Below are 144,179 nucleotides of genomic sequence, written 5' to 3'. Positions count from 1 at the left end.
ACAAAGTGGAGAAAAAAATAAAATATTTGGGATCTGGGTCTCAGGCACTCCCTTCAGAAATTTCAGAGAAACCTAGCAAATGACCTAACATGAAATGTCCAAGGAAGTTAAGAGGGGAACCAAGAAGTTCCTTTTAGATGTCCCTAATGTCAAGTAAAACATATATTTCAAGAAAAGAGAGCAGGAATGTGTGTGGCAAATGCTGCTAATGTATCACATAAGAGGTGGGGGCTGAGAATTGACCATGAGAATTAGTAACTGTCATTCTTTATTAAGAGCCACCTCAATGGAGTGTTGGGGATAAACTCCTAGGGGTGGATTTAAGAGAGAATCAGAGGAGATGTATTGGAGACACAAATATAGTAAATAATTCTTTTGAGGCATTTTGCTATAAAAAGGAGAAGAGAAATGTTGTGTTGGGTAGCACATTTGTTGTTAATGGTTTCTTATAAAAATGGAAATGCATTTAAGTCTTCACTCAAAAGTTTGAGATGTAGAAGGGTGCTCTGAGATGCTATTAGCTCTAAAACTAGAATGAACTTGGAAGACATCCCAAGTTGAGCAGTGCTTCCTAATCTCCCTCACAGGCACTCAGTCTCAGCAAGAAGTACATAATAGCAAACATAGATAAAGGTATCTATCTATCTATCTATCTATCTATCTATCTATCTATCTATCTATCTATCTATCTATCTATGTTACATAGAAAATAATAGAGATGAAATCTATAGGACTTAGTTTTTAAAAGATGATTATTAAAGGGTAACAGTGTAACACAATAAATCATACAAAAATTATAATGTAGAATTCAGTGCTTTATCACAAAATGAACACAATCATGTAAACATTTCCCATGTCAAGACATAGAGCATAATGGTGTTCTTGATGCGCTCCTTCTCAATCACTAACTCCTTTCTCCTTATCATTTAAATATTATGCTGAATTCTAACACTGCATATATATTTTTAAAATTTCCAACAGACATAGAAAGTTTCCAACATAAACAAAAGTAGATATCATGGCATAATGAACCCCCATACACCTCCCTCCCATTTTCAATAACTATTAACAGTTCATGTGATTCTCAAAATGTGGTCACTGTCCCAGTAGCATTAGCATCACCTAAGAATTTGTCTGAAATGCAAATCTTCAAGCTCCGTCCCAGACCTCCTCAATGATAAACTCTAGGGGTGAAGCCTATCAATTTGCATTTTAGCAAGCTCTACAGGTGATTCTTATGCACAATAACACTTTGAAACCATTGATCTAGACTTGCACAGATGCCTTTCCCCTGCTAGATTAATTTTTAATTTGATGCATGTCTTATACATCTTTATACAACTTTTGATTTCTGCCATATTTCAGCATGAAACCTAATACAATTAACAATACATTGTGAATATCAGTAAATATTCAGTCAGTGTTCAGATTATTTCACATATTTTAAGTTTATTTGCTTGAATCCAGATAAGATTTCTGCACTGAAATTATTTGAAGATGTTTATTTAAGATAATTTAGGATTCCATCCTTCCCTCATGGTCTCCTCTACTTTCTCTGCCCTCTATCTCTGCATTGCTATCACTATCTCTGTTTCTATCTCCACTATCATCTCTATCTCCATCTTGAACTCTTTCTCACATACTTTTTGCAATGGATTTGTTGAATAAAACCAGTCATTTGTCCTGCATTATTTTTCAGAGTTGGGGCTTTACTTACTACATCTCTAGGAGTGTGTGTGTGTGTGTGTGTGTGTGTGTGTGTGTGTAAGGGAGAGAGAGAGAGAGCACACCATGTTCATCTATTCCATGTGTTTCCTGAAAAGTGATAATTGATCTAATGATGTTATCATTCTGAGAACAGTAAGAATTTGGAGATTTTTTTTCTGCATTTCATGATGACATTGAAATTTTGAGAAAAGGGAGTAACTGAGGAAATAGGGTTTTAGGAGGTTAGAACAGGAAGATTATGGAGCAGAGTCTGAAATGGACAAGGACACGGACTAGCTGGGAAGTCATGAAATTGGCAAGAATCTAGAGGTTAGCCCAGGTTTTAAGCAGCTGATAGAAGAAATGGAAAACGGAAAATAATTGAGGGGTATGATAAGAAAAATAGCCTTGGTGACTAGAGATCAAAGAAAAGGGAAGTGACTCAGTCAGAGATAAATCCAGGGTTTAATCCTGGTTGCCTGAGATTGAGGTGTCATTCACAAAATATTTTTTAGATGAATGTTAGAAGAGGAAGATATTTCTGAAGTAAAGTGCTGCATTTAATATATAGAAAATACATTTATGATAGCAGTTTAGATGATCCATAGAAAGCTACAAAGGCCTCAGATACATCCTGCTGTATTTTCCCTCTTCTTTTATGTTTCTGTAATGGGACTCTGGCCCCTGCAACATTGCTCCACCCTTATGACCTGCTTAGACATGAAAAATTAAACTTTTTGTGTTTCCTGTTAGTCTAGGAAGAAGAACAATCATTCTTTCAATGTGTTGTTACTTTTTGTTTGCTCTTTTAATCATATCGACATCTTATTAAAATTATTTTAAATATGTTCATATTGCACATGGGTTAAAATCAATTCTTGCCATAATTAATTTGTTTATCAGATTCACTCAAGATTGCTTTTGTGCCATAGCTTATCTTGGGACTCTGCTTAGGAGAGAATCCCCTATTTTATTCATAGGCAGTTCTCTTTCTACCTCTGTCTTCCCTCTATTCACATGAACCCATGAGTTTTTAATGATTTTTTTTCTCCCTTTTGTATTGCTGTTGTAAGAGAAAATGTGGCTGGAGGTAATCTCAGACAAATTTCATTGCTCATCAGAGACTCAGTTTATTTTTCTGTCTGTTGTGAAAATAAATGTTTACTTTGTGGGATTTATTTGAGGAATAAACAAGATAACACATGCTAAGAACCAAACATATGCCTTGGCACAAAATGGATAAAAAAAAGAGGATTAAGTAAGATTTGTGGTCTGTCTCTAGGTGAACAGTATAACCTACAGAATTTTCTTGGTGCTATCAGTATAGGATAAAGAATTCAGGGACAGTTTTCTTTCTCTCCCCCATTCTAAACATTTTAGAAAATACTTATTCAAAAAGAGTACTACATAGGAGGTTTTGGGTCATATCCCTGGCAGTGTGTCTTGCTCAAATATTGATTCCTCTCTCTCTACATTAAAACTGTATTCTTTTTTCTTTAGTCAAGCTCTCAGAATACTAAAACAATGAAAAATACATTAAGAAAAAAAAAAAAAAAAGGAAAGTATACCTTAATATGTGACTCATCTGAAGGGTAGCTAATTAAAATATGAAATCTAAAATATGGTAATTAAAGGATACATCTTCAAAAACAACTTTTTAAAATAAATATCTCTATAGATGCTAAATTCAGATTTATAACTAACATACTGAAAATTCTAATAATCTTTTATTGAATTCCAGAAGCAAGCACATAAAAAGGCAGCCCAAATTAGTTTTTTACATATATCTCAAGGACCACATTCTCAGGAAAAAATTAGCACATGAACATTTTAAGCTACATAAAAACATATTCCTATTTTGGTTTTAGCTGTTGGAAAGAATAAAATACTCTCTTCCTTCCTTGCCTCCATCCCTCTCTTCTTTCAAACTTCCATTTCTCCCTACCTATATGTTCTCTAGGTAACTGAAGGAAAAAAGATAGAGGTAAAAAAATCAAGTGTCAAGATCTTAGTGATTTATCACTCATCTTTATAAAACTACTGCTTGTCACAGCTCATAGTAAGTAGATGATGTTTAATATTTAAGCAAAATTAAACAAAAAATTGTATGTATGAGTTGAAATTGTTTCTATATCACAACTAGTTCTCCTTGGTTTGTATTTCAAAGTCTGAAAATTTTTGAATGTAAAGAAAGCAGAATTCAAAAACTAAACACACATTAAATATTATAAAGCCAAAAGACTAATCTCCTGATAATATACTTTTTATTTATTTAGATAAATATACCTCAAAGAAAGATAAAAAAGAAAGTAAATTTCATATGTATCTTACAAATAAGATTGATATAGTTGAAGTACAGATCAAATTTGGGTGCATAAGAAATGCTCATGTAGTTTACTAAATGCTAAAAATGAATTCTTCCTTTGGTAGAAATTTTGATACATTAACATTCTTATTTTGAATACTTTCTTAGAGAAGAAAGGTAGCTGAAAAAATAATTTTGAGCAACAATTTTTATTTTTTCAAAATAGCAATTAGAGATCAACTTAAAGTGACAATGATTTTTTTATTCTATCACAACTTTGACATGTAGCACACTTATACATCTTTAATTCATAAGGAGGTTGCTTATTTTGTTTTCATAAATGAAAATTCTTAAAAATTTTAGATGAGGCAATTATTTCATAGAATTAATTGGATCTATAATGATGAATTATATAAACTTTAATATGATAATGGAGAAGCTTTAACAGTGGAGGAGGATGTTTGGGTGGTGGCCTTGAAGTTCTCTTTCAAATCACATTATTGTCTTTCTACTGTATCTATAGAAAACCTTAAGGATACATCAGGCAAAAATCTAAAGTAGTAAAGAATCAAATGCTAATTTATTTTTATGATGTTTACACATTGTTTTTTAACTGGAGCAAGTTTGCAACAAATTTGCCTTAAATGTTAGACTTTCTATTAAATGGTAATGCCATGAATTTCACAAGAATATCAGCATTTCTTTGGTAGTTACTATTTATTACAGGGAAAAATTTCAATCAGTTTTCTTTCCAGAAATGGCAGGGACTTAGGATACACAGTTCTTTATTTAAACTAGTGTCTTAGTTTGTATTACTAGAAGCAGAATATGAGACAGAACTTGCGTGCATGGGATTTTTTGAGCAAATAATTTTTAGGAGTACCACACAAAGGCAGGAGGAAAGCAGAGAGCAAACCAGAAAAAGCTACAAAAGTTGTGATCTGAGAGGAAGTTTAATTCCAACTTGATCCCACCATGAGCTCTAGAGCATAAATTATGCTACAGAATCCTTCTTATCCAGAGTCAAGAGTGCTGGTATACACATACTACTGCAAGCTTGCTCAGTCATTGACATCCAGGGCGTGGGCTGTGTAACTTCTAGACCTTACCACCTAGAAGGGGATGGCTTCAGTCAGCATCCAGCCAAAGTGCAACACTTTAAAGAAAATTGTATATGTGAACCATTAGCCAAAATGTACATAATAGGTAAGGAACAGGCATAACAAATAAAGTGGTAAAAGAATCCCAGAAGATCTGGCCTGTACATGACAGAAAATTATTATACTTTACAAAAAAAAAAAAGTGAAGATAGCCCTCATTCATTTTCTTTTTTGTTCCCTTTACAAAGTCATTCTGGTTTTATTCCTGTTGAAAATCATCCCCATTTTGTCTTAACACGTATACTATATATGTGTTTGGTGAATAAATTTTTATGTATGCTGGCAAGCAAGTTCAGTATTGTCACCTACATGAGAATTGAGGTAAACACAGCAGTGCTATAGTGATACTGTTTGTTGCAAAATTATAGAGCATTCAGTAAGCATATGTTTTGTTTACATTTATCACAGAGAGAGACAAACAAATTCCAATGAAGGTCACTCACTCTTTTTTGTCAACAGAAAAACCCATTTACTTAATTCCAACTTTCACAGAAATACCAACTCATAAATATTCAATCAAATTTAGTAAACTATTCAATCTGGTCTAAACTAAAGTTGCGTAGGCACCAGAAAAATTTTCTCAGTGTCTTTTTTATGGCTACTTCGTAATGCAGCATGTTCTATTGTCCTCATTTCTAAATTTAGAAGAGATCCTTGTTTCCTTTGCTAGTTGTAAACGGAAAATAGGTAAAAGGGAAATTGTCTCTTGTTCTTGTCTTGAAATCAGGAGTGGGAACTTGCTTATTTACTCCAGAGGCTACTGTTTTTTGCCAGTGTTATAACTCGGCATTTTCTATAACATAGTGGAGTTTGGCTGCTAATTTCTGTGGCTCAACAAGGTCCACAGAAAGCTCAGGAATCCCCAGAAGTCAGGTTCTATGTGACAGCAGGAGAAATTGATGGGGACATTTTAGCCTTCTCACACCTAACTATGAAATTCTGTTATAGGTATATTGTTCTTTCTTAAAGACCAGCAGCTCCGGCAGTAAGTATCTGTAGCTTCTAATGCTCCATGACATCTAAATGGGAACTGTTTGCTATTTAAAGGTGCACTTCCTAAACATCACAGATGATCCTATCGGGGGCCACAAACCAGATGTGTGGGTTCTCAGTTATTGAATTGGTCTAGACCAGAATTCTCAACAGGGAGCCACTCTTGCTTCCAAGGGGACATTTGAAAATGTTTGGAGACATGTTTGATTATCACCATTGAGGAGGGGGTGCTACTGTCATCTAGTTGGTAGTCAGTAGGGAAGCAGGCAAACTTCCTAGAATTCACATGGCAGCCCCCTAGGCCCAAATGTCAATAGTTCAGAAACTCTGATCGGACTAAAGCTACATGGCCATCCGTTAACATGGAAATAAAATTGATTTCTGCCTAGTTAGAATTTTATATTTTGACGTTTCTTTCCAGCTTTAAAATATATAATAACTTTCTTGCTTTCCCACTCCCTGTCCTAAGTGGGTCAACCCACCCAAAGACCATATGCCTAATATAAAATATACCCACTAGTGTTCAGAATTCCCACATTCTTGGTAGCCTCCATTTGTTTTAAAAATATTTGTTCTGTAATATCAGCTGCACAGGCTATGCCCTCTTGTACTAGTGTAGTTGAACTTATTAGTATAGTTTATGTCTTCCCCCATCTTTGCTGTTTGTATCTATCTATAAACATATGTATGTAAATATTATCACTTTAAAGATTTCTTGTTGGTTTTCTGTGTTCTAATGTTGTCTTTATGTTTCTAGAACCCAATCTCACCTCTGAAATTGAGTCAGTATCTGGTTAAATCTCCCTAAACTATCCTGCAACAGGTAGGGTTTATAGTACCATGCTCAATACAAATGATTAAATTGATTACAATATTGTTAGTTCAGTAGTTTCAATAATTTTGCTGATCCATGGAACAATAACTGTGTAAGATGAATGCATGGAATTCAGTGTGCATTTTTTAAAAGGCTAAGATAATCATATGAACTCCTTGGAAGTTAGATTATATTATTCCTAAATATATGCTCTAGTTAATTTTCTTTGCAATTTTAAACCTGGACCTACCACTAGAAATTTAATATACTCACAAACATTTGTAGGCTGTACAACTAAAGGACGTGGAGAAATGAAGCAATTTTGTGTTCAGCAACTGCAAAATGAACTGGAAATTGGCTCTCAAGGTGAAACTGTAGAGCTGCAGTCATGTCTAAATGGGTGTCATTCCTAAATAGAGTTATTTCTGGAGACTTATTTGCGTAAATATATGTCCACTTTGCACTTAGAGGAAAGAAGACCAGAAATTAGTGTTTTTGCCATGTGCTTTATTGACTCTCTTCCCCATGCCTTTTTTCCTTTTGGTTTCAAACCTCCCGAAAACAGTAAGAGCAGGGAGCTCAAACTTAGCTAGCAGAAGTTCTGGCTAAATCAGTCAGAGCAACAACAAGGTAGTTAATTTTTGTCCTCACCCACTTCATGATTTCTTCCAGGCAACAATGCCATGGGGGGGGGGTAAATCGTCACAATCATATATATTCAATGTATTTCCTACATTTTCTTAGCCAGTAGCAATGGCAGGAGCAAGTGATCAGCAGTTTTAGAGACTCATGAGTTCACAGCACCAAGCTGACCCTGAATATTTGTTAGGTTCTATATCTCCATTCTATCATTCTTTGCTCATTCATTTCTCCCAGTTGATATAAAGTAGAAATAAAAATACAGACTTTGGGGTTTGTAGACGAAGAAGCAAAATTCCGGAGATGAGAGACTATTTCATGATATTTTAGGTGGATGGGAAAGCCAGGTAAAAGTATGAGAAAAGTTGAATTTCTTCAGGAAATGGGATTTGTTACGCATATGAGGTTTGAACTTACCGTGTTTCCCCGAAAATAAGACAGGATCTTATATTTATTTTTCCTCAAGAAGACGCTCCAGGGCTTAGTTCCAGGGGATGTGTTATTTTCCCCTCAAAGCCTCAGCTTGCAGCACGCACAGGATGGCCGGGACCTGACAGGGAGAGACAACCTTGTTGGTGGGGCTGCCCGCACCTTTCCGGTCACCTCTGTGATAGTAGCTGTCACGATGGGGCAGATGAGAAGGGCTGCTCATCTTCTTTACTGCTCTGTGCGGAAACGCATGGGTTGTGCAGATACGCATAGCCACGCCCATCACTAGGTCTTATTTTCAGGGTAGGGCTTATATTGCGCAAATGTTTAGAAATCCTGCTAGGGCTTATTTTATGGGTAGGTCCTATTTTCGGGGAAACATGGAAGTGAGAAATAAAAAGTGAAATTGGAAAATTAGAATAAGCCAACTCCAAAAAATCTAGACTGCCATGTTAATCATCTCTCTTTTATGTGAGAGGTAGCAGAAGAAAAGAGACAACTATGCTATGTGTTATACAAAGATTGGCCAATCAAGTTTTCTCTCATGCTCACCCTGTTCTTCTTAGGGAAACAGCCAGGCCCACAGCCTCTCTTGTAGGAGCATCCAGCCCTGCCCTCCTTATAGGCTGACCTCTCTGCTTCCCCATGACCCCAGTCATCTGACTACAGAGAATTTAAAGAGATCAGAACTCTGTGGGTATGAGGTGGTTGGATGTAAAAACTCCCATCAAACCTAGACAATGGCAATTTCTTACATTAACCAGATATTTCTGTATCCAGGAAATTAAACAGATGGTACAAGGAGAGAGAGAGCTAGTAGTTGACATGGAAGAAGAGAAAACATATAAGGTATTCTGAAGAAGCAAGGGCAGGAAGTAGCTGACTCACATCAAAAAAAAGCAATAGCAATAGAAATTAACAACACTATGCTTTGCACAGTGCTCTTGAGGCAAGTGACAGAAACAAGGTGAAGAAGAATGCATATATTGCATATGCTATCTTTGTGTAAGAAATGGGTTATATATACATATATATTTTTTTGTATTTTTGCAGACACTAAAAGGATACATAAATAAAAAAATAAAAGTATATACCTCTAGGGATAAGGAGATGGGATGAAGTGAAGCAATCAATATAAAAGAGACAGATGGAAGCTACATTTACTCACTCTCTCTTCAACTCTAAGATTTTTTTTTAAATCTAAGACTCTATTTCTGGTTATACATACCTTTGCAAGATAGATTATAAACCCTGGCACTTCATCTTCTGCCTGTGCTGTCTGGAGTTCATACTTGCCTGCAGGGAAATCATTGACTAAGTCCTTATGAAATAATTAAGGTAAGTCAATGCCCTCATGTACTATATCCCAAACGGGGACTCAACTTTCTCCCATTCCGATTATTTCAGTTCTGTGATAAATTAACCTGAGACAGTCAGAGGTGGAATCAATGGATGGTTTCTGCTCTCCTTTCAAGTTTTAACGCCCCAGCTAAATCCCTTTGTCAGAAATAGAGTCTTCTGGAAGAAATATCAGATAGTTAGCCTTAGGGCCTCAGTGGAGATGATTGTATCAGATATTCTTGGAAAATGATGATTCAAGAAATAGACTCCTGGCTGCATGCTTCCCAGGTGACCAGCTAGCATGAACAGTCACCAGATAGACTGAGCCATGAGCCTTATGCTCAGGGTTTCTAGGAAGAAGATGACGAAAATAATCACTGTCCCAAGAACAAGACATAAGTATGCAATTTAATAAGAGAAATTTGTGGAATATTTTGGAATTTTTTTAGAATATTGTTTGTTGTTTTTATTTTTTTAAATAGACTTTTTAAAGAATATGTTTAGATTTGCAGAGAATTTGCAACAAGTGTGTAGAAGGTTTCAGTGTATTTCATACCCTGTTCTGTTATTAACATGCCATTGATATGAAACAATTATCAATTACAACTAGTAAAACAGTATTAATATGCTATTAGCTAAAATCTTTGCTTAATTTGAATCAGTTTAGTTTTTCCATATTGTACTTTTACTGTTTCAGAATCCCATCCGTGATACCACATTACATTTAGTTATCACATCTCTTTAGGCTCCTTTATGCTGAAACAATTTCCAGAATATCATTTTCTGTGATGAGCTTGGCAGTTTTGCAGAGTACCCGTCCAGTTTGGCAATATCTCAAATTTGCGTTTGCTATTTTTTTCTGATAATTAGATTTAAGTTTTGGTTTCTTAGGAGGAAAACCACAAATGTGAAGGACTGTTCTCATCACATCGTGTCAAGGGTACTTGACACCATTAATGGGCCTTGTTGCTATGATATGGACCTTGATCACCTGTTCTGAGGAAGTGTTTTAAGGTTACTCCAGACTAAAATTGCTGTGTTTTCCCACTGTGCACACTGTACTCTTTGGGGAAAAAGAGTCACAATGTTCAGACCACACTCAAGGGGTGGAAGTTACGTTCCACTGTCTTTAAGGGAGATATCTGCATAAATTATTCTGCATGGGAGATTTGCTTATTCTTCCTCATTTATTTAAATCACTATGAAAGCATGGATATTTATAACTTGGGTTATAATCTAGTACTATATTAATTTTGGGTTTTTGTTCCTTGGTTTGTTGCTCTCATGGTTTCAGCTCTATTGGGAGTTCTTTCATTTGGTTCATTGTCACTCTGACTTGCCCCATCATTTTTTTTTTTTTTTTTTGAACATTGATATACCTTTTAGCACTGCAAATGACTCAGACGCATCTTGTATATTTCCAGCATTGGATCAGTCATTTCTCCAAAGAGACTTTAGTTCTTTTATTAGAGAATTAAATTAGAAACCAAGTTCTGAGTACTGGTTGTATTCATTGTTGTTGCTAAGTGTTTGCTTCTAGGCTTCTCACTGGAGTGAGGCAAGGAAAATATATGTATATATTAATCTGTGTGTGTAAACCCATGTATAATTGTTTCTGTATTTACCCGTCTGCATCTATATCTCTAGCTTTAATCCTATTTCATATGGTTAATTCCAGCCTTCTCCCTTGTTTATCTGTAATCACTCCAGTGAGAAAGCTAACTCCCACCATCTGCCATCCATTGACTTATTTGCCCAACCTCGCTGTATGTTTCAGAATAATTAACTCGTACCCAGAGGAAAGATGTTTACCAACTGGAGTTTGGTGTTAACATAAAGATTGTTTTACCTTTGGTCTTATATTTCCTCTCATTTTTGAAGTTATTTAGGCCTGCCTTTCTTTGTCCACATAATATCCATGAGGTTGTCATGTGCTTGTCATAGTTAGATTATTTTGTTATAATCTGCATTCTATCCCGGGATCCAAGACCTACTATTTATTTTTTAAATGTATGCATTAAGGTTCAGTTTTTGTGCTGTAATGTTCTATGGCTTTTAACAAATGCATTTTGTAATGTATTCATCACTACAACAACATATGGAATAGTTTCTCTATTATAAAACAATCCCTGTGCTGTGCATCAGCTATTTAACCCTTCAACTCCAACACTGACCTGTTTTTTTTTCCTCCTTCTCCTTTCTCTTCTTCTTCCTCTTCTTCTCCATAATGTCATATAAATGGAATCATACAATTTATAGCATTTTTTGTCTGGCTTGTTTCCCTTAGCAATATGCATTTCAAATTCATTCATACTGTTGTATGAATTAATAGTTTATTCATTTTTATCACTGAATAGTATTCCATTGTGTGTTTGCATTACAGTTTATCCACAGTTCCAGGTGACTGTGGATAAAGCTGTTAGAAACATTATTTATGTGCAGACTTTTGTGTGGATATAAGTTTCAAACCACTTAGATAAATGCCTTTAGAGTGTGATTGATAGATTATGTAATTGAGATTAGATTTAGTTTTAAAAGTAATTTCCAAACTGCCTTCCACAGTGGCTATTTAGCATGTGCTGTTCTGTACCTTTGCCAGCAATTGGTAATGTCAGTTTTTTGGATTTTAGCTATTCTACTAGGTTTGTAGTGATAGCTCATTTTTATTTTCATTAGCATTTCTCTTATGGCAAACAATGTTGAACTTCTTTTCATATTCTTATTTGCAATCTGTATATCTTTGTTAGCTAAGTGTTTGGTCCAATATCTTATTCTTTTTTTATATTGAGTTGTTTATTTTTTTTATTTTTGAGTAGTAAGGGTGCTTTTCTAGTATTGATGTTTTTATTTTTTCTCATAGTTTCCATATCTTCACTGATATTACACATCTAGTTTTCCACGTTGCCTACTTTTGCCAATAGAGCCCTTAATATATTAGTCATAAGTGTTTTAAATTCTATGGCTAAAATTTCCAACATCTGAATTTATTTAAACTTGGTTCTGATGAGCTCTTTGTCTCTTCTGACTTTGTTTTATACAGGCTTTCTTCATGCCTTATGATTTTTTAAATTTTTACTTTAGTGTATTATGGGAGCACAAGTGTTAAGGTTACATATATTGCCCATGCCCCCTCCACCCTCGAGTAAGAGCTTCAAGCGTGTCCATCCCCCAAACGTTGCACCTCTTACTCATGTTCACATACACCCATCCCCTCCTCCGCCCTCCCACCTGCCCGACACCCAGTAAATGTTATTCCTATATGTCCACTTAGGTGCTGATCCGTTAATACCAATTTGCTGGTGAGTACATGTGGTGCTTGTTTTTCCATTCTTGTGATACTTCACTTAGTAGTATGGGTTCCAGCTCTATCCAGGAAAATACAAGATGTGTTATATCACCGTTGTTTCTTAGAGCTGAATAGTACTCCATGGTATATATATACCACATTTTACTAATCCACTCATGAATTGATGGGCACTTGGGTTGTTTCCACATCTTTGCAATTGTGAATTGTGCTGCTATAAACATTCGAGTGCATGTGTGTTTTTCATAAAGTGACTTTTGATCTTTTAGGTAGATGCCCAGTAGTGGAATTGCTGGATCAAATGGTAGATCTACTTGTATCACTTTGAGGTATCTCCATATTGCTTTCCACAGAGGTTGAACTAGTTTTGTTGAAAGCTGGACGTGTTGGATCAATGATAGAACTGAGCTACATAGGCCTTGATACTGAGAATTTATGTTAATCTGGCTAGGAGTTGGGCTGTGTTTAATGATTGTTGTATCTATAGAAATTCCTCTAGTGCCTTTATTTTTTTAATATATTTTTTTTAATTTCTCCTTTTAACTTAAGACTTAGGGCTTCCCTAAGTGCTTCTCTGAATGAGTATGTATCATATGGCATTTTCAGCTATGATCCACTTTTATTTTATTTTCTGGGGCTTTTTGGTGCAGTAGTAGTGTGTGAGAGAAGGGATGCATTCCATAATCTTCTGATTAAGCCTCAGTATTTTAATAGGGTTGCATCTACCTCAGGAGTGAGGTCTTCACAAGTGTTTCTGTCCCTCTTCCAGCCATGTGGCTCCTTCTCCACAAACTCCCCTCTCCTTTCCACAGTTGTAGCCGTCTCAATATATTTGTTTGATACCCTGTTCATTGTTGTTTCTTTTCCTTAAGTAAGAGTAGAAGGCTGGGGACGTCTGGAATGTGACAGAAATCTCTACCCCAAAGTCATATCAGCCTTTGTCTATTAGCCTTTGTCAGTATTACCATGTGTCTCCTTCCAATGAGAACCACATAAGGTTCCTAAAGGAAAAGCCCAGGAATGTGTGCCCCTACCCCCCACCCCATCCCAGCCATGTGATTGCATGTCCCTGGAGTTTCTTACTCTCACTCTTTTTGTACTCAACATTGAATAATTCATCAAAATTATTAGTGAAGTAAGTAAGCATTCCTACCACTCACAATGGCTTCTACTGTTTTATAGCCCACGTAAGTTAACTTGGCTCTATTTCTCTGGATGCTCTTGGTTCTCCATTTATCACATCAAGGTGGTGTTTTTCCCGTGACTGTAATCCTCTGATGGGTCCAAGAAAAAATTGTTGATTTTCAGTTTATCCTCCCTTTTCTCTTGTAAGGATGGGACCTACAAACTTTAAGCATTTTAAATGTTAATGATAAACCAGAAATCTAGTTTTTCATTTTAAATTTTTAATGAAATATAAAATAAATACATAAAGGCATAAAGATTCCCTTCTCAAAAACAAAACAAAACAAAACAAAACTTCACAAACTCATTTAATTTACACGTGGTAAATAGATAACCCTGCACAGTTCAAGAACTGAACCAATGTCAAAATCACAGAAGCTCTCCTCTTGCAAACTTGTCTAGCAACAGTTTAAGTATAATGGTCATAAGCATGATTTTCTTTGCATTTCTCCTGATTGGATTTTGCTGGCATCTTTGAATTTGTTAATTTATGTCACTCAACAAATTTGGAGAATTTCAACAATTTTTAAAATATAATTTCTTTTCTTATTTAGTCTTTATTGTCATTTTGAAACTCCTGTTACACATACATTATACCATTTACTATTGCCTTGCAAATCACTGAGGTTCTGTTTATTTTTTAACCTTTATTCCCTACAAATTTCAGGTTTAGTATTTGTATTTGATTCATTTATATGATTTTTACTTCACTGCTGAAATTTCTTGACTGGGAAGTCTAGTTTCCTTCATGTTTTTGAACAGTAATATAAATCTTGCTTTAGAATCTATATGTACTGATTCTGACATCCAGTACTTTGTATTGTTATACTTTCCTTTTAAAGAATGGTTAGATTTTCCTATGTCTTTGCAGGTCTAATAATTTTGAATTGTGTCTTGGATGTTGTGAGTTATGTGTTCATGTCATTGAATTCTGTTATGACTCTTTGAAAAGTATTACATTTTTTTGCTTTAGTGGGCATTTAACTTGGCTGTCCTGAAACTCCAGACTCTTTGTCTCCTACATTGGGCAGTATCTGAAATCTTTATCTAGGTCTTCTATGCTTGGATTCTGCTCCACTCATGTGAAGTCTGAAGACCAGCCATTGATTTGTATAGTTTATACACAGAATTTGAAGATTTTCCTCTTTGGGTCTCTCCTATCTAAAATCTCCTTTCAAGTTTTCAGCATCTGTGGTATCTGTCCTTTGATTCTTTAATCAGCAATATTATTTGTTTATATCTAAGTTTGAGCCATTTAGTACTGACTGCCCTCAAATGAAAAATCAAAAAAAAAAAGTAAATTCACCTGTGCTGTTCTCTTTCTTGTCAGATACCCTCCTGCTTATGCCTGCTCCTCCTCCTTTTCGGTGCCTTCATATTCCTTTCTGCATAATTATATCTTTGTCCAGAGTCTATCATATTTATATGCTGGAAGTTTTATTTGATATTAATACTTGGTCATTATAGAAAGTGGAAACCTCATCTTTGTCATTTTAATTGGCATTACAAACAGGACAAATGAGTTCATCAACTTTTATCTTTTGTTTTGGCCGTCCATATATGGTTTTATTTTGTGTGTGCATGAAACTCATATTGAAATTTCTTATCATCTTTCTATTATGTTGTCATCTATTGATTTAGGCCATTTAACTTTTCAACAGATGAGGATTTTGCATTTTTAGATGTGTAAATATCTTTCCTACTTTGCTTTGTCTTTTATTTATAACAGTCTGTATCTCTTGTCATGATATTATTAACTTTGCATTTAATAAGGTAGAAGTTGATGTGATTAATCTTTTTCATTAAACATGTTCTTATTTTGCAAGTAATATATATTTTATCACAATCAAAATAGATAATGGAGATAATAGAAATATTTAGTATATGCAATCTCAGAGTCCAAATTTAAATACTTTTTGTTGTAAATTTTACAGCTTTTTTCTATGCTTATATACAGATAACTTATTTTTATAATACGTAGTCATATGCATCATATTTTAGAAACTATTTCCGTAACCAAGCATATACTGAAAGAACTTTATCTGTCCTATAAATGTCTATTTATACCGGAATTATTAATGATAATATATTTATCAAATCACTATTTGGCAACCATTTTGGTTGGTTCTGATATTTTGCTCATATAAAGTATACTACAGTATAAAGTATAGTGCAGTATGCATAAATATATATAATATCTATTATTAACCATTTCAGATAAATTCTGTGGAGTGATATTTTCAATCCAAAATATATACTTATTTTAAGATTTTTTAAACAGTTTTAAAATGGAAGTTAAACATGCTATTTTATGGCTTTAATTGACAACGAAATGTACTGAAAGTAAAGTTAGTAACAATTTCTTTTTCTGATATATAACAGTCCATAGCCAACGCTATTACTTCTGAGGGAACCATATGTCTCTCTGGGGATGAGTTCTCTCAGGGAATTTTTATGAAAGTATAACTGTTTCTACTCAGTTCATGTGATACTGATTAAATCCTCCTGGGGAAGTGATCATTAGAAGAAAAGCATTGACTCTTACTGTTTATCCTGGTCCCCTTATTCTAAGAATATGAATGAGTGGATAAGCTTTTGTACCTTGTTCTCAGAAGATCACCTTCTTGCAAGTAAGTATCAGTATGCATGAGCTCTCACAGATATGACAAATTTCATTTGCTATTCTAGACTAGGGAACCTATTTGTCTTATACCTATAATAAGAGCTTGTGCTAAGAAAGAATGGAAAGCTCCAAAGTCAAACTTCCCAGATAATATGCTTTTTCATTAGGTCACTTTAATACTTTTTTAGCTTCCATTTTCTTCTTGGAAAAAAATTCAGCAGTTTTTCTGTTGCTTTTCTCTTCTAGTAATTGGAAACAATCTTCCAAAATTTTTACCATAGCTTCTGAAGATGATATTTGTTTAGGTGTCAGCCAATTTAATAGAACATTTAATATTGTAAGCAAAATAATGCCTCTTATTTCAAATGTACATAAAAGGCAACTGGAGACAACTTAGGTAATTTGTGCACTTGTAATGCATTATGGTTGGCTCTCTGTGTATTTTAGAAAGCAATTTTCCATGAAATTGCTATTACCTTTTAAATGTAAGATCATTTTATACAATGCTCATTTTAAGAGCATTACACCTTGTGTATAGATATCATTCAGGCTAACTACTCAAAAGGTGCCGACATATTACCCCCGTTAAATGTATGGCTTAGGCAACAAAGGGATACTTTTCTGTAATGTAAGTGGGATCTGATTATAATTTGACTTAGGATACATTTCTAGCTGACTTGTTTAGATAATGCTGTACTTTGAATCCAATAATCTAAGAAAATATAGATCCTGTTTTATACATATATATATATATACACACAGACACATGCACATATATATATTTATATATAATATACTGAGGATCCAAAATGATAGCTGATTATTAAACTATCAATAGTCATCAACAATATGTGAGTCTAAGATATTTCAAAAGGTATTTTCCAATGAAGGTATTCGTTATTTGAAACAAAGACTATCAGATCTTTGCTAACATTAGTATTTCCTAGTAATAGAAAAGTATATATTCTTTCTTTTTTTTGGCACTTGAAATATTAATACTTCTCTTAGATTCCTAGGCATTACATGATATATCCCCATTTGAGTTATCCATGCAGTGATTTTTGATAAGCTAGTCCTCTTGGTAATAAACAGATCTGACTTTCATTTTTTTCCTAACCAAGGAAGCTCCCTCACTACATTTTGCCTATTTCCACTCATCCATGAGAAAATGTGACAAAGCAATCACACCTTTTTGAAGAATAGACGCCCAGAGAAACTGCTGACCCCAAATCTGGAGATCATCTGAAATGTCTCCTATGCCATAACTCTTTGTTTTCTGTAAATATGTGTATGTTATCTCAGCAGCTTGCACAACATATTGGCACTTCTTTTGTTTTCCCAATGATAATGCCCTCTTTTACTACACAGAATAATTTCCCCAAATCTTTGCCAATCTTCTTAAGCTCCCTAACTAACTTTTCCAGTAACAGAGACACTTTTGTGTTGGTGAGATTTTCTAAAATTTCACGTATAATATGTAGTTTAAGTCATTATTTAATTTTCAGTCTTCTACATGAAGGAATGATGTTAAATCTTCATCTATTTCTCCCATTTAAAAAAATTTATTGGTTAAAATATTTCCCCTCTAGTAAATTTTAAGGGTAAGGTAAGTTTTATGTAAGTTGTAGATGTCGAGAAATGGGTGAGCATTCTGAGTAAGATTGAAAATATGGGCTGGATTTGTTTTCTATGATGTAATCATTCCAAAAATTGTATTTGAAATATTAGAGGGGAAGAAAATGAGGATGATAAAAGTAAGACTAAATAACAATAAAAATGAGAGTTCAATAAAAGGCAGATTACAGAAAGGACTTCATTGTATCAGACAAAAAGAATGGCAGGGGTGCATATTATCATGCCAGAGCTAAATGCATTCACAATTCAAACTGGAACTCCAATATCAATTCTGGTAGGTCCTATTGCTCTTCACTTTGAGTTTTGAGTTTTGAGGACAGAATAGTTTAGGAGTAGATTAATGGTTCAGTAGTTTCAAATTTATTTTTTCTCTCTTTTTTTTTCTTTCTTTCATTTTTTTTTTCTTTGTTTGAGACAGATTCTCACTCTGTCATTCAGGCTAGAATGCAGTGGCATGATCATAACTCACTGAAGCTTCAAACTCCTGGGTCCAGGAAATCCTCTTGCTTCAGTCTCCTGACTAGCTAAAACTATAGGCATGCCTCTCCATGTCTTGCTAATGGTTTCTTTTTTTAATTTATTTTTTGAAGGGACAAGAGTCTTGCAATGTTGTCATGTCTGGTCTCGAACTCCTGGCTTCTAGCCATCCTTCTGTCTCAGTCTCCTAATGTGCTGGGATTACAGGCATGAACCACTGCACCCAGCCCTCCAATTCCCTTTCTGGATGCAACACATTCTATGTTTTAGTGCACATATGGGGGACCTTACTAGATTCTAGAAAAAGATGAGACTAATTAAGTTGTAACTTTATTGTATTTCTTTTGAAGTGTGTTATTTTGTTTCAAAAATTTTAAATATAAAAAAAGTGTGAAGTATGGTATTACAATTATCATTTTAAAATACATATTATTATTAATGCTTTTAATAAGTATGCAAAGAAGCCTGTGAAGTTCTCTTTATAGATATAGACTTTTACATTTGGGCAGATTAAAGGTAACTTGTCTACTGGTAGGTAATTCATAAGACTGATAAATGGTCATTATTTTTCCACTATATTAATACATACAGAATTTTTATGGCATTTAAATGTCTTGAATTTTTATTGTTAGCATCAAAAAAGAAAAATGAGATAGCTCAGCTGGATTTCAAGTGCTGATATTTGACTGGTTCCTGCAGGGCACTCACCTGAGACTACCAAAAGTTAAAAAAAGACACAACAGCTCAAGAAAGAAGTAGGGGAAAATCCATTTTGTGACCTGTTTATAAAGGCTTTGTCAGTTTTTTAACTATTTAAATGTCATACAACGGTTTCGGAGTAGACAGTATACAATTATTTACATATTTTTATATGCATACGTTGCCCTCATATTAATTCTTTTTATCATAACTGATAATCATATTAGAATAAACATTAACAGTAAGATAATTTAAACTGTCCCCTCTTTCTTTTTTGAAAGTCGGTTTGTTACAGAAGCAGCAGCAAATATTGCCTCCTCTTTTAAATTATAAATTCTATTATCTTCTGAAAAAACAATATTTTTTCCCTAAACTTCAAGACAGTAAATAATTTTTATATTTTAAAGAAAGAACAGGGCAAGAAAGCCAAAAGCTGGCTAGGTGGCTAACAGAAGTATGATTTTCATTAGGAATAGCATTTGAAAGAAATTTTAAAAGCTCAAAAATACTCTCGATACAAGTGAATCTACCATTTGATCCAGCAATCCCATTGCTGGGCATCTACCCAAATGATCCAGTGACACTCTACAAAAAAGACACCTGCACTCGAATGTTTATAGCAGCACAATTCATAATCGCAAGGCTGTGGAAACAGCCCAAGTGCCCATCAATCCAAGAATGGATTAATCAAATGTGGTATATGTATACCATGGAGTACTATTCAGCTCTAAGAAACAATGGTGATATAGCACATCTTATATTTTCCTGGTTAGAGCTGGAACCCATACTACTAAGTGAAGTATCCCAAGAATGGAAAAACAAGCACCAGATATATTCTCCAGCAAACTGGTATTAACTGAGTAGCACCTAAGTGGACACATAGGTGCTACAGTAGTAGGGTATTGGGCAGGTGGGAGGGGGGAGGGGGGCGGGTATATACATACATAATGAGTGAGATGTGCACCATCTGGGGGATGGTCATGATGGAGACTCAGACTTTTGGGGAGAGGGGGGGAAATGGGCATTTATTGAAACCTTAAAATCTGTACCCTCATAATATGCCAAAATAAAAAAAGGAAAAAAAAAATACTCTCAATTTTTTTTTAAGAAAATCATAAAAGAGGCAACCACTTAACCATATAAAAACAGCAACCACTTGGGGGTTGGGACATTTGCTCCTGTCCAGCTGGCTCTCTTTCTTGAGAGGGAACTTTCACTTCTGCACAGGCTTTCCTAACCCTGTCTGTTTTCACTCAATAAACTTGATACTATTCCTTCAGTTGTGTGCATGTCCTGAAATTCCTTTTTGCAACATTAGCAAGAATCTTTATACGGATGACAATAACATTTATGAGACACTTGGAAATTTGAACCCTGGATATTTTAATGTATTTAGTTATTCCACTTAAATTATTTAATATAGAATTAGATATGATAGTATATGGTTATGCATCTATATAGGTACAAACTGAATTTACAGAAGAAAGGATTTTGATTGTGATTTGCTTCAAATCAATACAGGGTTTCATAATACCAATATACTTATTTAACAGAATATTGAGCTGTAGTTGCCACAGAATAAACTTTCATATATTTAAAGTAAAAAACCAAAATAAAAACAAAAATCATTGTGCCTGTTTGGGAAGGAATCTTAAAAGTTTTTGTCTGTATGTTTGCTTTGGCTCTGACATTGAGTTGTTAACCAATGTTGCTTATGTCATGTTACCTGACTACCTGGTTAGTTCCAGTTTAGCTCAAAATTCGAATTAGCTAAATACATATGTGTGTGGTAGGTGTGGGATACACATTGACACCACATAGCTACTTCCTTTCCATCATATTGGATCTAGCTCAGCAACCTCCCTTGGTCTCCCCACGGCTTTACTGAAGACATAACTTTTCAGCTATGTAACCCTTGAGTTCTGACTCTGCTTTTATTCCTTCCTTTATCACAATCATAATTAGCTTAAGTGGCCCTGTTTGCTTGTTTACAATGGTGTGTTTATATTATTAATACTTCTCTTCCCACATTGGTGTAGGAACTCCATGAGAACAAAACTTTTACCTTGTTAAATGTTTATTAGCCTGTTAACCTCTGTATCTTGAGTATCTAGAAAAGTGTTATACTATTAGTTTAATAGATGAATAAACACACATACACACACATACACACACACACACACACACAAATAAATGCCATAAAATGTCTGCCATACCTTAAAAAAAACCTAAAAGAATCTTTTTAATATGTAAAGATTATTACATACTGTTGCATGAAATAGCTCCATCTTTCTAAGGTTTGTTTCTATGCTCTAATGATTGAAAAATAACATGTGAAATTTTAGTAGAATTAATCAATATCCATGGCTTGGGCTTAAATATATGACAAACACAAATTAAAATATGAGATAGTTAAATATAAATGCAAATATTGCTTGGTAGGAGGAAATTATTTTTATTTCCAATAATCATTGTTCCAGAGTGATGTCATGATTAGCCACTATTATAGATGCACATGGGTTCTATGCTCTTATCCTCAGGTTATACAAAGACCTATCATTCCCAGTAAGATTTTATAATCAAAAAACTAAAAAATATGCTGGTACTTGCATTGAGCAAGAAGAGATTCATTATTATTATTATTTTCTTACCCTGAGTCTGCACCATTTCTCTTCAAACATCTTCAACTGTTAATAGAAATTTATTTTACTCACTGGAACATTATGAACATTAATGCATTTCTCAGAAGGAAACTGGAGAAAAGAATCAATGTTCTAGACACATACACGTTTTTTTATATGATATTGGATTTTGGGCCTGACAACTGACTTTTTATAGACTGACAATGTAGAATGGATAGATTTAACTGAATCTTCCCACTAACATCTCACATTAAACAGTTATTGGAGAAGCTTTATCCAAACATCATCCCATGTTTATCTGGCCAATTCCATGTCCAGGAGCCTTTCCCATGCCCAAGACAAGGATTAGTCTTTTCCATTAAGTCTGTTGAGAGATGCTACTTCTCAGTCAAGTTCACCTGCAATATCCTGCTTCAAGAATGAAGCCTAAATTAAAAGAAAAGAGTAATATTTATAGGAAAAAATAAAAGGAAGAGATAAAACCCAGGGCAGGAAAGGAAACAAAAGGAAAGCAACTGCCAGGAATCCCTAAAATCTCAGACAGAGAAAAGAGGAGAAAGTATAAAACTGCTACTGCATTAAAAAAAAAAAAAAAAAAAAAGGAACAAAGGGAAAAAAATTCTAAATGTCAACTACGTGTTCTAAAAAGTATGAAAATTACAAAGTCTTGTGGGAAATATTTAATACCACTAAGGGATTCAAGAGAAAAACTAAAAATGTAACTACTCTGATACTAAACTCTGGAACCAAACCTCAAGGGTGCCCTCTATGACATTTCTCTCTCCCTCTCTCTCTCTCTCTCTCTCTCTTTTTCTATACATATGTATAAACTTATACATATATATAGATATGTATATACTTATACATATATATATATATACACACACACATATCTATATCTTCTATCTCATATACTGTTTTTCAACCACTTGGAGGAAAACATGTACATGTAGTTAATATTTATAACCACTAATCATTTGTGTTCAACAATAATGTACAATGAACATTTTACATCTTTTTAAGCATATGTTATAATTACAGAATGTTCGCTGAGAGTAAACTTGCTGAATCACCTAGAAAATCCTATAAAATTTCTTCCAATGATGTGATTTTTATTCTCATAACAGGAGGCTTCTCTATCCATATGCCCACCAATACTGGTTCTATCAAATTTCAAAATTCCTTTATTCATAACCAATTTGTTGAAAATTTGAATACCATTTACTTAAATATTTTCCCAATAGTAAGTGAGATGAAGCAGTCTATTTTTTACCAGCAATTGGTCCCACAAAAGCTGTGTGCTTTATATTAAATTTGGATCATCCCTTTTATTTTTGTAACTGTTAATGAGCATATTTAATTAAAGAATGATCTGTTTTACATGACACAAGCTAGAAAAAAGTATGATAACAAAGAGGAAATAGGAGATATAAAAGACAAAAAATTAAATTGTAGATATGAAAAATATATAAAAAATAAAATTTCCAATATTCCTCTGGAAAAGACTAAATGTAGCAACTGCAGTAAAAAGCTTAGTAAACTTGAAGACATATAAATAGAAGCTATCCAAAGGAAATATAATGAGAAAAAAAGGATTGGGGAAAGAAAATAAACAGGGCACCAGTGAACTATGAGACAACATCACACAACCTGATATAGGCATAATTATAGTTTCAGAAGTGAAAGGAGAAATGGGCAGAAAGATTCTTGAAGAAACAATAGCTGGAATATTTCTCATTTGATAAAAGGATAAATCCACACAGCTAGAAAACCCAGTAAGTACAAAGCAGGAAAACAAAACAAAACAAAAAGGCACACAAACCAAGGCACATCATATTCAAATTGCTGGAATTCACCAATAAAGAAAAAATCCTAAAAGCAATCAGAAAATAAAAGTTAAAAAAAATTCTCAAAGTCTGACAAAGACAATATTATTAGACATATTAACAGAAACAAAGGAGAACAAAAGAAGAAAATAAACAAACAAATCCTGTAAATCAATAATGCTATAGCCAGCAATTTTTTTAAATAATTATTTTCATTTACCTATTTCCTGACTTTTTCAGACACAGAAAAGGTAATCATGGATTCCTATAAATGTTATTAAATCAACTCTGACAACATCTAAAAAAAGATCATGTTTTATGATCAAGTTGAATATAATCAAGAATTAAAATTAGTTTATCATTAGCAGCTCAATCAATGTAATTTATCAGATTATAAGATTAAAAACAAAGCTATAACCATCTTGATAGCTGCAGGAAAATCTCCTAATGGAATCTAACATGTATTTATGAGAAGCACTTTTAGTAAACCAGAAATAATTAAAACAAATATAAAACTCCCTCAAATGTATAAAGGGCATTTGTCAAAAACTGACAGTTTGTACTATACATGATCATGAAAGATTGAATGCTTTTCCAGTTTGGAAAATAATTTGATGCTTCCTTAAATCTGCTGTCTCCAGTCTCTGGCTGCAGACTGGTACCAGTCTGTGCGTGTCAGGAACTGGGCAGCACAGCAGGAGGTGAGTGGCAGGTTAGCAAGTTGAAGCTTCACCTGTATTTACAGCTGCTCCCCATCACTTGCATCACCATATAAGCTCCGCCTCATGTTAGATCAGTGGTGGCATTAGATTATCATAGAGTAGAGAGTGAACTCTACTTTAAATTGTGCATGCGAGGGATCTAGGTTGCAAACACCTTATGAGAATCTAACGCCTGATGATCTGAGGTGGAGCTGAGGCAGTCATGCTAGTGCTGGGGAGTGGCTGCAAATACAGATTATCATTAGCAGAGAGGTTTGACTGTAAAATAAATGTAATGTTCCTCAATCATCCAAAAACATCCCCCAACCCCCACCCCATCCATGGGAAAATTGTCTTCCATGAAACCAGTCCCACATGCCAAAAAAGTTGGAGACTGCTGCCTTAAAACATTAGATATATGTTAATCTTATGACTCAGTATTCCACTCCTAGATATTTATCCAAAAGAAATGAAGGCTAATGGCAACCAAAAAGCTCTCGTGTAAGTACAGGTTCATTTATAATAACTACAAATTGATAACTAAATGCTAATGAACTGATGAATGGATAAACAAGCTGTGGTAGACCAACATGGTATAGTGCTATTTAGCAATAGAATTAATGAATCATAGATGTATGCTACCACATGGAGAATGGCAGGTGCATTATGTCAAGTTAATTTTACATATGAAATACTACATACTGTTCAATGCCATTTATATGAAATTCCATGAAAAACAAAATCATAATAATAGAATGAAAATTAGTGGTTTCCAGGGGCCAGAGGAAGGTAATGATAAAGAAACACAGGATAACATTTTAGGGTGATACAAATGTTCTATACAATGGTGTGGTATTATATTTACTTGACTGTATACATTTCTCAAAATTCATCTGATTATACATGTAAAATTTGTGATTTTTTTGCTGCATTTAATTATAATATATCCTAATTAAGCTAAACAAAACAAAAATAGAAAAACAAGAAGAAAAGAGAAAAAGAGAAAGAAAAGAGCATGAAAGAAAACACAAAAACAAAATAAATATGCACTCTTTAAAATTCAGGCTTGTGAAATATTTAACATTATATTTTCCTCAAAAAACAATGGGTTCTTTTTCTATTTGCTTTTAGACACTTTTATGTTCTTATAAGCAGATTTTCAAAAACAATTTTGTAGCTTCCATTGTCAAGCCATTCCTCTCTTCCTGATTTTAATTGCACCTGCCATGGAACAACTTGGGTCACCAATAAGCTTATGTTTTATTCTGATCATTTAGAAAAACTTTCCTTTTTGTTTTTTGCCAACAATCATAAAGGACCTTCAGAGAGTCTCCAAGTAACAAATTTCTTTCCTGACATTAGGAATATTAAAAAAAAAGAATTAGCTTTTCCAAACCAGCAAGGCAACAAATATCTGAACAATATCCATTCATTTCAATCTCTGCAGAATTACCATATATTTTACCACAGTTTGAGTCACCTGTTTATTTGGCTGCAACACATGTGCCACCATAGTACTAAGTATATGTCACATATTTTATGTTTGTTACAGTAATGGACTACTTTTCGTAACAATTCTTATACACATAAAAGTCAAAGTTATTTCAAAAAGAGAACTTCAAATACAATGGCTTTCACAAAGTTTATTTCAATCCATGTAACAATTTCAGTTGAGCATTCCACATTGGCAGCTTTTCCAGGACAAAGTTTTCTTCCATTTTATTGTTGAATGCAAACCATTTACATGTCGATGATACTCCAGCACATGAAGAGGGAAAGGAAAGTTAGAATATCATTCACCTGTGAGGGTTAGGACCCAGATATGAACTTTGCCCAGTGTCCCTGAACTAATGCCCTTGTGCTGAAAAATTAGCAACATGAACACATCTAGCTAAAGGTGGGCTTTAATCTCATATTAATTAAATTGTAATGTGTCACTGAAGTTACTTTGTGTTTGAACTTTTTTATCACTGGTAATTTTAAAAAGTCAGCAATATACAACAGAGAAATGAAATTCTTAATTCTACCAGCCAGAGAAAATAAAAAAAATTGTTTTTATATGTGCATTATTTTTATAATTCATAACTACAGCTTATGATAAATTTTACAGATCATGATTTTTACTCAGGAGATCAGAAATGTCCCATGTGATTATGTATTTTCAGAATAATGATGTTTATGGCTATTAATATCATTTTATGTATGTATAATTATTTTAACCATTTCTTACTGTTAAGCATGTTAATATGTTCACTTTTTTCAACTATAAATTTTATTAGTAACCATGCATTTTTACCTTTTTTGTGCATCTTTTACTATTTTCTGGGGCAAAAGCCTATATGTGAAATTTTTGGCAGGAAAGTAGATGCAAATTTCAGAGGTTCTTAATATTTGCACATCAATCTCTAGAAAGTGTTTTATATTACTCAGGAAAAAAACTATTACATATATAAAACTGCTCATATTTGGGGTTTCAGGACCTATAGTAAGCATTGAAGATATAACACAAGTAAATGTTCTCACTATCGTCAAAGAACTCATGGTAGGATGTAGCAAACTTACTGGTAAAAAATTAATGACAATGTCCAGCAGTGATTCCTAAAACACACAACTAGTCAAAGAATGAGTGTGACATAAAGAAGACAAATAGCTCAGATTTTTGACATTATCTGGCTCATCCCCTATATCTGAATAATTGTGACATTGATTTCCATTTTTTATATTTTTGAAATGTCCTATGAACCTTCATTTCTGCACTGGCTACTACAAGAGAAGGGGTATTCTGTTTGTAGCTTATTATGCAACGCTCTCATGGTCTTGTCCCAATTATTTTCCCTGGACTGACGTCTCATCACATTTCCATATTTATATGCACCTCACTTCAGATATGTCAGGAACTTCTTTGTTTCAAGGACATGTCAAGTAACACTTCGTCATTTGGGTAAAGGATGTGAATGAAAGAGAGGGACCAAGACTATACTTTTGAAGGGATATGACTCTCTTCATATTTGATTATCATTATGACCCTTTTCACTGTATTTCCAGCTTAAATGCTACAATTTCAAAAGTAAGAATTAATTACTCCTTCCTTTGCTCTAAGACAGAATATATCTATTCAACATTTATTTAATTGTGCTATCACCAAACCTCAGGTGTACACTCAATGGAAATTTCATTCTAAATCTCTCTACATGCCTAAATGCTGTAGCTGTTCAGTAAATATTGGTTGAGTATAGAACAGGATGAGAGTTAGAGCCACATAATTAACACTTGTCAGCTTAAGTAGGTCTTGTGGCCTTTCTGAGAATTGTTATCCTTGGAAACAGTTGTTGAAGATTGTCTCCTGGTAAAAAAATTACCAAATTACTAGAATAAATTTAGCAGTGCTTTTGGAAACTTGGCACATTATGTTTTTTTGATAAATATCTGAGTACTCTGAAATAAGATTTTTTTTTTTTTTGGAATAAGGTTTTTTCTAACCACAAAATCATTATATTGAAAATGGTTCAATAAGGCTAGATTTAGTAGTCTGCTGTTTGTTATTTTCTCCATTTATTTAATTCAAGTCTAATACTAAACCATGGAATCTATTAATATCTCACCCCCAATAGATAGATACATCCATACATATACTATGCTACCAGGATTTTAATATTGTCTGTATAATAAGATTTGAAAAATGTGCTCACTGCTATAATTTATACCAACTATTCTTCACATGAAACAAAATAAAATTAACCCAAATGTTCTTCTATACTAATATGTCTAAAACAATCTAGCAAATTAGAATTAAAAATTTCTTTTTATTAAATTTGTCTTCTCTCCTCCACTGTATGTATGAAAGGAGGGTCAATGATGTCAAAATTCTACCAGACTCTTTGGAAAACATGTTATTAATTTTGCTCCACATAATTAGTAGAAAACCATTGATTAATTTAAAGGTTTTAATCTAAGGTATTTATCTTAACTCTTGTATGAGACAGAGAAAAGGTTATATATGAGTAAAATAGAAGGCCTACATCTATTTGTTTTGATTTGACATGCTTATGGTAACACAAGTTATAAACATGAAAATAACATAGGAAGAGCAATTTAAAGCAGGGGCAGATTGGCAAGTATCCACTGTTGCAGAGATCAAAGATGGAAAAGTTCACATTATAATGTGAGATGCAGAGATCATCTGTGAGTTTTCTGAGAATAGTGTCTATAAAATGTTAGGGGTTGAGCATAGATTTCAAGCTGTTGGGAAGTGAATGACTGATGAAGGAAGAGCAGAACATGTTGAATGTATTTTGCTGTTGCAGACAGGGAATTGTGATGGAATCTTGAAAAGACACTGGGAGACTTCCAGCCAAGATAAGAGTATAGTTCATGCATTTAAATATTCCCTTCCCTTCACAAGTGGCAATGTTACGTGTAAGTAAAAATGAAATAAAATGAAGTAATCTAACCACAAGTAAGAAAAACATGTCCATGGACCAGAATACGAATATAAACACATGGTAGCAGGCAGGAGCTGAAGCTATGTGCCTGATGGGATCAAAGGTTGGATACCTGAGGAGAGAGTTTTGAGTTAGAGAGTTCTTGGAAAACAGGACCCAAAAGCATCTTAGTCATTACTGAAGATAAAAGTCTGGTTCACCTTGCAAAACCAGAAGCTTGGCCTCCCTGCGTGTTACCAGGGGCTGAGAAAATCTTTGCATACAATTCCTTGCTGTGCTGGACTGGAGGAAATAAGCACACTTAGGAAAGAACACATGGGCCAAGCTGGCACCAGGCTAGCCCGAACAGCAGCAGGAGCCTCAGACAGGCAGAAGAAGACAACTGCAAATCCACAATATAGGATGTATGAGCATCCAAAAACATTGTTAATTCCTTTGAGAATGAATCTGAAAATGAAAATTTCAAAATAAATGACAGAAACTATCACTCAAATTGACACCCAACATTTGCAAAAATGAAGACATAGGTATACTCTCAGCAAAAGTGAAAATTTGAAATATGATGTTAAAATAAATATACTCTAATGCCTCAAACACATAAATGTAGTGCCAACATCTGTCACTACAATGTGACTAGAGGAGAGAAATTATAAATTAAAATAATAAGGTATGACTTATCAACAGATATTTTTGAAACAAAAAGATAAATATAAAAAAGAACAAATTAGGCACATTGGAATTCATGAGTATGGTCATGCCAATAACAGACCAGATAGTCTATAAATTGGTTATACATGAAGTTAGAATTTATAAATAGAAAGACAATACTGAAAAATTCACCCTGAATTAATGCAAAAAAATTAAAATATGAAGTGTACTAAAGTTAAGAAAAATGGAAAACGGACCCCACATCTACTCGCCATCAAATTGGTACTGACTGATTAAAACTATGGTTCTCAAATGGTGGTAATGTTCACACCAGGGATTGCAGGGGGGTTGGAGACCCACATCTTAGGGATGTGGCGAGCATTTTGGAGTGGAAGGGCATAACTCTAACCTTTCCTAGGGAGAGGCAAAGATATACAATCTAACCAAAATGTAAAAAAAAAAAAAAACCCATACCAAAAAAAAACTTTTTATCGGGTGGTGGGCAGGCGGGAGGGGAAGGGGGGGTTGTATACTTACATGATGTGTGTGGTGCACACCACCTGAGGATTGGACACGTTTGAATCTCTGGCACATCGGGGTGAGGGAGGGGTGCCGGGGCAATATATGTAACCGTAACAATATTTGTACCCTCATAATATGATGAAATAAAAGGGGAAATAGAAAAATGAAGACCAAATCAAGTAGTCCAATATTAAAAAATATTCTTAAGAGAAAAGAAGAGGAAAATATTAAAGAAGAAATGCTGAATATTTTCCAGAATTATAAAAAGGAGTTTTGTCATTAGCTGAATGTGTATGGTGGTTATGTAAAAGCAAGATCACAAACAAATAAAATCTCTATTTTCAGCACAGCCTTAATAATTAGAGGAACCGAAGGGAAAAAAAAAAAAAAAAGAAACAGATCTTATTGTGATAGAAAGGAGAGGCTATAATGTGTTTATGTTCAAAATATTGAGGTTAGGATGTTTTGGGAAGCCAGGTTTTTTCATCCAATTGTCAATTTCAAATTGAATGAATTTGAACAACAGATGCCCATTAGATGGTATTGTGGAATTATTTTTGTTAAGTGTGGACATGACATGCTTAGCTATGCCTGAAAAATGATTTAATATTTAGGGCACATAATGTAGCCTACAGTGGTAGGGTGGATGTTCTGATGTTTTATTATTGTTCAGCATTAAAAATTAAAGTTAGAGCAAAGAATACACTGGCACACTAGCAGGTAGTCAATAGGAGAGAATAGAAAGTAAAATTTTGGATTTATTTTTTGGGAATTCAGTGAGGATAATCTAAGTAAGAATGATCTCTTTTCTAAAAGTTCTTATATCCTTTTTTAAGTAAAGGTACACCATTTGTGGGTAACTGTATTGTACAGACCCCAAAGAAAGAATCTAAGATTATGAGAATGTTCCCACAAGCCACATAAATTGCCTGAACTTATTACTCTCAAGTAAAAGTGTCCAGTAGTTAGAGTAACCAATTATCCTGGCTTGCTGGGTCTGTCCAGTTCTCAGTACTGAAAATTCCAACTCCTAAAAAAACCCTGAGGTAGTCAGTAAATTCCAGGAGACAGAAATGATCTGGGAGACCTTAACTCCTTATACAATGAGTTTATGAATGATATTATATCTGTGACTTTGCGGTTATGCAGGAAAGGTTTGCCTGATGAAATAAAGCATATGTTCTAATCTACTTCATTAATTAATTTAAGCTAAATTAATTAATACTTAATGAAATTCATAGTGTGGAAACCTAAATACTGAACATAGTCCAATATGTTCCCTTGCTGGTAAATTAACTGTAGTAATGGTCACTACTTCCTAGGATTATTGGGGGGCAGGATTCAATGAGATCATGCATTTAATGTGCTTAGAAGAGTGCTTGGCACATAGTAAAAAAAAAAAGCAATGAAATGATAGCTCTTAAAAAGAAAAACAAAAGAGAGATGTATAGGCCATGGAAACGGTCATCAACACAGAGCTCATTGATGGAACACAAAATTCTCTGATCTTATAAATGTGTGGTTTGCCTGTTTACTTATATGAATTAAGGTAGAGGTCTTTCCACATACATCTATTTTGTAATATACAAAAAACACTTCAAAAAGCAAAAACAAAAATGCCACAAACCAAAAACATACATGAATAATTAAAACATAGTTTATATTTCTTGATATTGTCTCATACACATTAAAATAATAAAATTTTAACTTTAGTGAAAGCATATGCTAATTCGATATTTTATAACATGTATTAAATAATGATTCATATGCAAATTAAAGTTATAAAGCCAAGTTTTGTAGAGGGTTGATTCATTTTATTGGAAGAGAAACTGCTTAAGAAAGGTATTTTATACTAACTCTACCCATAAAAAAGCAGATTACAATATTCTTTATTTTTTTATTAAGCTAGCTCCAACAGTATTTCTACATGGCAAGACATTGTTAGCATTTAGTTAACTCACTATAAATACTTGCAAGTAATTCAATTAAAATAATGTATATGAAAGCATTTTATAAGTACAAGAATATTATGCATATGTTAGTTATGTTTTCCTGTCTCTAAAAGTATGCTGTAACTCTTTATTTTTTAGTGAATCAAGCCCCAATTTCTAAATAAATAAGAATTTACCACAGAAGTATATGTTAATTCTATTTATAACTTGTCTCAATTACAACTATTTCATCTTGACAATCTAGCCTTTCCTCTAGCACCGTATTTAAGTCTGTACTTAAATACTATGCCACAGAAGGCATTATCTTCAATAATATAAACTAATCCATTTGGCATGAAAGACGATATGTTTTTTATTGATTTTTCTTTAGCACTAAAAAGAAATTATGGCTAGGAACATCTTCTCTTTTAATAAGATTATAGCACTGAATATAATCAAAAATAACTCCTCTTCTCTCTTCTATTGCTCACAACAAGATGTTAAATCTTGTAATATTTATTACTGAGTTTCCAACATAGGGAAGTTGTAGACATTTAGAGGCTGGCTCTTCTTTCTGACCACCTCTGTTTTTTAGTTTTTCTTTATCCATTTCATTGCACATTGATGGTCAACAGATATTATTCACTACAAATGAATCTCTTAAAAACTGGATGTATTCATTGGGTAACTCATCCTATCATTGTTAGTCTCTTTCCTAGATCATTCTTGTACTTGTATCATATGCCCATGGACAGAAGAACCATCAGGAAAGAAATGGAAAGAATACAGAAGTCCCAAAACAGAGTCTGTTCTTCTCTAAAGATGTGCTAGTTACCACCACTGCTGAATAGCCAACCTGCAAGCAAGACAAACCATTGCTGAAATCTTAATATGTTATCATCAGCCAAAGTGGAAGGAGTTGGATCTGAGCTTTTGGGGTGGCCTGTATTCTTGAAGAGACAGAGACCTGTCTCTGGCCTGTATTCCTGAAGAGCTTTTGAGGTGGCCTGTATTCCTGAAGAGGCAGAGACAGAAACTTAACCATATTGGAATCAATACTTAGATTGCTTCTTCACGTTGATGGTACTCTTACTTGTACCACTATCTGAAGACTTAACAGAGTGCCTAATCTACTGTCATGGTACCCCACACAGTTTGGCTTCTGATCTTTATAGAAAAGGAGCTGTGACAATGAGCTCATAAATATGGTTTTCACTGGATATATCATGTACTCAACCATCAAGAATCAGCCAATTTGACTGAATGGGACAGCTGTTTGAATAGAGTGCTGAAGGCTTAATTGAGCACTAAATAGAAAAATCCTTGTAGGATTGGGTACTGTCTTCAAGGGTGCAGCTTATGTGCTGAATCATTTGGAAAGCATGCAGTGTGCCCAATACAATACACTGATCCTGCAGCCAGCAAATGAATGTAAGATCAATATTTCCCACAATCACTCCCAGTTATGTACTTTGTAATTTGCACTTCTCATTCTCAAAATCTTAAGATCAATCAGATAATTGTTATGCTTCCTGGGGGTAGGTGAAAATATGGTCTTTTCAGGGAATATAGCAAAGTATCCACTGTATTAAAATTTGGGGTTATCACATTGTCATTGTGGGCTTCCCAGATTGGGGGAATGGTAAGACAAGAAACAAGTTACTGTAATACACACGGATTTTCTTGAGGGTGGTGTTTGTTGAGGATATGTTTAACCCAGGGGATTCTTCAGGCTTTATCTTGTTGCTTCAAAGTGCAATGTTATATGAAAATAGTCCATTTCATCAGCAATATTCGCAAGGACACAAGGCCATGGCAGCTAAGTGTACAAACCACCATGGGCTCAATATGTGTTATCCTTCCAAGTAAGCATCACAGATGAGCCAAAGTGGTGGCCAACAGTGAGGGAAATCTTAAATAGATGGGAAAGAGAGAGATGCGTATAAAAAGTGACACTATATTTTGCTTAGCCTTTTTATATAACTCTTTTTAGGACATTTCATCTGATGATACCTTTGAAGTACTCGATATATATACTCTCCTATAAGTGAGGAAAACTTTCTTTCCTATATGATCCAACTATACAAGGATGGCACAAGGGAGGGCCATTACTAAACTAAGTTATGAATCTCCCAAGACAAGTTGGGATCCAACTACTTTCTCAATTTTAGACCTTGCCTGCTGCTTTGTTTGATAATGGCCGTAGAGATGGTTCAAGTCCATATTTTTGCACTGTTGCCATCATCTGAGAATAAGAATCTCACATGTGCAAGTGAATGATAAGTAGGGACAGCTGAAACAGTGCACTAGCCAGTCTAGAAACACAAAGCCTCTGGCATCCCTAAAGGCTTAGGTGAAGGGGCAGGTAACACATTCTGCACATACAGGCTGTTAATGACCTGTGGTCAGGCTTTTACTAATGGGGGATGGAGACTGTGAAGAAACTAGCAGAGAGGTTATTTCCTCTCTCTACCTTAATGAATTTTCCTGAGACACACTGGTTTTATTTAGGTTTCTGAGAACGTCCTGCTATTAACTGTAATTAGTGAGAATTAATGTTTCTTCTTGTATTTGCTCTTTCTATTTCCCTGTGTCACTTTTCTTTATCCCTCACTTTTGCTTCCCTTGGACTACAAATTTCTGCAATGTGATAGCATGGAATCTGTGGCCTCAGGCTCTTTTAACTAGGCAACCTGGACAAAGGCCATTGAAGTATTTAATGATTTTATATTTGCACACATCTCATATTTTCTCTGCATGTCTACACTTTCAAGTCATAAATTTGAATGAGATCTTATGGAATGCAAAACCAATATATGCTCTGGACATGTAATAGGGGAGAAAATTTTATTTGAAAGATTAGTTCTCATTATGGACAATATTATGGTTTGGTGAATATATTCTCTTGCTGTGTTTCTAGATTCCTACTCTTGGTGCCCAACTTATTCCCAAGCTACTGGTTACTTGATACGTAAATTTTTCTGTCAGAGAAGATAGCATCCTTCATTTTTAACACATTAACTGCCATGTGAGTTGTATTTAACTCACACTAGTTTTGAGCCCAGGGCCTCGTGAAGCATATGTAACTCACAGGACTTTTTATCTTGAGAGCCTCATGGTGTGCAGGCAACTCACACTGCCATGCTGCAGCACACATGTTACGTGGTGGGTGGCCCCCATGCAAACCCTGCAGTTGGCTCATGAAAATCTTACTTGTTGATGTTCTCATTGTTACAAATAATAGTGACAATTTAATTGTGTATAACTCGCACACAAAAAACAATAAAAAAATAACAATTTTTTTATCAAGTTAAAAAGGATTGTTTTGTTTTTGAAGTTTTTATTCTATTTTCATGATAAAACACCATGGCCCCATGGAAATTTTTTTTTCCCAGTGTGGCAGTCAATGTGTTAATTACTAGGAGCATCCTATGGAACATTAATTTAGTTTTATTCTTTAATGTGAGGATGATTTAACTGGACAAAGCTGTACCCAAATTGCTTGTTGGTAAATAAAAAAGAAAAATATTTGGTAATTATGTGTCTTTATATTGCTGCTTTTCAGACCATACATTGTATATGCTATTAACTGCATAGTCTTAGGACCAACATTTCAGAATTATTCTAAGTATACAGAACTTTGATTGGAATTTTATATGCTGGAGTAGAATAAAAGGTCTCTCCTTTGAAATGAGAAATATAGAGATACCAATTTCCTTTACTTGACAGCCTGTGGATTTCTCTACTGATGCAATGCCCTATTCGAAAGTCATCAGTTCTGAGGTTCAATCCATACAGAAATTAAGCCACTCACTTTAGAGTGATAAAGTATTTCTTGTCAGCCTCTAGGTCACTCAAAGTGTCTCCCACTTCTTCCAGCCAACCATCCCCTGGCAGCATCCATGAGTAGGGTTCAATTTTTTTCACAAGACCTTATTTAGCTAATAAAATTCATAGGGTAACTCTCTTGAATTTGTCTCTGGTTTAAGCCTATGTTCCCCTTTCCCTGGTATCAGCCTGTGCTGCAGGAGTGAAAAAAAAAATCCCCTTACAAAATAAAATACCATGAGTTGTGTTTTACAGGAACAAAAAGGCAGCTATGTTTCATTAGGAAGGAGCATAATTCCCAGTAAGCACATCAATATAAGACCTACTTTTGTTTATTGCTATTTAAGAAAGTGCTTATTATTAACATTAATATCTCTTTTTTAATGTCATGTTCATCCTTCTGAAACCTTGTCTATCTTTATAAGAAAAGATTATTGGTCTTCAATGTGCATAACACTAAGAGATGTTACAAGAGTAAATAGGAACACTTGTGTATCAGACTTTAAAGGCCAGTCTGGTGTTATGCAGAAGCATGGGCAGGGAGAATAGCTATATATGATTGCTACTGCCTGCCTTCCATTTTTTATTTATTTATTTGCACGTTTGATTCTAGTCCTGGCAAGCTGGGATAGCAACTTTATTTGCTGGGTGATTCTGGGGATTCTGAATCCAGGTCTTCTGAAAGGTACATGGCTACAACATAGGACTTTAATAGCATTATATATCTGCCACTGTAATATCTCAACCTTTTGGTTAATTCCAAAACCTGGTTCACAGACTACCTATGTTAGATACTGCCATCATTTTGAAAGACTTTATTATCCAAATGGACATTCTCTTAATCTCATAAACAATATTTATTTCAATATGATGTTATTTATACAAAACTATGGTTGCCTACTAACATGTATCCTCATAAATACTTGTTTTACATGTATCCACTGACATTACAACCTCCCATTTTCTCATCTCTTATAGTTTTTTTTTTAATTCTAATCTTTTGATTTGATACAATCCTTAATCCTTTGAGTCCATCATTTTTTCCATAGATGGTCAGTTGCTTTTTTCTTGTTCTAGACCTATTCACAAATTAGATGTTATATTTAGTGAGACAGGTGATGAAACATACTACTTGCATAATTAATAATAATTAAAATTTAATACTCTGTGTTTGAATAAATATGCAAACAAGAACTTTGTTCCATGATTATCAATAGAACTTGGTCAGGAGAATAAATTATTTCACTAAAATCATAACACAATCCTGAAAGGTAAACAAGTGAATAGAGCAAATTTTAAAGTTCCTTGTTCTTGTTCTTCTTCTTCTTTTTTTTTTTTTTTTTTTTTGAGACAGAGTCTCACTCTGTTGCCTGGGCTAGAGTGCCATGGAGTCAGGCTAGCCCATAGCAACCTCAAACTCCTGGGCTCAAGTGATCCTCCTGCTTCAGCTTCCCAGGTATCTGGGACTACAGGCACATGCCACCATGCTCAGCTAATTTGTTTCATATTTAGTTGTTTGGCTAATTTCTTTCTATTTTTAGTAGAGACGGGGTCTCACTCTTGCTCAGGCTGGTCTCGAACTCCTGAGCTCAAGCAATCCTCCCACCTCGGCTTCCTAGAGTGCTAGGATTACAGGTGTGAGCCACCTCATCCAGCCTGATATTTTTTAAATATTTTAATTTTTGTTTGACTTATGGGCAACTTTTCATTCTTTATAGAGTATATAAATACCTCAGAAAGGATAAGATCCACTGCCCAAATCCATCCTAGTATCTCCATTACCACCTCTTCTGCTCTTTACTGTGAATGTTGTACAATTTTTAATATATTTAAAGCAGCATAAATGGCCTGTCCTCAATACCTACTGAATCTTCAAAGCTGAACTCATTTGTCTATGTTCTGATAAGTGCCCTCTCCTGTTCATAGCAGTTACTATTTCAAACTTTACCACTTTCTTCAAATTCCAAATCTTAAATTTCTAAACTCCGTATCACCTACAAAATTCAAATGTGTCTTTATCATTTACATTTTCTCCCTTGAGCCAAGAAGTAATCTTTCAGTGTGAAGTTAGTTCTCTCACTTTCTTCCTTTTCAGAGGGGAGAGTGCTTGAATCATTTATGTGTATCTGGCTCCCTTCTTACTTAATGGTTTAATGACAGAAAACACAGATATTAAAACTGATGTAAATTCCAAAGGAGAAAGCTTAACTAGAACTGCTTTGGTCACGAATGCATGTTTTGGCCAGAGAAGGCAGTGCACTTTGATTGAGAATCCCATCCACATCACAGGTAGCCTCCAAAAGAAAAATTAAGATGTTTTTGTAAGAAAAAAGTAAAAGGAGATCGATTCATACTCAGAAAGCCTTTCCCTACACTAAGTCTAAAGGGGAATTCACCCATGCTTTCATTTAGAACTTGTATGGTTTCATTTTTTACTCATAGTATTTTGCCAAATTCATACAACAGGTGGGAGTGGATTTGAGATAGTACCTGGGATGTGTCTAAAACCAAAAATCTGCCTGCTAGTTCATTAACAGTTATCTCACTTTGTAATGGGTCACACTACTTCAGTTATTTCCTTTTTCTCCTCTATGTCCAATTCTTCTATAGGTTATTTTCCTTCACATTGATTTTTTAAAAAGTCAAGCATATATATATACATGCACAGTTAAAAAAAATAATAGCTCTCATTTGTCCCACATCTTACATGTATCTACAACTCAAGCCATCTTACTTCACAGAGAAGTTTTAAATTTGTTTTATTCTAAGGAAACTTCCATCCAACCCTGCTACAATCCTAGACAAAATTGATTGTACCCTCCACACCCCAATGTTACTGCTCTCACCAAAATCACTGGATAAGAAGTTCAGGCTTTTGACTACCCCCTCTTTTGAAGTCTTTAGAAACATGAGCTTTCAGATTTTAAAGTAGTAAAAATGAAACTTTGGGATAGAAACTTGACTTTTCTGAGCCTTCATTTTTGCTTTCATGAAACAGTGATGATGGTAACACCCATGATGATATTCATGGCCTTCAAACTCTTATTAACCTCATAGTCCATCAAAGAAGCCAGAGCTCCAACCACAATTATTTGCTATTTGATTTTACACTAATTACTTCAAGATTGTTTTTAACTTAATGAACTAGTAATATTTCAGAAAAGATTCTGGTTACCACTCTATTGTTGTCAACTTTTAATTTTGCAATGTAAGGACATTTTTAAAGATACATTTTCCATGTTGTAGTGCTGATGCTGCTATTTTAGAAAGGATACTTAAGCTGAAAAATAGAAAGTTATATAATAGAATAAAGTAGTATTCTTTATATGGAATCAATTCAGGTTTCATAATCTCTTATTACTGATAAATTTAGCCTTATGCATAAAATACCACTGACAGATAAAAATGTCTGAGATTGGCACTGACTTATAGGTGACAGAACTAATGTTGTTCCCTCTATCTGTTGTTGGTCTGGGCCAATTTCAATCCTGCATTTACTTTAAGGGTCATCTAAAAGTTTCTTTGTGGATTTTTTCATAATTCTCACCTTTAAGCTTTCTTTCTTGCTTTCAGCCAGAATAAAAAATAAAATCTCGTTCTAGAAAATCTTCTGATGAAATAATCTCCACATTAGCAATGGAGGCCACAGAGTCCCCTGAGAAGTAAGATGACAAAAAAGGTCATGTATTGTGAGAAAGTTAATGCTTGCTCTAATGTTCAATTTTTTCTGGTGAGTCTAATTTCCCACCTATGATTACAGACACTCCTGCCAGGGGCTGAGAGGACATTGGCCGGAGCTAAAGGTGGGCTCAGGGGGCAGACAGCTGAGGCTGGTTAGTCTGCGGTCGGGAGGCAGACAGCATAGGTCTGAAGCATGGAGGAGCCCAGAGCACCAGGATTAGCAGCATGAAATTGGTGAAATAGATGTTAGAGAGCTTGGAATCTTGTATTAGAGAAGGAACAGAGATAATTAAAGAAATTCAGACTTAGTAGTATGCTATGGTTTGAATGTGGACCCCCAATGAAGCATGTATTGAAAACTTAATCCTCAAGGCAACAGTGATGGAGAGTGGGGCCTAATGAAAGGAGTTTAGGTTAGGTCATTAGGGCTCCACCCTCATGAATGGATTAATGCCAATTATAAAAGAGCTTGAGGCTATGAATTTGATCTCCTGCTATCTCAAGAAGTCCTTCATCAGATGTAGCTCCTCAATCTTGGATTTCCCAGCCTCCAAAGCCATGATGCAAGTAAATTGTTTACTTTATAAATTATCCGGTCTCTGGTATTCTAACAGCCCAAAATACACTAAGAATACCTTAGAGCAAGTGTCCTCAAACTACGGCCTGCGGGCCACATGAGGCCCACTGGGTGTTTTTGCTGCTGCTGCCTGTCCTGCTATAGCAGCCAATTCATCCCAGGCCCACAGTGATCATGTGTGGAATGTGCACTGCACTCTCCAACAGCCCTCCAACGGTCTGAGGGACAGTGAAGTGACAGTGAAGTGTTTAAAAAGTTTGAGGACTCCTGCCTTAGAGGTTGTCTGCATTCTCAATCTGCCAGTAAAGATTTAAAAATAGCCCTCAACTGAGATTCTAAGATCTGGTCTCCCAATGTGGAATTATTTCTATAGCACATCAACACCTGCCATGCAAACTATTTGCCTCTGGCCAGGCCTGATGGCTCACACCTGTAAATCTAGCACTTTGAGAGGCTGAGGCAGGAAGTTCACTTAGCACCAGGAAATCAAGATCAGCCTGAGCAACAAAGCAAGACCCCAAGATCCTATCTGTAGAAACAAACAAACAAACAAAAAACAAGAAAAATTAAATTAGTTGGCTAGCTGGCCATGTGGCATGTGCCTGTACATGGTGGCATGTTCCAGCTACTCAGGATGCTGAGGTGCAAGGATTCGCTTGAGCCCAGGAATTCGAGGCTGCAGTGAGCCGTGATCACTCCACTATACTCCACCCTGCAGATAAAAGTGCAAGACCCTGCCTCAAAAGATAAAAATAAACAACAACAAAAATAACACAAGCTGTTTGTTTTGTAATGTCTGGAGTCTCATTTTTGATGTTACAGCAATAAATAAGAAAAATAAGGTTCGCACTTATCTTCATAAAGTTTAAAGTGTAGTGGATCAAATTTTTACTTGTGAGCTTAAGGTATTTTAAGAAGGAAATGTTGAGGATTGTGTTTATTATTTTAAAAACTTATTTGGAAAGAGAATGGGGAAGTATATTTTCAGGGGTAGATGCATGTATCACAGTGGGTCCTGAGACACCTAGGCACTCCCAAGGACTGGAAATGTACACATATGAATGCTTCCTCGCTGATGGGACCTCATGATAAGGTTTGAGATTCTTCCAGGAAGTTCTCAGCATCTTTTGCAGAGTAGGGTGGATCTCAGTTTGGTTACAAGCTAATGCTCGAAGTGGATGAATGTCTTTTCCTTAGCTGTCCATAGTTCAAATATTTTTGCTTTATCAGTTTAATGAACATACCTTTACTTGATAATGTATTGGCTTTATGATCTTTTCAAGTTAGATGTATTGAAGCAGTTGGTCATTAAAATATATTTTACCATAATTCCTAAAACAAGTAATGAGTTGGTGAAATGAATGGGGAATAATCCCTCTTTCTCAGTTCAATATGACATTTGTTGATTCCACTAATGTATAGAATTTGTGTTGTTTACCTTTACATCTTATCTTACAAGTAGAATAAGAACATGAGTGTAGGAAAATGTCTTCTCTGGTTTTGAATCTTCCATTAAAAGACTGAATGTTTTTAGAAAGACATACTTGTTCTCAAGTATTTAAGTTCTCTATCTGAAAACTGGTGTTAGATTAAATAATACAAAAACTCATTTACGTTTTATGGTTATAAGAGCAAATGTATGAAAAAAAATCATGACCTATAGCTAAAAGTCATGGACTACATACATATCTCAATTAAAACTTTCAAGAGCACTATGAAGTAGCTATCATTATCTCCATTTTTAGGATAAATAAATTGAGCCTAAGAGAGGGTAGGTGTCATTCCCAGGTTCAATAGCTGCTAAGTAGTGGGTCATGAATTGGAACCCTCACTGTCTAAGTCAGATCCTAATCGTTTAACTACTACCATACGATCTACAAATATAAGCATTTACTCCATATACTGATGTACTGCATTTAAGAAGAGATGAGAGGATCCTATTAGTCATGACATGGTACCAAAATTTTCTTTCATTTCTTCTGGGGCTTGAAAAGGTTGTAAATAAAATGAATATCTGGAAAAATTGAGTGGCACCATAAAGTGTTGCAATGATGTCACCTGTTGTGGTACTCCTTGTTCTATTCAGGATGCCTCTAAATGCTTCTCTTTGAAAGGATGAAGAACAATGCCCAGGGAGATTGATCAGCACATAACAGGGCAAGGAGGAGCATTCAGGAGAGAGTGAGTGTTAGTAGAGGACACTCTCAGCCATCAGTGAGATGACTACACACAGCACAGTTTTTCTGAGGCTTTTTAACTGTCATTAAAATCCAAATGTTTAAATCTCTCAAATTTACTCTGACAGTATTTCTATGGAGTGTTTCTAGAAAGAGAGAATTATGTTTATTTTTTAACCTAGAGATATGAAAATAGTATTTTTTTTTTTCTTTTATCAACTCTGAACACTATGATTCACTTGCCACTAAGCTCCATTTGGGACAAGTGAGAGTCTTTATTCTGGTGCCTTTATCTGGGTCTTAAAATAAATGAATTGAATATTTTTAGTCTCCAGGGGTACAGGATGGAGGAGGCCTGTTCCACTCTTGCATGTAGGATGACTGATTTTTAGAGAAGGACTGAAGTCCCTGGCTTAGAACGCAAAGTGAGAGTATCTGCAATCCAGAGAATTGCTCCCAAATCTGAGATTCTCTAAACTAATACCTTGCATTAAACTAAACAAGGTCAGAATTCTGATGAAGGAGAGAGCCTAACCTCACAGAGAAGAGGCCTTTTATAGCAGCAGAAGGAAGAGGGTTAGAATGGTTGTTGTCCAGTTTTTTTTTTGCAGTTAAATCTTTCTTGAGTTTTAATTTTAAGGGAAGTTTAATGTGTGGAATAGATAATGAATGATAGGGCTGTTCTGCTTTAGTGGGGTAGGATCCTTCACCTCTCTTCCTCACTTTCCTTGATATCTCCTGATGGTTCTGTTCAGACTCTGTGGACCACAGTGCGAATATATCTAGAAAAATAAGTTTAAATTTGAATGTTAGGTTGACAACCTTCTACGGACAACTAAGTGGTATGGGAAGAAAATCCTTGCGTATCCTTAAGTATTCATGATTAAATATCTTTGTAGCTATCATGGCTTGCATGGACAGAAAAGTATTTCCTGTTTACCTCAAAATGAAACAGTTGATCAAAATTCTCTGGACTCCTCAGCTCTCAGAAGCAGAGCTCTTTGATGCATAAAAAACCAGAGTCACATATTGGGTTTGAGTTGTGATAGGGCACCCTATGGACATGGTTTTACCTTCTGCATATGTGAAATCAAGCCCCAGTTCCTTGGAAATTAAGCAACATCTTTGTATGCAACCCTTTTCTTTTTAAATAAAAGAGATACAAATGTTATCAATGCACTCACCTTTATTTATTTCAGCAGATGAATCTCTGTGCCATAGAGATCTTCAATTTGAATCAAGCTGTTCCCTTTTTTATAGGTCATGTCTGTGCAGTCTTATGAATAGCTACTATAAAAAAAAAAGTCACTCTCTAGCATAGGGCATTGAATCAATGAAAGATACCCCTGCCCCTAAATATAATTGCCTGTGTTGTACCATATTGCATGATAGCATGATATCTGAAAATAATTCCTCCAGTTTATACTATTTTAAATACATTGTTCTAGTGTTTCCTTGGGGCACCAGGAAATTTATATCAGGGCATTTTCTCCCTGGCTTTCCTGAGATGGGGGAAAGTCATCTTATTATGATGAAAATATGACATGGTGGTTTGGTGACAAATTCTTTAAGAGACTTTGTACTGAGGACTTTATAGCCTTCTAATTTCAGCTATAACAAACTCAAGAGAATAAAACACAGCTGTAAATACAAATTGTATACCAAAAGAAAACACTTTCTTCAATAGTGCTAGGCATTTGGAAAAGAAAAATGAACCTCTGCAACGTTGGGACAGCAAATAAAAGCCAAATTCATTAAAAGTTAATGATGTAGGGTGCAGATAATGAGAAATAGAAATGGAATTCATAGAGACATATTATCTTTTGACACATGGCAAACTTTAATGCATAATCAACGTTACTCGACAGTTCCGAGAGATATTTTTATCCCAGCGCCTTTAAAACCCAAACCCATTAAAGATTCATAATCCCCAAGCCATGTGTTGTCTACAGTTAGAAACATTTATGTCATGTGGGTAAACTGCTTGCTAATAGAAACACTTGCTATTTTGCATTGTAATGAAGACAGCACCGTTTTGCATAATATCACTCACTCTTTCAGTCTGTAAGCACTAAGTGATGGCCAGTGAGCCGGTGTGCATTTCGTAACCAAGAAAAACACAGAGCCAACAACCTTAAGAGACCTGCATCTACCATGATAAAAAAAAAAGTAAGAAGAAAAGAAAAATACTCCATGCTATGTTAAATCAGCAACTATTCAAGACTGAGAAAAATGTGGCAATCACTAACTGAATTTTCCAGAAAAGAAAATAAAGCCTTTAAAGGTGAAATGGATTGTTCATTTGCTCACAGTTGGTAAGCAGCAGAGTCCAATCCATGTCTTAAGTGGGCTTCTGTTCTTTCTACCACATCATATTCTATTTGCCATTTGAGAGGAGAGAGTAGAATTTGGAGTTCAATGTTATACTCCTGGCAGAATTTCTGTGTATATTTAAAATTCCTCTCTTGTGGTCTAAGCCTCGTCAGAACATTAGTTAATATGGGAAATATTGGCAATGCTATTTTTCATATAAGAAAAAGAAGCAATCAATACAACTTTGACCTCTCAAAGGTGTGAGCAAAACACTTTTTAAAAAAGTGAATCTATGAATAAAAATAAAGCCTTAATTCATATTTAATTTACTTTGTTAATGTGTATATCAGAACTTAGTAGTCTTATTAAAAAAAAGTATGGTATAGATCAAAAAAGAGAGAAAAAATAATGAATAAGTAAATAAATTAATTGCATCTCAATGGGGTTTTGGTTTGTGTTTTTCATTTTTCAAATGAGGATTAAATAAAATATGTAGGCAAAAATAAGTTTTACATTATAAATGGAGGGTAATATTCTTATTGATTTCTAGGAGTATAATATAGAAACAAGATAGAGTACTATAATAATCTAAGTACCTCTCCCCCACCCAACATCTCTTCTTACCCCTTCAATCTCTATTATAATTATCAATGCCTAGTTATTCATGCCTGGTTATTCATGTAACCCCATGTAACACTCTTCAGTGTCTTTTCAGAATCTCCTGTGGAAAGTTAAAATTCTTCTTCTGGCCAGGCATGGTGGCTCACGCCTGTAATCCTAGCACTCTGGGAGGCCAAGGCGGGCGGATTGCTCGAGATCAGGAGTTCGAAACCAGCCTGAGCAAGAGTGAGACCCCATCTCTACTATAAATAGAAAGAAATTAATTGGCCAACTATATATATATAGAAAAAATTAGCTGGGCATGGTGGTGCATGCCTGTAGTCCCAGCTACTTGGGAGGCTTAGGCAGTAGGATTGCTTGAGCACAGGAGTTTGAGGTTGTCGTGAGCTAGGCTGACGCCACAGCACTTACTCTAGCCTGGGCAACAGAGCAAGACTCTGTCTCAAAAAAAAAAAAAAAAAAAAAAAAAAAAAAAAAAAAAAGCACAACTCTTCTTCTTTGCATATAAGCTTATTTTTTATCTGGAAGTTGTTTATCTCTCATACTCTTCCTCCTTCTCTCCTGGCTCTCAGCCCTCATGGGATATTAAACACACAGTTCTCCTAACATGCATAAACATGTTGTTTTGCTCCCTGTACATTTTCATACAAGATTTCGCTTGAAGGAATAGTATTTCACTCTGTGAGCCTGGGGAATATATGTTTGAACCCCAATTATATTTTTGACTAATTTTACAGCTAACATTTTAGTCTTTCCTGTATAATACAAGTAGAAATGCCATCCCTTTCTTAATGCTGCAATAATTAGTGATTACATCAATAATTTCTCTTATTGTTAAACAAAAATTACAGGAGGTCACTGTTTTAGACTGAGCGCCTCCTGCACCTGGCTCCAACAGACCAGAAGAAACCAAAATGGAGTCACTCATTCTAAATGTTATGTAATCAAACTCAAACTTTAAGGTAACAGGTAGAACACCAAACAGCCCAGTTAGTTGTTCCTGAAAATAGGAGATTCAAGTCTACTTGAGTCAGTGTAATAAGGAAGTCTTCTCTTCCCTAACCCTTAGAAAAAAAATAAATAACTTGAAGTAACCTGATGTTAACCAATCAGTTTTTTTCCTATTGTTCTGTTTCCTTGCTCCCACCTTACAAAGCACACTGTTCTGCCATTGCCCTGTGGCAGAATGAGAGTGGGAGCTCTCATTCTATTTTGTAGAATAGAGGTTGCCCTGATTCGTGAATCATAAACACAGCCCAATTAGGTCTATAACTAAATTTGTTGTATTTTTTTTTTGTCTTTTGACAGTATTTTCTACCATAATGTTGACAGATAATATTTTAATATATTCATATTTGTGATTCCAGCACCTGCACCTAAGAACAGTTCTTGGCATAGTTTTATCATTACTATAGATATTTGTTAGTTTAAATTCCCTGGAAATAGATTGTGAGATGAATAATTCCGTGCAGAGGGTTTATTGGGGCATATTTGCAAGAGAAACACCTGTTAGGAACTGAGGAAGACAGGAATGGAACACAGGAAAATGCTGACCTGGAATGTGCTTGAAACTAAAGCCTCAGCTGCTCCCATAAGAACATCCGGAGCTGAGGTAACTATTCAGAATTGTCCTGAATCTAGGCAAGGGGTCTGGTCCATTATATCCTATATCAGTCAGTTTCTGACTGTGGTTGATCCCCTTAAAGGAAATAATTTTAAGCAGCTGATGGTAATTCTTCAGTAAGGGTATTAATTGTAAGCTCTCAGCAGCCAATATTCCCAGGAGCTAGTAAAAGAAGTATCAACTTTGAAGATGGGATTTTGGTGGTTCACCATAGCATCTAATACAATGCTTAAAACAAGTTTCATAAAGAAATAAGGTTCATGATTTTACCTTCCCTATTCTACCCCAAGATCCCAGTTCATCTTCTTCTATTGACGTCATTTCCCTCATCTGCATTGCCAAAGTTATATTATTTAACATCTTTTGTTCTATTGTAATTCACTTTTTTTCTTGGTGGCAGCAAAAATATAAAAAGAATATTCTAGTCCTGTATAAAGCATTAGATTTTCAACCATAAAGTTTATAAGCCTGGTCTTTAAATCTTGAATGCAAATGAGGCTGCATGATACAATGCTATTTCATTCACATTTCTTAGCCAATATTTGCAGTGATTTAAGTTGGAATTATTAACACTACTATTACTAATCATAATAATAATAGTAGAAAGAAATGAATGAAAAAGGAAAATATAAGAGGGAGGAGAAGAGAAGGCATAAAAGACTCAAGTAATATTCTTTACATGGTTTATACCACTTAAAAATTGTCAGTGTTTTCAAATGATTTTCTCGTGTTCCCATTATATTCCTGTGAGGAAGGCCCTGGAATTTTCATTTTTCCCACTTTTATTTTATAAGAAAATGAGGATCAGGAGAATTTAATGCCTTAACAAGATTCTCAGAATACTATGAAATTATGGCAACACATCAAGTCTTCTAATTTCTGTTGTATGATAGTGCACATCATTTAAAGTCAATCTTATCTCCTATAATCATAGAAAAGATGTCTCAAATCCAAAACCCATCAATAATTCTTGCAACATTCAGGTTTCAAACTCTTGTACACCTATGTTTGTCCATATTAGTGATATTTTCTCTGTTTTCAAGCATTTTCTTAGTATGGGTATGGTTTCTAATATCTGAGATTTATCTTGCTGTTATTTCCAGGAGATGAAGGTGGATTGCTTGGTTGCTGACCATTGTGGTTCCCACCCAATCAAGTGCAACAGATGAGGATACCCCAGTATTCAAGATCAATGTACTTGACACACAAACAACAATATAAAAACTTAAATTGAATTCTAAATATAGTTTGGATTTCTGATGCATAGGGTGTGTATTTAAACTATTTAATTGGATGTAGCCATGGAATCTACCTGGAAGAGTGTTTTTATGAATATATGCTATTATCTCTAAACCATAGGTAATATTTTGAAGCATTCAGTTTGGAATTATACTTTCCCCTCTCATTTTTCAGATCTTTGGATGAGGTTTTGAAACTTGACCTCTGATATTATGCACCGCAGCAATGGGCAAGGAGCCTGCATGATTCATGTTAGATTTCATTTGGGCTTTGTGCATGAATGCTAAGCCTAACGCCGTTTATCACTAGAAATAGAATTGAAGAAAATCCATAGAAAAATTTGAGAAAGATTGTCATTTTAAAAATATTGGTATTTATAATCTCTCAGTATGCCACATTTCTCCATTTATTTAGACTTTCTCTAATTTCCCATTGCAATGTTTTGTGAGTTTACCTCTTATCTTTTGACTTGAGTATGAGGTATCAGCATGAACTCATGAGGATTTTTAAAAAATGTGTGTTAAATGGGCTTGGGTAAGAAAATTACAAAATGATCCTGGAGAATCATGGAGTACTAGAAAGTAAGGAAGTGCTCAATAAAAAAAAAAAGGAAATGGGAGGAGAGGGATATGTCTTAAAAGCTAATTTGAAAGAGCTCTCAATGGTCACAGCTAGGACAATTTAAGCAAAAAAATGAACACTGACGATATTACATTATAGTTAAAAATATAAATAAATACCCATGAGTCCCTAATGATATGAATAAATGATTCAAAAAATAAATAAATGAGAGAAAAGGAGTCCTCATTTTTAGAAAACTTTTTTGATTAATAAATATAGAAGGAGTGAAAAAAATAGAAAATCACCACAGTAATAACTGCTACAGGAAGGTCCACTGACGGATTTTGATTAGCTTTAGCTTCTTGATGTTGCTTTCATGTGTTTTGTGTTTGATATTCACTGACTGTTTTGAATCTGTGGGCTTATAGTTTGCATAGTACTTGAAAGTTCTGGCTATTACTTCTATGAACTTTTCTGTTGTTCCCTGTTTCTTTCTCATCTTCTTTGGGAACATCATATATATATATATATATATATATATGTGTGTGTATATATATAAATATATATTTATATATACACACACACACACATATATATATATATATATATATATATATATATATTAGGCAAAATAAACTTGTCCCAAAGCTCTGTGACAATCTTTTAATTATTTTAGAAACATTATTCTTTTTATTATTACTTTTCTCATTTACTTTTGCATAGTTTCTTTTTCTATGTTTTCAAATTCACTCAAATCTTTTTCTACAACACATAATCTGCTTTCATTCTTCTCTATTGTATATTCCATCTCACACATTGTAGTTTTTACTTCTAGAAGTATGTTTTTATGTCATCCATGTCTCTTCCTAACTTCTTGAACATATGGAACACAGTTATAATAACTGGCTAAATACCTTTTCCATATAAATGTAATACTATGTCAGTTAACAATTTTGATTGATTGATTTTTCTCTTCATTATAGTTTATACTTCCAGATTCTTTGCATACCTGATAATTTTTCACTGGATGCTAAACATTGTGAATTTTATCCAATTATGTGCTGGATATTTTTATAGTCTTCTAAATATTCTTGAGCTTTGTTCTAGGATATAGTTAAGGTTTTGGAACAAATTGTCCTCTAAAGACTTGTTTTTAGTGTTTATGTGATGAGGTTAGACACTTCTTTAGTCTTCGGCAAATTATTCTCTATTTCTGAAGTAAGATTCTTCCAAGTACTATATTTTACGAATAATGTCCCTTGAATTATGTGTTTTTCCAATTTGACTATGGGGAAGAAGACTTAATCCTGAGCAGTGGATACTTCTCCCATCTTAGTTTCCACAAATTCATGCATTGCTTAGTACTCTGCTAATATTTAAGAGGTGGCCTATGATGATTTTCTTAGTTTTTTCTCTTTATATCTTCCTTCTCCCAGGTAATTTGTCTTGCCAACTCTAGCCACCATGGTCTCCCCAGGGAGTCTGCTGGTCCTCACCTAGGTTCCCACGTTTGCACTGTGGGCTGAAAACTCCTTCAAGGAAGTAAGCTGTCATGATTATAGGGATCATTTCATTTGTTTTCCATCTCTCAGGAATCACTGTCCTTCATGGCCTAAAGTCCATTGTCTTGAAAACCATTGTTTCATCTTTTTTATTTTGTCTTTATTCTTGTTGTTCAGGCAGGAAGCTGAGTGTGATCATTTTTATTCCATCTTAGTTGGAAGCAGTTTTATCTTCTTTTTATTTTTGAAACTTAAACTGCACTGGACAAACCATTTTCATTATTATTAAATTTATCTATTCCAAAGAGTATACTGTGGAAAACATAATAAACTCTAGTGTCTAATGGGAATTAAAAAATAAGAATGCTACAGTGCTTCTCAAATAAACTCACACATTAGCAGGGAACTTTAGTTAATATGTATCTATAAATGGCAAGCGTAAAGCATATTGAATTCTCTTTCTCCTTAATTAGAGAGTTTACTGAATTCAATACCAACGTTTCTTTTTTATAAGACAATGTGCATTGTTTTTGTGAAAAAAAAAATGTGTTTTCTTCTGCTGTCTACTACACTTAATGGTTGTATAGTGTAAAGGAATAGTTAAAGCCAAACAACATTTATTTCAGAATTTTCCTAAGAGGTGAGTTTGACACAAAAAACATATACAGCCTTCTTGTCTTCCTTTATCTCCCAACAGAAAAGGTTTTTGTAGCCAACATCATGTAATACAGAAACCTGTGACTACCCAAAAGGTTTTCTAAAAGTCCTACTAATAGCCACGAAAGAGCTCTCTTTTCCTGTAAGTATCTTATTAACGTCTCATTATCTCTACTAGACAAAGGCCAGTTTGGAAGAAATTTCTAGATGAAACGAGATCACTGACAATAATTAAACGTACCTCTGTCTTCTGAAGTTTCTACACTGAATCTAAACCAATGAACACGGAATACTTTTCTTCAGATTTCTATAATCCTCAAATATTCTCTAGAAATACATGGTTCTCTCTATCAGTCCTTAGGTATATGAAAGTCCCATTTCCTTTAGTTTTGATAGAGCCATCATGGATTCTGTCACTATTTCAACAGAAAGCTATATACTTAGGGGAATGGTGGGGATGAGAGTTAATACAGTAATAAGCAAAGGAATTGATATATTTAGATGATATTGAACCTTGATCCTGAATTTAACTAAAATCTAGCGAACAATTAGCTTTCTTAGCAACACTTATTGCTTTTCAAATGGAAGACTATCAGAAAGGACCATGTTAAGGCTAAATTTGGGGCATCCCAGAGCTTGTTTGTCTCTTGGGGTTTGTGCCCCCAGGTCATCCTAAAAAGTCTGTGCCATGATAATTTTTCAGTATGAATACGTCCTAGCATTCTCAGTCACTGACTCAATAATTTCTGCCCTAAAGAAAGAATCTTCCTTATTTGACATAGGAATGCCATTCCTATATTTCTGGCTGTGCTAATCTTGTAGATAATTCTGATCCCTTTTCATGATCTCAACAAAGGTTGCCCTTATTTCATGTACAATTATACTGGTTGATTTGTTTTGGGCACTGTTTATCCAGGTTGTGTTTAACAAATCAGCTTAGAAAATTCCTCATATCAAACATGAAATGGCATCTTTTAATTCCTGCAAAAACAAAACAGTATTTTTGAAAACATTTTCATGTATTTCTGTTTCTTTTTTTTTTTTTTCCTTTTTTGGTAGCTAGTAGAACTCAACTTTTGTTGGGATGTCAATGTATTAATACCTTATTTAAAGTCTTTACCTCCCAAGATGCTATTATAGCTAGGTATGTCTATTAGACAAAATTCTGTCCAGTGGTATCTATACAAAATAATACTGGATGGGGCTCCTGGGAAATACATAGTTTTCCTCCTGAAAGAGATAGATTCAGCTGTCATGTAGCTTTTGCCTTTTTTTCTTACCTCTTCTTCCTGCTTAAAAGTTCAATAACTGGAAGTATGAGTAGCTACCTTGAAACTATGAGGACAAGTGACACAGGCAAAGAATAACTGTAAGAAAAGTAGAATCACTGTACCAACCCTCAATTGTCTACCTCCAGGCTTCCTTTTCCATAGAAAAAATGTCTCATACTGTCACTGAGTGTCTATATATGTAGCTAAATGCACTAATAACTGATATACTGCCCAACAATGTATTACATATCTGAGGACAATTGACTTTTTATTTCTCATTTAGTAGACAGAGACAATTAACCAAGTTGCCAAGCAAATATAAGAATTATTGTTTTCCTTTTCTGTCCTAGAAGCTTTTATTTACCAGAATGTGTTTGTGTATTTGTGTTTGTGTGTGTCTGTGGCAAAGAGCTAGGGGCATTTTCCAGATTCGTTTCACTGTTTTTATAACAAACATATTCTATTAATTATGTGTAGTTATTAGCAAGATATAGAAGATCAGTCTAATATATTCAGTGTTAATGGGCAAGAATGTAGTTTTAATTCTAATAAGAACCTGTTAACATATTTTAGTGTCCTTAAATGTAGCATTTTTTTCTTATTTACCTATTAGCTCAATCAAAAATTAAAAATAAAAATGGTTTGCAAAATCATTTTCTCTGTTTAAAAATTTTAAAGTTGTTTTACTGTTTAGAAGGTTTAAATGCACATCCTTAAGAAATAATTATCACACTCCTATTTTAGGCAATTTTTAGAATTCTTTAATGAAATGTTACCTCATTATATTAAATTGGTTATGATTAAGGAGTAAACCAAAATTCATGTTTTAAAGCTGATGAGAAATATGAGCCCCTCCATTTGATGTGCATTTTGGACCTTCACTGTCTTCATTGACCCTATAATTTGACTCTGTGATGTTTTATAAAACTTCTGACAATACTTTATCTTAAAAAGAAATAGAGAAATGAAGTCTTTTAAATGGCTTTTGGTATAATTCAATAATGTTAATGAATACTAGGTTTAGGGTATGAAAACTTACTCAACTTATTATTGAAGCCAATCTGAATGCACTAAAATAAAAGGAATGTGCCTGTGTACCTATAGGAGAGAGAAAGGGATAGAGAGGAAAGGAAGGGAGAAAGGGAGGAAGGGAGGACGGGAGGGAGGGAGGAAGGGAGGAAGGAAGGAAGGAAGGAAGGAAGGAAGGAAGGAAGGAAGGAAGGAAGGAAGGAAGGAAGGAAGGAAGGAAGGAAGGAAGGAAGGAAATTGAACTTTTGACCAAATCTAAGATGAAAAATTATGCTAGCTAAGGTGGTATAATGCACTCTATCTTGGTTTAGAGATAAGACTGGACTACTAATGATAATACAACAAAAATATTTGCAGCTATTAAGCCACTAACATATGCATTACAGTATGGAAGATACTATATTCAGCCTAAGCTGGATGTTTTAATATTGCATTTGCATTGCTTTTCTGTTATTCTTCTAAATAGCTTGAAAGCAATTCATTTTTTCATTTTTGTTGATCCTCTAATCATCATGCCAAAAGCTTTGTTTGCTCTACCCATGTATTTGCCAATCTACTTTATTTACAAACCAAACAAATGCAAACTACTACTTTCCCTTATAGCAGATTTCATCAATTATTAATATATGCTGATTTTTATGGACTACATAATGAAATGCCTTCCATAAAGGCATAATACATGTCACACTCAATTTATATCAGAAACTTTGGCACATTCTCTTTACAGGGAAAAACTTTCTAACAATTAGATCAGTTCAACCTAAAAGATGTTGTTTTTTTTGTCAAATTATGCCCTCTCTTCTTTGATCTGGGAGAAGAAGCTATCATATGAAAGGCAAATTTTTGTAAAAGGAAAATTGAGCTAGAATACTAGTAAATGCTATTTCAACACGAAGATTCCATGTTTCCACATTGATCTTGTCTTGTCAAATACCAAATATATAGTCTGCTTCCTGTACTATAAATTTTCCTTAATCATAAGTTTTGCGTGGCTTTTCCAATTTCTTTCAAAGCTTTTTCCAATCTTCTACAGTATTTCTTGGGTAAATTAATTCTACATATTCCTGTTCTTTGTTCTAAAATGTGCTGTACTCTACCTCCATGACCAAATACAGAACAAGAATTAGTAATGTGTTTTATAAAACATCTGAAAGATCAACTCTGCCAAATATCCCTTAGCATAAAGGTTCACTCTCTCCCTGACCACGCACCCTACATCAGACCTACCAACCATAAAGCCTAACACAGGTCCCAGCCATGTTTCCCATTTCTTTATTCTTATATATGAAGAAGCAGCAAAGGAAACATTTGAATAGCTAGAGCAGAATGTGAGAGAGAGGCAGAACAAATGAGATATACAAGTGAATTTAGAAGAAGATGATTCATAAAACAGAATGTTTTAAAAATTACATACTAATCAGAAAGACCTATGAAATAATTATTTCATAAAGAATATCAGGTAGACTTGACAAAAGGCACATAAAATTAAATATATATGTATGTGTACATATATATGTATGTGTATATATATATACACACACACATTTGAAAATAGACGTTTTGTTTATTTAAAGTAGAACTAATGGAAGTTAAAATGACAAGACCACCCAGTTAATAGGGCAAGAGAGACAGAAATAAAAATGATTTCAGAACATCAGTCCCATAAACTGTCAAATGAAAGTTCTAATATCTGATGAACAGAGATCCAGAAAGACAGAACAGAAATAAATAAATGAAGATATTTACAAGGACATAATGATTCTGGTAATTAAGGAGTAGTTGATTCAAACTAACCATTCTGTTCAAGAAAGTTTAAAAAAGGAAAACAAAAAGAAATCTTCTGAACATTAAAGACCTAAAAAGGTCATGACAAATCAAATTAATAGCTTAAGAAATTGTTACCGAAAACTCCGCCACTTGTCCTTGAGGCAGAATAAGGAGGACAAGTGGTTTGAGGAGGCAGGAAAGAGAGTAGTTACTTTGCTGGCAAAGGAGGAAATTTGACAGACCATCTCGTCTCAACATCCCAAATTTCCCGCACATAGGCAGAAACACAGAGCTTTTAAAGGGAAGATTCTCAGCTTTAGGCAATTACTGTGGTTAGCTATTTCAACCATCCCATTTCAGCCAGAGAAAAAGCCCATGAACTCTGCCAGCTGCCCACCTCGTAGGCTGGCACCCCCTGGGAGTCTTAACAAAAGACTTACCCTGCCTCTGGGATGAAGCCCAGGCTGCAGTTCCCAAAAGAGTGGGAGAAGTTTTCCCCCTGTTACATATTCCCCACCCTGAATATTTCCCTTCCATATCTATGGGAGAAGGGGTGACTACTCTGTTACAAAATCAGAGCAGCTTACAGCCCAAAGAAGTAAACAGAGCTGTTTTTGCTCAAGAGCATTTGCCAATAGAATCAAGACAACATGGAGATTTGTATTTGGAGAACTGAAAAGCCAGAGAGAGAGGGCTCAGAATATTTGGGCTACCCAAAATGGATCACCATTTGTAGAGAAAACACTACATACTTTTGTTGGGCCCCAAGAGTTGCTGCATTCACTTTTAATCTGAGGAAAGTCATTAAAAGGAAGAATTCCATTTTGAGAATTTAAATTCAGTACCTACCAAAAGATGAGAACTTCAGGAAAACAACCTCTTCTCTGGATTGAGACTCCTAAGGGCTGCATACCGTAGGTAGACAAATAGATATTGCTAAACTCAGAGTTACTTCAATTCTTGGCTCTGGACTGCTAACCTATTCAGGTGATTGACAAAGGAAAAGAAAATCTTTTTAAGAATAAAAGATAATTTCATAAAATTTTTCAAAATAATGCCCACAAATAATCATGGAGATGACATGCATCAAGAGACAAAATGAAAAGTCATAATAAAATAGTCACACAAAATAGACCCACAGAGAAACCAGATATGGGACTCTTCAGACACAGAGTATGAAATAACCATGCTTGTTATGGTTATAGGCATACAAAATGTCCTTAAGAATTAAATAAAACACTGGACTTTATTGAAAAGCATCATTGCAAATTGAAAAAGAGCCAGATCCAAATTATATAATTGAAACATGATGAATTTAAACAGAGCAGACATAGCTGAAGAGAAAGTTACTGAACAGAAAGGTAAATTAAAAAAAAAAATCCAGATTAAAGTACTAAAAGAAAAAAATTGAAAATATATAAGGACAAAAGCCTGGAGGATGTAGTGAGAAGGTCTATCCTCCATTATTTGCCTAGAATTCTAAATGAAGAGTAGAGAGAATGTGGCAGAGTCCATCATATGTAATGAACTGCAATGTAAATATTTTCCAGAAACGATAAAAGACATCAATTCACTCTTTAAAGAAGCTTAATAAAACTGATAAATAATAAAATAAATACTCCTAGCTACATGATAACTAAACTGCAGAAAATAAAAGACAAAGAAAAAATCTTGAGGTAAAATATATCCAGAAAAAAAGGCAGATTAACCTTAAAAGTATGGCATTTAGACTGACAGCTGTGTTCTCAGGAGCAATACTAGAAGCAAATGCAGTAAGTACCCTGTCTTTAGGATGCTGAAAAGGGATAAATGTCAGTTAACAATTCCATATTCAGGAAACTTTTTAAGAATTTAGGTGATATGAAGCCATTTTCAGACACACACTTATGCACAAACCCAAATAAAAAAACTACCTGTAAGTGTTTGTCACACTGACCATCTCTATTTCAAGGACCATCTCTATTCTGTCAATCTCTGTTTCTCCAGGACTTAATACACAGCAGAATATACACTGGAGACTCCATAAACATTTATCCCAAAGTGTATATCGTTGTGATAATAAGGATTTTTTCACAAATTTTAATGATACATGCATAAATGCACACCAGAACATTAGCATAAATCATCCATCTCTGGGATAACAGTCCCTAGTAAACATAAATCTATCAGGGTCTAATGAGTGTGCAAAAGGACAATGTGGGCACACAGGCACTTAGCTTTTCATCTGTAGGGCCTGGATTCATTCATAAACTAAAGTGTTTCGTATTAATATTTCACTGATGTCAAAAGAACAGCTAAAACCTAAATGTTGGTGATTACAATAGAAAGAAGAAGCCTTATGATTACTTTTCTACTTGCATTTATATTTTTTTTAATTCCAGAAATTTAAGGAGGTCGAGAAATAATTTCAACTGGTTTCTGAAACATTGTGTCAGATAGTTGTTAAAAAATATCTCCATCTTAGCAACAATATTTGATAATTAGAATTTGTGAATAGAGATTAAAAACTTAAACATGTGCTGTTCTCTGCCAAAACTCTTGGAAGTATTTCAAAATATTAAAATTATTAGAGTAATTAGTCCAGACTTGAGCAAAGGGAATAAAAACTTTCCTCTCTATTAAATACCTACCAAACTAACCTTTCTTAGTTTCCAAGTGGCAAGTATTGTTCACAGTTAGTATACTATGGGTATACTTTACCTTTTTAAGAATTTCTTGCAGGACTTAGAATTAACTCCATGATTAGTTGAATGATTATCATGTTTTTTCATTGAATGAATAATTGTAATCATTTGCAGGTTTTAACTATCTTGACAGGGCAGTTGGTTTGGAAGAAATTTAAACATATATACTTCCCCATCCTTACCCCCCATACACACACAAATAACAAAGTAATATATACATTATAAAAAATAAATATAAAAATAAATATAAATATAAAAAATAAAAATAAATATAAAATAAATATATTAATAAATATAAATATTAAAATAAATATAAAATAAATATGCATATATAATGTATATAAATATATATTATAAAAAAATAAAATGAAACTAGTATTATGCTAAATTAGTTACTTCAGAGTATTCCAGTTGTCTACCCTGCCTCACCAATAAGGATGGTACCTTATTGCCACATACACCTTCCATCTGTGTTGTCAAAGATTTCTACATATCATACAGAGTGATCATTCAACACAGAATCCAGTATTTCTTTTTGAAACTTACAAGAGGATGTCAAGAAACACCAGCCACAATATGGGTGTCTGTCATAGCTTGGCTGTGCCTGGCTTATTTTATGACAGCCAGTGAACTATCAATGAATGTAATGACTTTTTGTGGCACTTATGGAAGATTATATTTTGAAACATTGGCTAGGATGGAATGATCCTGCATCCAAATGTTAACCCCATATTTTCGGTTGATTCCATTCCTTCAGAATCCCCTCCTCAATAAAATTACTTCAAAAAATACTCATTAAATTAACTACCCACTGTGTGCGGGACAAGTGCAGAGTGGACTCAAAAATGAAGACATCATCAATTTGCATAGAGTTTAATATTAAACACAGACATTTGACTATTTACATACCTAGGCACAAATAATTTGACCATGCAGCCTATAAATAGCAAAGTACAGAGTAAGAGAGATGGGTTCTAATTTGTTGGAGGGGGGCATTACATGAACATCTTTTTGAGGAGAACTTTCTCCTGACCCTACAAATGGAGAAGTAGAGATAAATCTAGAATGGTAAGTTTTCCTCAGATGATAGAGCCTTACAAAACTTATCTCAGAGTCCTGGAAGTGTACATATCTTTGAAAATTAATGTGTTAATTTTTTCTCCAGAAATAATTTTGAGTTTATACTATGCAAATAATTTGTGGAAAATCCTGCTTCACTCCCTAGCAATTTACCAAAGAAAGACAGTCAGAAAAAGGAAGATATATAGCATTGGGACTCTGAATATAACTGCACAACTGATGACTGCTCATTGACTCCCTGACATTAATTTGTGAAGCCTACCCAATGTTAATTTGTGGAATTCTAATGACAACACAGAATTCCTACTTCAAAATAAGAGGAAACGTAGATACCAATCTTGGCTTTACAAAACAGAAAACAAAAAGAACAAAACCAACTGAATGTTTTTTAAAGGTAACATTCATTTTGTTTAGGTTTCGTCTTCAGCAAAATTATTAATGGGCAGGATTAGAAGAGGTTTAAGGTCCCTTTCAGAAAATATATTGTAAATTACATTCTGCTTGGAAGAATTTCATTAGGGTAAGGGATGTCAGAGGAAGACTATGGCATGAAAATTGGAGAGGCAATGTGAAAATTCAAAAACAGAGAACTATGGGGAGGTGGTTCCAGGCCCCTGCTGGGGAACTAGATATGATCATTTGGCTAGGCTTCACACTTTTGAATACAATACATATTTACTTTGTAAAAAGTAAGATTGAAGTAAATATAACAATATTGGTTTCTTGAAAGTTTGGAGGCTTACTGAGAGGCTGTAGATAGCACCCTGAGCAATTTTTTTTTTTTACTTCTAAAAGAACAGATAGTTCTGAAAAACAGACACACATCACTAGTGGAGACCTCCATGTTCCCTGGTGAAGGGTACATTTTTATGCAGTTGGGCTTACTCTTTTGTCAATACACGGAAAGGCAGAGCCAGCGGAGTGTTCAGAAAAATGGTGCTATGAACTCATGCTGTGAAGTCCAGTCCATCATGTTGCTCATTTCAATGCCCCCAGGCAAAACACATTTCTCCTTCCCCTTAGAAATGTGTGGTCCCTAACCTTATCTAGACCACCATATCATGTCATCCTTCTTGTTTCCCCTATTCAGCTCTCTCTACAATTCTTCAATATATCTCTTACATTTTAAATGTCTATTCTCTTCAATTTCCAACTGTATTGCACGAATGAGAGCAATGAAAGTACAATCTTAGGAGCACATTGGAACATGTTGAGGTGGGAGTAAAAGGAGAAAAAGTAGAGACTATGACAACAGAATACTATACAGCAGGTTGGCCCAGAAGGGGAGGCAAAGGGATATTAATAATAGCTGGTTGCGGGTAAGAGGAGTAAAGATTGTTTTTAAAGTGAGTTAATAAATTAGTTTAAATGAGCCATCAGAGAAAGAAAAAGGTAATTATAGGAGAGGGAGTGTAACTCCAAAAGCATCAATTTCAGATATTGATGGGATTCAAAGCACTGGTTAAAAATTGACCTTATGTAGCAGGAGGTACACCACCTCCTTAATAACCACAGAGAATTAAAAACAACAAAAAATTGACACTAATGCAGATAAGTTTGTACATCAGCTCTGATAAGAAATTGAGATATATTCTGGCTGATGGCTTTTACTTTTCCCTGTAACATATTAACTACCACCTTCTGCAGCAACAAGGGAAAAATAGGGAGGTGGACACATTGACAGAAAGCGAGAGATTCAAGTAGAATAGGGAGTCTTAAATTAATTGATTTTGAAGAATAAAAGAAGTAATTTACTAAAGAAATATTAGGAGAATTTTAGGGCTGTGTTTATGAACCAACTAGTTTTGGTGGACTATTATATATGGTGTCACTAATCTGTACAGATGTGTAATTTTAGTAGCAACATCACCTTTCCAGAAACATGAATATAAATAATGCATTATTTTGTTATAGGGATGGCATTCTTCCATGAATATGTAAAATAAAATACCATAAGGTGATAGTTTGTATTATCTTTAAGATGATGGTTTCAATTATGGACACAGATTCTAAGCCTAAAAAATGAGGTGAAGGCAGAGATCATTCTGAATAAGAAAAAAGACCAGTCAATTCACTAAAGATTTTTATGAGGTTGATGACAGGCTTAGCGAGAATAGATTTGCAAGTAAGTTTGAAGTACAAACATTCATTTTCAGGAAGCTGGAAGTTTGACTTCAGAAGTAGAAACTTCTGGTTAATGACAAAGTATGCATAACTTTGATAGAGACTAAGAAAGGGAGGAGATTTAATTTAAGATTAAAAGGATATGAAGCTGAGAATCCAACAGGTCATCAGGTTACAATTAGGACATTGAAGTCACCCAGGATGGTGCCAAGAGTAAAGTGGGAAAATGGAGCCACATTCCAGAGCCTTCCTGAGTGAGGCTCCCGTGTACAAGGCTGTGGGTGACAATCGGCCAGTTGAACAAGCACGTGAATAAACTTCAAGGGAGCAGCAGGAATTTATATAATGCTGTAGAATATTTAGTAAACTAAAGGTGACATTAGAGTAGGTGGGAAAAAAGTATCTTTATTCTCACCTTTAACAACATGGTTGTGAAAGAACTGTTAAGAAAAAAAAATTAGAACTAGATAAAAGAGATAATTGCATGTTTTTCCAGTGATGTGCTGGACATTGACTAGCAGGTCTACCTAAAGATTAACTGATATTCTATGGGTATGTAACTTATTTGGCATTTTATTGACTATTGATTAGGATATTTTATAACTATGTAAGGGTATATTAGCTTTTAGAAACTAGAAATTGCTTTCTAGTTTGATTTTTATGATAGCCGTACAAATGAATTTTGTCCAGGACAGGTACACATTATTTCTGATACAAAGACAATATAATACTATGGGCCCTGGAGGACATTAATCAATGCTGTATGAAAAATTAGCAATCTTATTCAAGCATTCTTTCTTTTAGCAAAATCCATACATCTATTTTTTCAACTGTCTGTGAGCCAGTCTTACTATTTTAAAATGAGTTAAATAAACTTTGACATGTGTGCACTTTAAATTTGTTTAAAGACCAGAAGGTTTCATTTTTTGAAACTTATACCTTGACAATGTAATCCTCCACTGGAGAAATGTGACTAGGATATGAGGTCCCTTTCACAAAAACTGAAAAAGTTAATAATCAGGAGAATCCATCTAGTAATTGTTTATGTCACTAAATTGCCTAATTTTCTTTCTGAGATAAAAGCAGAATTTTCATGATTCTAATTTTATTTTAGAATAAACATAAAAAGGGGTATTTCTAATAAAAGCATAAAAGAGGTGGTCAAGAACCATAATAATATCTGATATGAAGTCACCCAGGTAACACCATCACACTAAAACTAAAAGGAGGAGAACGATATATTCCTGTAAAATAGGAAATTACGAACAGTGATTCTATAAATCATTATTGGCTTACCTTTCCTCTCATTAAGATGTATTTTTGATAATTAAACTTATATATGTATGTCAGAAAAGAAGTTGTTTATTCATTCAGTCAATCATTGAACAAAACAGATACTTTGTGTCTAATATGAGAGAAATACTAAATGTTTTCCAATATTGATGGATTTATTTACAAGAATGATTTGTGGTCATTATGCATAAAGTAGACATATGCAGATTTTAAAGAATAAAAGAAAGAAGATAATAAGGATAATAGAAGAAAGAAAAAGGATCAACTTTTTTTTGTAGGTGTTTTTACATTAGTTGTGCCTAGAAAGATCCAGATGGAAAGAAAAGCTAAAACCACACACACTCGGCCGGGCGCGGTGGCTCACGCCTATAATCCTAGCTCTCTGGGAGGCTGAGGCAGGCAGATTGCTCCAAAAGCAACCTGAGCAAGAGCAAGATCCTATCTCTACTATAAATAGAAAGAAAGTAATTGGCCAACTAATATATAGAAAAAATTAGCTGGGCATGGTGGCGCATGCCTATAGTCCCAGCTACTCGGGAGGCTGAGACAGGAGGATTGCTTGAGCCCAGGAGTTTGAGGTTGCTGTGAGCTAGGCTGATGCTATGGCACTCTAGCCTGGGCAACAGAGTGAGACTCTGTCTCAAAAAAAATAAAAATAAAAAACAAAACCACACACACACACACACAAAATTACAGTCATTATTGGGTACACCATAATTTTGTAATACTCAACTTCAACTGGCTTGTGTTGAACCTGAAAAATCAATTGTGAAGATTTGTTCATTCAATAAACAGTCATTGAGACCCTACTCTGGCCAGGCACTGTTTTCGGTTGTATCAGTAATAACCTCTCTCTCTTTCATCTTGATCTTCACTGCAATGTCATAATTGATGTCCACCTCTACCACCATTAGACCACGAGTTTCCTTCAGCTGAAAGGTTAGTCCATGTAAATATCCTGAAAGTTTAGCAAATAACTGCTGCATAAAAAAACTCAATGTAAGCCGGGCGCGGTGGCTCACGCCTGTAATCCTAGCACTCTGGGAGGCTGAGGCGGGCGGATTGCTCGAAGTCAGGAGTTCAAAACCAGCCTGAGCAAGAGCGAGACCCCGTTTCTACTATAAATAGAAAGAAATTAATTGGCCAACTAATATATATATAAAATTAGCCGGGCATGGTGGCGCATGCCTGTAGTCCCAGCTACTCGGGAGGCTGAGGCAGCAGGATTGCTTGAGCCCAGGAGTTTGAGGTTGCTGTGAGGTAGGCTGACGCCACGGCACTCACTCTAGCCTGGGCAACAAGCGAGACTCTGTCTCAAAAAAAAAAAAAAAAAAAAAAAAAAACACAATGTAGAGTTGTCAAATGAATAAATTAATAATTCATATTAACAGGAAAGAAAAATCAACTAAATATGATGTTCAGTAATTTTCTGAAGGAGTGTGGAGAAAAATCTAACCTGCCATTCTGCTTCTGTAAACTCCGCTCGCTCAACCCTACTCCCTCCCCTCGCTGGCACCACTCTGTAACTCCCTAGCCGTTAGTCCTTGGAAATTACTGACCAAGATTAGAAGTTCCCGACATTAGCTAATGTGGTACATGTTTGTGCAAGGTCAAAGCCCATGAAACTTTCCCCCCACCCTGTGACCCCTAGCCACCTGCGTGTGGTTTCTGTCTATAAAAATCCTAAGGAAAAAAGGGCTGGTGCGGCAGCTTCCTTAGCTCGCTTGCCCCTGCGCGTGCTGGTAAATGAATCCACCTCATGCTATTGCATCAAGTCTCTGGACTCTGAGTTTTTTTTTGAGTGGTCGTCTCTCCCCCACACGGGCTGTACATTTCTGCGGCCCAACAGGAGGAAAAAATGAACATATGGGAAAGGAAATATAGTATAATTGAGATCACCATTTTTTCTCCCTCAGTAAATTCACTTTAAATAACTTGTGTGCTGATATAGACACAATTTATTTCAGGGCTAAAACAGCATCAATTATAGTCAATCCAATATTGTTTTATATTTTAGATAAACTACTTACGCCAAAATAAGGAATCAAATTTAAAAAAAAAATTTAAAAAAAACTTGCTCTTTCAAAATAAGTAAGTTTGTGCTCCAAAATAAGTAAGTTTGTACTTCTTAGGAGATGATTTGCCTAAAATAAAAAGACAAAGGTATAATTGGAACATATATTTAAATAGTTGGCTAAAATTTTTAAATTTTGGTGTCTAAGATTAAGAAAAAGACAAAACAATGATATATAGAAGAATGGCACATATTTTATTGCTCAAGGGATGTTCTGTATTGAGAAGCAAACTTGCTCTGACCACACTATATTCTGAATTCTTAATGTACTATGATGCACCACCTATTTTTCCTGCTCTAGCAATATTGCATTTGAAAGGCAATATGAAGTGAGCAATGTAGTATAATACAGTAGTATAAATATTGATGAGCTGAGTGTCAGAAGAGTAGGATTTTTAGTTCTATTTCTATAAGTAATCACTTTTAGACTTCACTCTTGATCTTTAGAAAGGAGAGCCTAGCCTAAATAATCTTTAAAGCACTTTCCCACACAAAAATTCAAAAGAACAAATATCTTTTTGTCTACCTTGCATTTATACTGATTTAATTTTAGGCCAGTAAAAGAAAGCAACATTAAGTCCTATAGTAAAATTGAATAAGGAAGGGCATGAGGTTAATTTCCAGTAGAAGGATGAATAAAAAACATCCTAGAACCTATTCCTCCTGTATCACACAATTATTATGAAGTGACAGGGAAGTCATTTAATTCAACACATGATAACTAGACAAAGTTCTAGTTTTGAAAGATATTGTTGTCTGGGCTTAAATTCTTTAAGGACTCAAGTCTCTATATGAAGTTATAGTATACTTATTAGCTATAAAATTGTTCGATTTAATAATACACATATATGGCTCAGTCATCTAGGTATTGATGTTTTTAGTTCACATCACTTCCCCTCAAACTCTAGAAAACTTCCAATTGATTTAAAAAAAGAGATAGTTTTAGTGTTCTTATTGTAAATAATGGTTAAATACCTCTAAATTTGCAAGAATCAGGCAGATATAAGACACAACACAGAAGCAAGAGGGAAATCAGATTCAATGAAGTTTCCTGTTTCCCTGACGCTGACCACTTTTCATTAGAACAATTTTTTTAAAAAATGGTACTTCTCCATGGCAAAGAATATTTACTTCAGTTAGACATATTCCATAGCAGGACAAAATCCATTTTTCTTTAAATTCTAGTGCTAAGAAATATTTCCTTTTTATTTATTCACAAAGCCAGCTGTCATATATTTTACTTATTTGTTTATTATCTTCTACTGGGTACTAAAATGTGAAACTCATGAGACTGAAGAATTTTCTTAACCTATTTATTTTGACTTATCTATCTCCACGCCTGAGAATAATTTCTGGCGAGAAACTAAGATCTCGGTATGTATTTATTAAATAAATGAATGAATAAATACTATTTGATCTTAGTTTGTTTATAATAAATAGTCATAATTGATGACATCAAATCAGAAAGCTGGCAAGTGAGCTTTCTTTATAGAACTCAATGACTTTATAATATTATGTTTTATAACTTATTTTTTTTCAACAATTATTCATTTGCTATCTTTTATGTGCAAGGCAAAGAAGATAAGAATTATGGTGAATCATCTGTCTTTTTACATTTAACATGAAGAGATTAAGCTAGTTTCCATATAAAGTATCTTCCCCAAATAACATTGTATCATAGTCTCTTCCCCAGTTTACACAAACATTTGTGTCAATAAATCTGAAAGTTATGGCAGTGATTATTAACCTAGTAGCTGATACAACATTTAATCGCCTTGACTACTATAGATTAAAACTCTATTATGAAACTTCTGCCTTCTCCTTAGCTTGAGAATTAGATACTAGGGATAATTAAGTTAAATTTGAGTTTAGACTTCTCTATTAATTATTCTTCTCTAAGCCAGGGCAGTCTCATTTCAATACCTGTGAGAATATGGTGTTTCTTCAGCAGCTTCAACCTAAGCACTCTTTCACATAATGGATATGTTTCTTGCTGGTTTTCAAATGCTAAGCTAGTCTTTCGGAGGTTCTTCTAGTAATAGAGTCCAAAATATCAGACACCACTAAAGATCACAGCCCAAGCTCACATCCAAACCTTATGGCTTCCTTGAACAAAAGTATGTTCTCGTAATGAACACAGCAGTTGATTAATGAGATATCCAGGTTAACGGTATTAAAACTCAAGGCACAAAATCAGTGATCCTAGAGAAAAAAAGAATACAATTGTCTTGGTTTCAACCATGCTATCATGCTAATCAATAAATAGTAGTATCAATTAATGTAAATAATGCCAATAATCAAATAAACATGAAAGTTTTACTGGCTTCACACAACAGAAGTTCAGTTCATGCTCAAGGGTAGTAGTGTGGCATGGGAAATATCATAAGAGGCTCTACTGTATGTAATCTTACAGGGATTGTAGATTTCATGGCAAGGCTCTGAAAGTCAGCTGAGGTACTCACATCTAACTATCCAAATGGTGTAGAGACAACTGAGGATCATTAGGGAGGTTTTTATGGATAAGGCCTGGAAGTGGCATACATGATTTTTGCTCATATTCTTTTGATCAAAACATAATAACATTGCCAATCCAACTACAAAGAAGGTTGGAAAATGCAGGTTACATGTCTCCCAAGAGAAAATATATTGATTACCGCTATAGTATCAGTTTATGTCTAAATTATCAATGAGCCTAAATTCATTAGAATATATATATATATATCCTTCATGCTAGCATTATTATATGATTATGATTTATCATATTTTTGATGAGATGGTATAAATCTACCCAGGTACATTGTCTCTTGTCTCAGAGAGTGACATTTAACATTTCCTTCTTCAAAATTTAGAAATTTGCAATGTTAATTTCATTCACCAGGACTTACTATGTTGTCTGTCTTAATCAAAATATTCCAAACTTCCATTTCTTTTGCAGCCCACTTTTGGTTTTCTGATGCTGCAGTGATGTGAGTTTTACCTAACAACACAACTCTCACCCTGTCCTTTGAGTATGAATTTTCCTGTTACAGTAGTTATCACTATGTTTGAAATGGAATTTCTTATGCCTATGAAATTTGCTTCTTAGGGAAGTAGCCCACTCATCCTTATATGTGCTTCAGTCAGAGAGTGACCTTCAACACATATAAGAACTGAAGGTCCTATTGATATTTCATAAGTAGATGTTTGAAGTAGTTCGTAAGAAGAACTACTAAGAAGTAGTTTGTAAATGTCTCAACTTGAAACATTGTACTCTTGGGAACATTGCTCTTCCTGAAATATAAAATGTTCCCTATTTTAAATATATATCTCTGCTATATTGTTTTTTTTTTTTTTTACCATCATTCTATTTATATTCTCTTTTCTTATGATGAACAGCTATCACTTTTAGGAAAATTACTGCATATCCTAGTTATTGAATCTACTTCTAAAGTTAGCCTCTTTTATCTTCTACCATAATTATGGCTCTGTTTCCTAGAATTGAGCCATTATTTCTTTTCCCTTTGCTTTCTGAAATCAGACATTATTTTTGTTCTCTAACATATTCCTCTAGATTTTGTCTGAGGGTCTTCCAGAGTTACAAAATAGAAAAATTCTGAGTCTACTGAAACCAAATAGTGATTTAAAACAAAACAAAACAAAACAAAAAACATTTCTACCATCTTCTTGAGTTAAAAAATATCACCAGTAAAATTATTCTATTATATCAATAGGCAAAGTTGATCTAGCCTCAATCTGTTATAGTTTCAGCTCATCTTTTCTCAGGCAAGAAAAAAGTTGTTCTTATTCTTTCAAGACAAAGTTTATCTGGGGTTTATCTTATAAAAGTGTATTTGTTTGAATAAATACTATCTAAAAATAATTTTTTTCTCCCAAATGTGTCCATATTTTCTAAAAACTATCAAGTATTTATTGAGAAATTAAAAGTCAAACTAGCATATCATCTTTCAATTAGAAGTTCAAAAGTTCAAAGGGTCATTTTCAATTGCCTTTATTATTAATCCTATATGCAACATTAAGATCATTGTGACATTTGGTTTATGATGTGGGGCAACAGGCTGGTTGGAATGATTTAATTTGTCACTATATGTGCTTGGCTCAAATATACTTTCTATCACCCAAAAATAAAAAAAGTATATTATAAGCATCCCCATTTCTCTCTTCTCCCTCTTTCCTTCCTTCCACCCTTCCTTCTTTTCCTGCTTCTCTTTAATTTCATTCGCTTATGGAATTGTTGAGAGCTAACAGAGATGACAGAATATTTCCAGACAGGACACCACAGAGTCTGAGAGAATTCAGGCTGCTTTTATAGCTTCTTCCTTTCCTCTTTCTTCTCCTTCCCCTCCTCCTCCTTTGCCTTCATCTTCTCCTTGTCTCATTTTTTTTCCTTTTCCCCCTGAATTAACAGTATAGATAAAAGAAATATCAAGAAGAAAATCTCATTTACAATAGCTGCAAAAAAACCCCCAAAATAAACAAAACAAAACAAAACAAAAAACCCTGGGAATGCATTTAACCAAGGAAGTGAAAGATCTCTACAAGGAAAACTAAAAAAAGCACTGATGAAAGACATTGTAAATGGCACAAACAAATGGAAAAACATCCTATCTTCATGGATTGAAAGAACTAAGGAATTTAAGGTATGTTTTAATGAGTGGAAGTTTCCTTAAATATTTACTACTTAAAAACTGATATTATTTTAATTGATTGAGTTGCCCACCTATACTCTAATTACATTGTGGAAAACCGAAATAATCATTGGTATATACAGAGTTTAGTTGTTTGGGCTAATTTAAATGACAACTCAACATGTCAACATTGGAAAGGGAGATATACAACTGCAAAATAATTTGAAGGTAAAATAAAACTAAAAAAGAACCATAAATTTGATTGGGGTGATATTATTCTATATACATGCATGTACATATTATTATTATTTTTAAGACAAAGTTTTTTTAGTCACAAGTTATTCAGATGAATTAAATATAATAGAATTAGTTATATTTTCTATAAAATAATATACTTCAAATAGTTACTAATTTGGAATTAATAGATTTGATATATTTTATGCAACCCATAAAATAAGCATCTTATAAGTAAACTAGTAAGAACACAAAGTTAAATATGTATATTCTGTGTTTTCCTTAAAAATCTCCTATATTTACATAATTATAACTCAGTAGCTTCTTCATGTATATCAGATTACTAGGGAGTAAGATGTCTCAATAATATGATTCACCGATTTTTTACATGAAACAAAATACTAAGCCAGGAGTGGTGGCTCACACCTGGCACTCTGGGAGGCCGAGATGGGAGGATCACTTCAGCTCAGGAGTTTGGGACCAGCCTGAGCAAGAGTGAGACCCCATCTCTACAAAATAAATAAATAAATAAATATATAAATAAAAGAAAATTCCTTCTCTTTCTCCTTCCTCTGTCCATAGACATCTTTTCTGTATTCTACTGGAACAATTTGTCTCTGTTTTTTTTCAGTACTATTAGTATTAACAAAACAAAAATCTCATCATAATATTTATATCTAAATATTTCAAAAAAATATAATTTCTCACTACCTAAGAGGAGACATTACTATAATAGAATAAAAAATACGTAAATAAAAATCTATTTCCCCAAAACTTGCTCCTGTCATTCTTTAAGACTCAACTGTTTTCAGAAGGATAAGAGTAATAGCATTTTAATTTAATTATGTAATGCAAAGTCACTTCAAAGTAACCAAACCACTCTCTCTTTCTATTAACATAGCATTTTCCCAGTGGATTATTCTATGAATAGGGCTGGCCTCAAATTATTTTCAGAAATAAGTATAGGGGATTTTTATTGAGTTTAGGAAAGATTCAAATATGTGTATGATTCATTTTATTTGGAAGATATTGTAAGCATAAATAAACATATTTTTATTTGAACATTTTTATTATGTAGTAACAAAGAAACCTTCTGTACTCACTCAGCTTACTGTCTACATTAACACCACTTTACTCTTCAGTTTTCTTCACTAATGCAATTCTACTGTCTTCATCAGTATCATTTTGTTATTCCAGAAAATTCATGCTCAGGAAGATAGAAGTTGTAAACAACATTATAGTTTATTTCAGGAACTTCCTAAATAACCCACATATATGTACATAAGATTATTCAAATTGTTAGTAGATATCATCAAAGAACTGTTTACTCTCCAAGTTTTTGAAATTTTCAATTGCTGTACCCACCAATTCTGAAATATTTTATCATATTCCTTACTCAATCTTAATCAAATTCCTGCATTGAAAGATCTACCTTAAAGCAAAATCCAAATCCTCATAAATATCCCCTAGTGATACTAAAACTTTGACAAGGCAGTATTCTCCTTTACAGAAATATGCAGTAAACCCAGGTTTGATTTAGCAACATGTTATCTTGGTGGTATTTCTGAGAAAACAGCATTTGACAAAAGCTTATTCATTTGTATTTTCTACTACCATATGTATTAAATATATTTGCAGATAAACAAAACTGCTTTAGCTTGTATAATTCCAAAAGAGAGGTTATTAACAGGATTTCTGTGTGATGTTCCTCCTGATATTCATGTCTTCAGTCCCTGTCTGCAAATTATTATTAATATATTTTTGGCGAATAGTTTGATTTAGATGCTGAACCTCAAACTGGACATTGCAATAGTTGGGGAACATTTTATTATCACATTATCTTTGAATTATAACCATGAAGGCTAATTGTAGGGAAGATACCTTTTTCTAAGGTCATAAAGCAAGTAAAGGAAAAAACAAGGACTCTCAAATCCAGGTGTGTAGACATCTGCATCAGTTGTAGTTCTCCTCAAACAAGAGGTAGGCATGATTTTTCCATCTGCAGAATTGGTCACCCAAAAATTACTTATCTCCAGTTAAAATATTTAATCATAAAGAACATAGATGTGTGTGTTCCGCAGATAAAATTTAAGAATTCTCACTTATAAATTAAAATATCCAATCCAAGGACACATGCCATTTCTGACATTGCTTCCAGTTGAGAATCTGATATGTCTGTTGACTTTACTCTTCTACTAAATATTTAATAATGAGATTAATAAGTTCTTATTGTTTATCCATATCATTTCTAATTTGAGGAAATTCTGTTATTTGTTGTTGGATTCCTCTAAATTGAAAAGACATTATAAAGTGATATCATGCACAATCAAGCTTGACTGTATCATTTGTCCACAATTTAATATTTTTCTCAAATTAATTCCTTAGGAAATAATCATTTCTGATTAAAAGAATAAGACCACAACAATTTTGTTAGGAAATAGCAAAAAAAAAAAAAATGAAACAAAAAACCAAAACAAAATAAAACAAACTTCAATTATGAATTGCAGCAGACCTGCCTAACATATTTCATGCAATTTTACAAGTACTTCTTGACAACTGTTAAATGAAGGAGAAAGAAAACTTGTTCTAGCTCTTCCTAATAAACACTAAATCAATTTTTTAGTTACTAAAATCAACAGAAAACTGTTTACTTCAGACAAGATAATGAATGGGCAATGCCTGCACCACCTACTGTACATGAGAGGGGAGGAATTAATGATGGATAGAGACTGTGATCTTTAAGTTTTTATTAATATTATGTTTGTCAAGAGCATTCCTCCTTGTATTTTAATTTCTTAAGTGTGTTAGAAAGGCACTATCCAGGACTCAATGGAAATATCAAATATAGCCACTCCAACAAGTTCAATGAAAGACCTTGCTAATAAATAAGTGCATTGTTGTATTAATAGTTGAATTAATTAAAAATAATTTATATTGTTGAGTAAGAGTCTAAGGAAATAAGGCTGTCCCTATTTCCCATTAGGGGGACACCTTGGAAAGTAACTGAAGTAAATTTCAATACGTAATAAAAAGATGTATTACTGACACTAATCAGCAATGTAAAAACTGCCTTTAAGAATATCCAAACATTTTTTAAATAAGTTCCCCCTACTGAACCAGAGTGTGAGTACTTTAAAAAACTTCCTCCTAAACTAAAAAAAAAAAAACAAACAAAAAACAGTCATTCGATGTGTTCAGATTATGGAAATAATTTATTTCTGGAACACAAAGAACATACTTCTTATTTCAGATTTTTCTAATGTGCTTATAGAGGATCACAAACACAAGAGGTAGCACTTTAAGTTAAGATGTATTCCAATTTTAAGATCAGCTCATGTTCCAACAATTTCCCCAGCAGAGCACTTTTTCTACCTCCCAGGAAGGAGAAATGACTTTTCCTTAGCGAGTAGGGTAGACCTTCTAATGAGCATCACTGACCACTCTGGTTATCTTAAACAAAATCATAAATAAACAACATGCACACAGCCTATCAAGGGTGGACACAAGAGTAATAACCTGTAGGACCAGATTTGGAAAATAAATGGGAGAAGAGGTACCCTAGAAGGACAGGAAACAAAAAGCACTCTAATTATCTTGTAAGTAAAACACGACAATTCATATAATCCTATGTAAACCTAAAATATGCATAAACACACATGAACACACACTCATACACACACTGAGCTTGTCACTGATTATTTTATGTAAACTGGGTCATGACCTTTAATTTATTTTATTTTCCTTACTCCATATCTTATGGGAATTTTGTCCCTCCAGGTTTTCTGATATAGCTCTAATACTTCCTTTTTCCAATGGCAAAGTGTCCTATGTGTTATAAGATGATTAGCAGCATCCCTGGCCTCTACTCATTAGACGACAGTAGCAGCCCTCACCCAGGTGTGACAGCCCGAAATGTCTCTAAATATTTCCAAATGTCCCCTGGAGAGCAACATTTCTCTCAGTTGAGAACTGATAGTTTATTTAATACAAGAAAAGAACATTGGATTTTGAAAATTCCCCTGAAACTATTAAGCCTGTCTAACTCAAAATATGTTCAAGGTTATATGTTTGTTAACTTTTGGTAACAGCTCATTAAGTGAAAATCTTATAGCAATACACCTCTCTTGAAACAAGCAAGTAAAACAAACAGGTAATACTACTGCATTGATTTTGTACAGACTTTCGTTTTCAACCATTTTTCTTATTTCTTTCTCTGCAAGGTATTTGTAGAAAAGATTCAATTTTAAAAGCAAAATCGCAAGCATGAATAATTCTAACAGCTTTGGCTTGAAAGATTGCCAAGTCTGAAGGATTTATAGTTAAGAAAGTCAGGAGACTAGTAACTCTAGAGTCTATCATCAGCAGAATTTTAATAAAACTTGGCAATGCATCTTGCCAAAGGTCTCCATTCTATTGTAAGGTAGAGACTCCATGCAGAGAGTTTTACACAATAAAACATTGATGAGGAATGCTGGATTTAAAGAGTGATTTATCCCATAATTTATTTTGTTACATTTTAAAAGGAATGCAAAAACCAATGTAAATATTGTGTACATATACACACACATATACAAACAGCACAGAGAATCATGTGATAATTATCTTTGAATACCTCTATATATACAATCAATGAGAAACAATTTGTTGAAGTTCTAATATGTTTAGACCATTATGAAAACTATTGGTGGTGGAGGAAAAATAAAGATTCAAGAAATAAGATGAAGATCCAAGAAATTATATGATAAACTTTGCTCCCATATTCCTTATATAAGATCAAGGCTATGACAAATATGTTTAAAGATATTATATATTGGCTTTACTATTAGTTGTCTAATAAAGGTCATTCAAAATTCTCTAAGGATACCAATATGGACTCTTTTACACTTCTTATAAGTGAATATTGTTTAAGAGAATAAATCTTACCATAACACAATCTGTAATCTGGTATACGTATCTGAAATTACAGTTTTATTATTATCAAGTCATTTAAGCTGCCAAGTTTAAGCATTTTCTTACTGTATATTGTATTATGTATTATAATAAATGTAGACAATAGGTGAATATTGTCTACATTTATGTAGACAATATTCATGTCTGTATATATGAGTTATATGTATTCAAATTAATTTTCTAGTTTCCTGTAGGAATAGTAGATTGCTTAGCGCACTAAGCCAGTCTTTTAACAGTGCTCCATTTTAATGAATTTAGATAAGAGAGTTTGCTCACAGTCAAACCTAACATCTTTTTGGATGTGGGATGTCTCTCCTTTGTTTTATTAACCAGACTTTTAATTAATATGTGAATTAAAACATATTAAAAAGGTCCTTCTTAGAAAGATTATTTCAGGATTTCTATTTTCTGCTCTAAAAGTTCCAAAATTTTATATGCAATATCTTTTTCATTCAAAAACATTGCATATGTAACAATTATGGCAAGAGAAATGTTAAAAATGACTTAATTGAGACAATATTCAAATTACCACAGAATAAAGAAATAAATTAAAAATTGGTTTTCATTTAAAAATGCATCTAGGATCCCCCAGCATATTCTTTCACCAGATTTTATGCACAAACAACATAAAAGATGTTGTTTGTAAATTGTGTAAATTCACATCACAAGCCCAAGCTATGATCAGTTGTAAACCTATCACCAAAGTTCAAAGTTCAGCAGGACATAGTGGATTTATAGAAAATCATAAGTTTATAGAAAATCATAATTTACCTGTATTGTACACTGATTGAAATGATCTGTTAGAAACTAGGATCTTTTAGATCTGTTAGAAATGATCTGTTAGAAACTGTTAGAAACTCAATCCATTCCATTTTCCTCTCTGTCCACCATCTGGATTAGAAACACAAAGATTTTTTTAAAAATGACCATTAGCTTGGTATCTATTCCTGGATCAAATGGCTTTTGTCCACCAGAAAACCATCTGCTTTATCTTCTCATACATATGTATCCCAGTGAGATAGGGAAATTTGGAAACACATAGGAAAGCATGTGTATGGGTCCATCTAGGACTGCATATGAATAAAAATCTCTATAGTATGATTTCTACAGCAACTACAAGGCAGAAAGGAAGCACAATGAGATTCGTGGCAGAGAATTGGAGTGACATTAATTAGTCATTTATTTATGAGTTCAAGGTTAAGCATTGGGTGAAGAAGTTTGTATTTCAGACCAACAGAATTACATTAGATCAAAGACAGCTATAGGAATTTGGAACTGGCATGAAGTCATTAAGTATCTTGCCTGTCATTCCTGTAGACCTAATAAAAAGATTTGATCACTGTTTACTGATCACAAAGTTTTGTCAAGGGCAATAATCACACCCTATTTATTACACAGAATTAATTCAGAGGACTCATCTTACTGAATGATGAGAAAACAGAAAAAAATACAACAATAAAAAGCTTGTGAAAAATCAATAGCGATCAAGAATAAAAGCATGTCATCACAAATACACTGAGTAGGAGCAGATAGCTAAAAATATTTTACTATAAGAACTGTAAAACATTTTTAAAGTTTTTGGTATAAAATCAAAATATGTAAAGACATGCCTTTGTAGGAAATCATAAGTTAAAAAACAAGGTGAAGGTAAAAGTAAACTGGATGAAATGAAAGGAGATATGTAAGGTAAGAAAGAATGCCTATGAATTTACAAACAAAAATCAAAGTATTAAAATCTATTTTTAATATAGAGAAGAACTAACATTTAGTTTTTGCATCTTGATTTGGAGAGGAAGCACTCCAGTCTTTCTCTGAGCATGAGCAGTTAAAAATTCAGTTAAAAAAATGATGAGATAGTGCTTGATATGGGGGAAAAGAAATTATCCAAACCAAAATCATCATCCTCCTCCTCATCATCATCAGTAATATTACTGAAAAAAACTCCCACAAAAGGTTACTCACATCAAAGGAAAAACAGTGAGAATCTTGACATATTTCTATATTTTTAAGAAACAATTATTACAAAGCCAAATGTATATAGATATTTTTTAAAAAGTCTCAAGTTGCTTACAAAGGAAAGAAAAATATGAATCTCAGCTGGCATGAGACTTTCTGATTATCACTCCATGTCAGGAAGTAAAAAAGTAGTTGAAACAAACCATAGGGAAAGATTGTTTTGATGCCAATAGTTTTTCATCTACCAGTGGTTTCTTTCAAGTATGAAACAAACAGAAGTGAATTTTTCAGCTAGGAAAAAAAGTATGCCCTTTATGAAATAAATACTCAAAGAAGTGAATTAACAAGATATGTATGATAATAAAGTAATAATGGAGTAGCTATAGATTAAGTATTGCAGAACTTCTTTCATTAATATTGAACTAGAAACTCATGCACTATAAATTGTTACTATAAAGCCAGTGGGAGAGAATAAATTTTTAGTGCTTTCCTCATATCTCTCTGTCCCCTACCCTTGTGATTATCTTTACCTAGGGCAAGGTGAGCTCATCTCACTAGAAAAAGGTAGGCCCATCATCCACATGTGGCCAAGCAGTCACATCTCTTAAAACATCCTGATGATTTTTTCCTTTTCATTAGGGTATTGCTTAATATACCATTACAGTCTGTGTTAGTCAGGGTTTTACAGAGACACAGAAACAATAGGCTATATCTACATGTAGAGAGAGACATTTATTTTAAGGAATTGACTCACATGATTGTGGAGACTGGCAAGTCTGCAATTTGCAATGCAGGATAGCAGGCTGGAAATACTGGCAGGATTTTCTATTGCAATATTGAGTTCAAAGGCAGCCTGAGGCTTAACTTATTCCTTTTAGGGGCCCCTCAGTCTTTTCTTTTAAGGTCTTCAAATGACTGGATGAAGCCTATCCACATTATGAAGAGCAACCTATTTTACTTGGAATCTATCTATTTAAATGTAATCACATCTAAAATTACCTTTGCAGTAACATCCTGTTTGACCAAACAACTAAGCACCATAGCCTAGCCAAGTTGACACATTAAATTATCCATCAATCCATCACACAGTTAGTCACATGATTCATATGGTCATTATAAGCTTGATGAAAGCATGCTTTGGCTATTTTATTTTTTTAACACTCTTTACCCCAAAATTTATACAAACAGCATTAATAGCCTATAAATAAATGTGTTCATTAATATATTCTCACCACAACAATTTAAACTAGATTAAAAAAATTTAAAGCCAAACCTCCTCTAGCTTTGCCACTAACAGCAAAGCAGATCACATCTGGTGGGGTTTGTTCCTATTATTAAAAGAACAACTTTAGACAAAATAAATTTAACAGAGTTTATCTTAAAAAAGAGTTATTCATAAATCATGTAGTACTCAGAACCAGAAGAAGTTCAGAGAGCTCCATACAACAACATGGGCAGTGAGCATTTATAGACAGAAAACAGAAGTAAAATATAGAAATAGCTCGATTGGCTACAACTAGTTGTCGGTCTTATTTGAGCATGGTCTGATCAGTTGGCTTCCAGTGAATGTCCGGGATCTGGCTATCAGTTTCAAGAGTTAGACTCCCAAGTCAGGGTTCAATTTGTGTATGTACTAAGTTATATTGCAGTTAGCTAGTAGGACCTCTAATTATGGAGACAAACTAAGGCCAATGGCTTCCTGCTTGTTTAAATTAATACGACATATAGAAAATATATCCACTCACACACAGAGAGAGACACACACTCAGACATCTGTCTATTCATCCATCCCAACATTTCTCACTCTCAAGCTTTCATCCTGAGCTGTTGGCACTCTGCAGTGTCTTTCATTTTCTTGGTGCTCGTGGAAGCAAAATTGCATTGCTTTCCATGAAATGGAATTGAAGGAATGGGAAAACCTGTGTAATATTTATTACACAACTATGATAGGGATTAGACTCAGGAAAAACAGGACTTAGTTTAAGAAGAATGAGAAGGAAAGCGTACTGAGAATGCTATATCTAAGAGGTCAAGAGAATAGAGTAGAAAGATTGGTTTCACTGAGGGTTTCATTCTTTCCCCCACACTGTTTATAATGAATTTCCAAGTCAAAGCTCATTAGATAAGGATATTTTCACTTTTCATTCCCTCTTTCTGAGAATTGATTTAATAGATTTGTTTTCTAGATTAATATATAGTTCTCCTATAAGACAAATGTCAAGTGAGTATGGTGTGTATGTGTGAGTAATACTACTGAGACATTGATTTTTTTCAACACCACAGAATCAGAAAAGCCAGAAAGGACTTTATTAAAAAAGAAAGAATAAAGATTTAAATAGCACTTTTTCCTCTGTTAGATGAGAAGCTCTAAATCAGCGCTGTCCAATAGAAATGTCTGTAATGATAGTAAAGTTCTGTATCTGTGCTAATGTGGTAGCTAATAGTCACAAATTGCAATGGAACACTTGAAAGGTGGCTAGAGAGACTAAGGAACTAAATTTTAAATTAGATTAAATATATTTCTTTCATTATTTAAATTTAAATGGACACATGTAGCTTATGGCACCATATTTGGCAGCTCAAATCTAAGTTAAACAAAAATGAAAATAAACACTAATAATATATACATGTAAAAGGAGCACTGCAATATAAGCTTCAATGTCCTAATTCTCATTCCTAAACAGGCCTGATATATAATAGCAATTAAATGTATAATTTTTGAATATCAACTAATATGTTAAACTTATAAAAAAAGAAAATTAGAAATTGCTAAAGGACATAATTTAATTGAAAAAATAAAATAAAACTATAAAGTAATTCTCAGACATTTTCAGTATAAAATATTTTAATGAAAAAGGACATAATTTAGATGAAATTGCAGATAAACTTTTAATGTAGAAATATTTATATGGTTAATGTAGTTCAAAGCCCTCATGTTTCAATTAACAGATAAGAAAGTGAAGATGTGTGAAATAAATTTGTAAGAGAAACATGGTAACAAGATCATTCATTCCTTTAATTAAGTAATTATTTAAAGAATACTTACTAAATTTATACAGAGACACTCTGAGGAAATGACTTGGACTAAAATCTTTGAAATCCTAGTATATTCTGACAAGGGTAAACAAAAGGAATAGTTGAGCTTATTAGTCTTCTTAAAGAAAACCATTTCAGTTGGATACTGAAGAAAACTAAGTTAAATATAATCATGTTATTTTATATAATATATAATTTATTTAATATAATCTTGTTATTTTAATGATGGAATAATAGTTGAGACAAAATCATTGCATGTGTGAAAATATAGATCTCTAAAAGAGACAGTTCCTGAACAAGTTTCATGATGAAGAAATTAGACTTCATCTTGACTTAATGATATGAACATATGCCAACATAAGATGCCTCAGAGGAATCCAGAAAGTTCTCTAACATATTGCTTATCACAGTTCAGCACCCTAAAAATATCACCAATGCTTTATCTATTCAGTGCTCATCCTCACCTGAAGCCCTGACAACTCCTGATTATTTTTTCTATCTCTGTAGATTTTTTTCTTTTCCAGAATGTCATATAAAGGTATCATATAGTATACCATTTGCGAGTCATACAATCACAAATGGAATCATTCATACTGGTTTCTTCATTTAGCAATATGCATTTAAGATGTATAACTACATTTGCATAACTCATTCCTTTTTATCTCTAAATAATATGCTATAAGATGGATTTCCCACAGTTTATGTATTCATCTTTTGAAAAACATCTTGAATTCTTTTAGTGTATGATAATTATAAATAAAGCTTCTATAAACATTCATATGTAGGCTTTTTTGCAGACATGACTTTTCAAGGCAGTTGGGTAAATACCTAGGAACTTGACTGCTGGATCATATGGTAAGACTATTCTTAGCTTTGTAAGAAACTCCCAAACTCTCTTCCAAAGTGGCAGTACAATTCTGCTTCCCCATCAAAACTAAATAAGCGTTTCTATTGTTTTGCATTCTCTTTAGGAATTGGTATTCACAGGTTTTCTTGTTTTTGTTTTTCCTTTTTTTTTAATTTTAGCCTTTCTAATAGGCATATAATATTATATACCTATAATACATATAGTATTATAGTATATAGTATCTCATTGTTATTTTAATTTACATCTTCCAAATCTCAAATGATATTGAGCATCTTTCTTATGTTTACTTGTCATCTTTCTATCTTCTCTGGTAAAGTATCTGTTCAACTCTTTGTCCATTATTTATTATTTATTTTTCCTATTGTTGAGTTCTAAGAACATTTTGTATGTTTTGGACAAAAATCCTTTATCAAATAGATATTTTGCCAAGATTTTCTCCCCAGTCTGTGGCTTATCTTTTCTTTCCTTTTTAAGATTTAATTAACTAATTTATTTTAGAGACAGAGTATCTCTCTTTTGCCCAAGCTGGAGTGCAGTGGCATGATCATAGCTCACTGTAGCCTTGAACTCCTGGGCTCCAGTGATCCTCCTGCTTTAGCCTCACCAATAGCTAAGGCTACAGGCAAGCATCACCACACTCAGCTAATATTTTCTAATTTTTGTAGAGATGGTCTCTTACTTTGCTGTCCAGGCTGGTATGTTGTCCACCACAGCATCCCAAAGTGCTGGGATTATAATCATGAGCCACCGTGTCCAGACCATGGCTTAATTTTTCTTTCTCTTAAATAATCTTTTGCAGAACAGAGTTTTTTTGTTTTAGTGAAGTCTAACTTATAAGTTTTTCTTTCGTGAATCATGAATTTTGTACCATATTTAAAAACTCATGTCCAAATTCAAGGTCATGTCTATTTTCTATGTTCTTTTTTTCAAAAGTTGTACAATTTACATTTCAGTCTAGAATCCATTTTAATTTAGTTTTTGTGAAAAATACAAGTTCTATATCTAGGTCTTTTTTTGCATATCGACTTTCAATGGTCCAGCACCATTTGTTGAAAAAGATTTATTCTATATCTCCAGTGAATTGCCTGTGTGCCTTTGTCAAAAATCAGTCAACTATATTTGTGTGGATCACTTTTGGGATTCTGTATTCTGTCCTATTGATGTGTATATACTTTAGCAATAAAACATTAACTACAGTAGTATTATAGTAAGACTTGGAAGTTAGTAATATGAATCACCTAACTTTTTCTTCTAATTCATTATCAAATTAGTTATTCTGGGTCTTTGCCTTTTCATATGAGTATTAGAATATTTTGGGAAAATCTATCAAATATATTGCTGAGATTTTGATTGGAATTACAGAATTACATTGATTTCATAGAGTGGTTTGGAAAACTTGATTTCCTAAAAATATTCAATCTTTTTTTTTTTTTTTTTTTGAGACAGAGTCTTGCTTGGTTGCCCAGGCTAGAGAGAGTGCCGTGGCATCAGCCTAGCTCACAGCAACCTCAAATTCCTGGGCCCAAGCAATCCTACTGTCTCGGCCTCCCGAGTAGCTAGGACTATGGGCATGTGCCACCATGCCCAGCTAATTTTTTCTATAAATTAGTTGGCCAATTAATTTATTTCTATTTATAGCAGAGACGGGGTCTCGCTCTTGCTCAGGCTGGATTTCCAACTCCTGACCTCCAGCAATCTGTCCAACTGGGCCTCCCAGAGTGCTAGGATTACAGGCGTGAGCCACCATGCCCAACCGAGTGCTCTTCAATCTTATAATATCTGAATACAGACTCTTTCACCATTTATTTATATATTGATTGGTTTCTTTCACCAGTGTTTTGTTGTGTTTTATATACTGATCTTATATATATTTTGTTATATTTATACTTAAGTAGTTCGTTTTTTACTATGATTATAAATTAGATGTATTTTTAATTTTAAATTCAATTTGTTTATTGTTGGTAAATAGGAAAATATTTGGCTCTTATATTTTGATATTGGGTACTGTGATGTTGATAAAATCATCATTTGTAGGAGTTTTGCTGTAGCATGTTTGGGGTTTTCTTCATAGACAACCACATCATCAAGTAATAAAGACAGTTTTATTTCTTTCTTTCCAATTGTTTTACACTTTATTTTTCTCATTGCGTTGCACTAGTTAGGGCTTCTAGTACAATGTACTACCTCAGAGGAAAGTAATCTCTTGTTTAGTTCTTCCTGCCTCAAGTCATAACTTCTTTAAGGGACTATAATCTGCTTACCTTTAGAATTATAATACTTCTTAGCATGCTAACATATTGACTGATTCACTTGATACAATAATGAGGTGCAGAGAAGAAAAGTTTCTCCTAATCTCTGATTTATTCTCCTTTTCAATCTTGTCAGAATTGCAACGTACGAAATACTTTTGGAGCGACCTCAGTGAAGCAACTGGATGAAAATATCAATTTGAAAATTTGATCTTTCAAGCTAGGTATAGTGGCTCATGCCTGTAATCCCAGCACTTTGGGGAGCTGAGGTAGGAGCATTGCTTGAGCCCAGGCGTTAAAGGCTGCAGTGAGCTACGATTGTGTCACTGCACTTCAGCCTGGGTGATGCAGCAAAACATCTTATTACATGGGAGATATCCAGGGGTTCCAGAATGGATCTTCCGCTTTCCCTCAATCCCTCTAACTTCCTGATCAGCATGGACTGAAAATATATTAAAAGTCACAAATTATCCATCAAGGATGTTACAAAAATTCAATTTATACTAGGAGAGGAAGCACATGGACTTCATTGCTCACTAAGTTGGAAAGTACCACTATGGATTCATGTCTGAGATAGGGCACAGGAAACAGGACTAAACACAAGAACCCTGGCAAGTGCGGGTATGGGGGACTAAGGGTTGCTAGGTGATCAATGAAAAGGAAAATCAGTGAAAGATAAGTGTACGTTATAATTTCAATGGTTTTTATATCAGAAAATTCCAGGAAGAGACATAAGAAAAGTACAGATTATGGTTTTTCCTAACAGATTCTGATTCTTCTTCTCCTTCTTCATTTCTTCTTCTTTTTACAGAGTATACGTATGTGGATAAACGATAAGAGAAAAAAATGAACCAAAATCATCAGCAGTCTCATTTCAAAGTATAAGGAAAATGTTCAAAGCTTTTAGTTGTTTTTCTTTTATGACGATAATGTAGTAACTCTTTTATTTAAATGAGTTTTGCACTTCACAACACAGCTCATATCTCTAGTTCTAAACCAAATGCAGAATTAGCGTGTGGCCATTTGTACCTCATTAGATTACTCACTAATGCCTGTCCTTTAAATTAAAAGCCTTATAATTACTGTTGCCATTTAATGAAGTTGCATAATATGTTAGTCATTCAATTAATATCCTTTCTGTTGAAATCACCAGGAGTTCAACATGAGGTATTCCGCCTCATTTATCTGAGAGAACACATGGCTGTTAAATGGACAACTGTGGAGGTATGTAACACAATGACCCTCTGCGTGGTCAATGAATTATTCATTGCAGTGGAAAAGATTAGTTTAAATGGATATTAAATCCCATGGAAAAGGGGAAGGTTTGCAAAATACCTTAGAGAAGAAATAAAGACTTCCTACCATGACACTAACATGCCTGATTTACCAACTGGCCCATGAGATAAGAGTTGTCGCTATTAATTCAAGAACCCACCACAGTGTAATTTCTGAAATAATAAAAAATAACTTATTCCTATTTTGACATATATATTTCTCATTACTTCTATCTAAACTCATTTTCCTATACTTACCACATATATCACATATTCTAGATATAATAAACTAAAAGATCACTTCTCCAGTACTTTATTTTTATTACTTGATAAAAACACTATCATCCTTTAAAACATAGGTTATCCATCGCCTTTATGATAAAGTCTTTATATTAAAGTCATATTCATGAATATAATTAAAGTTTCTTCTTTTATGTATTTGCTTTGCTTGGCTTAGGAAAAGATAAGTAAGTGCATTTGTTAATAAGAAAAATAGACTCAGAAGTTTTCTAAACATTCAGAGTTATTGTTTGGCTATGCAATTTGCTTGGGTTGATGAAATATAAACAGATGTAGTATGTATTACTTCCATGCAAATGATTTAAGAGTTGATGTTCTATTTGTCTTGTTCTCATTCTTGTTCTTATACTATCATTTTCTCTTGCTATGGTAATTATAGAGGCATAATCCAAGAGGAAACACCACTAGGCAGGATACCTGATAGAGTAAAATGAACAGAACAAGATGGCCAGCTGTCATTCAACTTGTAGTGTGAGCAAGAAATAAATTCAGTGCTATTATGGCATTAAGATTTTGGGGTCATTTGTTACTGCAGCATAATTTGGTGTAGCCAGGCTATCATGCTGTTTTATAACCTGACCCTACCTGGTTTCCAACCCATTTTACTTTTCTCTTTAGCACTTAACATTTTCCAACAAATTATGTGTTTTTCTATTAAAATATTATTTTATGTTGTTGCTTTTATTCTCCCCCCAAAAACAAGAAGAAAATTGAACCAGAGGATGCATGTGCTATAACATATTATTGGCATATAGGAAAATACCTAACATATAGTAGATAATCTACCTATTGACTATTAAATAAATATATTTATTTTTATTATTATTTTTTTTACTCCAAAGAAGGTAACAGTAAAGTTCAAGACCTATGCTGTCCAATATGGAAGTCACTATTCAGTGTGGCTATTTAAATTTAAATTAGTTATAATTTTTAAAAATGAAATTAAAAATGTGTTTCATCACTCATACTGGCCACATTTCAAGTGGAGTGTTGACTACCAAAATAACAGGAATAACTTCCAAATTGGCAGAAAGTTTTATTTTTTGTAATTGAGAATGTAGAAAATTTTAGAGAGAAATGACATCATGCATAAGGCTATGTACTCTTGAGCCATTCTGTCTGGCTACTTGTTCAATGACCTTGGGAAATTTCCCTCTTTATACCTTGGTTTTCTCATTTATAAAACAAGAATCATAATAGTAATTATATCACAAGTTTATGTTAATTAGGTTCATGTAGTAGATTCAAGATTAAATAAATCAAAATATGAAAATATTAAAACTGAGAATAGCACTTGAGTATCTGAAGAAGGAGGCAAGTTGTAGACAACATTAAAACTGTACTAATGATTCCACATCTTTGTGAGTGTGAATTCTGCTGCAATAAACATTCTAGTGCAAGTGTCTTTTTTGATGGAATGACTTTTTATCCTTTGGGTAAATACCCAGTAGTGGGATTGCTGGATCAAATTGTAGGTCTACTCTACGTTTAGTTCTTTGAGGAATCTCCATACTATTTTTTATAGAGGTTACACTAATGTGCATTCCCACCAACAGTGTTTAAGTGTTCCTTTCTCTGTGCATCCACATCAGCATCTATTGTTTTGGGACTTTTTAAACTACTCATCAATACATGAGTAGATTAATAAAATTTGAGAGATATACACACACACATACATACACACACACACACACACACATCATGGAATACTACTCAGCCATAAACAATGAATTAATACCTTTTGCAACAATCTGGATGGAACCGGAGAGCATTTTTCTAAGTGAAGCATTGCAAGAATGGAAAAACTAACACCATATGTACTCACTATTACATTAGAACCCGATTGGCACTCATGTGCACAGAAGTAAACGTAAACAGAAATCATGCAGGTGGGAGAGGGAAGGAGAATATGGGTGAAATCATATCTAAGAGGCACAATGTACACTATCTGGGTGATGGCCACACTTATAACTGACTCAAACCTGCAACGTGTAACCAAAACATTTTTACCACCATAATATTCTCAAAAAAAACCCTCCTCTGTACTAATTAATTTTTGATAGCACTAAAGTAGTTATTGAGAAATTAAGGAAATTTAGTGTGCATTTCCTTATATTTCCTATGGGAAGAGTGAAGGCAGACACATATTAAGAACTTTGCTCAATCTTTTCAAAGTTTAGCAGACTAACGTATACTCAAATAGCAATCAATCCATCCTTTGACTCAAGTTATTTATATGAATCTATTATAAGAGTTTAAAATAATTATCTCATTCAGTCATTATTTATGTGACTATTTTAAATTTCAAGTATGTTGCAGTAAACAACTAACAGTCTTTAAGTAGTCTTTAGATTCAAATATAGACAGCATAGAATACAAGATTTTAAGGGAAATATATCCTGTTAGATAGTTATTATTTTCTATTATCATAGAGACTATACAATCTTCTTCAGACACTTCATTGTCCCTAGAACTATGCTCATGCAGGCATTTATTTTGTAGTTTCTTATATATAAAATGCACTTAAAATAAGCACTGCTATTAAAACTAAAATTAAGATTTAAAAAATTAAATTTCTTAACAAAGAAATCCATATTTTTATCTGTTATACATACATAATAAAAGAAAATAGCTAACAGTAGAATAAAATCACAACAGGGCTGCATAGAGGTTAAATCTCTTGAGAAAAAAGTAGTTGGTTTGAAGATATATTATTTTATTTTATCATCTCCTATCTAATACAAGGACATAAAGGCACACACAGTTTGGGATGATTACTTCTGCTTCCCACATATTTGGTTTCTAAAGCACAATCATGAATATGCACAACAATATATGTTTATGTTATATCACTATTTCAAACATCTTCTGGTAATATGTCCATAGTATGCAGAAGTCAATAATTTATAATTGTACATTTGTAAGCCTGGGCTAATACTAAACTTTTATACTTTCTGAGATTCCCAGCTGAATGCTTTTTGGAAGAGAATTACTGAATTTTATCACCTAGAAGCTACCAAAGAAAAATCATAGCTACTGCAGAAAAAAAAATGTAAAATGCTTCCAATTTTCTGAATATTCTGAACTCTTATTTTTCTTATCTATGGTTGTCCATGCAGTCCAAAAGAAACACTATTTATCGAGAATAATACACACACACACACACACACACACACTATTTTCTGTAGAGAAAAAGGCTGTTGGTTTGATTTGTTAAATTACTTATCTACACATTTCACTGTTGCTAATAGTGACCCATCTCTCCTATATCCCACTGATACAGACTTAAGTACAAAATAAACATTTTTGCCATTAAAACACATATATATATTATAGTTTAAGATGATTATTAATTCATATCTATGAGTGTTTGTAATGATTTCAGGAAAATCAAAGAGAAGTATAAATATGGGAATATTGAAACAATTAAATGACCTCAAAGACCCAAAATTCTGCTAATTGCCTTTGCAGTGGTCATTAATCCCTAGTAAAAAATATATTTAATTTGACATTCAGATAAGAACTAATCTGTTAGCTTCTTCTTGAGAACAAGACAGATTAAAGTGTAATGTTCTTTGTATAAATATTGCCACAATTCTGAGCACTATAGATATTTTATGGTTTCAATGACTATGAAGATGATGTTGTGCTAACTCATAAAGTAAATGTACAAAATACAAAAAAAGGTCTATATATACTTATATATACCCAAATGACTATGTGTTTTTGTATTTGTGTCATAAAACCACTTTTCTAATAATTTAGTTTTCCCTTTCTACAAGATATCTTCATTTTATATATGACTCCTGGAAGAAAAAAAAAAACAGGGAAAAATATGATGTGCTGCTAGAAAAGAAGAAAAAAATATAAAAGGCAAATAATATATTTCAAACAAACACATATTAAAGGTAAAGTGATAGTAAACAATGTAAAAAGTTTTAGAGATAAAATGTTAGTTCATTTTTTAAATTTAATACTTGTAATATTAAAGTAGAAAGTAAGACATGAAATAAAACAAGATGTTGTTAATTAAAGCAAAAAGTAAGAAAACACAGTATTAGACACGGTGAATAACATTTACGTAGTTGTAGTCACATAAAATAATTATTAAATTCATCAGACATTATTATCTCCATAAGAAATTTTGAGAGAGAGGATGTTTATAGTTTTGGGGGGAGGAGGAGCAGTTACAAAAAATAAGTGCTTCACTTGAATTGATAAAGCATAAAATAACAGCCCATAATTTAAAAATATTGACATAGATACCATAAACAGTCAGACATATTGAGTTGTACATCAGGAATTAGCTGCCAATTTGGCTGTCTCTGCTTCTCTTCCTCCTGTCATTCTAACATAGGTATGTAAACATATTCAGATTGTCAATCGTGACTAGATTGTGAAGGAACAGGGAATTCCTGTTTTCATTATATGCTTTTGGTCTTCATTTTTAAATCGTATGCATATATTCCTCAAATACTTTAAGAATTAGAGACAAAAGACAAACTAATTTAAAAAAAAACAAAACTGGGGTATGGTATATAGCACAAAAACTGTAGATAGGAAAGCAATGGATGAAAAGACTTCCTTGTATTTAATAAAAGTGGGTTTTATTTTAAAAATGAGTATTGTATGTGACTATGGATTAAAAACAACAACAACAACAACAAAAAACACTGTTACTGAAAAGAATAGGGGGATGAGTTAAGCCAAACTGCAGCATAGAAGAAGATGTTTACTGCCAATCTGCTTACAAAGCTTCCCCTACATGGGGAAGGAAGCGAGGACTACATGGTGCAGCAAAGTGTAAGGAGATGGGAATGCACAGCTCAAACGCTGTGGCCGATGGGTCAGTAACAGGCTGATGGTTGGACACTGTTCACTTGGTAAGATGGAAGGAGCAGAAATATGTTGTGGATATAAGTAAGATTGTAGGTAGAAAGGCAGGTTGTTGTGTAAAAAAGCAGGCTATCTTCTATTACTTTTCTGGAACATATGATTTGGAGCTGTGTTCTGAGACTAAGGGTGGAACATGTGGTTCTGAGTGCTGAGAGGCAAGAGAATCTGGTCTCCATGAAGATAGACACTGCCCATCCACCCCATTGTCTACTGTATCTCTGGGGTGTTGCATCATGCATTGTACATTGATCCTCAATAATGGTTGTTTGAAATGACTAAACACTCCTCAGGAAAAGAGAAAAAACTAAGTCTGACTGTGCAAACATTAACAGATTTGTTAACAACACCCCAATTTTCCTTTATTTTCTTTGTGGTATTATTTCTCTATCTTTATATAGATCTTTCAAATGTTCCGGAAAGTCAGGGGAGGGCCAGCTTTATGGCCATACAATCCATAGACTTGTCCAGGACACTCTATGCTCAGGAGGGCCAAAATTTGGTTTAGTGCTCTGCTGTTAACATTTTGAAATTATGAAGAATTTTTAAGGAAGGGATCCTACATTTTCATTTTGCACTGATCCCCACAAATTGTGTAGTCAGTCATCACTAAAGTATCAAGAACAGAAATGTTTCTTGTCATCTGAATCTTATTTCCTTGTGGTGTCCAGTTTTTAAATTGATGCTATTCGTATCACGTTTTTTAATCAAGAATTTTTTGTGTGCATGTTCCATAATCTGTTTCATGTCTTTTCATCTTGAAGTATATAATAAGCAACACTGTTATCAAATGCATTTCTTTATTATACTGATGGTATATATTTAGAGAATAATATCCTTCAAATAAAATATAGGAGACCTCGTCGCGCAATGGTAGCGCGTCTGACTCCAAATAAAATATAGGTATGCATAGCCAATGTTTGAAGAGTTCTTTTTTCTTTTCCAAACATTTCCCCATTATATATGTGCATCTGTATTTCTGGACTTTGATTTTTAAGTTTTTATGTCATGAGCCCTTTGAAAAGAGAAGTTATACAACCTCTCGCTAAATACATATATCAGGTATGTATCTAATATGTGTCTACACCATCAGATATGGTATTTGTTGGATTCCAAAACATGAATTCACATTTAGATAATTTCTAATAAGAAACATCCATTATTCTTTCAGATTGTGTGCTTTGCTCTATTCTATGATTTATTCACTCTAATTCTGCATAAACTGGACACAGCCAATGAAAGTATACCTTATACGGAACTTAATGAGAGAGGGAAAATTCAGGTTCAAGGTTCATATTTTATGTTCTGAAGTTCACCAAACGCAAATTCAAGGTAAAAGAGATCATGCACTTTAACATCTATACCCATCACACCTTTCCCAATCTATTTACTAACTTTTTACTGCTTGTAAACACTTACACTGCTAAATATAAATACAGTTCTCTCAAAAACCCCCAAGATTTGAAACTGCTGCTGTCTTGCAAAATATATTTCTACAAAGGGAATGGATTTGGGGAAAAAGCTAAATCCTTTCTAAGGAATTGCATTTTGTCACATGCAATGATTTATTCTGTCAGGAAAATAGATTCTATGAAGTACTGTAAGCCCCTTTGGCAAGAAAATTCATTTAGTCAAAAACTTTAATCTATCCTGGTGACAAAATTTTCTCTTTAGTTTATTGCTTAAAATTGAGTTTTATAACTTCCATGTACTTTTGCAAAAAAAAATCTGTCATTTTATGATATATTATGGTGATCCTAGGTCACATAAAATATTTGATCACTATGTAGGAATTGAGATTTATATATTCAAAATAAGTATTTTTCTCTAAAATATGTGAACATTTAAAGTTTTCCTAATGAAAATTTTTCTTTAAGGCCATATATCTTGAAATAGTTACAATATTCTTTAATGACACAAATAAATTTTTATGGTAAAACTAAGTTTTCATATTCCCTTAAACAAAGAAAAGTTATATTCTTCAAGTCACTTTTGTGTCCTAATTCACAGTATTTTTGACCAAAAGATTAATTTTAAATATTTTGGTCTGGCATTCTAAATCAGGTAAAATGTGTGAATTTTTGGGAGACTGTTAAGAGGACTCTCATTTCTCTACCCATTTCTGAGCTGATTTAGGATCTTTATTGCTCTTAACATGTCGATAAAAATACATTTAATGTAATTGTTTTCTTCTACAATCATATGTATTTATGTGAAGAATTTTAAACATTTTCTGAATAAGGGTCTGCAGATTTCATCAGACTGCTATAAGTGTCTATGAAACAAACAAATAAGAAACAAGAATAAAAAGTAAGATCAAGAATGCTTGCTAGAAAATATCTCTTTAGCAGTAAACTTATGAAATGGCTACTGTACATGTCATTATATGAATATCAAAGTCATGTACACATTGCATTGTATCAAGTCTATTCTCTTGGCTTAGTGAAGACCATACCTTTATATTTGATGTGATAAATACATGATTTTCTTTTCTTCAGGATTTGCAGCACCGAGCCTCTCAGCATATATAGCCATACCAAAGGAAGCTGTTGGCAATGGGGGAGAGGTTAGGTAGTTAAGTCTTGAATTTAAACATCTAGGCCAGGAATGTTTGTGCCTCTTGACCCTGGCCAGCTCCATTCTCAGGCAGGGACACACCCTTTCTTGGAGTGTGACAAGCCTGAGACTTTCAGTATTGGTCTCCAAGTTACAAATTACCTCTGAATTATTTTCTCTGGCAGCCATGGGTGTCATTAGGACTAATTGGAAATGACTGGGTACCACCCCCACCAAATCTTCCAAAAAGTCTAACAGGAGATATGTCAGCTCAGCTAAGGGAGTTGTGAGATACCAGAAAATTAGCAGTGCTCTAGACATGATTGCTGCCTACAGAACAATTTCCTGAGCCAGAGATAGCTGGCTACAAAAATCATCCTTTTTGTAGACAGACTCATATAAAGATAAAGCATCATGTTTTATAAAGGGCCAATATCTCTTTAAACTTATATTTGATAGTAGAAGCAAAAAAGAAAAATAGTAAATTTTCTGTGCCTTTGAAATCTACTGTTTAAAAATTGGGCTTTAAACTGCTCTAAACTCCATGTTAATTGATGCTAACTTCTGTGAGGCAGCCATGACTATCTGCAGGCTCTGCTAGGGCTGGGCTCAATGGCATGCTCTTCTATGGAATGCTAGATACTTACCTAGCAACTGAAATAAAATATTGATATTTGCAACACCAGTTTGGTAAAATGCCCAGAAACTTTCTCCAAAATGAACCAATATAGGCATTTATTCAAGTATACTCTTTTATTTTTTTTAACTCCAAATTCAGATTGCTAAATGACACTGGAACCATCCAAGGCCATTCTCTGTATATGTATCCCATCGAATAATATTAATTCACATGCCACTTATGTTACCTGGGCTCTTGACCTGGTTGGAACTCTATCACTTAGCAAACTACCGAAGGACCATATACTTCTATTATATTGATCTTCTACCAACATGCTTACCAATTTCCCTTTCAAGACAATTCATACTTGCCATCTCTTTGGGTAATAGGTAAAGATTTTCACTAACACCAAGATAAGTGATTTATTTCCCGTGAACTATTTTTCTACCGAATTGTGTGAAACTCCAAGACCTTTGAAAGTATGATTATCTTAATATTCAAAGATGACTTCCCACATGAGGGGTTCTTGATTCTTTGCTAAATGACAAAAAAATGGACAATTCTGACTCTGTTGGAACTACCAACATGATTAGTACTGTGCCCTCACTTTCTTTTGTAAATTTTGATAATAATAGCACCTGGTCCACAGGGTTGTTCTTAACATTCAATAAACTAATATTTGTAATGTTCTCAGAGAAGTGCCTGCAACATGGTTAAGTGCCTTATAATTGTTGGTTTTGTTCTTTCTGAACTATTGTAGATGTTATCATTATTTGTTATTGTTTGTCCCCATCAGTACATGGTATGATGGACCATGTCATGGTTTCCTTGTTGTTATTGAATTACCTCTCCAGAACACTGCAACCTAGTCAGCATCAGGAAAGGTGATTTGTGAAAACATGGCTTTCCAGTCAGGCCACGGTCAGTGATGGTGTGACATTTGACTTAGACAATGTCCTGGTGATCCACCAGCTTTGATTATGATTGCCCTCCATGACATATCAGCTACTTCTTATAATTGAACATCTTTGAGACCTAATTCCCAAATACAACTCTTAAAATTCTCGGTATGTTGTTATAAATTCTGTAGCATTCATGCCATAATAAACTCAGAAAAGATGACAAAAGATTTGAGGAAGAACTGCATGTGGACCCAGGGGCAATTGAGATAATAGGATATTTCCTGTTCTTTAGCCATGATTGTTGGTTTCTCCAGGACTACCCTGGTTTATATTTATGGATTTTAATTAACTATGGGATTTTATTTCTTTGAAGTTACTTTTATCTTGCTTAAATTTAGAAATGTCGATTTCATTTCTCATGCTCTATTAGTCTATAATTCCTATATTTTCTGTCTTTGTAATATGGTCAGTGTTTGCTTAGATATTTTCTATGTCCATTAATTTAGAAGATATTTTAATTTAGAAAGTATGTTGTCTTTGTGCTTTAGTACCAATATTCAGAGCTTTATGTCATACACATAAATCTATGTATTTACCTTTATACACTTCATTTATGAGCCTGATGATATCATTTATATCATTTATAACTTTAATATGCTTTAAATGTATCTTCTTAAATCAGTCAACTCCGATAATACAATACTATGTTTGGACAATGCGTATGAAAGGGAAATTATTGAATCCCTCTGTAGCTATATTTTCTATACACACCTAGCATCATGTTTGTTAATTCATCTATTCTGAGAATTTAGCTTTGACCTATAATTGTCAAGGTAAAGTTACATTCTTAAAATTAGATATCTTATTATATCTTTATGATTACTATACAAGTTATTTTGTTATTAATCATAACCACACAAATCAATATTATTATTTAAACTGAAGTTTATCTTTAGCTGTATTAAATGCACTGTGTTAATTATTTAATGCAAAAGCTTCACAGTTTGTGTACTCTTGATTGTTTCATTTTTCCATATCTAGGCTCTCCACAGGAGTAGTAGAAGTGATAGGGTTCACAATTACTTGCCAAGTTAGCGCTGTATATCTGTTAACTTTATGAGAAACAATAATTTGGTAGGATATATATTGAGACTTGAGCTCTTGAAAAATGTTCTCTATGGCCAATTAATTGTGTAGAAGATATATCAAAACTTGTCCCATTTTTCCCTTTTTAGTTAGCCTTTTTCTTAAAAGTAAATTCTTATTCATTTAGTCAGAAAAAATACATTTCCATTTCAATTATACTTATTAATTTTCCTAGGGATAATACACTATTTTTTAAAACTGCTGGTATACATCTTCTTGCGTTTGATAAAAATTCTTGTATGTATATGTATTTTTTCAGTAGCAATAATATCATTTAATATTTGAAAATCAGTCAATGTGTTCTAACACACCAGCAGATTAATAAATAAAATTCATCTAATGTAGAAAAATCTTCTGAAAACTTCAACACATATTCATGATAAAAAGTTTTAGGAAAATAGGAATAGAGAGGAACTGCCTCAAATTGATAAAGAACATTTACAAAAGTTTACAGGTAGCTTCGCAATCAATAAAGAATAACTAAATGCTTTTTTTCTAAGATTGGTAACAGGTCTGCTAACAGCAAATTCTCTCAGTTTCCTTTGTCTGAAAATGTCTTGATTTTTCCTCCATTCCTTAATAATATCTTTGCTCAATATAGAATTCTGTGTTGATATTTCTTCTAGCATTTGAAGAATGATACGCCATTTTTGTTTAGCCTTCATGGTTTCTGTTGAAATCTGTCATTTGAATTGTTCTCCTATAGGTAATTTATCAGTTCTTTCTGGCTTCTTTCAAGATTTTTATTTTGTCTCTTAGTTTTCACAAGTTTAACTGTCATGTTTGTTAGCATGGATTTATTGGAGTTTATCCTGTTTGGGGTTTACTCAGATTCTTGGATATATAGTTTTATGTGTTTATCAAATTTGGGAAATTATTATCAGCTATTATTTCTTTGAGTACTTTTTTAGTTAGTGTTATGATTAGGGTTGGGAAAAATTCTGGTATGTATGGTATGTATATATATTTGTGCACCTGTGATAATATCATTCAATATTTGACACTGTGTTCCACCATATCAACAGATTAATAAAGAAAAACTATCTAATCATGTCAACTGAAACTGTTCTGAAACTCCAAAATGACATGAATGTTAGATCATTGTATAATTCAATGTGTTCTTAAAACTTTGCCTAATGTTTTTCAGTCTACTGATCCCTGCATTTAATTTCTACTGTTCTGCCTTCAATTTCACTGATACTTTCCTCTAACCTCTCCATTTTGCTGTTGAGGCAGAATTGAGGTTAGGTTTGGGGTTTTTTGTTTGTTTTTTGTATTTCTCATTTTTAAACTCTGTGCCTTCATTATATCTCCTATTGATTCCCTGAGATTTTAAATTTTTAAATTTGTTTTAAACATGTTTTAATTTGCTTATTGAAGTATTTTTAGGCTGACTATTTGAAAATCCTTGCCAGACAATTCTAACATCTGTGTCATCTCTATGTTGGCCTCTGTTGATTGCCTCTTCTCATTGGAGTTGAGATCTTTATTGTTCTTTATGTGATTAAGTGGCTACTGATTGACATCTGAACATTTTGTGTGTTATGCTCTGGATACTATTTAAATGGTATATTTTAACCACATGTTCAGATGCTGCTCTTGTAAGACAAAGGGGGTGCTACCTAGTTCCTGCTATGTAAGAAAGGAATTCTAGGTCCTCCCCTTGACTTTTGCTGACACCTGGGAGGGAGAGGAAATCCTTGCTGCTGCCAGGTGTAGGTGAGAGTTCAGGCTCCCCACGCCAGCCCAGTAAGTCTCCAGCAGTATGTCCCTAGCGAGGAAAGCAAAGGCCACCCTGTTCCTGTTCCCCACTTGGCCTCTACTGACATTACAAGGAGAGGTATCCTGGTCACCACTAGCATTTGTGAAAGTCCTGGCATTTCACCAAGCCTCACCTAAAACAAGCCCACTAGGGAGAGAGGGACACCTTGTAACCTCTAGGTAGGGCTGGAATCCATACCACCCCCCACCCCCAGATAGCCTCTACTGGCAGTGCCTGATAGAGAACTGACTGCTGGGTGGGGATGAAAGCACCGTCTCCTCACTCAGTCTTCTCTGATACCATCCCTGTGTAATTGTCAGAGTACATCCTTACTATCTGGTGAGTGTGGAAGTCTAGGCTCTTCACTCTATCTTTGCTGGGCAGCTTTCCAGCTTGCTGGCATCTCCAATATCCTGACTTAGATATAAAAGGGAAAAGCAAAAGCCAGGGAACTCACTGTCACGTCACTTCTCCTATCGCAAATCCCCTAACCAATTTTTCTTCTTCTCTTCGTTTTTAAGAGTCTTCTCATGTTTGTTTTATATGTAATGTCTAGAATTTTTAGCTCTCTTTTTTTTATGGAAAAATATGTCTATTCATGTTTCAATAAATAGGATTTGGAAGAATATTTTCATGTGTAACCTTTCCCGCTCATGAGAATTACTTATATTTATAAACTTTCATTGAGATTGGAAATTATATGTTTACCCCAATAATAAAATCTACACACTTATTAGGACAGAGAAGGCTGGTGGCAAGATTTAGATATGAGTCAGAGTTAAAAAAGGAGAGTCCTAAATAACTGAAACTAGAAATAGTTAGAAGACTGGTTCTAAATTAATATTTAAGGAAATACAAAGGGTCAATCTGGGATAGTGAAGAGTGCCTGATTGGTTCAATAGACAAAAGGAATGTCAAAAATTGGGACTCAGTGCAGAGTTTTAGGAACATGGTAAAAAATTAATACAATGAGAGTTGGTTAAAAGAATTTGATTAGAAATAGTCTTCAGTAATTAATTATTAATACTTCTTTTATGGATGTCAATAATTTGTCCCACCAATATCATCCATTTGTTCCCTTGATGCAAACTATTCTTGGATAATCTGTTCTCTTTTTAGAGATGCTTTTCCATGTCTATAAGATGTATTATCCCATTCCTTAGACACAATTCTATAAAAAAGGGGATGACACATAATACAAACTGGGCCAACAGAGTTCTTTTTCTGGAAGTTTGGAATTACAATTATAATCTGAAAAAAACATAACTGTACAGTCTCTGCTGAGCTGTTGATGTGAGAGGCTGTATAAAATAGAGATAACTGAAGCAAAGTACACCTGAAATCCAAGTAATAAAGCAATCTCTCTGAACAAAGTTCAAGAACCCTGTGGCCTGGGAATAACTGGGAACATAACACAACTCCTGATTGCCAGCTTCTAGAGCAAACCCTTGAGAAGCCTCATTTTAATTCTTTCCTGTGTGTTCTATAATATATTGGTCTTTGTTTATGGGAATTAAATTATTTTTAAGTGTTAATGAAACTCTCTCATTTAGGTCAATGTTATTCTCTAACTCTTCAGAATTTAATATAGCAAATGGTATTTGTTCATGTTAACACTTGACTTTTATTCTGAGATTTACATTATATTGTAAGTGCCAACCTTTTCTTTGAGAGTTTACAAATTGAAAAAAAAAAAGCAGTGCTTCAAGGAAAAAGGAGAGGTACAAGAATTGTTTTATAATTTATTAGCATATAAGGTGACTCATTTAAAGAAAAAAATTAGGTGAGTGATTAAAAAAAACAGTGAAGATAAACTTTCAAGAATATTTATTGAGTCAACTCAGGAAAATATATAACAAAACAATGGCAAGATATATAATAGTCTTTACATGACTAATTATCCAATTAAAAAAAGTAAAATATCACAGATCAATTAAGAATGGCAACCAAAAATAATGAATATAATAAATCCTCCAGGAGATCATTGTTGAAAAGCCACATTATAGTCAGAATGCTTCATAGATGTCTAGGTTTTGTTAGGGGAGAAATGTAGAAAAGTTTTAATATGATTTTGAAATACGAGTATTAAAAGAAATAAGATTAAGATTTAAATACCAATAGGATATGTTACAACAACCAGAAGGGATTAGAGGATTTTATGGAATCTGGAAAGAAGACTTATGACCCAGTATAAAAAAGAAGAACTATCTTAATATATCAAAAAATCTGTTTTTAGAAAATAAATAGATAAAATTATTAATTATGTATTAAGAGATACTAGCAGAAGAAAAGTCTGGCTCCAGTTAGGTCATCTGAGAATACCAGACAGTGCTGGAGTACAGTTGTGTGACTATGAAATTATAAAAATATGATACAGACCAAGAATGCTTGCTCAGAGTTAAACTTTGGATATATAACTGACATAGTATGTGTTATCTCCTAAGGGTGATTGCACTTCCACTTGCTGGTCTTTTGGTATAACATCTCCCTCACTTTTGTTGTACTCTGTTTAGATACATTTGGGGAAAATTTTTGCTTGAAGATAAAAAGTAGCTTGCTCTCTGGAAACCCTAGGCATGCCACAATTCTGGTTCTCTTGACTGTCACTATATATCCATATCTATCAACTATCTATCTATATATCTATATCATCTATATTTATCTAGCTGTCTGTATATATTTCCCCCATTCTACAAAGATTTCTGAAATAGTGTTTTGACCTTTTGTGACACCATTCTATACTTATAATATGATAAAACAAGCATCACTATAGAAGAAAAAAATAGGTCCTTATAATTCCATTTATTTATCAAGCTGCATCAATTTCAATATTGCTAAGAACCTGTGCCTGAAAGAAAGGTAAATGAAATTTTGTATTGATCATTCTGCAAAATGGATATGTCTACTTAGCAAATCCTTATGTCTGTATTTGGAATGCATGGGATCAGGATTTAAAAAACAATGTGAAAAAATATTTCTACATGAGGTAAATGGCTTGACCCAAAAGTTTATATTAACTACTCATAACTCTATATTTATGTGTGATATGCTTTTATTATAAAAAGAGTAATTATGAAATAATATTATGCTTGAAATAGACATTTTAGTTTTGGTGTCTGGAATTAGAATTCTTAAGCCAGATGTTCTAATACAGAATGAACTGAAGCTGTTATTGGAACAAACTGATTTATCCTTATCCATCTTGTAAGGCATAATAGTAAAACTAAAGAATACATTATGAAATTCTAAATTGTGATATATGATCTTTTTGGCCCCTATCTGTAATAGATAATTCCATTTTCCAAAAAGAAGATAAAAGTTAGTTTTTTGAATTAGATTTTACATCAGTCATGCTAACTCCATCTGACCTCACCAAATATCATCATGTTGGACAGCAGCCAGTTGAGAAAATGTCATTCCTTAAATGTACCATGTTTTATAAAGTGTTTCAACATTAAAATTATTATAGACATTCTATGAATTATTATAGACAACCATTTTATAAAATTCAAATCAAACCACTTTCCCAGAAAACACAGAAATGCAAATTGAATGCTGGCTGAAATGAGCTCAGAAAGGACTTAAAAGAGCTTTTTACTATGAGGTCACTACTATATCAGAATTTAAAATTTAAAAATCACTTGCATAGACCCAAACATAAGCAAGGAAAAAGTTGACCTTTGTAATGTATCAGCTCTCACTTGATGATTGATGGTATTAGAGAAAACACATCTGGAACCTTGGAGAGAAAAAGAAAGTCTTCAGAGATATCAAGTGTTTTCAAGTGGCAAAGGAAAGTTGCTGGAGATTTTTTAACAATACAATATTTTATACTAAAAAAACTATTTTTCTTGGCTGACAATATGGAATTCATCGTAGATTCCTCTTTTTCTCTTACCCCCTTTCCTACCATGCTTTTGTTTCAAGTAATTGTTCACACACTACTGCCAAGCCACTTACTATTCCTAAACATCATCTCTCACTTGAACTATGGCAATAGCCCCTAACTGCATCCTTGCTTCTAGTTCATCTCACCTCTTCTCTTATACCTAGTTCACTTATATCTTCAATGCACAGTTGAAACAAACAGAGTAATTTTCCAAAATATACTCCTAAGCTTACAATTACCCCCAACAAATTTTAAAGCCCCACAACAATTTGTAAAAGCCTGAGCACATAGATGCACATAGATGCTGGGATGAAATGTCAGGTGATAAAGTGGTGCTAAAAATAAAGGATAATGTTAATACATCAAAGTTTCAGAAAAAAAATTAGTAGCATTTAGATCAAAGGTATAACTTAGGATAAGAAAAAGGAGATCTATTCAGATATAGATAATTAAATATATTTTAGTATGCATGAGTAAGCACCTTACTTAGGACATGTAATAATATGGGTTAATAAGGCCCCTTTCTTTCTGAATTGTTTCACCTTGAGCAGGGTGATGAATTCACTCAATTCGATAGGCACATCAGGAGAGTATGAGGCTGGAAGAAGCACAGGGGGTTGCCAGCCTACTTTGACCTAGGATTGTCAATAAACAATTGCCCTTAAGAAGTACCAGCTTACAAAGTGACATTTTGACTTTAACTTCAAGGATGATTAAGAATGCTTAGGTAGTACAATGAAAAATCATATTTAGCTATTACTTAAAAGCACACTTCACCTGTGTATCTGAAGACTTTTAATGTTTAAAAGTTAATCATAACTATTCTAATAATTCATATAGATGAATTGTGCCCTCCCCTCCAAAAAAAATTCATATGACAAAGCCCTAACCCCCAATGTGACTATATTTAAAGGTAGAGCATTTAAATATGTACTTAAAGTTAAATGAAGTCTTAAGATTGGGGCTCTAATCTAATCTGACTATTGTCCATATAAGAAGAGGAAGAGACTCCAGGGTTTGCATGCTTACAGAGAAAAGGCCATACGAGGATACACAAAGAATGTAGGCATCTGCAAGCCAAAAGTAGAGCCCTTAGGAAAAAACAAACCTGAAAACACCTTGATCTTGGACTTCCACCCTCCAGAACAGTGAGAAAATAAATTTCTATTGTTTAAGCCACCCAGTCTGTAATATTTTGTTATGTGCATCCTAGCTGACTAACACAGAGTTTGATACCACGTAGTAGGGTATCAAACAGTACAGTGTGGAAGTGCTGCTGTAACAACACTGAGAAGTGTGGAGGTGGCTTTGGAACTTGGTGACGGGTAGAGGCTGATAGAGCTTTTTTGAGTTACATGTTAGAAAAAGCCTAGCTTGCCTTTAAGAGGCTGTTAGTATGTATATGGACATTAAAGGTGGATCTGATGAGGGTTTGGACACAAAGAACATATTATTAGAAATTAGAGACCAGGTGATCCTTGTTATAAAGTGTTAGGGATAGGGGCAGGTTGGCAGCACTAACCACAGGAAAAGAGAAGGGGCACAAAAAACGAGAAGGCCAATGAACATTTAGAACCTAACTCACAATGGCAGGAACTCTTGGTTAGGGACTTTTCCCTGACAGGACCTTGTGCAGAAACTAGGAACTCATGTCCAAAGATAACCTTTTCCTCATTAACATACATTAGCATAGTAAAACAATACCCAGCAGCACCATGACAGTTTATAATTGTCATGGCAACCCCTGGAAGTTACCCTATAAGGATAAAATTGGGGAGTGCTCTCAGTTCTAAGAACTCTCCAGCTTTTCTCAGAGAAATAATGAATATTCCACCCACTATTTAATATATTTTAAGGTGTAAACATAAAAGTAGAAGTGTGGTAAGACCCCAGAATTTTCACCACTCATGGAGATAGACCCATTTTCCCTCAGGATCCTTGCTCTCACTATTTCTGTGCAAAAATAGCTCACAGTAAAAGCTGATTATGTGAGCTGCTCCTTTCTGTCATCACTCCATCATGCAGGCCCAGCTTGTGATTCCTCCAAGCCAGGAGCCAAAGAACCAGGAAAACACCACCCTAAAAATCAACCTTGGCATAAAGTGGCAAAGAACTTTAGCGAATTTTGTTCTAGTGTGTTGAGGGAAGTAGAAGTTAAAAATGAGAGGCTTGGATATTTAGTTAAAGAAAGAAGGAAGAAATAACATGTTGAAGTAAGTCCCAAACCTAGCAGAGCCAATTCCATTAAAGCTGGAGAATAATGCTCTTTGGTTCAATGTCTCACCTTCCAGGCCCACTGCAGTGGCAGCGTCACCCCCATGGCTCTGTGGGGCAGCCCTGCTCTTTCAGCTCAGCAAGCCATGCTTCCTTGGCCCTCTGCAAATATTCTGACCACACAGCACTCTGCTGAGTGCCAGTGATACCCTTTGAAACATAGGTGAAGACAGCCTTGCCTCCTGGGCCTGTGCAAGCTAGGCCTGTAGGAGGAGTAGAAAGCCTGATGATCTTAGAATCACCTTTAGCATCTTTCTTCCCTTTTCTTCAGGATTGGGGTGTGTTCACAGCCAAGTAGCTCTAGGATACCATCTTGTAAGACCCATGAAGTCCAACAGCCTTCTTTCATTTCCCTTTCCACTGTTTCTGTCTTCCTTAGTTCAAACTGGCACTGCCTCTGCTTGTATAGTATAATCCCGTCTCTATTCTTGGCTTGTGCTGAGATGGCTGATTTAGTCAGTGAATTGTACCTATAATCTCTTTAGCAAATGGTTGTTCAGCCACACCCTTAGTGTTTTCTTCAAAATAGGCTTTCTCACATCTTAAAATACAGGTAGGCTGATGAGATTTTTCCAAATCTTCAAGATCTGGTTTCTTTTTGCTTCACGGTTCCTTCTTCAAGTCATCTCTCTACTCTTGCATTTTACTATTAAGCAATCGGATAGAGCAAAGCCACCCCTTCAATATTTTGCTTAGAAATATCCTCAGTTAAATACTTGGTTTTATGCTTGCAACTTCTACCTTTTACAGAACACCACCACATGTTTCAGCCAAGTTTTTTGCCATTTCATAACAAGTATCACCTTTTCTCCAGTTTCCAATCACATGGCCTTCATTTCTACCACCGTTCTGTTCACAGCAATGTAGGCGTTTTAGTAGTATGCACAACGCAACTCTTCCAGCCTTTATCCATCGGCCAGTTCCAGAGCCACCATCACATTTTTAGGTATTTGTTATAAAACCCCAATTCTGTTACCAAAATCTGGATTAGTCTGCTCAGGCTGCCATAACAAAATACCACAAACTGGGTGGTTTACACAACAGAGATTTATTTTCTCAAAATTCTAGAGGCTCAAATTTCAACCTGAAGGTGATGGACACTTCTGTTTTATAAGGGCAGCACTCCACTCTTATAATCTCATTTAACCTTATTTACCTCCTTATGGGCCTTATCTCCAAATATAGTCACAGTGAGGCTTAGGGTTTCAAAATATGAATCTGAGGAGAACACACGTCAGTCCATAGCAGCTGTGTTTCCATGTAGCGGCTCTAGGGGGAAATCTGTTTCCTTGTTTTCCAGCTTTTAGATTCCACCAGCCTTCCTTAGCTCTTATGTCTTGAAAGCCAGCAATAATGAGTTGCATCTTCTCAAATCAAATTAATGTGTCTACTCTTCTTCCTCCATCTTCCACTTTTAAAAATGCTTATGATTACATTTGGCCCACCCAGACAATCCAGAATGTTTTTCTGATCTCTATATCCCCAACGTTAATTCCATCTGCAACCCTATTTCCCTTTGCCATGTAATCTAACGTATTCACATGTTTCATGGGGGACATCTTGAGAGATCATGATGCTGCCCACCCCATTCACCATCCCAGAGAACTTCAAGAGGATAAGCCGAATGACATAATTATACTCCACTTTTACAAATTTAGATACATTTTCTTTGAATTACTTTCTAAGCTACTTTTTCATGTGGGAACAAAAAGACAAATACAATGATCCAAATTTAGGACAGTTTAAGGAAAAGGGAAATTTTTGTTTGTTTGTTTTTGTCCTCGCTTTCGTACAACTGCTAATGACCCAACTGGTCAGGTTGTATATGGTTGTTTTTATAAAACAAACTGGGTTATCATTGATCTGCCTTATAGTGTTAGGCAAGTCAATTTATACATCAGAGCCAGTTTTCATATCTATAAATGGAAAATTATGAATATATTCCCTTACATAGTAATAGGGATTTATGAAGAGAAACAAATATATGGAGAATAATCCTAAAATATGAAAATATGGATGTAAGTATATAGACATACAATTAATATTAGCACCTTATGTCCTTGAGGATAAAGATGTGGGAAGGTGGTTCTTTAACCTTCCAACTTTTGGCCACATTGCCAAAAAATGTCAAGCAGGCATGAATTTATTTCAAACTGAATACAGTTTACTTTAGAATCAGCAAAATCTTTACCGTATTCAGGTTAATGCATATACAGATTAAGGTAATTGTACAAACTCAGTAATATTCCCTCAAAATTTACATGATTTTTTCCTAATACCACAGAATGTGATTGTGTTCATAACTTAATTTGTAGAATCAATCAAGTTAAAAGGAGATCATTAAGGTGGACCCTAATCCAATATAACTGGTGTTCTTATATTAAAGTGAAATGTGGACACAGACGTGTAGAAGTAAGGCAGTGTGAAGACACGTAGAGAAGGCTGCCGTCTACAAGTCAGGGAGAGAAAACTGGAAGAGATCCTTCCTTTCTGGTCCTCAGAAGAAACCAACCTTGCAAACACTTTTGCCTCAGATTTTCAACCTCAAGAATTATGAGAGAATTAATTTCTGGTGTTTAAGCCACCTAGTTTGTGATACTTTGTATTGTAGCCCTGTAAAGCTGATACAGATAACAAGATGACTATGGTAGGTTGTCCACCTACACAAAACAGCCTTGTAAACATTGACAATTATTCCCTTCATCTAGTCCAGAAATTAGTAGTGTCCAAACAGGGGTTTATTTTATGTAAAGTTCTATAATAGGTTTTGTGGGCATATAGATTGTACAACCAGGTTCTACACTGAAGATACTTATAATGTGGTATATAAAACCAATGCATTTTTCTCTCTTGTCTATATTTCAAAACAATATGAGAGAGTTTGCTATTATACTGTGGCAAAGCAGTCATTTTGCATTGAAAGGTTATATACATCAACAGTAACGGCATGCGAATCGTGAGGAGAGGATGGTTAGTATCACTCCCTGACACTTACTTGCCTCTAAATATGACAATCAATGTGATCTCATTGTGGGGGCCTGCCAGTAGCTCCAATACAAACAAGAAATCCATGCATTTTTGCAAGCATTATTTGTGAAGGATGTTTTTGAAAAAGTCTCATACATTATCTAAATGCAACAATTGCTTCTAGTTTAACATACATTAAATGTATTTTATATTCAAACATAATATATATTCAATATAATACAATATATGTGTATGTGATGCAATGTATATTAAAGAGATGCATTTTTTAGCTGAAAGGTGACTTCTTAAATTTATAATCTGCAGCACTTTTCTCTTTTTTAAAGTGTTGGGCAGAATGGGATTTGGTACAAACCAGTAAAAGAAGTCATTCTCAAGAAAACATATATTGTATTATTTCATACATATGAAATGTCCAGAATAAGCAACTCCATAGAGGTAGAAAAGAAATTAGTAGCTGTCTAAGGCCAGGGAAGGGGGTTTGAGGTCATGGTTAAGGGTACAGTGCTTTTTGTGCGGTAATTACAATTTTCTAAAATCGATTATTATGAGAGATGCACAACTGTATGAGTATATTACAACCCATTAAATTGTTTATTTTAAGTTAGTGATTGGAGATGTGTCCTGGGAGCCACAAACTCTTCTAAGTGCTTGAGAAGTATTAATTATTTTAATCTTCATTGTAATACTATGAGATACCCACTGTTACTGCCCCTTTATATTATAAAAAAAAAAAAAACCTAAAACACAGAGAGTTTAAGTGACTTTTTCATTGGCCACACATCTAGGAAGTGATATAATCTGTAGCTGAACCCAAGCAGTCAATATATAGAATTCACATTTTTATACTGTACTGCCTCTATTAGACAGTAGATTAATTTATCCATTTAGGTATTAAAATAGTAACAGGAACCCTATAGATATTTGACGTCATGTGAAAATAGTAACTGAATGTGCATTTTTTTTCCAGAAGGCCCAGCAGTGTGTGTGTGTGTGTGTGTGTGTGTGTGTGTGTATGTAAGCACATGTGTGTGTATGTATTGTTATTTTATGTGTAATGCCTTGTTCTGGTCACAGTGCAAACCCAAAGGAGCTCTAACTTTGAAAATGAAACATTGCTTTCTCACCATTGCATGTTCCTCTTTTAATCAGAGTTTACTCTGTGCATCAATGACCTGAAACCACCAGCAATAAGCAATCATGCCTACAATTGTCATCTCCTGGGCTGCCGGCTCTAAGCAGTGGTTTCTTTCTGTTGACACGTATTGCTTAGCTGCTGGCATGACAAGTTGTTTTCTCACAGAAGCTCCACTAAAACACTATTGATTTTGGCTGGATAGCTAAAAAGAGTCACTATCTTGTTATCATATCCCTTGCACTGGCCTCGGGACTTCAGCTATACTTTGACAATTTTCCAATCTAGACATAACATAGCTGAGAATACCAATATTATGTATTCAAAAAGTAAAACAAAAATCTACTATTCCATTTTTATTTTACTTTTCTTTTAGCCCAATGAATAAAATGAAACAGGCAGCTTTTCTCTTGGGTGCACTTCTTAAAGATCAGTTATTAAACTGCTTGAAAAACTACTTCCCAGCCACAGAAATTTCCCTTTATGGCTAAATGGAAAAAAAAAATCTACTAAAATACAAATGAAAAAATTTCAGACAGTTAGTGATAGTCACAATAAATAATTTTACCTTTTTTATTTTTAGAATATTATTTTAGAGAACTTTTAGGTTCACAGCAAAACTGAGAGGAAGTTACAGAGATATCCCATCCACCCTCTGCACCATACATGCACAACCTCCCCTACTATCAACACTTCCCCCTGGAGTGGTATATTTGCTAGAACTGATAAAACTACATAGATATACTGTTATCACCCAAATTTCATAGTTTACATTAGGGTTCACTCTTGGTGTACATTTTATGGGTTTGGATAAATGCATAATGGCATGTATCCACCATTGTAATATCACACAGAGTAGTTTCAATGCAGAGTAGTTTCTTCTGTGCTCTGCCTATTCCTCCCTTCCACCACTCAAGCCCTAGCAACAATGGATCTTTTTATGCATCCATAGTTTGCCTTTTCCTGTGTCATACAATTGGTATCACATAGTGTGTAGCCTTTTCAGATCCTTCACTTAGTAATGTGAATTTAACTATCTTCCATGTATTTTAATGGCTTGAGAACTCATATATTCATACTGGAAAATAATAGTCCATTGTCTGGTTGTACCATAGTTTATTTATCCACCTATGGAAAGGCTTCTTTGTTGCCTCCAAGTTTTAGTAATTATGAATAAAGCTGCTATAAACATTCATATACGGGTCTTTTTTATGGAAATATCCTTTTGACTTCTTTGGGAAATTATCAAGAAGTGTGATTACTTGATAAGATACAAGGATGTTTATTTAGTCTGTAAGTAACTGCCAAATTGTCTTTCAATGTGGATGATTCATTTTGTGTTTACATAGCAATAACAAGAGGAGTTGCTGTTGCTTTACATGGTCATCAGCATTTGGTGTTGGCAGTGTCCTGGATTTTGGCCATTCCAATAGATATGTAGTAGTAACTCATTGTTGGTCTAATTTGCATTTCCTTGACAAAAGATCTTTTCATATGTTTACTTGCTATCTGTGTATCATCTTTGGTAAGAGATATATTAAGGTCTTTGGCTTATTTTTTGTTGGGTTGTTTGCTTTCTTATCGTTGAGTTTATCAAGAAAATATTTATGTGTTTTACAAATATGTTCTCCAAGTCTGTGACTGGCCTTGTCATTCTCTTGGCATTGTCTTTTAAAGATCAAAATGTTCTTTTTTTATAATTTAATGAAGTTCAGATTATTATTTCTTTCATGGATCATGCATTTCATGTTGTATCTGAAAAGTCACTTTCATACACAAAGTCATGTAGTTTTTTTCTACTGAGTAATCTCCTAGGAGTTGTGTAGTTTTGCATATGACATTTATGTATATGATCCATTTTCAGTTAATTTTTGTGAAGGATGTGAGATCTGTGTCTAAATTTATTTATTTATTTTTTGCATATGAATATTCAATTGTTTCAGCACCATTTGTTTAAAAGACTATCTTTTATCCATTTAATTGCCTTAGCTCCTTTGTCAAAGATCAATTGACTAGATTTATGTGGATAAATTTCTGGGCTCTCTATTCTGTTCCATTGATTTATTGTCCATTTTTTCACCAATACCACAATCTTGATTACTATAGCTTTACAGTAAGTCTTCTCTACAAAAAGAAAAAGGACTAGAAAGTCAAGATATTTTAGAAAAATACTAATAAGGGATCAAGTACAAGAGATGGGTAAGAATGAGAATATAATATGAAAAAAAAGATAATAAAAGGGTGTAGATCTATAAAATAAGACAAAACAAGAATGAAATTAAAGTACTAGTAATAAAATCAGCAAAGGAGTAACATCAGAAATATGCAAGATAACAAATGAAGGTGAAGGGACTAGGGTGATATATTTTGTACATTTATGAATATCATAATAGACACATGATGACCTTTTACTCTTCAAAATGAACCTGCTATTCTCATTATAAACAGTGAAAGAGACTGATTGGAATGTTGAATACAATGAATATGTATTTTAATAGAGAACGTATGCAACAATTTATAGCAAGCAGAGAGGAAGTAGGGAGAGACTGTCACTGTCCCTAACACTTCATTCTCCAATTTCCAAAGTCACTTGGTAATTTGTCTTGGTTAATGGGCTTAGGTTAAGGTGCATCATATTTAATGGTTGAGTTGTTTGAGGATGTGAAAAAGAATGATTAGAAATGACAAAGGTTAATTGTCACCTTGAGAGTTTACTTACCACCAAGAATTTATCAATGGTGCAACACAACTACATCTTTTCCTAGCTTGTAAGACAATAAAATAAAAATGACAGCAAGACTTTTGTGAAAAGCTATCAAAAGAAACTTGTACTTGCATTAATCATAGTAAAGAATATATTGGGATTCTGCTAGATAAGGTTGAAATAAAAAGTGCATCTTTTTAATACCACATTGGCATCATTGAGATTTCCATTCTACTTCTCAATGTCTATTCTATATTTACCATTAAAAAATGTCTGGAAAGACTTCTGTTTCAAAATGGTGGCATAAGAGCAAACTAGCTTCCATCCCACCCACAGAAACAAACAAAAAAAATTATATAACACTGAGATTATCACCAGAAATATCCCAGAATTCAAAAATGAAGATGAGGTAGTCCTCAGGGCTACAGAAAAATGAAAAAACTCTGAGCAGATGAAAGGACCAAGGCAACAAATAAACAGCTATGATTTAAGTAAAGTGTTGAAGGCAGAATGCTGGAGTGCAGTAGGGTAGTGGAGAAACATCTGGGTGACCAGAAGTCCAGGAGAGCAGTGTGAAGATACCCAGCCTCTGCAGCCTCATCCTCTCTACTAGGATCAGATCTGCCTGGACTCAGTAAGGACTTCTCATTGTGAGGGAAATATAAGCAGAAGATCCCCACCAGTCCCCATTGCCACACCCCAAACCTACAGTCCTTACAACAAGACAATCCCACAGTCTCCCACTTTAGAGAACTGTCAAAAATTCATACGGCTGCATTGCTCTGAGCTAGGAGCACTAGGTGTGCACTTCCCACGCACCATGTACCCGCTGTGAGCCAAGCTGCTGCAGCATGGTGCCATCTTGGGACTTGAGCCACCTTTGCAGTGTGCCCTCCTCTGGTGGCCATTAGCCACTGCACCCCTCCAGCACCGGGACTCCATCTTCATTCTAGCAAATCCACACAGGTGGCTGAACACCACAACCCCAGGAGTAGAGAGCCTGGTCCTAAGGCTATGACACTGGTCTTGTACAGCAGTGAAACCACCTCCTGCCACACTCACTTCTAGTCATAGCAACAACCCAGCAGTCCTGCCCAAGGCAAACCACCCCCTGAGCCAGCCAAACTGCTGCATGCCCTCCCCTGAGTGGGAGAGGCTCTCAAGCCTCCAAGCAGATGACAGGCTAGCATCATGGCTATATGCCTGTACATAGAACCAAAGAAATGGCCCTGAGGTGCCCCATCCCACTGCAGACAAGGCCCTCATCTGCTGAATGGCCCTGTCCCTAAAATTAGAGCCTGATAAATAGCTCTGCAGGATGCCCCAGGCCAGCCAAGCAGCTGCATGTGCCCAGGTCCTGGGAGTGAGATATAGCTCTGCAGGCTGCTCTTGGCACGCAAGCCCCTAGGCTGTCCAAACAGCTGTATGCCCATGACCCAGGCCTAAGAAGCAGCTCTAGAGGCTTCTGTAGATATATCCCTAGATCAACTGAGCAGAGGTGTACCCACATCCTGGACCTGAGAAGCAGCTCTTTGGCCACCCCCAGAAGACTTACCTCCAGGCCAGTCAAGCAGCCCTGTACCCATACCCTGTATGTCAGAAATAACCTCATGGTCCACCCTCCACAGACAGGTACCTGGGCCAGTCAAGAGGCTTTGTGGCTATATCCTGGGCCTAAGGAACAGCCTTGTGGGCTTCCCTCAGCAAATGCATTCCAAGACCAAATATGCAGCTTTTTCCTGAGCCTAAGAAAGTTTCATGTGTAGCCCCTAGCAGGTCATTTGAAAATGCCCTCAGGTCATTTGAAAATCTGTGCATCTGTATACCAGGCCTGAAAAACAGCCCCATAGACAACCGTGGTGGGCAGGCCCCGAGACCGACTGAGCAACCATGTACCAGTGCCACTGGTTACATTAAAAGCCCTGTGCCAGCATCCCCAGCAACCAACCTAGACCCCAAGTTGACTGACTTACTGTATACATGCACATGTCATTTAGGTGTTGGAGGATCCCATGAAGAAATGTAGACTATAGAAGGAGAATCTATTACAAATTACAAATGTATGAAACAACCCCACTGAAGGAAATGGAGGAAAGAAATGCTGACTTAAGTATATTTCAAAATAAGTGGAGTCTGCAAAAACTAAAGGCAAAAAGAACTAAACATAGACACTGTACTCGAGTTGACAGAATCATTCCTCATGGGGCTATGATTTAACAATTCCGATACTAAAATATATGTATACTGGAATGAAACAATAAAGTAAATGGATGGCAGATGGGGGAAGCCAAGCATCTCATTGGTGGTGTGGGAATTTATAGTTAAACAAGGAAAGAAAGCAGGAATGACACATGTGGTAATGAATTAGAGTTGGAGACAATAGGATAAAATCATATTTATTTTAATATAGATACAGAGAGTTACAGAAAGAAATATTTGCAAACATGTTTTTCTACACCAATTTATATAAATGCATACATTTTTTCTTCTAAGAATTGGTAAATAAATGCTGCTCTAGTGGCAACAAGCACATCTAACACGCATATCTTAGTTTGTTTATTTATTTATTTATTAGTTCAGGATATTTTGAGGGTACAAACATGTTGGTTACATGTTATGACTTTGCCTCACCCAAGCCAGTATTAGAGGCATGCCCTTTCCCCATACAACGCTCACAGCATCCATTAGTTTTTAATACAATTCTTAAATAAAAAGAACTTCTTAGAGAGATGGTTGATTCAGGTACCAGGGCAGGGAATGTATAAGAGGAGCCTGAAGCATCTGAAGAGACAGGAAGTAAGAACATATTCAACATAAACACACACACATTGATGGGATGTGGCAAAGAAGCATAGGCAACTCAAAAGAGTTCCCAATAATCAAATCTGGAAAAATTTAAGCAACAAAATAAATGAAGTATTATTGAATTCTAAGCAAAGTATAAAATAAATATCCGGTCATTTCTAACATAAATAAATAATTGGACAAATGAATAGAGGAGAAGAAATAATCTCTCATATATAAGAATTATAAATAACACTCTTTTAGATATTAGCTGGATATTTGACTTTCTTCCTCCCTTTGGATGGTATAAAAAGGAGGGAAAACTAACTTTACAGTGAAGAAACCAGATAAACACTAACTCAGACATGTGATGAAGGCAAGCATCAACTGTCATAAATGATGTTGATTATGTGTACACTTGACATGATGTGTGAAAGTGACACTTTACTTCTGCCGTCTTCCTCCCAGTCTTACCATGAGAAAACATCAGACACATTCTAAAAGGGCCAGCCTAAAAAATACTTAAGTACTACTCTACTCAAAACTCTCAAGGTCCATAGCATCTTGACCAGGAGTACTGTTGTCTTATTTCAAGAAGTTGCCACAACCACCCCAACCTTTAGCAACCACCACCCTGACCAGTCAGCAGCCATCAACCCTGAGACAAGACTTTCTACCATAAAAGGATTACAACTCACTGAAGGCTCAGATGATCGTTAGCATTGTTTAGCAATAAAGTATTTTTAATTAAGGTATATACATTGTTTTTTCAGACACAATGCTATTGCACACTTAACAGACTCCACATAGTAAAATAAAACTGTAAATTTTATATGCCTCAGGAAACCAAAAAAAAAAAAAAAAAAAACTCTCAAGGTCATGAAAAATAAAGCCAGGAAAATTTCCACAGCCAAGAGTAGCCTGAAGAGACATGCCAAATAAATGTACTATGGTTTCCTGGATGGGGTCCCAGAATAGAAAAAGGGCACTAGGTAAAAACTAAGGAAATCTAAACACATTGTGGACTTTGTTACTAATAATAAGAAGACAAGATACACTTTGTAAAAATTAAATATCTCTACTTTTCAAAAGGCAGTATCAAAAAACTTAAAAATGTCAAAACCACATATTGGGAGAAAATATTTGTAATTCATATGTCTGTCAAGGAACTTGTATCCAGATTTTATTTACACACATATATATATATATATATATATATATTTTTTTTTTTTTTTTTTTTTTGTGAGACAGAGTCTCATTCTGTTGCCCAGGCTAGAGTGAGTGCCATGGCGTCAGCCTAGCTCACACAACCTCAAACTCCTGGGCTCAGGCGATCCTCCTGCCTCAGCCTCCCAAGTAGCTGGGACTACAAGCATGCACCACCATGCCTGGCTAATTTTTTCTGTATTTTTAGTTGTCCAGTCAATTTCTTTCTCTTTTTTTTTTTTTAGTATAGATGGTGTCTCGCTCTTGCTCAGGCTGGTCTCAAACTCCTGAGCTCAAACTATCCAGCAGCCTCGGCCTCTCAGAGTGCTAGGATTACAGGTATGTAATCGCACAGGGCCTAGATTATATTTTTAAAATATATTTTGAATTTAATAATAACAGCAACAATGTAACAAAAGTGAGTTTATATTTTAACAGATATTTTCAAAAGGATGCATAGGAATTGCTAATGAGTACTGGAAAATGTTCCTGACATGATTAGTGATCAGGAAAATGCAAATGAACATAGCACTGGAAGTACCATTCAGATGCTAGAACATGCCATGGACAGAAAAGAGGTGTGAGGAGTTGGAAATCATCCCTTACCACTTATGTTTGTCACAGGACATCACTGTACACATCAGGGTTTCGAATTGCTCATCTAAAAATTACAGAATTGAACTGGATCATCACTGAAGACACTTTCAATTCTAATAAGTCAGTAGACTTATTTTAAGTTAGAACGATAGAAAAGTTGTATTTTTTTTTCTCCTGACAGCTGCCCTAATTCAGCTTCTTTGGATAATTTCTGCAAAGTGGTAAGAAGATATCAGAATTGAACAATTCATTAACAATTTGAGCACTTTCATTTGCAATTTTTAGTATCATTGAAAGTGCCATTACCTTTAAAATAATTTTATCAATGAGTAGCAAGGATATGGTCCTTAATTTCCTAAAATGGAATGTTCTAATGCCTCTATTATTAATCTTAACATTTGCAAACTGGAAAATGTATATTACGTGTGTTACTATAGCTTTAAAATGTTTGCTTAAAAGACACCCCAGGAAATTAAATTCATCCCTGAACTGGGCCCTGAGGCAATGATTGATCTAACTATAAATTTTACAGCCAAGATATAAACCTCTGAAATTGCTAGTTTATACTAAAAACACTGACAGAACTTTTAACTTCATTTCTCTATCTCTGTGCCAATGCTATTATGCTATTCAAATTGTAATCAATATTTGAAAGTTTTGGTAGTAGAAGGAACTTTCTAAGATTATATTAGTGACCAATGTATATCAATAAGACAGACTGTTTTTAATCTCTGTGACCCTAAGTTATCCTTCTTCCTAGGACCAAGCTACAGCATCTGAAATTGCTCCTGAACAGCCAAGAGGAAATGAAAAAGTCTCTTCATATTCAAGCTGGTTTTTATCTACCTCATCAATGCTAAGAAAAAAACAAATATATATGTACACAAAAATAGCCCTCCAAAAATCTGTCCATGAAGATGTACAATAACTGAAAGTGAGAAACCACTGTGATGCTGTTTTATTTTTTCCTTATGTAAATAAATTGTAACACATTAAATCCACATCATTAGCTTATCATTTATTATGAGGAGCTATGTGGATGTCCAAGGAGGTAAAGGTTTGATGTGTCAAATTGATGGTGTTTTACCATAAGCAGCTATGGGACATGGTAAGAATTAAATCATAGAAATCAGCTAAACCAGGAGACACCAGGAATATAAAATATAGAGAGAAGCTTACATAGGTTCAGTATTTTAAGAAATTATTTAAAGAATACTTCAGTATATTAATAATGGTAAGGCTAAAAGAACTCACCTGAGGTAGTCAGTATTAAAACCCCATTACACAGATGCAGTGGGCTAACTTCAAAGGTGGCCCTGAATGATCTCAATCTCTGGTATTCATATCCTATGTTTGTCTCCTTCCCCTGGGTGAGGAGTGGATATCAAAACTTACTTCTAATAGATGGGCTAAGGAAAAGGGATGGGATAAAACTCCCACAATTAGGTTAGAAAAAGACTATGATTTCTTTCTTGTTTATACTCACTCTCTATTGACTTGTTATATTGCATAGTTTGATTAAGTAAGCTGCCATGTAGAAGAGGTCCAGGCAGAAAGGAAACGAGGATGCCACTACTACCAGCTAGCAAGGCCCTTAATCTAACATACTTCAACTGAATCCTCGCAACAACCACGTGAGTGATCTTGGAAGCAGATCACTTCCACTTGAGCTTACAGATGAAACCACATAACTTGGCCAATACATTGATAGTGGCCTGTGAGACATAATAGAGCAGAGAACCCAGTTAAACTGTGCCTGAATTCCTGACCTACAGAAAAAGTGAGATAATAAATGTGTGTTGTTTTAAGATACAAAGTTTTGGGGTAATTTGTTGAGTAGCAATATTTTCTATGTACAACAGATGAGGATTCGGAAACATGGAGAAGCTGTATATCACAGTCACCAGGTAATGGAGCTGAACTTGCTGTCCCTACTTAGTAGCAACTTACGTGTAGGCTCCTCTAGTTCATAGGAACTGACCTATGTTGGAAGAAGAATCTCAAAGCATTCAGTACAGGGAAACCAACCTATAAAAAATAACAGGATGATAAAATTAATAGTGAATATAGTTTTATATCTGGGTTCTCAGTCCCATTCCATTGATCTATATCTCTGTTCCTGTGCCAGTACCATGTTATTTTGGTTACTATAGCCTTGTAGTATAGTTTGAGGTCTGATAAATTGATGCCTTCTAATTTGTTCCTTTTTGCTTAAGCTATGCAGGGTCTTCTCTGGTTCCATACATGGCATGGAATTATTTTTTCTAGATCTGTGAAAAATTATGTTGGTATTTTAATAGGGATTGCATTGAATCTGAAGATCTGCAGATTGGGTAGTATAGAGATTTTAACAATGTTGATTCTGCTGATCCATGAGCATGGTATGGTTTTCCATCTGTTTGCATACTCTGCTATTTCCTTCCTCAGCATTTCATAGTTCTCCCTACAGAGGTCTTTCACCTCATTAGTTAAGTATATTGCTAGGTATTATTTTCTTTGTTGCTATTGTGAAAGGTATTGGACCTTTGATTTAGTTCTCAGTTTGACTGTTGTTGACATATATGAATGCTGCTACTGATTTGTGTACATTGATTTTGTAACCTGAGACTTTGCTGAACTTATTTATCAATTCTAGTAGTCTCTGGTCAGAATCTCTGGGGTTTTCCAGATATGAGATCATATTGCCAGCAAAGAATGATAGTTTGATCTCTTCTGCCCCTATTTGGATGCCCTTGATTTCCTCCTCTTATCTGATTGCTCTGGCTAGGACTTTCAGCACTATATTGAATAGAAGTAGTGACAGAGGGCAACCTTGTCTGGTTCCAGTTCTAAGCAGGAATACTTTAAATTTTTCCTCATGCAGTACAATGTTGGCTGTGGGTTTGTCATCTATGGCTTTTATCATTTTAAGGTAAGATCTCTCTATGTATATTTTGTTAAGCGTTCTTATGATAAAAGGGTGCTGAATTTTGTTGAATGCTTTTTATGTGTTTATTGAGAGGATCATATGTTCTCAGTTTTTATTTCTGTTTATGTGATAAATTACATTTATAGATTTGCATATGTTGAACATCCTGGCATCTCTGGGATGAAGCCCACTTAGTCATGATGGATTATTTATTGATAAGTGGCTGAATTCAATTAGATAGGATTTATTGAGAATTTTTGCACCTATATTCATAAAGGATATAGATCTGCAGTTTTCTTTTCTCTTTTCTTTTCTTTTCTTTTCTTTTCTTTTCTTTTCTTTTCTCTTTCTTTCTTTCTTTCTTTCTTTCTTTCTTTCTTTCTTTCTTTCTTTCTTTCTTTCTTTCTTTCTTTCTTTCTTTCTTTCCTGGCTTTGGTATCAGGGTGATGTTGGCTTCATAAAATATGTTGGGGAGGATTCCTTCCTTCTCAAGGTCATGAAATAATTTCTGCAGGATCAGTAGCAGTTCTTCTTTGTAGTTCTGGTAGAATTCAAGTGTGAAGCTATCTGGTCTGGGACAATTTGGACAGGGGGAAGCTTTTTATTACTGTTTTAAGCAACCCTGTTAAAAAGTGGGCAAAAGATATGAACAGAAACTTTTCACAAGAAGCAGACTAATGGCTAAAAGCATACAAAATATTGCTCAGCATCTCTAATCATCAGGGAAATGCAAATCAAAACCACAACGAAGAGATATCACTTAACTCCAGTGAGAATGGCTTGTGTCAAAAAGCCCCCAAACAACAAATGTTAGCGTGGATGAGGAGGGATAGGAGCACTCATACATTGCTGGTGAGACTGTAAACTAGTACAACCTCTATGGAAAGAAATATGGAGATACCTAAAAGAACTCAAAGTAGAACTACCATTTGATCCAGGAATCCCATTATTGGGTATTTACCCAAAGGAAAAAAAGACATTCTATAATAAAGACATCTGCACTAGAATGTTTATGGCAGCACAATTCACAATTGCAAAGATATGGAAATGACCCAAGTGCCCATCAATACATGAGTGGATTAATAAAATGTGGTATATGTATACCATGGAGTTCTACTCAGCCACAAAAAGCAATGGTGATCTAGCACCTCTTGTATTATCCTGGCTAGAGCTGGAGCCCATTCTACTAATTGAAGTATCCCAAGAATTGACAAACAAACACCACATCTAGTCACCATTAAATTGGCACTAATTGATCAACACTTATGTGCACATATGGAAGTAACACTCATCAGGTGTTGGGTAGATGTGAAGGGGTCAAGGAAATGGGTAAATTTACACGTAATGGGGGCAGTGCACACTTTCTGGGGGATGGGCATGCTTATAGCTCTGACGTGGGCAGTGCAAAAGCAATGTATATAATGAAAGTGTTTGTATTTCTGTAATATTCTAAAATAAAAAGATAAAAATAAGAAAATGTAAAAAAATACAACATCCCCCCAAATAGCGAACATGTATGTAAATATAAGAAAACATTGATTTTTAAAAAATTAACAAACTGGAGAGACAGTGAAAAAATAAATGGGACTAAAATACAAATCAAAGGCATAAAAGTGGCAATATTGTTTAATTTGAGGCACTTTCAAGTACAGTCTTCATCTGGAATGTTAAGAGTTGAGAAAGAGAGCAAAAGATAACATTTAACTGCCAAATCAGAAAGGGAAAAGAAAGAGGGCCAGGAAAACTCAGTAAATTCAACAGAAAACAGACAAAGATAGTAAGAGCAGAAGCAAAGAAAAATTTCTTACACATGTAACACAAAACAGCTTTTTCAAAATAATATCTAATATATCAGTAATCACAATAAATTATAGAGATTAAATTTAGATTTTATAGGACAGAATTTACATTAATTTGAGTCTGTGAATCTGATTTTATACTAAAAGGAGACACCTATAATACTGTGACAGAGGTTGTTTTCAAGAAAGATATACAAATAGATATCATGCAAATATTAACCAAAATAAAATTAGTAAAACAGATAGAGAACTCAAATTTCATTACTAATACCATTCTTTGACAAACAGAATAAGGAGTCCTTGGAGAAATAGCTAATTCTGAGACTGGAGCAAGAAATATACAAGATAAGCCTGGAGCAACTTGTATTGCCTGAAAGGAAGAAATTGCTTAAAAAGAAATGGTAGAAAAATGTCAAATGGTCACATGAGCCAACTGAAAGAGCTCCCAATGGCCCAGGCTGGAATAATTCAAGTAAAAAATTAAATAGCATTGAATTATAACTCAAAATATAAAGTAAATACCTATTAGTCCAAGCTTATATAAACACGTTATTATATAAATGAATAAGAACACCCAAATCTCCCATGCAGAAAAATCCCAAATAATGGGTGTAGATTCTCTGCCCTCAGACAAGTAGAGCATGACACGTCACTTCTTAAGTGTGGGCTATGTTTTAATAGCCCACACTTAAGAAGTGATTTAATAGCCATTTAAAGTTACAGTATTGAAGAAGGAGGAAATTTTACAGTAGAGAAATCTGACAAATATTACCTCATCCAGGTAATTAAGAACAACAGCAACAGAGATGAGTCAGGCTGATATTACATACCCTTGATATGATGTGATGGTAATGGCACTTCATCTGTGTGATTTTTTGTACCCAAAGCCCATAATCCTATTCTATTCCAGAGAAAAACAACAAACAAATCCCAATGGGATGACATTCTACCAGTACTCCTTGAAACTCTCATGATCATGGAAAAAAAAGGAACATCCAAAAAACTGTCATAGCTAAGAGAAGCCTAAAGAGATATAACAACTAAATGTAAAGTTTGATTCTAAAGAGGATCCTGGAACCTACACAAAAAAAGTGAAAAAAAATCTGAAGAAATAATTTAATTAATAATAAATATTTTAAATATATAATTGCTGTGTCAATATTAATAATAGACAATATGAAATTTAAGGTGATCAGCATTGTTAGGGAAAAGAGTTAAATCTATAATTATAAAGAAACATTTTACCAGAAATCTGTATAAATCCTTAATATCTAACTCCTTAACCATATAGATTCTAGAAAATAAACTTGCACATGTCATTTTGATATTTAGATGTTAGAGAGCAGTTCTCACTGCAACACAGAAAGATCTGAATATCAGTTAATCAGTGTAAAATTTGATTATTAAAATAATCTATAATAAAGAAAAATATATTATTGGCACACACTGGCGGGGCACTGTTCAAGGGAGAGTAAACACTTCATTTTTCAAATGTTTACAGGCAATCAGTTCTGTTGAGAAGGCAAGATATCCACCAAAAAAAATAAATAAGCAAACAAAAGAGAGGAATAACGCAAAGGTACGTGGACCAAGTCATGAGTGTGACCAGGGAATGAGGGAACGGCCCAATTTGCAGAATAAGAATGTGATGTTTACTTTATCACCTTTATTATAATATGGACTGATACTAAATAGATATTAAAGCAGTCACCAACACAGATATGCTGGAGATGATCCTGGCCTCGAAAATTAGATTACTGTCAATTATTGCCAACAGGAAACAAGGTACAGGCATCTAGATCACAAAGAGAACTAAAGGAGAATACTAGTTAAAGTGGTCTGTGATTTTGACTCCATCAAAGATTTGCACAGTTCTCCTGCATGTAAAGATTATCTATTTGAGGCCAAGAAGGTCCAATGATAGGCAGAGATCATTTGCCAGCAGGAGAGGAAATAAAGATATTACTGACTGTACCATAGTTTTTACACTAGAAATTTTTGTAAGTTAACTATTTTAACTTAAAGTACTCTGTTTAGAAACAATTTAGAAGCATTTTATGATTTGGGGGGATGCATTTCTCTTCTCTGATAATATTGAGTTGATTGAGAACATCAGTTCCTTCATTTTCATATATGAAAGAAAAAGAAGTTGGGTCTATCAATACTTTTGCAGGTGGCTTATACCTGAGCACTGAGTCCTTTATATGGCATTGCTTGCCAAGTAGATGTATAACAGACCCTAAGTAAAAGTTTCCAGAATCCTGTAGCAAAATAAATCATTCCTAAATTGATACTATTTGGTACCACTCCATGTGTTCAATCCATTTCTTTTTTCCTTTTGATCTCTCTTTTGTTTCAACTCTTCAGCTTTTGTTTGTATCTTGCCCGCTCTAATCCTTACCTATGGTTTTGTCTTCTAACTTGAGTGTGTTATTTTCTCCCTCTTGTCTTGACATTGCTCAGTTCAGTGTCAAAAGCTCTTACTTAGCCTCCAGGCCCTACTTCTTGAAGCTGTCCATTGAGACTTTCACATCTCTCCTGAGATTTGTGTGCTCACATCCAAGCTGCTGTATATGATGCTGGCTCTAGTCCTTAGTACTAATGGACCCACATAGAAAGCAAAATGAAGAAAACAATGACTCTTTTATATATGGACCATCCTTCTTTCTCATTGTAGATAATGTTCCTAAGTGCTGCGTCCCAAGTATAATGTCACCCCCGATAGCTGTAATAGCTGTGTTATACACATCCCAGATAGAAAGTAAAGAGATCCTGCCTTCCTGCTTTCAAAACAATTTTCCTCCATCTGAAAAACTGTCATAGCTAAGCGAAGCCTAAGGAGACATAACAAGTAAATATAAAGTTTTATCCTAAAGGGGATCCTGGAACAGAAAAAAATAAAGTAAGGAAATCTGAATAAAGTAATGATTTAATAATAAACATATTGAAATATAATTAGTGTTACAATATTAATAGCAGACAAAATAAAATTTAAGGTGAACAGCAATGTCAGGGAAAATCTCTTTAATTTCTCTGAGACTCAGAACTGTTTTCTATAAATTGGAATAACTGTTCCATAGGATTTAAAATGAAGATGCCATATCTCATAAGAATTTGTCTTATACTTGTTTGTAATCAGGTTGAAAGACACTAAGGGAAATTATTTCCTCCTCCCATGCTTCTTTGACTTCATACCAGTACCTAGGAATATATCCAAACACCGTGGATATTACTAACTAACCTTAGGTATCTAAAATAATCTTAGATAACCACTTAATCTGGTGGACCTAATGTGCCATTGGAGAGATTATCCTAAATTGCATTACATATTGCTGTAACAAGTAGATTCATTTTTTGATATTCTTATCATACTTGGTAAGGTTTATTATTGTTATACCATTTTGATTTCCATACAGGTGGGTAAACATACCATTTTCTTACATGTCTACAACTGTTTGATGTCTGAGAGACCATTCACTGCTATCAAGGAGCAGCTGATGTCATAGGGAATTTAGTTCAATATTCTAAAGCATTTTCCAGACAGCAGGTAACTTCTATTGTAAAAATGCTGTGTTCATAAAGATAAGAAAGAGTTTCTTTATTAAAGAACCAAAGTCTTGTTCCTTTGATAAGCATGCTCTCAAGAGATAGGATCCCAAATACAATAGTTTTCAGCTTGTCTTGCTACCCAGGAGCCCTTCAGGAAAAGTTGTGTTATACAGGATTGCAATGATGCATGAATGGCTGAGAATTAGAAAAGAAATGGAATTTTGATTTCAAGGTAACATTCTTTTTAGAGTTCAGAATTACTTTGAAGCTTTCCCTGCCTCTCTTGATGTTAACCAGAAGTTGTGAAAACAAAATTTAGCTTATTTGACTTCCATGAAATATGTTGAAACATATAAATACCTTTTTTCCCTAAAGAAAACAATACTTAACATTTACAATATCATATCCCAGGTATAAATTAACAGTCTATAAGGCATTTTGTGAATCAATGTCAAGAAACGTGGTACCACGTACTCATAACTCCTGAACTTGTAGCTTATTTAAAAGCTTATTTTTCTTTTCTTTTATGATAAGACTCAGTTTTTCCATCACTTGGAAAGATGCCAAAAAACAGAAAAGTAACATCAGAACCTATTAATATGTGTTAGTCTAACAAGAATTGATCAGAATGTTAATCTACTAGGATTCTAACACATCATTGTAATATATCATAACTAGAGAGCAGCTATTTCACATCTCCATGACAATTCCTCACTAAATGTAAATGTAAATTAGTCTATCTCCCTGTTAACTATAGAAAGAAAAAGCCACACAAGTAAATTTAAAACAATGGTAAAAAGCATACCCATATGTACAAAATCACCTGGCTTAATCCATTTCTGTAGAATGTGATTCTCTGCACATACACAATGCAGATTGCAGATTCTGTTGTCAGTAGCTACAGCAGCTGAAATTTTGATTTTGAATAATGCATGCTATCATGTTTGCTTGGAATTGGAGGTGTATCTCTAATGCATTTGTCTTGTTCTGATAGTTTCAGAAAAAAATCAAGATTAATCGAAAAGTAAGAAATATATTGCCAACACAAAAGTCTGAAAAATAATCTAAACATATATTGAACCAAACTTTCTAATTGTATCTGTGTAAATTCCTTTGTCTACATGGAAGAATTAATGCTACATAATTAGGAATATTGCTTGTATGTAGATAGTGATGATTATCCAAACATACCCACTCTTTTCCATTTCAAAAAATCCAGATTTTCTTCATGTATTGTCTGTTTCTTCATGAAGAGCTCTGCATTTCAGAGATGAAGTTCTGTTTGATCCAACTAACCACAGCAGTCAAGTTTACCTTTCCATTAATTGGTTTAGACAAAAAGATTTAACAGAATTTGGACCAATGAGATGTAAGGATAAGCATTTTGGAGGTTTCATTGTAAGGTTTCTGCACTGATCAGTAGCACACAAGAGATGCTCAGGGAGAGTAAGTTTCCCTTATTCCACCTTGTGTTATCATGTCTCTGTTTTATTCCTGGCACTGTGATAGCCACTTTTTACAATAAAGGAATTACATGAGGATGGCAGAGCTGAATGTTGAAAATAAAGCAGATGAACATGTGGATGATTCGCACAAAATAATAAAGTGAGATTTGTGGATCAATCAGATACTAGCAGCCCAGAGCAAGAAGTTAGAAGGTTGTGAAAAAGAAAATAGAATTATTATTACCCATGCTTTAAATTTAAAATGTAAATGGCAATTTTAAAGTGCTTTTGTATATGTCATTGCATCTTATTTTTCTTTTAATCCTAAAGTCGACATATTTTTCACCATTCCATTGATGAAGAAACTGAAATTCTAAAGTCTTATACAAATTTTCTAAGGCTTTACAAATCAGAAATATGGTTAAGACTGGAGCCCCAAATTTCAGACTCTAAATATGATATTTTTGTATTTCTCTATGGTGGATCATTATCAGAATAAATAAATAAAATGATTCAGTTGGACATTATTGGTTATTAGTAAATGTATTGCTATACCATATTGCTGCATATTACAAAACAAAGGATAAAGAAGAAAATCATTCCGTATTTTGTACTAGGACAATCCTTTGATCAAGATGTATGGTTTAGCAACCTTGTTCTGTGTTTTTGATTCTTGGTGTGCTCTTGGCCAAAGAATGACCAGACACACCAAAGTATGCCAGGCACAAGGTGCGATTTATTGAGTGGGAGCAAGATAGGATTACAGAACCAAAGTAAGATATAGGTTTACATAGCAAGATACATACACCACAGAAGATGACCAGACCCCTTGTCGTAGCAAAAAAGAGCTTGGTTATGGTCTGAGTCTTGTTTTATAGTGTCCAGATAGGGACCTCTCTGTAGTTCAAATGTCATCATGGAACCACTTTGATGGACAGTTGGGAGTTACATGACTTGAGTCTTACTGTGCATATGGATGGCCCACATTTGGGAGGGGTGAACCCCAAGGTAAATTTAAGTTAATGACATGATAATTAACCTTAGGTTATCCTAAGTCACCTTCCAGACTCTATTGTACCTATGCCTCTTAGCCCGTGGGCTACAGAGTCCTCTGCATTCCTTTGCAGTCGGCATGCTAAGTTCTGATTGGTAGATGATAGGGTGTTCCCTAGTCTCCCAGGTATTGCAGTTGCTAGGGACAGGGTTAAGGTGGGGCAGCACCAAGATGGGGATGGTGGGGACCTGGGCCTGGGGCCCACTCTTGTCCTTGTTCCCAGGCGGGGCAATTGCTGGCGGCAGCACCAAGGCAAGGCACCTACTTTCACCCCTAGGAGACTCAGAATCCCTCACTATCTACCTAACAAAGATAGCCACATCTTTCACATCTAACTTAAAATTGATTAAATAACCTTTTTCAATACATTGCATTGTTCCATGTTTCAGTCATTTTTTTTTTTTTACTTTTTAATGGCCAGTCTTTCTAGATACCTTCTCCAATATACTCCCCCATACCATCTTACATCAAGTCTTCCTTATTTAGTATTTAAGTTTATATTTTCAAGAGTTCAATCTTCCTTCTTCTCTATTCACCTTAGTTTTTACATATAATTATTTCAGCTACTTCAGCAGGCATTTTCTATGAGGTATGTGATACTGACAACTCTGAGTCTGGTTTACTTAAACAAGTATATTCTGTTTTAAATAAGAAACACTCCTCCCTGCCTTTGATTCTCTGTTTGCCTCTGGCTATACAACACTCAGACTTCACATTCCTTTTGTCATTCCAGGAAGACAGGGACAGCTGAGCACTGGGGATTACTTCTGAGTAACTGTTAACTTTCTTGTCCTATTAGTATGCCAAAAGAAGGGCTTTGTAGAGGGAGTGCTGCGGTGAGAGGTAATCCCATGATCTAATCATCTTTTGCATATAGACCAGGTGAAAGTTCTTCCTCTAGCAATTCACACAAATAGGGCTTTATTTAAGGTTAAACTAACTTTTAGTAAAAAATTAAAAATCAAATGGACCTTTTCTAGAAGATAATGCTGGTGTAATATTGAAAAATAAAAATAAAATCCTAAGACCCCCAACCCACTGAACAGATCTTGGATTGGCCAAGGGGAATCTAGAGAAACCTTAAAAACTGGTTCTCACTCATGATGGGACAGGAGGTCAGACACGCCTTGTTATACTTATACCTCCTCCCTTGCTAACCATCCTTAGGTTTCCTTTCCTAAGGATTAAACTTGCTCTACCATTGATTTCAAACAACTGCCTGATGCCACCGTCCTCCCATTTTTCAATTTTGACACAACTGACCAGCATTCCTTCCTGAAAAGAGACCACAGACCATGGAGTGGTTCTGGCCAGCCTATGGAGGCTGCACACTGAGTGCCTTTGTGTCCTTTGCTTCACCCTTTGACATACACAGCCTAACTGTAATACATTTAAATGTTAAGTCTTCATCCCAAGGTGAACATGGGATGCATGTTACATACACATTAGCCTACTACACATGTGTGCGCCTCCCCTTCATGAGTAGTCATAGCTCCTCCTGTAACCTGTTCAATATGTATACTTAGCCAACCCATTCAGCATAAATTTCTGTTCCACCTTTTCTCCTTCACAGTTCCTTCTCATGGCTTCTGCCAGAGCCTACACTTCCCAGCTTATAAGGATGGCCAGCCTGCAGGATATAATCCATTATGAAAAACAAATCTTTTCTTTCCAAATTTATGAACCTTATGATTCTTCAGTTAACAATATTGAACTGCAGATATTTCCTACCCTGAAATATCTCCCTTTCTATTCTGCAAAGCAGCCTTATTTTGCCTTCATCAATGACTCATTGTAATAAATCCAATTAAGGAGTATTTTAGTTTAACTCAATGACTGCAATTTCAGCTAATGTCATTTACACACTTCCATCAGGGTTTGCTTCTAAACCTCATGGTTCCAACACTCACTCAACCCTGTCAATGGAAGTCTTACCTTTATAGACTTCTCCTATACTCATAGCCAGAAACTAAAGGGTTTTATCTGCTTATGTCATGACTGGGACACATTGGAGGAAACGAGATATTTTATGTCTGCGTCCTTTCTATCTCTCTGTCAGTGCCAGTTTTGGGTGCTCATGCCCAATCTGGTTTCTTGTATTTCTGTAAATCACTCCCCTGTGCCTTGGCTAGCTGCTAATGCTACCAGTCTGCATAGAATGAGGGCTGTTTGGGTTTGTGTGGTTCAGTTGGTGGCTTTTGAGCCTCACCTGGACCCATAGCCTGCAGTTTCTGAAGTGAGAAATTCCACAGGACCATAGTAACTACTATTTCCTGCTCTATTGAGTTGTCTACTTCAGAACTTCTCAACTGTGGTCCATCACCTGTTAGGTAGTCTTTACGGGGAAGGGTGATGACAGTCATGACATTTCCCTAAGCTCCTATTTTCTACAGAGTTGTATAGACCCACAAGGCATAAGGAATCCTTATCCCAAGAACTTTGCTTGGGAAAAATTTATGCTTTTCCCAATTCAGTAAGTAGTGTCTCAATCCCATATTCTTTTAATTAATAGCTAGTGGCACTAGGGTCTCTCTGAATGTTTTGAAATTCAGCTAACTCTAATTGGGGACATTTCTCCTATATTTAGGCTGGACAACAGATGTTTTCTGAACTTAGAAGGTTCTTTCAATGCTGAAACTGAGACTATCCCAGGCAAGTCAGCCAAATTGGTCACCCTTACTGGTTTCATTTATCTTCAAACTTCATAGAAAAATACAAGCAGATAAATAATGTAATTAAAGCTGTACACAGGCTCTTGAAAATATTAAAACTTGCTTTAAAAGGGGCTTTTTTTCCCTTTCAATTCACTTTCAATTTCCCTCATGGCAAAATCCACAAAAACACTTCTGGGATCATGAGGCATTTGGTGGGAATCTTCACCAAGAATAAATTAGGAGTTGAAGAAGTGCTTCTCTTTACATTCAAGTGTGAGTGGTCTGTAGCAACGGCACTTTAGCCTTTAGGAGAGTTAGACAATAACAAAGGAAATCCCAACCTTATCTTATTAAATCCATTTTACTTTTAGTTTTCTGGACTTCCAAATATATTATAATCATTTCAAGGGCAGAGTCTATATTCTTTAATGTTAAATTATGCTTTGTTTTGATATAGTTGTAAAAAGTAAGTTATGAACATATTTTTTCAGCCACATGTATACACCCAGAGCACAGTTTTTCAGGATTCTCATCTTTAAATGCAAACTACAATGCATTACAGAAAGAGTCCCTTTACATGCAAACAGCAATTTATTCTCTCTCATTTTTTCTTCCCATATTGTGACTCTTTTCCTTTGGCATAAATAGATTGTGCTGCTTCCATTCATCCATCACCAACCTTCCTGCATGTTTTTTCCCACAGTGGCCTTGCTTATCAGGCTCTTAGGACACTCTTTGATATGTGGTCTGTTTTTAACTGAAACATATTTATATTGGTGCCTGCAATTGCCAGTGCATATCCATAAATAAACTACAATTTTAAGCACATTTCACCGGGGCAATTTATGTTTTATTTGACCTGGACAAGACAGACATCTGCTTTGTTATTGGACAGCACTGGGCCATAGTCAAGGCTCTTTCGATGGTGCTATCTCTTCTTTTGCATTCTTTTAAGTACCCCTATCCCCACAGGTGCAGTACAATATATGGTTTTTGTGCAACTGAAGAAATCACAGATTTTTCAAGCAATAGGGAAGGAAGAAGTGTACCCATCACAGTCTTTCCTGATACCTCTCAGATGACTCCAAACAGTACCTCTCTACTTTCACTGTATATGAGAAGAGTCCTATTATGTTGATAATATATTTAGAAACCAAGAATTAAAGAAAGAAGAAGTGAGCGGGTGGGAAGACAAGATTTAAGGGACATTTACAGAGTCATTATCAGGCTGGTTAATTTGAACTACCCCTTTTCTGACAAGTCACCCTGCACATATTAGGGTGTCTTTTTTTTTTTAATTGTCTTTTCTTCTTTCCTTCAAGCCCAAGGGATTGAATCCATTTTCTTTTGTGTTATAACACTTCTATTAAGCATATCAGCCCTGGGTATGAGAAAAATAATCTCCTCAATTTTCCTACTCTTCAATGACTAAGTAGAAGAATGAAACTTTGTTGTCATTGTGGTTAGATCTTCACATTATTTATAATGCAGATACAAAGGTAACAAGGTAAAAAATTTGTGGAATTTATAAAGGTCTAGGAGTGTGCAACTTCTCAAAGACATAGTTTTTGGTAAGTCAATATGTCTCCATCTTTCTTCTCTCAATTTTTTTCTTTTTTTCTTCTTTTTTATTTTAGGTGGAGAAAAAGGGAAGCATTATGTGCCAACCACTCAATTCTTCAACAATGCTGACTTGCTTTTACTTTCAAGCATATATCATGATGTGTCACACGGCAAGACTATACTTATGTTTTCTACTCTAACATATCATTTTCCAGTCCTCTGGGCCTGGAAAACTAAACTAGTTCTTTAGAAGTCACCTTAGTTGCCAACTCTAGAAGGACTTTTTATACCCAAATCGGTCTAAGTGTTCCCTATGAGTGCCACCCACATGTGCAGCATCTTGTTCATGCTTCTAGTCTATGTTTGGCATTTTATCCCCACTAAACTGGGTTCTCTTTTATGACACTGATGGATCACTGATGTAGTTATCCTGGTATTCTCAGGTAGCTATGGCACTCAAATGACAACCACAATATTTTAGAATATTTATCTCCCATTTCTGTCTCATTTATTCACTTAGTAATCCTGATGGATAGCTCTTTCCCTACCTTCCCTTACCTGGTCCCTGTAGGAAGTATATTCATACTTTCATTCCAGGCAATGAAAATGTCCTCTAGGTCCCCTACGCACACTGAACCATATTGCTCTATCTGCATTTACAACCACTGGGGCTGTTACATCCAATCGCTTCAACCTTTCTCCTTTACAGCAACCTAGGATGCCTCAGAAAAGTGAGGGCACTTCAACTTTCAATCCATTAATGATTTGGTTTTTTTATATTATCAAATAACATACAAGCAGAAAAATACATTTGACCTATATGTTTTATCAAATAATCTGAAAATCCAATGCCCAACAACCACTCAGTTAAAAAAAAATTGCCAGAATTCTATACATGCTACTGAGCATCTCCTGGCTAAAACAACCTGCTTCCATTTCCTTATTTAATAACTGTTATCCTGAGCTTTAATATGATAACTTCCTTGCTATTCATTATTATTTTGTCACCCATATATACATCACAAAAGTAATATATTTTATTCATAGCAGATTATTTGTTACAAAGCTCACCACAACATTATCACTCATCCTACATGTTCTTCTACAATATGGCCTTGCCATTCCCCTATTAAAATGTGAAAGGTAATTCCTCTCCTTTTACATGTTGGTTCACTTTTGTAACTCATTTATAACCAAGTGATGCTATGTGATTTCCCAGGCTTTGTGACAATTCTAGTAGCTTCTGACTTGGTCTTTTTTTCCCCTTCTTCTCCCTAACATTTATTCTCATAACACAGAACTACACTTTAAAAAGCCTAAGTCAAATGCAGAGAATGTTGGGTGCCTCCAACATTCAATTGTCACAGCTGAGCTCAGCTATAGAGTAGGGTGACTAACTGTATGTCCAAAGGGGTCCTAGTTTTAGCCCTGTAAATCCTGCATCCTGGGAATCCTCTCAGTTCTAGGCAAACTGGGACTATTGATCACTCTGTCTTAGATCACCACAGCACAAGCACCAAGCATATGATGGAATAACCCACCAGATAATTGAACCCAGTCACCCACAGCTTTTCAATTCTTTTCAACTGATGGCTCAGACATTGTGAAGCAGAAGTAAAAAAAAAAAAAATCCATAACCATTCCATACTCTCTCTAATTTGCTGACTCACAGATTTTATGAGAATAATAAACCAGTTATTTTTTATGCCATTGAGTTTGGAGTGTTTTGTTACACAGCAAGAAGAGGAAGAAGACTTTAAATTGTTCTTGAAATTTTTATAAATAATATGATTTATACATGTTCTTTTGGGTTTTCATTTTTTTTGCAGAACAAACTCAATAAACTTGAAGATAGAAAATAGACATTTAAGAAAGTAAAATATAGAGGGAAATAAAACAGTCTATGAAAAGTGGCAGAGACTTGTAATATGTGACTCAACATTAAGTGACTTAACCTACAAATAATCAGAATTTTATAAAGAGAGTAAAAAATTAAGAAAATATATTTTTTAAAAAGTTGGCCAAAATTTGTTGAAATGTGATGAAACTATAATAAATCCGTATGCCAAAGAAGCACAATGAAACCAAGTATTCCCTCTCTCTCTCTGTGTATATATATATATATGTACATATATATGTGTATGTGTGTATACATATTTATGAAAGGTATCACATAATGATAACAGCTTTAACCATTTAAAAACATAAAATTTCTGTTTATGTACCTAACAACAGAGTGTATAAATACACGAGGCAGAAACTATTATAACTGCAAGGAGAAAATAAACAAGACCATTATTAGAATTGGAGAATCCAACTACCCACTTTCAGAAATGATAGGTCCAGCAGGCAAAAAATAAGTAATGTTATAAATGAACTGAACAGCATCAACAATAATCTTGATCCAGTTAACACATGCAGATTACTTTTTATTCAACAATGAAATAAAACACATTTTTAAGTTCAAATGGAACATTTACAAAGAATAGACCATATTCTTGGAATAAAAATCATCTTAAATTTAAAAGGATAGAAATCATACAAAATTGATGCTCTTATTCCAATTAATAAAAAATTCAATAGAAAGCTGAGAGGTTCCAGTTCAAGATGGCTGACTAGAGACATCATACACTTACCCACTCTAGAAAGAAGAGTCAAAATTATGAGTAGAAAATCATATCTCATGTAGAGTATCAAGGAGAGAAATCACAGGAAACACCTGGCATGCAGAAGTTCAAGAAGGAAGTGAGAGGTCAACACAATGGAGATGGAGATCTTCAGGAGGCCAGAAGGGCTCAGTATCATGGGGGAAAGTGTTAGTGAGAGTGTTTCAGTGGTCCACATCCCTGCTGTAGTGGACAATACCAGCACTGGACCACCAGACACCATTAGCTTTTTTTTAATGAATATTTGGTTGTGGACTGTGTTTCAGCACCTCATCTTTATCCAAATATTGTGCCAAACACTGTTGTCAAAAAGAATACATTTTTCATCACACAGTTTTGAAATGGCTTACCTTTCTGTCATGACAGCAAAAAAAAAACCAAGCTTTGAGATTTCTCTAGAAGCTCATTTAATTCATGTGGAACCCATCTATCCAGCTTCTTTACCTTGTCCATTTGTTTCAAATGGTCCAATATTGTTGGAATAGTAAAGTCAAACCTTGCTGCTAATTCATGCATAGGTTGAGATGGACTCACTTCCAATACAGCTTTCAGCTTTTCAGGTGTGTGGACCAGGTGGCAGGCCCATGTTCCCTGGTTCTTGGTTCCCAGTACCTAAGAGTAGTTACTGGAACTGAATAGATGGAGAACATGAGCAGACCAAGCAGATACAAGCAAGCAAAGCACCAAAGTTTATTAAAGCACAGTACATTGCAGAAATGGAATGGGTCAACCCCCATGAATGAAGAAGACCCTGAGTTTAAAAAGATTTTCCCTTTTTTCCTCTAATTTTATGTTAAGTGGAGGATGGGCTATTGATGGTTTTTCTTGGAAAAGTGTGGAGAATTCCCAGAACTAGGAACTCTCCCCATTTTTAACATTATAAGGCAATTTCCAGGGGTTGTCATGGTATTTGTAAACTGTCATGGCGTTGGTGAGTGTGATTTTTACTATGTTACCCTAAAAACGTGCACTTAAATTACTCAGGTTCAAAATTAACTAGTAGACTTAATATACTTCAAGATAATAGAAGTACATTAAAACACTTTAGCTTCACACTACTAATATATTATGTTGTTAAGTATTTTAATTCTACATAATTTTATAACAACACAAAATATTATTTTGCTATATTTTATATTTAAAGTTCATTAATGTATACCCACATATTTATCAAGTCTTTGCTCTACATTTTTCTGAAATTTCAGAACTTCAGACTAAGATTGTATTTTTTCTACTAGAGTATACATTTCAGAATTTCATTTACTAAGAATGAGCTGCCTCAGACCATTATGAAACCTAGGCTAAGACAAAATTGGAGGTCTGCCAAGTTTAAGAAAGCTAGTTCAGTCAAGGTTTGCTATATTTTAATAAATTAATGTAGAATGGGAAAATAGCGTATTTTGCAAGATGTACACTAGCAAGAAAGATTTATAATGAGGATAATTTTTGACAAAAATAAAACTAAAGTAGATACCATTGGGAAATTTAAGAAATTTAACTCATTCTACTAAGTGAAGTATCCCAAAAATGGAAAAACAAGCACCACATGTACTCACCATCAAATTGGTATTAACTAATTAACATTTAAGTGCACATATAGTAATAACATTCATCAGGTATCAGGCTGCTAGGAGTGGGGAGGAGCGAATGGGTATATACACACCTAGTGGGTGCTGTGTGCACTGCCTGGATGTACACGTTTAAAGCTCTGACTCGGGTGGGGCAAGGGAAATATACATAACCTAAATATTTGTACCCCCATAATATGCTGAAATAAAAAAAAATTTAAAAAGGAAATCTTAAGAAGTAAGCAAATACCAAATGCAATTAATTTCAGACTTTATAAGTAGACTATAAGATATAAAATCAACTTTACATTTTATACTATAATAAACTAAAATAATGATTTTGATTTGATTATGTAATCCATTAGAAATAATCATTTTTTTGTAAACTCAAGGTTTATTGTCTCAAGTGATTATTTATACAATTTTTGGATGATTTTTAGTTACAACTTTTTGCAAATTATATCAGCAGTTTTACTGTCACATCTTAATATACGTTTTTACATGCTTAGCCACTACTTTCTTAGATTGTGTGTGTGTACATGCTCATAATAATATCTATCTACAGTACAGTTTAAATTTTACCCACATTAATCCTGTTTTGTGGAGACAGTCCATTGTCATCACAGAGAGTTTTTAGGGCTCCAAATAATAGGCTACTTTCTATGCCCTAAGAAAATAACAGCATGTGATAAGGAGGGAGACAGAGGTCTTTATCCCATCATTCCAATGTTTACAATGTTTTTTAGAGAACTTATACCAGCTTAATGATTCTGAAAGTGGAATGTAGTAGTCATAGTGGACTAGAATATATTAATAAAATAACCATTAAATCTCAGAGGATTCATAAACCTTGAGTTTCTTACCATACTTTGGGTAGTCACTCTGCCTCATGGAGGCTCCTTGTTGACATTCATTGTTATAATAATATCATGTCTTTCACAAAGAAGTAGAAATGGTGGCTTGTGCACTGGATTCAAAAGTTCTTCTCAGAAGTGACAGGCATCACTTCTACTAACATTTTATTGGTCAAAGAAAGTTATATGGCCTTAATCTAACTTAAAAGCAATGAGGAAGTATAGTGACAAATTCCCTTAGTGTTTTCTTACCATGCACACAAAACGTAAGGAGAAATGCAATATTTAGAAACAACCCTAGTGACTACTGCAGTGACAAAATTTTGTGAGGAAGTGAAAAAAAGAAACATTTACAGATTCAGGATTTATTTAATATAGGTGAAACTGAACAAGATCCTTAAGTCTTCAGTTTAATATGCTTATACAAATTTTGAATCTCTATTTGCATGATGTTATTTAACTTTCACAATTACATTGTGGCATCATTAAGAAATCTATAAAAAAAATCACTCCCTAAGGATACTTTCATATAATTGGTTGTTACTATTCTTTTATGTAAAATCCTAGAGTAGTCATGAGGTGAGAGCCTGAGCTACTGAAAAGCCTTTGGCTCCAATCAATCCGCACAATTGAGAAATACCTTAACATACACCTTATAAGAATAACCTTGAAAAAAAATAAGTAAACTATTAATAGTAGGCATACCCGTTGATTTTCTATGTTGTAATGTAGTATTATTTAGTGTTTCTCAAACTAATGATTCTAAAAAGCATGTGAGGTGCTAGTAAAAAAGAAATTCATTGTCAGCAGCCATAGACAATTTTATTTTCTAGATATGGGAAGATTTTGAGAGTCTGAATTTGTAAAGCTCTACAAAGGTGATGCAGTTCATCTGATCAATGGCACATAAAAAAATGTGCTAGTGGATAACAATATTTTTGGAGACAGTCACACTTAGCCTTCAACTTGTCTTTTGCATTTAGTAGCCATTTGACCTCGATGAAACTACTCAGGGCATTAATACCCTCCTCTCTAAAAAGGGAAGGGTTTATTTCCTTTTGATATGACAATGCTGCTTCTTAGAGTGAGATACATAGATAGATTAATACAGGATTAAATATTATTTTATTTTCTACTAATATCTATCTCATTGAGTGTGAGAATTTAAATAAGATCATAAAAATATAGAGCTTAGCATAGTCTCTTTATTCAGAAAACTTATCACCAAATAATAAGTATTACTCTTATAGTTATTATCATCATCATCATTATTATTAGTAGTAGTAATGCTTGTAGTAGGAGAAATATCATCACCCTACATAGAATAAGGTATATGCTATATGATAAACCAGGTGAGGGAAACCTATACCCCTGTTGTGAGGATATGATAATGCAGAGCAGGTAAGTATCTGCACATGGTGCTCGCTCAGTGAATAGTTCTTTATTTCATGTGTGGCCATTGGATTGTGCTTTTACTTCTATACTTTCTGTTTAATTTTTAAAAATTCCTCTTAATATCTGCATTGCCTTATAGGTAGAGTTTTTACATTTGGCATAGATTGAGAAAATGGCTAACTAAAGCTTTTTTCTAGAGCATGGTTTCTCAATGTTAACACTATTTTGAGCCACTGTGGGGGATGATCTGCACATTGTATTATAGGATGTTTGTAAGTATTCCTAGACTCTATACACACGATACCAATAGTAGCCCCTGAGGTGTGATAATCAAAAATGTCTCCAGACATTGCCCAGTGTTCACTGGAAGTCAAATTTGTACCTAACTAAACATTATTCTTCTTGAGAAAAAAGCAATCTATGTAGTAATTCCACTGTTTTGCCAAAAATCTTTTCATTTTACTGTTTATAAAATCATAGGTATGGAAATAGTATAAAACATGATTTGCCTTAAAAAAGGCTATAGCATTAACCTTTAATCCCATGCAAATGATGTACCTAAGGTCCAATGTTTTTAAGCAGGGGCTGAGAATAGATAGCAAGAAATGAGTTGGTAATAACTTGCCTATAATAATTAAAATGATTCATTTTATATTAATGAGAAGGAGAATGAACAGTATTATAGCTGAAAAGTTTAAGCAACTTTGTTATTTAATATTTAAATTTAACTTTATGGCACTAAAGGGACCCATAAAATAGAAGAAAATACATATCGGCATTGCAGAAAAGGAGAAGTCTTCCAAACACAGAAAATTAAGAAATTTGTCTAATGTGGTCTAGTGGATAAGGATTATAGTAAAGGCTGATTACCCATGATTCAGTGCACATAAAGGAAAACAGAGCAAAGTGAAAGAGGTTATTCTGCAGACTCAATCAGCACTGTAAATGAGTTTTCAATGAATTATATTAACAGATCAGTTGCTTAACTGAAATTATGCAGAGAAGGACTGAGAGGTGAGTAACTGATGTTACAGGCCCACAGTTTCAGGCAAGTTCATTCTTTTCATGAAAGATGGTACAGCAGCTGATCTTTAATGAGGAGGTAGCTATTTCAGCCAATGACAAACTACAATAGCAAAATTAATAAATTGTTTGTCTATCAAGGTGTATTATAAGTATGGAGATGGTAAAGGACAAATAAAATAAAACAAAAATTTTATCCTTAAACCAGTAAAAGCAGTTTTCTAATAGAAGACCAAACATTTTTATATCATACTTTTCCTTCACAGTATCAAAGTGAAATGAATGGAACAATTTACCTAAATTTGAAAGAAACAAGTTGTGACCCCTAAATGTAAGACAAGAAAAGTTAGTATTGACACTTTAGAAGAAAGGACATTTCAGACTTAAAAAATGATAAAAAAAAAAAAAACTATTAGGAAAATCACTAGAAAAAATGGTCAACATCTCTAATCATCAGATAAATGCAAATCAAAACCACAATGACATATCTATCACTTATCTCCAGTGAGAATGGCCTTTATCAAAAAGTCCTGAAATAATAAATGTTGGCATGGATGCAGTGATATAGGAACCCTCATACATGGGCTGGTAGGACTGCAAACTAGTACAACCTCTGTGGAAAGTAATATGGAGATACCTCAAAGAGCTACAAGTAGAACTACCATTTCATCCAGCAATCCCATTACTGGGTATCTACCCAAAAGAACAAAAGATATTCCATAAAAACACACCTGCATGTTTATAGCAGCACAATTCACGATTTCAGCGATGTAGAAACAACCCAAGTGCCCATCGATACATAAGTGGATCAATAAAATGTGGTATATGTATATCATGGATTTCTACTCAGCTACAAAATGGTGATCTAACACCTCTTATATTATCATGGATAGAGCTGGAGCCCATTCTACTAAGTGAAGTATCCCAAGAATGGAAAAACAAGCACCACATGTACTCACCATCAAATTGGTGTTAATTGATCATTACTTATGTGCACATATAGTAGTAACATTCATCAGGTGTCAGACAGATGGAAGTGGGGAGGAGGGGATGGTTATATACACACCTAATGGGTGCAGTGTTCACTGTCTGGGGGATGGACACACTTAAAGCTCTGACTCAGGTGGGGCAAGGCCAATATACATAACCTAAACATTTGCACCACCATAATATACTGAAATAAAAAAAATAAAAATAAATAAAATAAACATTTGTATCCCTGTAATATACTGAAATAAAAAGAAATTTAAAAATTAAAAATTAAAATAAAAGCATTTCTCTTAAATAATAAATTATTTCTATAGCTCTGTCAATACATTCAACCAGGTTTAGTGTAGTCCTTAGTGTAGTTTTAGGGCCACTGAATTTTATCGATAAATTTGTATATCTCTGTTATAATCAATGATATGTTAATATTAATATTAGTAGATCCCATAGAATGGAGTAACAGTCCTGTTTGTAAGTTTTAGAGGAGCCAGTTCATATGGACTCCCATCTCTACCACCCCATCAATGACTGCCTATACTAAAAGGTATGTATGAATGAATATCATTGGAAACCCATAGATAAACTCTACTTCTACTTTTATTTTATTTTTAAATACATGTGCCCAGTTCTTCTCTATGTGAACATTTGCTTTCTCTAAGTTGCCATTCACTTATTTTTCTAGAAATTTCTCAGCCCTCAGATCTTGAATTGACCTTAATTTTGTTCCCTATCACACCCAAACACTAAGTGTCCAATTCCAGTTTATACCATATTGACTAGACAGGTGAGTCACATTGGGTTCACATGATTGCTAGGGTCCAATTGGTTGCTAGAGAAGTTCTCAAAGGAAGAACATTTTGAGAGATGAATAGATACTCTAATTGTAACCCAGAATAGTATCTAAAATTAAAATTTATTTTGTAAGGTTTAGAGAATCATGTTAACATCTTAAATTCTTTTGGGATACTGACTAAATAATACAAGACTTTTTAGCATATATACAGCAAAATTTTATCTGAAATTTTGAAAAGTATGTCATCTCTTATAACTATTTCCTTTTAAAACTGAAGCCTTTCAAAGCTTCATCAATGAAAGAATTATTCAGCTTGTCACTAGAGATAACACTGTATGTCATCATGGATTTTAGGTTCACAATATTAGTTTTGGTTAGCATGATTAAATGTTAATGTTTATAAGCTATCTATCTTAATATCTTGATTTTGTCAAGAATAACATGTAACTTTCCCCTTTGCCTCAATTTACAGTATTCTCCTTTATAATCTTTTGAAAATATTTGTATACTTGAAGTATACTGTTTAATATTTAAGATAATACATAAATATTATATCAATATGTAATTTTTCTTGACCAAAATATTATATAATACCAATGAATAAGTTTCTTTTCTACCAGTGCAAAATTGTTGAGTGCTTTTCTATTTTTCTACACATGATGTTTCATAAACCAGTGTGCTTAACAAGTGTTAAACTCTTTTAAACCAAAATAGAAACTCATTTTCTTTGGAATCTGATTTATGTTAGCCAATAATTGAATTGATTTATTTTATAGCTCTCCAGAAGTGTATGCATAATTCCTTTAAACCCTAAAAATGGTTACTTGAATAAAAATAGCTTCTGCTTCATTATCGTATTATTAACTTAAAATTTTGGACCTCATGGAAGAACTAAATTGTAGTGCCATATATCAGAATCAGAATATGGACCTGTATCTGAAATCACTGGCGATAAAACTTACTTAAATAGTGGAACCTATGACAGATATTTTCAAGTGCCTCTTGGAGACACACAGGTATTGCACAGGTACCACAACTTCACCTTGTACAATTATACTCACGACTGCCACTAGCAAACCTTGCCTCAAACACTCAAATGAACCATAACTTTTACTGTTCATTCATTTGTTTATTCAGAAAGCAATGCATACTGGGAAGTACATTTTAACTTTCTGCCTGACTGGAAAGGGAACTCTTAAAAGGTGGGAGCAACAACTTATTTTCAGGACCAACAGCAATGAATGAAAACAAGTAACTATTTAATAAATAGTTATTTAATTAATTGACCTTTTAATCACATAGCCCTTAATGTTCCTTGAGAGTAGTAACTAATGATCTGGTTTGGCTACTTGATTAAAAAAAAAAAAAGTCTATTGTGCAAATGGGATTATTTCTTCATTTGTGGTTATTTCACTACTTTTTATAGCATGTAGAAAATGTATTTGGATATTTATTATGATAAAAAGAAACCTATATTACCTCATGTAAAATATAAACTTGAAAGCATTAGTTATTCTTCAGTAACTCAATTTTTACATCATAAATGCTTCAGACATAAAATAAAGGTTTTCATAATTGTGTGCTTATTTATCCCTAACTATATATTAATATTAAAATCTTCACTTTTTATTCCTAACAAATTGCAAAAGTTATACAGGGGTATGTGACCTCTTTGTAAAATAGTGTTGATCATTTCTATCTACCTCACCAGGAACACACAGGGAATAATGGGATGATTTATATTCAAAGCACTGCAAACTTGCCTGCAGCAGTCCATCAAATGCCAAATGTTTACTGAGAGAATACCATGTTTCCGAATCTTGATAGAAAGCAAGATCATGGACGGAGGCTGTACCTGTGGCCATTTGGCTATTGAAGCTAAGAAAGTCTCCTGTGTAGTTTCTTTATGTGCTGATAATATGCAAATGTAGGGTCTTGTAAAACTTAGTAGAATTCTGAAAACTTTCCTAAATTTACACATTGAATAAATAAAATCAGTAACACTGTCCCAACAAAAACCTGTTGTGGGTATAATAATTTCCTGAGAAGTATTTTTCTGTGTGTCTATGTGAGAAAGGAGAGATAGAGAGAGTGTGTGTGTGTGTGTGTGTGTGTGCTCGCGCGCAGCATTCAGCCTCTTCAGCGTCCACGGTAAAGACTTCAGGATGCAATAAAATAAATTCCAGAGGAGTAATGACACAAGAAGAAGGGGTTAGAGTTCTCTTGATGTCAACAGGACATAGAATTAAAATATTTTTTATTCTATGAAAATAGTTAATAAAATATCAAAATATATTAACTTTTAAGAATTAAAGTTACTAAAGAAAAAAAAATAAGAAAGACTCTTATGCTCATTATGGAGCAGCATTTATTAGCTTTAAATTGGGAGGATAAGGATGCAGGCTGCAAGAAAAAGTACAACTATGTCTGATTCACACTCCCAAGACCAAATTACTGATTGCCGCAGTGAGATGGAAGGAAGATGTGAAATATATATGCAAAAAAAGCTTCCTGTATGACAAGTACATTAAAAGCCCAGACTTCACCACTATACCATTTATACATGTAACAAAAAAACCCCACTTTTACCCCAAAACCTATTGAAATAAAAAAAAATTTCCCATAAAAAGCAGAGTCTGATACTATTTTTAGAACAATGATATATCAGATATCGGTGGTAGTTCATTTAGAAAAGTAAGGATGGGAGAGTTTTATTAACATAATTTGCTCAATCATGTATTATTTTGTAGGTGAAAAAGCGTGTTTGTGGATGGGCTCTAAAACACATGTATCAGTATTTTTCAGTGTTTTTATTAGCATTAAAATTAAATTAACCTAGAGATCATACTTATTTTATTATATACATTCATTTATTTTTACCAATTGGTCATGGTCCAGGAATTCACTGTCTTTTCTCAGCTTCAAGATTTCCCAGCTGGCCAAGGGTGGAAATGAGGTTACATGAATAATCACTTTGGTGTTTCTTTCCTCTGTAGTGGCAAAAGGTCCAGGCAATCACTAGGCTCTGGGGAGATACTTGTTACTGTCAAAGTCTCACATAGCTTTGTGGATTCTCTCTCCAGAGTCCAGCACCTTTAATTGACTTTTTTAGTCCTGCTCAAGATGACTGCCTTATTCTGACAGGGTCCAGTAACCTCATTTATGGAGATTTTAGAAGATTAACCCACATAAGATGTTACAACCTGAGCTACAAAGGAAGCCAGGCCTTTATACGTATATTAAATTCACTGTCTTATAGTCAATACACATGAACTATTGTAAATATTTAAATTTGGTACATATATCAAAGAGAGTGCTTTAATTTACTTATCTTAAAAACACTGACTGTCAAATTTGATAAACTTAAATATTAAACTTCTTCCCATATGCAATCAAAATAACATAAAAAACATTCTGTTGGCTAGCAAACAAATTAATGGTGACTGTTCTCCAGAGTAGCAATACAATTGTCCTGGTGAGGATATATGGGACTTTAAGGAAGTCTAGATTCACCTGGTCCTGAAACATATCTTATCAGCTCAATAGATGGAGACAATAACAGGTATTAATAAATAAGTATAAATGGATAGAATATTTTATGTGAATATACACTCATAAAGCAGAAGCTAACATCATGCTTAAAAATTGAAATAGTGAAACCATCACCAATCTGGTAAAAAGTGAGGCAAAAATCCCCATTAACTCTATTACTGTTAACCATAGTTCTAGAAGGACTAGCAAATGCAATTACAGAAGTAGAATAAGTGATAAAATAATTGGTAAGATAGAGGCAGAATTATCTTTATTTACAAATAATAATTTGTGTGTCTTAGAAAATCAAAGATAATTGCTACTAAAATGTAAAAAAAATCAATTGGATTTTTATTTTCAAAATAATTTGAAAGTATAATCAAAGAGTATATCCCATACACAACAGCAATAAAAATGTAAATAACTTAAAAATCTTGATTAAAACAAAGGGACTTAAAGTCAATAATATTTTTGCTTCTCATGAGATATGGGCATGCTTTTCTCTTATAGACTTTTAATTTTGAAGGAATTATATTTCTTTTTTGCCTGGAATTTGAGAAAATTTAGAGGCAATTGGGTAGTCCACTTTTAGGAATTAGACAGGACTCTATTTTGTATATTTTTCATATTGTGTATGAACAACTTTCCTTGTGGTTGAAGTTTATGACTTTAGATTTTGAGTTTCCTCTGCCTTTCTAATCTGAACTCAGTTTATTCTAACTTACATTTTATAGATCCCTGCAAGTCACTTTAAACATTTCCTTGGAACAAGATAGGATATAAATTAGTAAACACAATAAAAGTATGTAACAAAAATTCTGAACATGGCTTGGATTAACACAATTAGTCAGTATTCTTTCTGCATACCTAAACTATTATATATAGTAGGACGCTTTCAGGTATCATATATAATACACTTTGTACATCAATCCTGATATTTTTCCTAAAACACACAATCAGGATGTAGTTCTACAACCGAGACTCTTTAATTTGCCCAGTGCCTTTTGATCATATCAACTTTCTGTCTGCATGCATAAAACTGATCTTATGGTCAGAGGCTTTCCTCAAATTCCAAACTCTCCTGACAATGAAATCTTTTATTTCTTTTATTTTTCGGCTTACAAAAATCATCAATAAAAATAAATGCAATAAATAAACCATACCTTTCAAGTATATACTACAGAACAGATCTTATTTCAAATACATTAATGTATTGACTAATTTCATTCTCAAAGCAGTTTTATGAGATAAAGTGTTATAGTTTTTCTATTTTCCAGATGAATATTTCCAGGCATAGAGAGGTTAATAAATTCTGAAATCAGCCAGTGCTAGAGGAGAATTTTACCATAAGCAGTTTGATGCTAAAGCTTATACTTCTAACCATCATATTATACTGTCAAATCAAACATAAATTAGAAGAAATAACTATAGGAAGATATTTTAAATGAGTATTAAAACTGAATTATATAATATATATTAAGTGGTACAGGTTTATCATCTTTACAAATACATACAGTAACTCAGCATGCTATAACATAAAAACATCAATTAATTAATGGATATGTCCTTAAAAATTATTAAATATTAAAAATATTATTGGTTCAGCATTTAATATACGCCACTAATTTTCTAACTCATTAAGACCAATATGTATGATACATCAAATTGTCTTAAAACATGGCTTGTTTTTATCTTCATGATTAGAAATGAGAAAATAGAGGCTAAGTGTGGTTTAATGGCAAATTTTCCTATAAGAGATACTTATGATGATTCTTTTTTACAGGCTTGTCCCCTCTTAACTAAACTCACCATATACTTATTTCTTTTCCTTATGTAGTAAAAAAAAGAAGATTAAAATTAAAACCTTTAAATGATAATTATTATTCTCAAATAATATAAAAATTATTTATATTTTAATATCAAAAACAAACTAAATTTTACATTAGAGCAACAAGTGTAACATGTGATACTAACAAAGTTTCTATGATATATCACCATTTACAAACTGTTGGTGACTTCTGATAATTGTTACTAAGGACCAGAAGGGTACTTTCCAACTAATGCCATTTGATATGAAGAGATGAATTATGATTACTTGTCATTTCTGCCTTATTATCATGTCTAAAGAGTGATTCTATAAGCAATCATAGTAACCACTCCTCACAATTAGGCATGAATAAAATCTCCTGTGTCCAATAATCCCATAATTTAGAGAATATATAATACCAATGTACTGAGATCTTAAAATTATCATTATGATATTTATTTTTTTTAAGTTAGGAATCGTTTTCACTATGAAAATTAGAAGAAACCCAGTCAAGGAAGTCTTCCTCATGTAATAAGTGCCCCAAACATATACCCAAGATGACACCATTAAGTTATAGGTGAGTCAATTTTAACAACTCAAAACAACACATTTTATAAAAACCATTGAAGTAATTCATTGTTTGCTGGATTATGAGTAAGTCAATTCTTTTCTCTAGGTTTCATTTATTTTATTTACTTAAAAAATTTGGGATATGGATTGGGTGTTATTTAAATGGTACAACATTCTATAAGTGTATATATTAGGAGTTTATATTTATTGCCAATTCTTTATCTCTAATGTTACCCCTCAGTACTTTTTATGCCAAAAACCAGCAATGTGATCCCTTTGTACATAAATACTACAAGGGTATATTTTAGTATAATATCATGAAATCTGAATTAATGAATTCCAAAAGTCCTGTGCTTTATAATTTTCATTTTTATGCTCAACAAATATTTCTTTTCCAAGGTTATTTTATACTGTGCCTGATGTAATACCTTTCTATTAGAATGGGATCTTCCACCTGGGTCTATTAGACTGGGACCAATGGGTACATGTCATTGTTTCCTTCTATTCTGTTTGAAAATGTATAGTTGATGTTATTTAAAATTATATTTTCTCATCAATTTTTGCATAACATTTCCCATAATTTTGAAGGTATTTTGATAATATTTGGTAAATATCTATAACCCCAGGGCCAACTGACTGATGGTAGGCAAAAAATAATAATCTGGTGGATAATTGGATGAGATTTGAGATGCTCATTGTACAGGTTTATTAAAGAATATTTCTCTAAATGTAGATGAATTGACAGCAGGCAGGGCTAAATAATTCATGTCACCGTCACCACCCTGCCCGTCTGGCTCTCTTCCTTCCTCCTACCTTTCCTCTTTTTGCTCTTCCTTCTTGTAATGGTTTGTATATACTGGAAGAAGGGATATTAATGCTATGTTGAGAAAATTTCCTGGATATAATTGGAGCAAAACAACTCTCACTATTTCTGGTACCATAAC

Source organism: Microcebus murinus, chromosome 3 (genome assembly GCF_040939455.1).
Source record: "Microcebus murinus isolate Inina chromosome 3, M.murinus_Inina_mat1.0, whole genome shotgun sequence".
Classification (NCBI taxonomy): Eukaryota; Metazoa; Chordata; class Mammalia; order Primates; family Cheirogaleidae; genus Microcebus; species Microcebus murinus.
Note: the sequence above shows the minus strand (reverse complement) of the source record.